Source organism: Capricornis sumatraensis, chromosome 2 (assembly GCF_032405125.1).
Source record: "Capricornis sumatraensis isolate serow.1 chromosome 2, serow.2, whole genome shotgun sequence".
NCBI lineage: Eukaryota > Metazoa > Chordata > Mammalia > Artiodactyla > Bovidae > Capricornis > Capricornis sumatraensis.
The window spans coordinates 206,496,826-206,641,004 of record NC_091070.1 but is presented as its reverse complement, the minus strand read 5'-3'; the positions used below and the strand labels follow the sequence as shown (position 1 = coordinate 206,641,004).

General features: G+C 39.6%; 2 protein-coding genes across 2 annotated transcripts; both read left to right on the top strand.

Annotated features, from left to right (window-relative positions):
- Positions 1-49,141: 49,141 nt before the first annotated feature.
- On the top strand, positions 49,142-133,893 carry RLF (RLF zinc finger). The gene is made up of 8 exons (XM_068964631.1): positions 49,142-49,378; positions 84,073-84,227; positions 85,138-85,219; positions 87,568-87,700; positions 95,275-95,477; positions 118,993-119,129; positions 124,229-124,370; positions 128,938-133,893. The coding sequence occupies exons 1-8, from the start codon at positions 49,142-49,144 to the stop codon at positions 133,585-133,587; spliced, it is 5,739 nt and encodes a 1,912-aa protein (XP_068820732.1). The 3' UTR covers positions 133,588-133,893.
- Positions 133,894-139,522: 5,629 nt separating this feature from the next.
- On the top strand, positions 139,523-142,116 carry TMCO2 (transmembrane and coiled-coil domains 2). Its single transcript, XM_068962578.1, has 2 exons — positions 139,523-139,756; positions 141,802-142,116. The coding sequence occupies exons 1-2, from the start codon at positions 139,523-139,525 to the stop codon at positions 142,114-142,116; spliced, it is 549 nt and encodes a 182-aa protein (XP_068818679.1).
- The last annotated feature ends 2,063 nt before the right edge of the window (positions 142,117-144,179 follow it).

Genomic DNA, 144,179 nt, shown 5'->3' with positions numbered 1-144,179 from the left:
GTTTTAAAAGTTAAAATTTCATCCACAGCAAGCAAAGAGTAACAGCTTAATACCTTAAATATCAACAAGTGGCAGTCAAGGAAAGATACAGAAGATTCTGGTCTGGAGCATTCCATCAATACTCATACTGTTAAAACTCAAAATCCTAGAAATTAACACATACATATGCACATATATCCTGAGAGAAAAGTAAGTGGCTTCCTTATCTTTTATGTCTTCTCTCCGGAAATGTGAAAATGGCTGCTGGGGAGAAGGTGGAGTGAGAAGTGAAGAATAGACCAAGTCTTTAGGTAGCAGTGAAGACTCCAGGAAAGCCTAGTGAATCAGGGGAGGCTCTTTCCCATAGTAGAGTGAATTCTGAAATAGACCCTTGAAACCTCAGAAGTGACTGCAGAATATCTGTATTCTAACAAAAAGACTGCATCCTACCTCCGCTAAGTTCTGCCCCCTCCTCTCCTTCAAACTGGCTTATGAGTCATAGAAAAATAACAGCCTCAAATTGCTGTTCCTTAGGAAAATCAAACCAGTTTCAGATCAAGTAGGAAGGAATTCAGGAGGCAAATAGAGAATCGGAAAAAATCACCCCAAGTGCTTTGAGCACTAAAATAATCTAAAAAGAAAATAAACTCAGTAGGCAAAACTCAAAAATGAGACAATAAAACAACTTACAGAGATGGACAGCGAAATTGCACATATGATAAAGCGGAGACCAAACCAGTGTCATTAAAGAACTAATAAACACATTAAAACAGCAAGGAACAGAATAGACATGGCTGGAAGTTGAATTATTGATGTGGAAAGGGCTTGAAATAATTACATTAAAGGCAAATGGAAAAACACCAAGAGATTAAAACAATCAGAAAGCTACTAGATATGGAAGACAGAAGTTGTTGGTGTCCTCAGAGTTAAGAACTCTTAATGGAATAAGAAGTATTAAAAAATGTAAGAACATAAGTTCCTCTAAAATTATGTTAGTCTGTAGCTTGAAAGGCCAAATATTTGATACAGAATATTTAACCCTGAGATGTATTTCAGTTATTTTATTGAAATTCAGACATCCAGGCAGAAAAAAAAGGCAGATCATCTCTAAGAAAAAAAGTCAGACTGTCCTCAGATATCTCAACAGCAACATTCAGAGACAGAAGACAGTGAAGCATTGTCTACAAGATTCTGAAAGGACAAATCTGTGTTCTAAGAATTGTAAACCCAGTCAAGATGTCATTCAAAAGTAAAGGTATTGGGCAGTTCCCACAAATATAAAAGAACTTATAGAAAAGAGAAATACTTAGAGTGAAATTCAGTCAGTTAAGAAATAGGGCAAAATCAATAACCTCAGATATGCAGATGACACCACCCTTATGGCAGAAAGTGAAGAGGAACTGAAAAGCCTCTTGATCAAAGTGAAAGAGGAGAGTGAAAAAGTTGGCTTAAAGCTCAACATTCAGAAAACTAAGATCATGGCATTTGGTCCCATCACTTCATGGGAAATAGATGGGGAAACAGTGGAAACAGTGTCAGACTTTATTTTGCTGGGCTCCAAAATCACTGCAGATGGTGACTGCAGCCATGAAATTAAAAGACGCTTACACCTTGGAAAGTTATGACCAACCTAAATAGTATATTCAAAAGCAGAGACATTATTTTGCCAACAAAAGTCCGTCTAGTCAAGGCTATGGTTTTTCCTATGGTCATGTATGGATGTGAGAGTTAGACTGTGAAGAAAGCTGAGCACCAAAGAATTGATGCTTTTGAACTGTGGTGTTGGAGAAGACTCTCGAGAGTCCCTTGGACTGCAAGGAGATCCAACCAGTCCATCCTAAAGGAGATCAGTCCTGAGGGTTCATTGGAAGGACTGATGCTAAAGCTGAAACTCCAATACTTTGGCTACCTCACGCAAAGAGTTGACTCATTGGAAAAGACCCTGATGCTGGTAGGGATTGGGGCAGGAGGAGAAGGGGACGACAGAGGATGAGATGGCTGGATGACATGACCGACTTGATGGACATGAGTTTGAGTAAACTCCTGGAGTTGGTGATGGACAGGGAGGCCTTGGTGTGTTGCGATTCTTGGGGTCGCAAAGAGTCGGACACGACTGAGCGACTGAACTGAACTGAACTGAAGATTTTAAGAATTGAGGATCAACTGATTTTAATTTAAAACATGTTTTTTGAAAACAACAGGATAACAATATCAAAACCACTTTTTCTAACCTTAAATTGATATTTTAAGAAATGATAGCTCTTGTTGTGAATAAACCCTTATTTGATGTCTAGCTTTTCTTCTAGTTTTTTTAAAATTCTGTTAAATTCAACTAAGTTTGAATTTAACACATGTTAATCTTTAAATATGGACTTCCCTGGTGGCTCAGACGGTAAAGCATCTGCCTGCAAAGAAATTTTTAAATAGCACATAAATTCTGATGCCATTTAAAAACATTAGATATATCATTTACATTCCTATTTATCTATCATTCTATATGTAATAGAGCATGTAAAGATATTTAGAATGAAGTTAGCCAAAGGTTAATAGTGGTTATTTTAGATGGTGAGTTTTGAGGGATTTAAAATATTTTTCCTTTGTGTGTATGTGTTTTGCATTGCTTAAATTCTTTATCATGAAAATGTATCTTTTATAAGAACAACAGCATAATTTTTCTTAAAGCAAATTGAAAAAATTTCAACACTTCTCCCTAGTCTTCAGGATATGGTTGATCCTTTTGCTCTCAAAAAACAAAAATCCCAAACTATCTTTCCAAACCTATCTCCCCCTCTAATCTTGAATTCACTGGTTTGAACTACTAGAGATGTTGCCTGAAATTCCCTTCTCTGCTCCTTCTCCAACATCATTCACACCATCTCGAATGGGCTCATCATCCTTATTCCAGGCAAATACCGTCCATCCCACAAAGCTCAACCTCTCGTCTGTCTCTTCCACTGATCTCTTCAGTTTATTCCCTGCCCAAGCAGTTTTTAATCAAATAGTTCAAAGTATCCATGTAGAGAAGTACCAGCAGAGTTCTTTCTTCCTTTGGATTTGGTTTTAAGAGGAACCATTTAGTATGAGACAAAGTTCTTTCAATTTAAGTCAATTCCAGATTGTTATTCTAATAAGTAGCTTCTGATGCTTATTAATATTATAATAGGAAGTGAGAGCTTGCAAAGTCTGAATTCCCATGTAGCTTCAAAGAATACTGAAAGTTAATAAGATACATATACATTCCCTGATTAGGCAGGGAACAATGAAAACTTGGAGAAGTATCTGAACACTCATAAGTTTCAGTTCTCTTTTTTTGCAGATGAGAAATGAAAACACTTTTTATAGATTATTAAAATTTGGTAAAGTTGCTTGCTATTAAAAAACATGATTATTAATGACCAAGATCTAGACACCCACTGATTTTTCAATAAAATTAACAGAGGTTTCAAGTGACCACATATTATAATTCTATAAATAATAGTTGTAGAACCAAGTAATGTGATTAGATCCTTAGTGATAGAAATATATCCATATATCATCAAAACTTTGTAGCTCAAACGGAAGCCTTCCATGTATCAGGATCTTATGGATCTTTAATTTTTTTTTTCCCAAGCCTTTTCACTTTGTCTAGTCTTATACTCTATCTTTTTTTATCCAATGTTATATAGATCTTTGTTAGATTCGATTTTCATTTTGCGGAAGTGTATCTGTGAGTATTTTTTCACACAGAGTATATGATGTTACACATTTTGCATTCTACTTGTTTCTTATTTTGCCCTCACATTCAGCTGGCAGTTTGACTGTGTACAGAATTCTGACAAAGACTCCTTGACCAAATTTTAGACAGGCTACTCTGAGTCCTCTTTTTGACTTTTCTTCATCCTTGGGCTCTTGCCTAGCCCAGTTTTAGCAAGAATCCTGCTGAGTTTAGCAAGACTTGCCCCATTCTTAGTATCTCATCACCATTGATACCTCATGAAGTTACTGATTCCCTACCCTTAATATCTAAGTCCTTGGCCTGCTCTTAGCAAAAATCCTGTTATGGGTCTTCCCTGGTGGTCCAGTGGCTAGGACTCCGAGTTCCCTTTGCAGGAGGCCTGGGTTCAATCCCTAGTCAGGGAACTAGATCCCACATGTTGTAACTAAGATCCAGCACAGCCAAGTAAGTAAAACAAACAAACAAAAATTCTGTTGCGTGCTATGGATGCTGTGTCGCTTCAGTCATGTCCAACTCTTTGCAACCATATGGACTGTAGCCCGCCAGGCTCCTCTGTCCATGGGATTCTCCAGGCAAGAATACTGCAGCAGGTTGCCATGTCCTTCTCCAGGGGATCTTCCTGATCCAGAGATTGAACTCACATCTCTTACATTACCTGCATTGGCAGGTGGGTTCTTTACCCGCTGAGCCATAGAATCTTGTTACACACGTTTATCAAGAATCCCTCTACGTTTCCCGTCTCTTCCCTTAGTAACTTCCATTCACTGACCCCCTCACTCTGCTCTTCCAGCTGTCTTTGTTGTATTCAAAAATGAGTTTTAGTTAAATTTAGTTTCACTGCCATGTTGCAATGGTACTAAATAAAATCTGTCTTTATACAGCCTTTAACTAGTATCTGGAGAAAGCAATGGCACCCCACTCCAGTACTCTAGCCTGGAAAATCCCATGGATGGAGGAGCCCGGTAGGCTGCAGTCCATGGGGTCACTAAGAGTCGGACACGACTGAGCGTCTTCACTTTCACTTTCATGCACTGGAGAAGGAAATGGCAACCCACTCCAGTGTTCTTGCCTGGAGAATCCCAGGGACAGAGGAGCCTGGTGGGCTGCCGTCTGTGTGGCCGCACAGAGTCAGACACGACTGAAGCGACTTAGCAGTAGCAGTAACTAGTATCTGGCTCAATTTCTTAACAATTCTAGGTTCAAACAATTATTCCTTCATAATGACATTCATTGCTAATGATGACAAGTCTCATTTCTTTATACAATAACTTGTTTTGTTTGCTTGCTTCTGTGCCTCTTTAGATACCTGGTTGCCCATGCACATTCTTATATAGGGAGTTAGCTTGAATTTCCTCTGCATGTGTGTTTTCCCAGGAGACCTATCCCTTAACTTTGGGCTCTAAGTGAACAAGAAGTGAAGATCAAATCATCATGCAGTCTTCTTCGCAGGTCCCTGGGATGTAGGTGATCTCTGATTCCCCCTTCAGATCAGATCCTTGTGGTGGAGAAGGGGCTTGCATAACTCAATGAAGCTATGAGCCACACCGTGCAGGGCCACTCAAGATGGGTGGGTCATAGGGAAGAGTTCTAACAAAACATGGTCCACTAGGGGAGGCAATATTAACCACTCCAGTAATCTTGCTGCAAGAACACCATGCTCAGTATGAAAAGTCCAAAAGATATGACACCAGAAGATGAGCCCCCCAGCTCAGAAGGTGTCCAGTATGCTACTGGGGAAGAGCAGAGGGCAATTACGAATAACTCCAGAAAGAATGAAGTGGCTGTGCCGAAGTGGAAATGACCTCAGTTGTGGATGTGTCTGGTGGTGACAGTCCGATGCTATAAAGAACATTATTGCACAGGAACCTGGAAAGTTAGGTGCATGAATGAAGGTAAATTGGACAAGAATTTGAGCAAATTCTTGGAGACAGACAGTGAAGGACAGAGGAGCCTGGTGTGCTGCAGTCCACCAGGTCACAAAGAGTCAGACATGACCTAGAGACTGAACAACAACAAAATAACAAAAATTACTGAATTGTTCCCAACTGAAGTTGCTTTCCCACTCCCCACCCCTTGGTTCCTTTTATACAAGATCTACTTTTTGTTGGGTAAACTATTCTCTCTAGGAACCTGCTCCAGTCAAATCCCCACTGCCTTCAAAGAGCAGGTATACTGTGATTAGCAGACAATTCCTTAAAATAAAGTGGTTAGGTTCTTCCTTTGATGAATGGCTGTGTGGGACTGTCTGTTGGAAATTCACCAGTGGAGTTCAGGTTACTGCCAGCCAATGAGTCATTCAGATGAGATTTGGAAAGCAAAGGAGAAGTGGAAGCTATATATTGTTGCTTCTTGACCAGCAGCAGGAAGACAAGAGGTTTTGCAGTAGTCTCCAAGTAGTTCCCCACGCCTCCGTGCCGCTCGCAGGAGTAATCATGGCAGTTCCTAAAACTTCTGACTCATTGAAAGCTAGTGACAGGTCTGAGAACAAAGGACGACTTACTCTGAGCTTCAACCCTCCAGCTCTTCTAATGGTTTGAGAAAAAAAACTATTTCCCCGAAATAAATTCCTTCCTGCTTGAAATATCTAAAATAGTTTCTGTTTCCCTGACTGACTTCCAGCTGAAACAGTGACATGACAAGGAGGGCTGAGAAGACAAATATGCTTTAAGACAAAATTGGTTAGAGAAGATCCCATGTGGTGAAGGCAGGAGGTGTCAGCTCTGAGAAGAGAGAAGCAAGGATTGAATGTCAGGGGCTCATAGCAAAGAACAAAGGGCCCAACAATCCTCCAGAAGAAAGCGCCTGGGGGGTTGCTTTTAAATTGTGAAGACACATCCTTGTTTACTACTGTCTCCCTGGTGCATAGCACATGCTTGACACAGAACTAGTCTATGATAAACATGTCTAATAAATGTATAACCTAGTAGAGAACAGTGCCTTTCATTGTGCTTCAGTTATAATGATTTGGCTGCAAATAATAGAAATCCCAACACAAACTGGCTTAAGCAATAAAGTGAAATCATTCAGTTGTGTCCAACTCTTTGTGACCCCATGGACTGTAGCCTACCAGGCTCCTCCGTGCATGGAATTTTCCAGGCAAGAATACTGGAGTAGGTTGCTGTTTCCTTCTCCAGGGGAATCTTCCCGACCCAGGGATTGAACCCAGGTCTCCTGCATTGCAGGCAGACGCTTTATTGTTGGGGGCGCTAGGGAAGCCCTAAAGGGAATATATTCCATTTAAGCAATATTCCTATAAGCAATAAAGGGAAATATATTATTCGACATAATTGAAAAATTTTCAGAACTGTGCTAAAACTTGGTATCAGAACTTCAGGTAATACACTAATCCAACAGCTCAACAAGGATGTAATATATTTTCATCCCTTATCTCTGCCTTCTGAAATGTTGGCATAAAAGTCAGTCGTAAAACTGACTTCTTTTTTTATGAGTTATATGTTTATTGAGTGACACAAGGAATTCATTATTCTATTTTACAATATCATTCCAGGTGTAATAATGAGGATACAGCAAACACAAACACTTTCTTACCTTGACCTTCATTTTACTGGTGAAATATATCATTCAGTGTATCTGGCTGGCATGATTGTCCAGTTGTATTAAAAAAACTTTTTTATTGGAGTATAGTTACTTTACAATGCTGTGTTAGTTTCTGCTGTGCAGCAAAGTGAATCATCTAAATGTATTCATATAGCCCCTCTTTTTCGGATTTCCTTCCCGTTTAGATCACCACAGAGCACTGAGTTAAGTTCCCTGTGCTATGCAGTAGGTTCTCATTAGTTATCTGTTTTATACATAATAGAGTATGTATGTCAGTCCCAACCTCCCGTTTCACCCCATGCTCGTTCCCCTCTTGATGTCCATGCACTTTTTCCCCTACATCTGTAATATTGACTGCTTTTGTTAACTGATCGATGACGAAAGCTCCAGGGTTTGGCATCAGGAATCTTTAGCCTAGGGTTTCTAAAAAAGGTACGATTGGATTGGATTAGATCATAAGTCCACCCCTGGACCTCTGACTGTGGTCACATGTGCACTGATCCACTCCACCCCTGAGTTAGAGTCAGCTTCTCCAGACAAAATGAATAATATGAAGGGAGATTTTTTTTAAGCTTTCTATTCTTAATATCTGATCTACTCAACTTTATTGCTATTTATTGGAGGGAGTGATTCATATCTCTGCATAACTGGGACTGGGCTTGCTGTGGGAATCGCTAGATCCATGGAGATTTGACAATGAGTAAGACACAACCAACTGATTCCACTTAGGGAGAGAGGATCCCATCTATCTTGATGACAAGCCCAATCGTTCTTTGGACAAGGATGCTCATTCTCCAGAACTAGTGCTGATAAAGAAGGGTCTCTACCCTAAGACCTGACCTATAAGAGGCAAGGCCTGGGTCTTCAGAATTTCCTGCAGCTACTGAAATGAGTGATCTAAAACCCTAAATCCCACTTCCTCTTGCCTACTCCAGGAATTAGCTCATGAATTTATTCTGTCTCACTTTACATCATCAGAATTTCCCTATTTTATTGCTTCCATGACCCTACCAACATGCTGTCATTTCTCCTCTCTTTAAAAGATGCCTCCCTTGAGCCTCACATCATCCTCTGGTAATGACTCCATTTCCCACCTTCTCTTTACGGGAAAAAAATAGATCCCTTTTAAAAGCTTTGTGTACTAGGAGTCTCTATTGCCTCTCCTCTCATTTTCTCTTAAATCCATTTTAATCAAGCTCTTGTGCTAACCTGCTCTCATCGAGGTCGCCGGTGACCACAACTTCCTTAAATGCAAGGGTTTTTTTTTCAGTCCTCATCTTTCTCAGCTTCTCAGCAGCATTCAGCACAATTGATCCTTCCCTCCTCCTCCTTCTTTTTTTTCTCCTAGTATTTTAATTCATGAATTAATTGTTTTGGCTCTACGGGGTCTTCATTGCTTTCTGTGGACTTTCTCTGGCTGTGGCGAGCAAGGGCTGCTCTTCGTTACAGTGCACAGGCTCCTCGTTGAAGTGGCGTCTCTTGTTGTCGAGCGTGGGCTCTGGAGTGAGGCTTCAGTAGTTGCGGTTCGTAGCTTTAGTTGCTCCACAGCATGTGAGATCTTCCTGGACCAGGGACTGAACCCGCGTCCCCTGCATTGGCAGGCGGATTCTTACCCACTGGACCACCAGAGAAGTCCAAATCCTCCCTCCTTCTAGAAACCCATTTTTCACGTTGCTTTCAAGATCCCACATTCCCTACCCTTTCCCTCACTTGTTGTTCCTTCTCAGCCCCCTCAAGTGGTTCCTAATCCTAACCTCTAAGGCAGAGTTGTAGATCAAGTCTCTGACCTCGTCTCTATTTATACACACTCTGTGGGTAATGTCATTTGTTTAAAAACAATCCATTATATACTGAAATATTTATGGGGAAAGCAATAAATATCCAGAATTTGTTTTAAAATGCTCCAGCCCTGGGAGGAGCAGGGGAAGATGGGCCAAGACTAGCAAAATATTAGTAACCGGTGAAGCTAGGCGATGGGTATGTACATGATAGGTATGTTATTCTCTCTACTTTTGTATACGCTTAAAAGTTGTTTCATAATACAAATAAATAAATAACATCTATATACTGAACTCTTCTGTATTTATGCTTCTAGCCCTAACTTTTTCCCCTTGAACTTCAGATAAGTATTTTCAATTGCCTAGTCAGCATTTTTACTTGATTGTTTAACAGTCATTTCAAACTCAACATGTCTAAAATGAACTCTGAAAAAATAAAAATAAAAAAATAAAATGAGCTCTGGGCTACCCTTCCTCTTTACTGCAACCCTCCCTACACACCCCCGCCTCAAACCCTATTTCTCTTCCATGGTTTCCTGTCTCTGTAAGTGACGCTATTTTCACCCAGTTGCTCAGGTCAAAACCTCTGGAGTCACCCTTCACATTTCTCTTTCTCTTATAACCCCACCCAATCCTATCAGCAAAACATATTCGGGATCTGGCAACATCTCACTACCTCTACGGCTACCATCCTTGCCTGTTATTTCTCCCCTGAGCTCCTGCAAAGGCCTTGAAACAAGTCTCCTTGCTTCCACTTTGGCCCCTACAATTTGTTCTCCACAAGCAACCAGAATGATTCTTTGAAAATGTGAATCAGATGATGCTACTCCTCAACTTTCCAGTAAGGTCCAATCGCACTTAGAATAAAACCCAATATCCTTACGATGCCTGCAAGACCCTGCATGCCCTGTCCCTAGCCTCCAGCCTCGCGTCCCCGGCTGCATCTCTTCCCCCGTCATTGTCATCCCTGAGCTCTAGCGCACGGGCCTTCAGCTACTCCATGAGCCCACCGAGCAGACTCTCACCTTAAGATGCCTGCTATTCCTTCTGCCTGAAATGCTCTTCCCCCAAGTATTTGCGTGGCTGACAACCTCACTTCGTCCTCATCTCCATTCAGTGGTCACCTATGCAGAGAGGCAGTGGAGCTAAGTTACTTCAGTTGTGTCTGTGCAACCCTATGGACTGTGGTCTGTGAGGCTCCTCTGTCCCTGGGATTTTCCACGCAGGAATGCTGGAGTGGGTTGCCATTTCCTCCTCCATGGGATCTTCCCAGGAGGAAAGGGAACCGAACCCATTTCTCTTATATCTAACTGCACCGCCAGGAAGGTTCTTTACCACTAGCACCTTCTGGGAGTTTTCAGCAAATAATATATGTTAAATATACATATATAATTATTTATTTCTCTCTTCCTGTTTATTTTTCCACCTGTTTTATATCCATTATTTTATGACTTGCTTTGTAATCTACCTAAGAGCAAGAACTTTGTCTTGTTGACTACTATGTTCCTAACACACAAAGTAGTTCATAGTCAACATAGTATAAGTCAATAACCAACACTGAGTGAATGAATGATTAAATGAGTGGGTCTTAGATAAGGGTTAAAGACAGCTCTGTTTTTGAACACTCTAGAATGAGAGGTAACTCTCCCTTCCTCACTCCCAGCTTCTCCCATGATCACTTGAACTGATAAAACTGTATCCCTTGAACATCCAAAGGTTTGTACTTCGAGTAGAGTCAGCTAAGTCTGTTTAAGTCAGATGGAGCCTGACTCCAGAGTCTAAGCCTTCATAAAGGAGTTGTGAAAATTCTGCTTGTGATGGTCACACCCTGAGAAATGAGGAAAGGAGTACATGGGTTAGTCTGTTCACATAGGAAAGTGGGAGAGAGTGCAGTGGCAGAGAGGATTGGAAATGCTCTAAGAGGACTGAGTGTTCAGGGAATAGGCCTCCTGCTGGGTACAACCTGCTCACTCACATGATACCCTGGGACCACAGATAACTCAGTGGATTTCTCTTTCTGATTACATACCTTATCCTTACTTAGCACAGGAATGGTCTTGGTTCAGGAGGGCCCATGAGCAGCCCTTCCAGATACCTCCATCTCCAGAGAGAACATGGTTGGCAGAAAGAAGAGCAATTAGGGAGAATGAGGCTGTTGGTGCCATGCTTTCTTTTCTCTCTGTTTGCACCCAATAAACAAGTACCTTTCTCCTTTCTATTAATTTGTCATTGTTGTTGAGTTGTATCTGACACTCTACGTGAGCCCCATGGATTGCAGCACAGCAGGTTCCTCTGTCCTTCACAATCTCCCAGAGTATTCTCAAATTCATGTCCATTAAATCGGTGATGCTATCTAACCATTTCATCTTTTGCTGCTTCATTTTGCCTTCCATCTTTCCCAGTATCAGGGTCTTTTCCAATGAGTCAACTTTTCGCATCAGGTGGCCAAAATATTGGAGCTTCAGCTTCAGCATCAGTCTGTCCAGTGAATATTCAGGACTGATTTTCTTTAGGATTGACTGGCTTGATCTCTTTGCTGTCCAAGGGACTCTCAAGAGTCTTCTCCAGCATCACAGTTAAAAGCATCACTTCTTTGGCATTCAGCCTTCTTTTTGGTCCAATTCTCACATTCATACATGACTGCTGGAAAAGAGCAAGAAGCTTTTAATCTCATGACTGCAGTCACCATACACAGTGATTTTGGAGCCCAAGGTCCACTTTCACTTTTTCCCCTTCTATTTGCCATGACATAATGGGACCCTATGCCATGATCTTCATTTTTTGAACGTTGAGTTTCAAGCCAGCTTTTTCACTCTCCTCTTTCACCCTTATCAAGAGGCTCTTTAGTTCCTCTTTACTTTCTCCCATTAGAGTGGTATCATTTGCATATCTGAGGTTGTTGGTATTTCTCCCAGCAATCTTGATTCCAGCTTGTGATTCATCTAGGCTGGCATTTCATAAGATGTACTCTGCATATAAGTTAAATAAGTGGTGTGACAATATACAGCTTTGTCGTACTCCTTTCCCAATTTGGAACCAGTCAGTTGTTCCATGTCTGGATCTAAGTATTGCTTCTTGACTTGCATACAGGTTTCTCAGGAGACAGATAAGGTGGTCTGGTACTCCCTTCTCTTTAAGAATTTTCCACAATTTGCTGTGACCCATGCAATCAAAGGCTTTTGCATAGTCAATGAAGTAGTAGATATTTTTCTGGAATTCCTTTGCTTTTTCTATGATCCGATGAATGTTGGCAATTTGATCTCTGGTTCCTCTGTCTTTCCTAAACCCCCTTTGAACATCTGGAAATTCTTGGTTCACATACTGCTGAAGGATTTTGAGCATTACCTTGCTAGCATACGAAATGAGAACAATTGTAAAGTACATTGAACATTCTTTGTCATTGCCCTTCTTTGGGATTGAAGTGAAAACTGACCCGAAAATGTCAGTCCTGTGGCCAGCCCTGTGGAAAACTGCTGAGTTTTCCAAATTTGCTGACATATTGAGTATAACACTTTAACAGCATCATCTTTTAGGATTTGAAATAGCTTAGCTGGAATTCCATCACCTCCACTAGCTTTGTTGGTAGTAATGCTTCCTAAGTAATGGTTTGTTGGTAAGTAATGTTTCCTAACTCCAGGATGTCTAACTCTAGATGAGTGACCCTACCATTGTGGTTATCTAGGTCATAAGACCTTTTTCGTACAGTTCTTCTGCGTGTTCTTGCTACGTCTTCTTAGTCTCGTCTACTTCTGTTAGGTCCTTTCCATTTCTGTCATTTACTGTTCCCATTTTTACATGAAATGTTCCCTTGATATCTCCAATTTTCTTGAAGAGATCTCTAGCCTTTCCCATTCTATTGTTTTCCTCTATTTCTTTGCATTGATCTTTTAAGAAGGCCTGCTTATCTTTCCTTGCTATTCGTTGAAACTGTTCATTTGGGTATATCTCTGCCTTTCTATTTCTATTAATACCCTCCTATTAAGAGAGATCCTTTCAATGGCCTCTTGTGGAGGAAGAATTGGAATTTCTTCTACTCTCAACTCTCCTAGCTCACTTGAGAACCATTCAGAACAAAAGAGAGGCCCATTTATTCATATTTTCTTTGAGGAGGTGCTCTTTTCTGCTGAGAAACAAAATAAAAGGCAGCAGTTTAGCCCTGGAAAGCACTGGGATGCTTGAAACTCAGCTTTAATGGATATTAGCCAGAAACACTAAGCCAACAGTGTAGACAGGGTCTATTCAAGTGGACATGGTCATTTATTTGCTTAAAACAAAGAAAAATTCTTATCAAAGTGAAATTTTAAATGCACATATGATTATTTCATCATAAGAGCAATTACCAAACTTGCAGACTATACAACATTAATTGACCTATGCAGAGACCAGCAATCCCTGACTGCTGGTTAGCCTCAGAGCTTTTTGATACCATCTGTCAAAATGTGATAACTCAACAGTTAGTAATAGTTGAATGGAAACTTATAATAAATAGATAAACTGAGTTACAATGATCAATGGGCCTTAATAGAATAATATGATTGTGGCCATTAGGAAAAAATCTACAGATAAGAATGAATTGGATGAGTGCACTGAGTTTTAAATCTTGCTAGTAGAAACAGTGGCTGACTTTATTTTTCTGGGCTCCAAAATCACTGCAGATGGTGATTGCAGCCATGAAATTAAAAGACACTTACTCCTTGGAAAAAAAGTTATGATCAACCTAGACAGCATATTCAGAAGCAGAGACATTAGTTTGCCAACAAAGGTCCGTCTAGTCAAGGGTACGGTTTTTTCAGTGGTCATGTATGGATGTGAGAGTTGGACTAGAAAGAAAGCTGCTGCTGCTACTGCTGCTAAGTCACTTCAGTCGTGTCCGACTCTGTGCGACCGCAGAGATGGCAGCTCACCAGGCTCCCCTGTCCCTGGGATTCTCCAGGCAAGAACCTTGGAGTGGGTTGCCATTTCCTTCTCCAATGCATGAAAGTGAAAAGTCAAAGTGAAGTCTCTCAGTCATGTCCGACTCTTCGCAACCGCACGGACTGCAGCCAATCAGGCTCCTCCATCCATGGGATTTTTCAGGCAAGAGTACTGGAGTGGGGTGCTATTGCCTTCTCCAAAAGAAAGCTGAGCGTCAAGGAATTGATGCTTTTGAACTGTGGTGTTGGAGAAGACTCTTGAGAGTCCCTTGGACTGCAAGGAGATCCAACCAGTCCATTCTAAATGAGATCAGTTCTGGGTGTTCATTGGAAGGACTGATGTTGAAGATGAAACTCCAATACTTTGGCCACCTGATGCGAAGAGCTAACTCATTGGAAAAGTCCCTGATGCTGGGACGGATTGGGGGCAGGAGGAGAAGGGGACGACAGAGGATGAGATGGCTGGGTGGCATCACTGCCTTGATGGACGTGAGTCTGAGTGAACTCCGGGAGTTGGTGATGGACAGGGAGGCCTGGCGTGCTGCGGTTCATGGGGTCGCAAAGAGTCGGACAAGACTGAGTGACTGAACTGAACTGAACTGATGCAGAAACACCACAGTACAAAAACTTTGGCGAATGTAGCTTGTCTTATATAGATCTTCTATTCGGAACTTGTTTTAAGGGCACCTCTGCCAGCAAATTAGTGTGCCTGGATTTTACCAGAGAGCACAAGGTTCATTTCTATGCTACCAACACCCATTAAAGTCTATTGTAGGGACCTCCCTGGTGGTCCAGTGGCTGACTCCAAACTCCCACTGCAGGGAGCCCCTTCAATTCCTGGTTGGAGAGCTAGATCCCATTTGCTCCAATTAAAAATCCCCAAAATGCCAATGAAAATAGAAAATTCCATGTCATGCAACTGAGACCCAGTGCAGCCAAATAAATAAATAAAAACGAATATTTTTTCCAGAAGTCTATTATAATAAGTGCAAAAAGTATTTTTCAACTACAAAATTAACTTAAAAATTAAATTCTAACAAAAAGAACTTAAATGTATGGATGATAACATGAGGGACACACATTCATAAAATGTGTTTTTTGAATGCCTACTGTTTCCAGGCACTAAGTTGGGTCCTGGGGAAACAGATGAGCAAAAAGGAGTAGGCCTTGCCGTCATGGGACCTGTAGTTTGGTGGGGAGACAGATACAAATGGAATATCTGTGAAAAAATTATGACATTACACTTCTGATTAGTTCTATCAGTTCTAGAAAGGGGACTTGACCTAGACTGGGAGGTCAGTGAAAGTTTTCTTTCGGAAGTCACTCTTGGCCTGCAATATGAAAGATATGTTTACTTTGCAGAATTGGAGTTGACGATGAACAGGACATTTCAGGCAGAAGAAGGAGGCCCTGCAGGAGTGAGTGCAGAATCTGTCCCTCATGTAGGTGCTCTTAACGCCACCTAAAGGTTGGATCAAAACCACCTGAAAGCTATGTATTTGCTTGTTAGTGTTTGTTTGTAGCTGTAACTTCCCTGGAGGCCCAGAGTAAGGACAAAGACAGATCACTATCACTGTGAAAATTAATAAATGGAAATCTCACTAAAGTCGAGTCAATAGGCCAGGAAGGCGCGCTCTCACTGCAGTAGCACTCCATGTGGTTTACATGAAGAGCTGTTAATTACAGACCTCGATGAAAGAATCCACAGGAAACAACCATCAGTTATAGGCTCCAACAGGAAAGATAGATGGGGAACAATGGAACAGTGACGGACTTTATTTTTTGGGCTCCAAAATCACTGCAGATGGTGACTGCAGCCATGAAATTAAAAGACGCTTGCTCATTGGAAGAAAAGTTATGACCAACATAGACAGCATGTTAAAAAGCAGAGACATTACTCTGCTGACAAAGGTCCATCTAGTCAAAGCTATGGTTTTTCCAATAGTCATATACAGATGTGAGAGTTGGACTATAAAGAAAGCTGAGCACCGAAGAACTGATGCTTTTGAACTGTGGTGTTGAAGACTCTTAAGAGTCCCTTGGACTGCAAGATCAAACCAGTCAATCCTGAAGGAAATTAGTCCTGAATATTCATTGGAAGGACTGATGCTGAAGCTGAAACTCCAATACTTTGACTACCTGATGTGAAGAACTGACTCATTGGAAAAGACCCTGATGCTGGGAAAGATTGAAGGCAGGAGGAGAAGGGAATGAAAGAGGATGAGATGGCTGGATGGCATCACCGACTCAATGGGCTTGAGTCAGACAAGCTCCAGGAGTTGGTGATGGATGGGGAAGAATGGCATGCTGCAGTCCATGGGGTGGCAAAGAGTCGGACACGACTGAGCGACTGAACTGAACAGGAAAAGATGCGCACTGCATCTCCTACAAGAAACTGACTACACCAGCAGCTCAGTCAATGAGAAATCTTCGTCACCCTGAACTCTCACTTTTCTCCAATAGATTTTCATTGCAAACAATCCCTTCCAACTTCCTCCTTTTTCTCTGTAAAGCAACATTGCTCTCATTTTGTTATTGGGTTTGCCTATGGCTTTTGCTATCGCTTGTTTGTCCAAATTGCAATTCCCCAGCTGTTCCTGAATAAACCCATTTTTGCTGGTGAAATAACTATTTTATTTTTAAGGTCAACATCACTGATATTTATTGAGCACTTACTATGAGCCATCAACTTTTTGTTTGGTTTTTTTGCCTGTGCTGGGTCTTCATTGCTGTGTACAGACTTTCTCTAGTTGCAGAGAGCAGGTACTATTCTTCGTTGCTGTGTGAGGGCTTCTCATTGTAGTGGTTTCTGTTGTTGCAGAACCCAGGTTCTAGGGCTTGGGCTTCAGTAGTTGTGGCACACAGGCTTAGCTGGCTGTGGCTCCACGGTATGTGGAATCTTTCCAGACCGGGGATCAAACCTGTGTTCCTTGCACTGGCAGGTGGATTCTCAACCGTTGGACTAGTAGGGAAGTCCCAGGAGCTGTGAATTTTGTTAGAGGTCATAAAGAAAAATCTACACTCCTCCTGTATCTTTCTTTTTTACTCTCACACTACTTTAACACTGCTTCTGACACCAGATGTGTGGGTTTTCCACACATCAAGTGATTCCATGACATCACCTGGATGATGTCAAGGAGTTTAAACCATCATCCTGTGGTTTAAACTCAATTCTGACGCTATCTTGTCAGATCGCCAAAGTAAAGGGGCTCAATCTCACATGACTGGCTGCCCCCTTCAGATGCTAATCATAAGTCCTAGGTTGTTATCTGTACTTCTGACCAACCGGGTGTAAATCTGAGTTCCCGGGACTCCCTCCTTGGTTTCAATAGCTTGCTAGAATGGCTCACAGAACACAGGGAAACACTTTTGTTTACTGGTTTATTATAAAATTTATTGTAAAGATTATAATAAAGGATACACATGAATAGAGAGATGAAAAAATATATACGGTCAGGTCCGTGGAGGTGGACTATGCCACATTCCTGGTATATAAATGTGTTCACTAACCCAGAAGCTCTCCAAACCCTCCACATTTGGGGTTTTTAAGGAAGCTTCATTGTATAGGCATGATTGATCTTAACTCAGTTTACAGTTCTCTTCCCAAAGGATGGAGGTGGGTGGGGTTGAAATTTGCAAGCATCTAATCATGGCTTGGTCTTTCTGGTGACCAGCCCTCCACAGGAGACTCCCAAGAGTTGTCTTGTTAAAACAAAAACACTCCTGTTGCCCTCAAAATTTCAGGGGATTTTGGAGTTCTGTGTCAGGAACCAGAGACAAAGACCAAATATTAGAGCAAAAGATGTTCCTAGTGCTCTTGTCACTTGAGAAATTACAAACGTTTTAGGAGTTCTGTACCAGGAACTGGGGGCAGAGAACAACATGCATCTTTTCTATTTCACAGAAGTTTATGAAGATTATGTAATGAAGCCGACAACAGCCCTATGAAGTGAGCCCAATCAGCCTCAATTTTCAGATGAAGAATCCAGGACAATGAAGTTGTCAAGGTGAAGGGCAGGTAGGAAACAGAATTTGAAGCCAACAGTCTTTACTCCAGAGAACCAAGTAGCTAATCTCACTGCTACCTGTGACTTACAAATTCTTATGAGACTTCTGAACTCACAAGACACAAAAGCATCCTGGAGCCACAATTCTGAGGAGTCAACTTTTTTTTTTGTTTTGTTTTAGGAGTCAACTTTTATAAAGGATTTTATGTGGTATGAGCCTGCATGTGCTAAAAAAAAAAAAGTTGGGTGCCTAGCTTTTTCAGTTGACATGGTCCTACATTTCAATTTATAGTTTATGTGCTCTGGCTGTGAGTTGCTTCAAATATTTTTTATATAAGCTTGAACATAAATAAATCTAATAAGCCATATATTGTTGGTACAGAAACTCGTCTTTTACTTATGAGAGGTGGATGTGGTAGAAAGAGATCAAGAGAAGGAGTCAGATCATTCTACAACATCTCTGACCAGAGTTTTTTCACTTATAAAACTGGGAATGGCAACGTTATGTGCCAGCCTGGATGGGGGAGAATGGATATATGTCTATGTATGGCTGAGTCCCTTTGCTGTTCACCTGAAACTACCACAACATTGTTAACTGGCTATACCACAATACAAAATAAAAAGTTTAAAGTTTGAAAAAAAAATTGGAAGTGGGGTACAACAAGCTAAGTTATTGTTCAATCCTTTTGGTTCCAAGATTCTGGGCTTCTATGGCATCAGATTTATCAGTAGACCTTAATATTTTCCTACTTTTTTTTTTTTAAAGAGGAGAGCAAGGAATAATTATACCATATTTCAGAATGTAAAGTGGTAGGCAACAGCTGCATATTTAGATACTGAAAACAAAATAATCTTAGAGCTCAAGACAATACAAATGTACCATGCTAGTACCATGTACTGAGCAAAGCACAGAATATAATAACGTTAAAATATATTAAAATACTCATACTAGAGATCAATATTTAACATATCTTCTTGATTTTTGAACCCCTTTCAGGGTAACTTATACTATAACAAAACTTAGTTTAGCATGTTTCTAAACATATTATTACTATAAAGTTCATTGTTAACTTTGTTTAAATTATATTTATGATACACAGAGATAAATTTAAACTTTTTCCAGTTTAACAATTGACACACACTACTTATTTCATCTTAATTAAGAAGATTCATAATTTATCAACATATCAATTTAAAAATTATATATTTGTTGACCAGATATATTACAAAGTGAAAAACAAGCAAAAGTTGTCTTCCTGACTAATTTTTAAGTTACTGTGGGTGAAAAATGAAGAATTATTTGACTCTATGTTGTGGGGTTGTTGACTGCCAAATAAAAGCTGCCTGACTCATGGAAATAATTTGGGAGTTTTCCAAATCTTTATGAACAAAAGTAAACTATTGCTTTTAAGGATAATTTTTCCTGTAATTTGTGTGCACATGTGTGTATGTTTATATTATACAGTCCATGGAATTCTCCAGGCCCGAATACTAGAGTGGGTAGCTGTTCCCTTTTCCAAGGGATCTTCCCAACCCAGGTCTCCCACATTGCAGGCAGATTCTTTACCAGCTGAGCCACCCAGGAAGCCCATATGTTTTTACAGGGAAAGTAAGTGTTTTCTCTATTTGCAGTTATTTGGAAAATCTATGGGCAAAGAAAAATGAACAGTGATTGACTTAATTTTGTTAATATCTAAATGTAGTGTATTTTCAAAATACAATGAACAGAGCTAGGGTAAGCAGGCCAGTGCTTTATGAGAATGCAATTTTATCTTGAATATTCAATATGGAGGCAATGAGATTCTGGGAACCCAGCTGGTGTTTAACTGGCTACGCAATTTATTTCCTGGAGACCAGCACGGATAGTTTGATAGTTTCCTAATTCAATCCATAGACTCTCAAAAAGAAAATCTTGTTTGCAGTTGAGAATGTATTGTTAGGTATAATTTATAATACGTAATGTGGATTTTTAGAAAATTCTTGATTTTTAAAAGTCTTTAGGAATTTTGCAATTGGTAGTGAATAGAGAAGATATATATGCTTTTTCAAAAATCTATTGACGTATAATTGATTTACAATGTGTTAATTTCTATTGTACAGCAAAATGGTTTAGTTATACATACATATACATATATGTATATATATATATACAGCATACTTTTTATTATTCTTTTTCATTATGGTTTATCACAAGATGTTGAATTCCCTGTGCTATACACAGTCGGACCTTGTTTATCCATTCTATATATAATGGTTTGCATCTACTAATCTCAAACTTCCAATCCATCCCTCCTTGGCCCCTCCCCCTTGTCAACAACAAGTTTGTTCTCCATGTCTGAAATTTGTTTCTCTTTCATAGATAGGTTTATTTATGTCATATTTTAGATTCCACATATAAGTGATATCATATGGTATTTGTCTCTCTTTGTGACTTACTTGACTTAGTACGATAATCTCTAGGTCCATCCATCTTGCTGAAAATGACACTGAAAATACCTAAATACTTTAATAAGCTTTGGAAATTTTCAAGTTCATCCATTTAACTCATGCAGTTAATATTTATTGACAGTTACTGGTGGGCTTCCCTAATGACTCAGCAGGTTAAGAATCCACCTGCAATGCCGGAGGCACAGGAGACGTGAGTTCAGTCGCTGGGCTGGGAAGATCCCCTGGAGAAGGAAAGGGCAACCCACCAGTATTCTTGCCCGGGAAATCCCATGCACATTGGAGTGTGGTGGGCTACAGTCCTTGGGATCGTAAAGATACACCAGGCAGTGTTCTTTGAACATCCCTTGTGGTTCAGCTGGTAAAGAATCAGCCTGCAATGCGGGAGACCTGGATTCAATCCCTGGGTTGGGAAGATCCCCTGGAGAAGGGAAAGGCTACCCACTCCAGTATTCTGGCCTGGAGAATTCCATGGAATGTATAGTTCATGGGGTTGCAAAGAGTTGGACATGGCTGAGCAGCTTTCATTTCACTTCAGGAAGTATTCCAGGCACTAGGGGTAGGTCAGTGAGCAAACTGCACAAAATTTCTTGTGGTGCTTATCACAGGGATAACAGACAACAGCAATAAATACAATAAATAAGCAAAGTAAAAAAATGTTAGTAAGTGATAAGTAAAATAGAATTAAAAAAAAAAATAGAACTGAGCAAGGATTGCTAGTGCCTGTGCAGGTATTGTAATTTTATGTAACATGGTCAACATAGCTCTCATTGAGAAGGGACATTTCTTCCAAAACTTGTAGAAAGAGGGGGGATTGAGCTGTGTGGTTATTGGGGGAAGAGGCTCCTAACTAAAGGAACCAACATATGCAAAGCCCCCAAGGCAGAAATGTGCCGGGTGAGTCTGAGAAAGAGTAGATCAGTGTGATTGATGGAGAGTGGGAGGAGCTGACGATAGAGGCAGACAGCACCAGGTCAGGAGGAGCTGTATCAGCCTTGGTAAGGACCTTGCTTTTTACTCTAGATCAAGATGGCTCAGCCATGGCACTGCAGAGATTTGGGGCTGAACATTTCTCTCGTGGGGAGGACTGCCCAATGTATTTTAGGATGCTATGCAGCATCCTTGGCTTCTCCCCACTAGGTGCCACTAGCATCCTGCCAGTGAGACAAGTCAAAATGTCCCCAGCCAATGTCAAATGTCCCGTGAAACAAATCCTCTTCCCTTCTGACCCTGGTCAGGAAATTCTACCTTTCAGCATCTTCCCCACTTTTACCTCCAGAACGTCTGTCTTCTTTATTTTTACATGATCAAGATGGGAAATATTTACATCCAGTCTTCTGTGCTGTGCTTTGTGTATAGGTTGATTCTTAAAGTGGAAATCAACAGCAGAGAACTTCTGTTGTTCTATGTAATTATCATTCAAAGCAAACAGAAATAATAACTGCTAATTTATATAAATTTCTTGTGGTTTTTATACAGAAGGCAAGAGGAATAAAGCAGAGTTAGAGCTGTGCTTGGTAAAGCAGCAGCTGCTCTTGCTGTTATTCAGGCATTAAGTGTGTCTGACTCTTTGTGAGTGTTGGACCATAAAGAAGGTTGAGCGCCAAAGAACTGATGCTTTCGCATGGACTGCAGCACACCAGTCTCCTCTGTCCTTCACTGTCTCCTGGAGTTTGATCCAATTCAGGTGATTGAGTCAGTGATGCTATCTAACCATCTCATTCTCTGCCACTTCCTCCTTTTGCCTTCAATGTTTCTCAGCTTCAGGGTCTTTTCCAGTGAGTTGGCTCTTCACATCATTTGGCTAAAGTTCTAGGGCTTCAGCTTCAGCATCAGTCCTTCCAATGAGTATTCAGGGTTGATTTCCTTTAGGATTGACTGGTTGGATCTCCTTGCAGTTCAAGGGACTCTCAAGAGTTTTCTCTAGCACCACAAATCAAAAGCGTCAGTTCTTTGGCACTCAACCTTCTTTATGGTTCAACACTCACATCTACACATGACTATTGGAAAACCCATAGCTTTGACTATACAGACCTTTGTCAGCAAGGTGATGTCTCTGCTTTTTAAAACACTTGTCATAGCTTTTCTCCCAAGGAGCAAATGTCTTTTAATTTCATGGATGCAGTCACCATCCATTGTGATTTTGGAGCCCAAGAAAAGAAAATCTGTCACTGCTTCCACTTTTCCCCCTTCTATTTGCTATAAAGTGATGAGACTAGCTGCCATTACCTTAGTTTTTTAATGTTGATCTTTTTTTTTTTTTTTTTGGACGTCCCGCTGGGATATGAACTTAATGTTGTGTTTTAAGCCAACTTTTTCAACTCTCCTCTTTCAGCAGTGGTCACTCATATTACCCAGGGAAAGGGAATGTGTTATTGTGGTTTAGACAAGCTTCTTGTTTTTGTCTGCTCAGACATGATTATGGAGTGGTCTTGTTTTGTCTGCCTCTCTCATAATCAGAATGCCCTTATCTGATGTTTGTGTCCTGTAAAATTATTTGTGTTCAACAGGGGAACTCTGTGGCTGAGTGGTGAGCCCCAGGCTAGCTCAGGCCCAGAAGTGAGTGCCAGGATAGTTCCAGAAAACAGTCAAGGACTGCTTCAATTTTTAATGATGTTAAGAATGTGGGACTTTCCTGGTGGCACACTGGATAAGAATTCGCGTGTCAGTGTAGGGGACACTGGTTCGATCCCCGGTCTGGGAAGATTCCACCTGGCACGAGACGACTGAGCCTGTGCGGCACAAATACTGAGCCCGTTTGCTGCAACCACTGCAGCCCAAATGCCCTAGAATGCACTTTGTAAGGAGAGAAGCCTCCGCAAGGAGAAGCCGGGGCACCTCGGTGAAGAACAGCCTTAGCCCCCTGCAACGAGAGAAAGCCCGTGCAAACGGCAAAGCCCCAGCACAGCCAAAAACAAAAAACAACATGGAAACATTAAAGAGAGAGAGAGAGAGAGAGAGAGATCAGGAATATTGGAGAGGGAGAATTGCACTGGTAAATAATTAGAATTAAAACCTCTGCTTAGAATTATTTTTCACATTAGAGTAAAATAAAAGTAAGGAGATTAGTGTTGAATTGAGCTCATGACTCTGAAAGGCTTCCATTCAGCCAGTGAAATGATTAATGTTTATTTTTGGCCAGTTGATACCCAACAGTCACTGAGAATGATACAAATGTAGCTCTAATACTTAAATCCTTCAGGTTTATCCCTCACAGAAAAGGAACCCAGGCTTCTTGGAAGAGAGCCAGTGCCAATTCTCCAGGCAGAGAAACACCTAGTACATATTGTTACTGATGGGAAGCACCAGTTCTTTGGGGAGTTCATGTATACTGTTGGAGGAGGCAAACAGGACAGTTTGAGAAGAAAGTTTTCACACACAGGGACAAACTAAATATTGAAAATCAATGACTGTAATTAACTGAAACAAGTTGAATCTAGAAAATGTCTTGAATTCAGGATAATATGGGGGAAAAAGAGATATAAACATGAAGTATGGTTAAAATATAATGGCATGACATGGACGGAGGAGCCTGGTAGGCTGCAGTCCATGGGGTTGCTAGGAGTCGGACACGACTGAGCGACTTCACTTTCACTTTTCACTTTCATGCATTGGAGAAGGACATGGCAACCCACTCCAGTGTTCTTGCCTGGAGAATCCCAGAGACGGGGGAGCCTGGTGGGCTGCCGTCTATGGGGTCGCACAGAGTCGGACACGATTGAAGTGACTTAGCAGCAGCAGCAGCGGAGGTAAATTATTAACATATCTTTATAAACATTTGGAAATGTTATTGATTAAGCAAAATTATGAGAAGTCCAGCTTAAAGCTGTGGTCATAACTTGAAACAATCACAAATTGTTATGCTATGAGGTAGCACTGTCCAGTTGAAATGTGAACCACATATGTAACTATTTTTATGAAAAAAAATTTTAGTGAACTTTATTTTTCAGAGCAGTTTTAAGGTCGTCTAGTCAAGGCTATAGTTTTTCCAGTAGTCATGTATGGATGTGAGAGTTGGACTGTGAAGAAAGCTGAGCGCCAAAGAATTGATGCTTTTGAACTGTGGTGTTGGAGAAGACTCTTGAGAGTCCCTTAGACTGCAAGTAGATCCAACCAGTCTATTCTAAAGGAGATCAACCCTGGGTGTTCTTTGGAAGGAACAATGCTAAAGCTGAGGCTCTAGTACTTTGGCCACCTCATGCGAAGAGTTGACTAATTGGAAAAGACTCTGATGCTGGGAGGGATTGGGGGCAGGAGGAAAAGGGGACGACAGAGGATGAGGTGGCTGAATGGTATCACCAACTCGATGGATGTGAGTTTGAGTGAACTCCGGGAGTTGGTGATGGACAGCGACCTGGCGTGCTGCGATTCATGGGGTCACAAAGAGTTGGATACGACTGAGCGACTGAACTGAACTGAAGGTCACAGCAAATTTGAGGGAAATTATGGTGATTGCCCATATACATCTGGCCCCCGTATATGCACAGCCTCCCCCATTATCAACATACCCCACCAGAGTGAAACATTTATTACAATTGATAAACATACACTGACACATTATTATCACCTAAAATCCATAGTTTACATTAAGTTTCACTCTAGGTGTTGTTCAGTCTAATGGTTTTGATAAGTGTGTAATGACATATATTCACCATTATCAGTTCAGTTCAGTCACTCAGTTGTGTCCGACTCCTTGCGACCCCATGAACCGCAGCATGCCAGGCCCCCTGTCCATCATCAACTCCCGGAGTCCACCCAAACCCATGTTCATTGAGTCAGTGATGCCATCCAACCATCTCATCTTCTGTCGAACCCTTCTCCTCCTGCCTTCAATCTTTCCCAGCATCAGGGTCTTTTCTAATGACTCAGTTCGTCGAATGAGGTGGCCAAGGTATTGGAGTTTCAGCTTCAACATCAGTCCTTCCAATGAATATTCAGGACTGATTTCCTTTAAGATGGACTGGCTGGATCCCCTTGCAGTCCAAGGGACTCTCAAGAGTCTTCTCCAACACCACAATTCAAAAGCATCAGTTCTTCTGTGCTCAGCTTTCTTTATAGTCCAACTCTCATATCCATACATGACTACTGGAAAAACCATAGCCTTGACTAGATGGACCTTTGTTGACAAAGTAATGTCTCTGCTTTTTAATACGCTGTCTAGGTTGGTCATAACTTTTCTTCCACAGAGTAAGCATCTTTCAATTTCATGGCTGCAGTCACCATCTGCAGTGATTTTGGAGCCCCCCAATAGTAAGTCTGTCACTGTTTCCATTGTTTCCCTATCTATTTGCCATGAAGTGATGGGACTAGATGCTATGATCTTAGTTTTCTGAATGTTGAGTTTAAACCAACTTTTTCGCTCTCTTCTTTCACTTTCATCAAGAGGCTTTTTAGTTCCTCTTCACTTTCTGCCATAAGGGTGGTGTCATCTGCATATCTGAGGTTATTGATATTTCTCCCAGCAATCTTGATTCCAGCTGTGCTTCATCCAGCCCAGCGTTTCTCATGATGTGCTCTGCATAGAAGTTAAATAAGCAGGGTGACAATATACAGCATTGACATACTCCTTGCCTGATTTGGAACCCGTCTGTGGTGCCATGTTCAGTTCTAACTGTTGCTTCTTGACCTGCATACAGGTTTCTCAGCAGGCAGGTCAGGTGGTCTGGTATTCCCATCTCTTTCAGAATTTTCCACAGTTTGTTGCGATCCACACAATCAAAGGCTTTGGCATAGTCAATAAAGCAGAAATAGATGTTTTTCTGGAACTCTTTCACTTTTTCAATGGTCCAACAGATGTTGGCAACTTGATCTCTGGTTCCTCTTCCTTTTCTAAAACCAGCTTGAACATGTGGAAGTTCACGGTTCACATATTTTTGAAGCCTGGCTTGGAGAATTTTGAGCAGTACTTTGCTAGTGAGAGGAATGCAATTGTGCGGTGGTTTGAACATTCTTTGGCATTGCCTTTCTTTGGGGTTGGAATGAAAACTGACCTTTTCCAGTCATATGGCTACTGTTGAGTTTTCCAAATTTGCTGACATATTGAGTGCAGCACTTTCACAGCATCACCTTTTAGGATTTGAAATAGCTCAACTGGAATTCCATCACCTCCACTAGATGGGGGTAAAGTGGAAACAGTGACAGATGCTTCCTAAGGCCCACTTGACTTCACATTCCAGGATGTCTGGCCCTAGGTGAGTGATCCCACCATTGTGATTATCTGGGTCATTAAGATCTCTTTTGTGCAGTTCTTATGTGTATTTTTGCCACCTCTTCTTAATGTCTTCTGCTTCTGTTAGGTCCATACCATTTCTGTCCTTTATTGAGCTCATTTTTGCAAGAAATGTTCCCTTGGTATCTCCAATTTTCTTGAAGAGATCGCTAGTCTTTCCCATTCTATTGTTTTCCTTTATTTCTTTGCATTGATTACTGAGGAAGGCTTTCTTATCTCTCTTTGTTATTCTTTGGAACTCTGCATTCACATGGGTATATCTTTCCTTTTCTCCTTTGCCTTTAGCTTCTCTTCTTCTCACAGCTATTTGTAAGGCCTCCTCAGACAGCCATTTTGCCTTTTTGCGTTTCTTTTTCTTGGGGATGATCTTGATCATTGCCTTCTGTACAATGTCATGAACCTCCATCCATAATTCTTCAGGCACTCTATCAGCTCTAATTCCTTGAATCTATTTGTCACTTCCACTGTATAATAGTAAGGGATTTGATTTAGGTCATACCTGATTGGTCTAGCGGTTTTCCCTGCTTTCTTCAATTTGAGTCTAAATTTGGCAATAAAGAGTCACTTCATGGCAAATAGATGGGGGTAAAGTGGAAACAGTGACAGATTTTATTTTCTTGGGCTCCAAAATCACTGCAGACGGTGACTGCAGGCATGAAATTAAAAGACGGTTGCTTCTTGGAAGAAAAGCTGACAAACCTAGAAAGCGTATTGAAAAGCAGAGACATTACTTTGCTGACAAAAGGCCCTTATAGCCAAAGGTATGGTTTTTCCAGTAATCCCGTATGGATGTGAGAGTTGGAACATAAAGAAGTCTGAGTGTTGAAGAATTGATGCTTTTGATCTGTGGTGCTGCAGAAGACTCTTTTGAGTCCCTTGGATACCAAGGAGATCAAACCAGTCCATCCTAAAGGAAATCAGTCCTGAAGGAAGGACTGATGCTGAAGCTGAAGCTCCAATATTTTGGCCACCTGCTGCAAAGAGCTGACTCACTAGAGAAGACCCTGATGCTGGGAAAGACTGTGGGCAAGAGAAGTAGCAGGCAACAGAGGATGAAATGGTTAGATGGCATCACTGACTCAATGGACATGAGTTTGAGCAAATTCAGGGAGATAGTGAAGGACAGGGAAGCCTGGTGTGCTGCAGTCCATGGAGTCGCAAAGAGTCAGATAGGACTTAGTGACTGAACAGCAATAACATACAGTCACAACATCTTTAATGACACAGTATCACCCAGAAGTATAAAATGATCTGTGATTTATTTCTTCGAACAATACATTTGAAAGCAAATCTTCAACATGACCCTCCTGTAAGACCAGAAAAAATAATAAGTAATGCATATTTTTAAAATAAGCATACAAATTGTGGATCTGCACTTACTAAATGTCTTTGTGTCTCAGATTTTTAAAAAAGGAATAATGAAAGAAATAGCATCATATGATTGCCTGAGGATCAAATGCATTAATATATATAAACTTTGAAGAACACTTTTATATAATTGCCAATGATTATTATTACATTACTGGGTATTGGCAGATTAAAATTAATGAAATAACTCTGAAACTGAGCAGGGCTCTATGGGGCTCCCAGGCATGGAGGCTTTTCTGTCCCCATTTTTGTAGGCAAGACTCCAACCTCCATGACCTTCCTTGAGTTCCAAAGGGCAGATCAGAATAGTTGCCAAAGGCAGATTAGAATAATCAAAGGAGAAACAGGCAAGGAATCACCTGAGGCAGGGTTAAAGGGATCAGAGACTAGCAGACTCATCAAGACTAGGAGACTGATCACCTGAGACAAGATTAAGGACAAACAAGCCCTCATTTCAGTTCAGTCGCTCAGTCCTGTCCGACGCTTTGCACCCTATGGACCACAGCATGCCAGGCCTCCCTGTCCATCACCAACTCCCGGAGTTCACTCAGACTCATGTCCATCGAATCGGTGATGCCATTCAACCATCTCATCCTCTGTCGTCCCCTTCTCCTCCTGCTCCCAATCCCTCCCTGAATCAGGGTCTTTTCCAACGAGTCAACTCTTTGCATGAGGTGGCCAAAGTACTGGAGTTTCAGCTTTAGCATCAGTCCTTCCAATGAACACCCAGGACTGATCTCCTTTAGAATGGACTGGTTGGATCTCCTTGCAGTCCAAGGGACTCTCAAGAGTCTTCTCCAACACCATAGTTCAAAAGCATCAATTCTTCGGTGCTCAGCCCTCTTTATAGTCCAACTCTCACATCCATACATGACTACTGGAAAAACCATAGCCTTGACTAGATGGACCTTAGTCGGCAAAGTAACATCTCTGCTTTTGAATATGCTATCTAGATTGGTCATAACTTTCCTTCCAAGGAGGAAGCGTCTTTTAATTTCATGGCTGCAATCACCATCTGCAGTGATTTTGGAGCCTAGAAAAATAGTCTGACACTGTTTCCTCATCTATTTCTCATGAAGTGATGGAACCAGATGCCAGGATCTTCGTTTTCTGAATGTTGAGATTTAAGCCAACTTTTTCACTCTCCTCTTTCATTTTCAATAAGAGGCTTTTTAGTTCCTCTTCACTTTCTGCCGTAAGAGTGGTGTCATCTGCATATCTGAGGTTATTGATATTTCTCCCGGCAATCTTGATTCCAGCTTGTGCTTCTTCCAGCCCAGCGTTTCTCATGATGTATTCTGCATAGAAGTTAAATAAGCAGGGTGACAATATACAGCCTTGACGTACTCCTTTTCCTATTTGGAATCAGTCTGTTGTTCCATGTCCAGTTCTAACTGTTGCTTCCTGACCTGCATATGGGTTTCTCAAGAGGCAGGTCAGGTGGTCTGGTATTCCCATCTCTTTCAGAATTTTCCACAGTTTCTTGTGATCCACACAGTCAAAGACTTTGGCATAGACAATAAAGCAGAAATAGATAATAGCAGAAACAAGCCCTGCTCACACCCTAATATTATCAGAGACTGAATCTTTGACCCAGTGTCATAAAAATTCTCATCTAGTTCTCTGGAGCTGAGACCCAGTTTTTCAAGGCAGAAATTTGGTGTGTCTCCTCCCTTTGACTGGCAAAGCAACAGAAGTATCCTTTCCTACTTCACGCATAACTCTGTCTCTGGGATTTGATTTGGCACTGGTGTACAAAGAAGCCAAGTTTTTGGTAATAACCCTGTGAAGCTCATGATACAGTGCCTGACACATAGAAAGTGCTCAATAAGTATTGGCTAGCATTATAAATAGAGATTTCTGTGATTTCCTATGAAGCTCACCCCTTTAGTTGGACATATGAAGAATAAGTTATCATAATAAGCATTGATTTTTTTTTGACATTTACCCTTCAACCAAGCAACTCATTTTTAAGGCCTATGTCTGCATTTCCAACATGGTAGCCTATTGTCACTTAAAGGTTATTGAGCACTTGAAATGTGGGTTGTACAAAATAAAATGAGCTATAATTGTAAAATACACACAAATTTTCTAAGTCTTAGTATGAAAAAAATGAAATTTTCATTAATAATTTTGTATTGATCACATGTTCAGATCATTATATTTTCAATGTATTGGATTAAACAAATATATCATTAAAGTTAATTTTAATTGCATCTTTTTTTAATGTGACTACTAGAAAACACCTTAACAGACCAAAGAAAAAGAAATGCAAAAAATCAAAATGGCTGTCTGAGGAGGCCTTACAAACAGCTGTGAGAAGAAGAGAAGTGAAAAGCAAAGGAGAAAAGGAAAGATATAAGCATCTGAATGCAGAGTTCCAAAGAACAGCAAGGAGAGATAAGAAAGCCTTCCTCAGTGATCAATGCAAAGAAATAGAGGAAAACAATAGAATGGGAAAGACTAGAGATCTCTTCAAGAAAATTAGAGATACCAAAGGAATATTTCATGGAAAGATAGGCTCAATAAAGGACAGAAATGGTATGGACCTAACAGAAACAGAAGATATTAAGAAGAGGTGGCAAGAATACACAGAAGAACTATACGAAAAAGATCTTCATAACCTGGATAATCACGATGGGGTGATCATTCACCTAGAGCCAGACATCCTGGAATGCGAAGTCAAGTGTCCTTAGGAAGCATCACTATGAACAAAGCTAGTGGAGGTGATGGAATTCCAGTTGAGCTATTTCAAATCCTGAAAGATGATGTTGTGAAAGTGCTGCACTCAATATGTCAGCAAATTTGGAAAACTCAGCAGGGGCCACAGGATTGGAAAAAGGTCAGTTTTCATTCCAACCCCAAAGAAAGGCAATGCCAAACAATGCTCAAACTACTGCACGATTGCACTCATCTCACACGCTATTAAAGTAATGCTCAAAATTCTCCAAGCCAGACTTCAGCAATATGTGAACTGCGAACTTCCAGATGTTCAGCTGGATTTAGAAAAGGCAGAAAAACCAGAGATCAAATTGCCAACATCTGCTGGATCATGGAAAAAGCAAGAGAGTTCCAGAAAAACATCTATTTCTGCTTTCTTGACTATGCCAAAGCCTTTGACTGTGTGGATCACAATCAACTGTGGAAAATTCTGAAAGAAATGGGCGTAAGAGACTACCTAACCTGCCTCTTGAGAAACCTATATGCAGGTCAGGAAGCAACAGCTGGAACTGGACATGGAACCACAGACAGGTTCCAAATCGGGCAAGGAGTATGTCAAGGCTGTATATTGTCACCGTTTATTTAACTTATATGCAGAGTACATCATGAGAAACGCTGGGGCTGGATGAAGCACAAGCTGGAATCAAGATTGCCAGGAGAAATATCAATAACCTCAGATATGCAGATGACACCACCCTTATGGCAGAAAGTGAAGAACTAAAGAGCCTCTTGATGAAAGTGAAAGAGGAGAGTGAAAAAGTCGGCTTAAATCTCAACATTCAGAAAACGAAGATCATGGCATCTGGTCCCATTACTTCATGGGAAATAGATGGGGAAACAGTGGAAACAGTGGCTGACTTTATTTTTCTAGGCTCCAAAATCACTGCAGATGGTGACTGCAGCCATGAAATTAAAAGACGCTTACTCCTTGGAAGGTAAGTTATGACCGACCTAGATCAGTTCAGTTCAGTTCAGTTCAGTCGCTCAGTCGTATCCGACTCTTTGAGACCCCATGAATCGCAGCACGCCAGGCCTCCCTGTCCATCACCATCTCCCGGAGTTCACTCAGACTCATGTCCATCGAGTCCGTGATGCCATCCAGCCATCCCATGCTCGGTCATCCCCTTCTCCTCCTGCCCCCAATCCCTCCCAGCATCAGAGTCTTTTCCAATGAGTCAACTCTTCGCATGGTGGCCAAAGCTGAGTTTCAGCTTCAGCATCATTCCCTCCAAAGAAATCCCAGGGTTGATCTCCTTCAGAATGGACTGGTTGGATCTCCTTGCAGTCCAAGGGACTCTCAAGAGTCTTCTCCAACACCACAGTTCAAAAGCATCAATTCTTCGGCGCTCAGCCTTCTTCACGGTCCAACTTTCACACCCATCCATGACCACAGGAAAACCATAGCCTTGACTAGATGGACCTTTGTTGGCAAAGTAATGTCTCTGCTTTTGAATATGCTGTCTAGGTTGGTCATAACTTTTCTTCCAAGGAGTAAGCATCTTTTAATTTCATGGCTGCAGTCACCATCTGCAGTGATTTTGGAGCCCAAAAAAATAAAGTCTGACACTGTTTCCACTGTTTCCCCATCTATTTCTCATGAAGTGATGGAACCAGATGCCATGATCTTCGTTTTCTGAATGTTGAGGTTGAAGCCAACTTTTTCACTCTCCTCTTTCACTTTCATCAAGAGGCTTTTTAGCTCCTCTTCACTTTCTGCCATAAGGGTGGTGTCATCTGCATATCTGAGGTTATTGATATTTCTCCCAGCAATCTTGATTCCAGCTTGTGTTTCTTCCAGTCCAGCATTTGTCATGATGTATTCTGCATATAAGTTAAATAAGCAGGGTGACAATATACAGCCTTGACGTACTCCTTTTCCTGTTTGGAACCAGTCTGTTGTTCCATGTCCAGTTCTAACTGTTGCTTCTTGACCTGCATACAGATTTCTCAAGAGGCAGGTCAGGTGGTCTGGGGTTCCCATCTCTTTCAGAATTTTCCACAGTTGATCGTGATCCACACAGTCAAAGGCTTTGGCATAGTTAATAAAGCAGAAATAGATGTTTTTTTGGAACTCTCTTGCTTTTTCCATGATCCAGCGGATGTTGGCAAGTTGATCTCTGGTTTTTCTGCCTCCTCTAAAACCAGCTCAAACATCAGGAAGCTCACGGTTCACGTATTGCTGAAGCCTGGCTTGGAGAATTTTGAGCATTACTTTACTAGCATGTGAGATGAGTGCAATTGTGCGGTAGTATAGCATATTCAAAAGCAGAGACATTACTTTGCCAACAAAGGTCCATCTAGTCAAGGCTATGGTTTTTCCAGTGGTCATGTATGGATGTGAGAATTGGACTGTGAAGAAAGCTGAGTGCTGAAGAATTGATGCTTTTGAACTGTGGCGTTGGAGAAGACTCTTGAGAGTCCCTTGGACTGCAAGGAGATCCAACTAGTCCATCCTAAATGAGATTAGTCCTGGGTGTTCAGTGGAAGGACTGATGTTGAAGCTGAATTCCAACACTTTGACCACCTGATGTGAAGAGCTGACTCATTTGAAAAGACTCTGATGCTGGGAAAGATTTAGGGCAGGAGGATGGTTGGATAGCATCACCAACTCAATGGACATGAGTTTGAGCAGGCTCCAGGAGATTGTAAAGGACAGGGAAGCCTGGCATGCTGCAGTCTACGGGGTGACAAAGACTCAGACAAGACTGAGCGACTGAACAACAACCACTCTGCATATAAGTTAAGTAAGCATGGTGACAATATAGTTTTAAAGTACTCCTTTTCCAGTTTTGAACCAGTCCGTTGTCCCTCGTCTGGTTTTACCTGTTGCTTGTCGTTCATATGAGTTTCTCAGAGACAGGTAAGGTGGTCTGGTATTCCCATCACTTTAAGAATTTTCCTGTTTGTATGGTATTTGTTGAATATTTTTCTCCATGAATAAGGTAAAGCAATCCTATCAAAAATGTTAAACTCCACATAACTCTTAAAATGTCTTTGGAACAAATAAACCAAGGTCAGATAAGCTCTCTTTTCTGATGCAATAATTTTGGGAAAAGAGGACCAGGAGGGTTACAGAGTCTGATCTCTTATGGGTAGAAACAAGGACTGGAGATATCATAAAATACTGTCTTAGGAGTTTTGATTCCTCTGTACAGACATTAAGGCATGTCTCCAAAGGTTCCCTAATTTCATCTCCGTGGCTAGTCACAAGCTTTCTGAGGAGAATCTTGAATTTTAAAAATGTGTACCAAGGATTTCTCTGGAAGTTTGGTGGTTAGGACTCAGTGTGTTTACTGCTGTGGCCTGGATTCTATTTCTGGCTAGGGAACTAAGATCCCGCAAACTGTGTGGTTTGGAGGAGGAAAAAAAAAAAAAAAAAGTATACCATTTCTTTCCATAGAAAAATATTCCTAAAAGTTTGTATTTTTATAGAAAAAAAAAATCAGCCTAAAATTCATATAGTATCTCAAGGGATCTCTAACAGCAAAAATAATATTGAAAAAGGACAAAGCTGTAGTTCTCACAGTTCTTGATTTCAAGTCAGCTTAGCAACTAAATAACAATAATGGATTAGCTACAACAGAGTACAAATTGTGAACTATTCCATTAATTGCCCTTGTGTGTGTGCTCAGTAGCTCAGCTGTGTTCGACTCTTTGCAGCCCTATGGACTGTAGCTTGCCAGGCTCCTCTGTCCCTGGGATTCTTCAGGCAAGAATACTGGATTAGGTTGCTCTCCTCCCAGGGATCTTCCTGACTCAGGGTGTGAACCTGAGTCTCTTAAGTCTCCTGCATTGGCAGGCAGGTTATTTGCAGCTAGCTCCATCTGGGAAGCTCCTCCTGGTTTCAAAGCTTAATCCAAAGATACAATAATCAAAACAGTGTGGTACTGATGTAAAGACAGACATATAATTCAATGGGGAAGAATAGAAAGCCCAGAAAAAATAACCTTGCATCTATCTATCTATCTATCTATCTATCTATCTATATGGTCAAATGATTTTGACAAGAATGGCAGGTCCACTGGACAGGGAGAGATCAGGGTGGAGGCTCTAGGGGAGAATCTTTTATTTATCTCTTCCAGCTTCTGGTGGCTGCTGATATTCTTGCCTTGTCGTTATACCACTCCAATCTGTCCCTCCTGCTTTGTCATCTTCCTCCATGCTCTTTCTTCAGAGCTTTCTTAAAAGGACAATTGTGACTGTATTTAGAGTTGACCTGGATAACCGAAGATAATTTCCCTGCCTCAAGATCCTTAATTAACTTAATCACATCTGCAAAGACCCTTTTCCATGTAGAGTAACATTTATGGGCCCCAGGATTAGAACCTGATATGGATGAGGGTCAATATTTAGCTTACTACCTCCTCATTCTTTGACCAATTCTTTTAGTAAGGAACAAATAACATATTTTACTACCCCAGTCATGGGATCAGCTATTTCTCCATGTATGTTTCTTCTTTTTTGAATGAAGAATGGTATTTGGAAGTCAAAATGTAGATGCTAGGTGGGCTTATGGCTATTAGAGTGTCATTCTTGTACATCCTTTCTCTAGGACTAGGAAATAGGACACCCATTGGAAAATAATATATGATTACACACACACACGCACATACACATGCAAACACACACACACACAAAGATACATATTATGTGCACTCTGAAAGGTTAATCTGGAATCAACTTCCAAGGGTTTGCAAAAGCCTACAATTAAATATTCTGGAATACTGTTAAACTAACAGCAGTTTGAAATCAGCTATGGTGGGAATACTTACACCATTGAAATCAGCAAACATTATAAAGCAGTTTTTGTTTTAAATAAGAAAGCCCTTTTACTAGTATATAATTACATATAACACACACATACCTTCTCTCTCTCTCTACTTATAATGTTTAATATTATACACACACATGTACACCAAGTAGGCTCACATTTCTACTTCTAATTCTAGCCCAGCATCACATAGTTTGTTCTAGTCTTTCCTGCTTCCTATATTTCTATCTTATTCAATAGTCAGAAACCTGACTCACATTATTCTCAACATATTGACTTATTTACTCATTTTCCTGGCTATAGGAACCATCTCATTGGCCCTGTCCTTAGTGACCCCGACCAAAAGAACTGCCTCCTTAGCCCTGAACATGAAGGCTTTTTTCTGTCCTGACCTTTTGAGTTAGACCTAAGCCACAGCCCTGCCAGCCCAGACCATCAGAGTTGTCTCCTTGGCCTGGGACCCCCAGCCCTAAATTCAACAACCAAATCTTGCCTTAGTTAAGTTCAGTTCAGTCACTCAGTTGTGTCCGACTCTTTGTGACTCCATGAACTCCAACCAGCCCTCCCTGTCCATCACCAACTCCCAGAGTCCACACAAACCCATGTCCATTGAATCGGTGATGCCATCCAATCATCTCATCCTCTGTCATTCCCTTCTCCTCTGCCCTCAATCTTTCCCAGCATCAGGGTCTTTTCAAATGAGTCAGCTCTTCACATCAGGTGGCCAAAGTACTGGAGTTTCAGCTTCAAAATCAGTCCTATCAATGAACACCCAGGACTGATCTCCTTTAGGATGGACTGGTTGGATCTCCTTGCAGTCAAAGGGACTCTCAAGAGTCTTCTCCAGCACCACAGTTCAAAAGCATCAATTCTTCGGCACTCAGCCCTCTTTATAGTCCAACTCTCACATCCATACATGACTACTGGAAAAACCATAGCCTTGACTAGACAGACCATTGTTGACAAAGTAATGTCTCTGCTTTTGAATATGCTATCTAGGTTGGTCATAACTTTCCTTCCAAGGAGTAAGCGTCTTTTAATTTCATGGCTGCAGTCACCATCTGCAGTGATTTTGGAGCCCAAAATAATAAAGTCAGCCACTGTTTTCACTGTTTCCCCATCTATTTGCCATGAAGAGATGGGACCAGATGCCATGACCTTCGTTTTCTGAATGTTGAGATTTAAGCCAACTTTTTCACTCTCCTCTTTCATTTTCATCAAGAGGCTCTTCAGTTCTTCTTTACTTTCTGCCAAAAGCTCTTTAAGGATCATAAGCTCCCTAAGGATCTTGCCTTAGCTCCCCATATTTCCTTCTTTGTATACTCTTCCCATTAAAAATGTTTATTTCCCTATTTTCTTTTTTAAGTGCATGGTGACAAGTGGTCAGCTTGACTCATTTATGTAGTTTGTCATATAAAATACTGTTAAGTTTGGATCTGGGACATACTTATACTAAAACATTGTTTATCTCAACTGGAAATCTAACTGGATGCTCTGCATTTTTCTTTGCTAAATCTGGCAATCCTAGTTAGAACTACAGACAAGCTTCTTTTAATCCTAAACACCATCTATAACTCTAGACTTCCCTGCACCTCTGGGCTTCTAGCTCTTAGGTGTGCCTCTCTCTAGGCTTACTTTCTATACCACACCGTTTCTCTACCTTTGACCTTCACATACTGTTTTTGTTCCCTCCAAACAGCTATCAGAATTTGGGACAGTGTCACACAGTTGCACACAGTCTACCACTAGAGAGTTAATTTTACTAATTAGTTCAAGTGTTTTTATCTTGGAATACGCATAAAGAAGATGAAGCAGCCTCATCAATCCTCCAGAAACCTTTACCTAGTTAGTCAGTAATTTGTACACCCATGGAATTCTTCTCATTCCTCTACCATTATTTTCATCTTCTGTTAACCAGAATTTGAGAAACAAAGAACTGATTGAAATGAAAGGGTGTTTATTTGTGGTTTGTTAGGATTGCAGCCCAGGAAACACAAATTCAGGAAGCACGTGAAGTGTGTTCCAACGGACTACAAAATGAGGGGGGCTTATAAAGGCAAAAGCTGCAAGGTTACAGTTAGTTACATGAATTGTTTATCAAGAGTTGTAATTGGAGCTGGCAAAAAGTAAGGGTGCATGCTAAGTAAGGATTTCTTGGGGTTGAAATGATTGTACAGTTACAAGGACAGAACTTGAGATCATAAACTGGCAGGTGGCAGGTGTTCTGAATATAGCTGGTGGTGTCCTTGGGCCTGCTACAGTTCAAAGAAAGTTCCAGTTCTCAGTGGTGCAAAGAGGTGTCTGAGATCAGATCCTCCATGGCCATCTCACTCTATTTTGGTATGCCTGAACTGTGATTACCCCCATTATAATTTCAATTTGTCATCACTTCTTGTATTGAAAACTACCTATTTGATTTGTTTGTTGTGGAATTATCTCCAGAGTAGACTGTTCAGTTAAAAGACCAACAACAAGGAGAAGAACTAGAAAAAAGAGAAAGTAAAGCTAATATATATAAAGCTATCATATCTATACTATATACAAACGTGTGTATATGAATAGAGTAATCTCTGTTTCGTGATAGTTGCTTTCAAGGAGGAGAATTATGAGACTGAGAGACAGGGAAGGGAGGGACACTTTTAATATCTATCAATAGATATTTGATAGATAGTACAAATGTTTAGTACAAACATTCAGTACAAATGTTTAAAAACTAAATGCCTATTTTAATTATTCAAAAATATTTAATTTTTTAAAGGCGAAATTATCTTTCTCTATGGATGTGCCCCTCCTTAGACAGTAAGCTACTGCTTGAGATCAGGGACCATGTCTATCTCGATTTATACCCCAAGAGCCCAGCACTGTGTCTAAGTCAGAGTCATAATTTTGGTTCTTTATATGTGTATAAAAATAGCATGTCCCCTACCATTTCATTTCCATTGCTATTACTGATATTGTCTAAGCCAAACTAAACTGGATTAAATTATTTAATATCAAATATAAACATTAACGAATAATAAAAATAATAAATGCCAAATTCAGTTATTAAATTAATTTAAAGGGGATAACTATTAAAATAATAAGGCCTATAAAAACACTGGAATTAAAAAAAGTAGCTCTACTGAGGTACAGTATGCAAACAGTAAAACACCCATTTAGATTGGTTTGATGAATTTTGACACATGTATATACACATGCAATGACCGCAATCAAAAGACAATCAATTTCTGTTACCTTAAAAAGTTCTGGATGTCCCTTCTCAATCAATTTCTACCTCTACCTCTCACCCCTGGCCACTGGCAACCACAGAATAATCACATTGCCACCTATTAATGCATTTAAATAAATTTAACTACACACATTTATTAACAGAAAGTTTATATTTTGCTATTAAATCAAAAAGCAAAGACTGCCCAGTTCAGTTCAGTTCAGTCGCTCAGTCTTGTCCAACTCTTTGCGATCCCATGAATCGCAGCGTGCCAGGCCTCCCTGTCCATCACCATCTCCTGGAGTTCACTCAGACTCATGTCCATCGAGTCCGTGATGCCATCCAGCCATCTCATCCTCGGTCGTCCCCATCGCCTCCTGCCCCCAATCCCTCCCAGCATCAGAGCCTTTTCCAATGAGTCAACTCTTCACATGAGGTGGCCAAAGTACTGGAGCTTCGGCTTTAGCGTCATTCCTTCCAAAGAAATCCCAGGGTTGATCTCTTTCAGAATGGACTGGTTGGATCTCCTTGCAGTCCAAGGGACTCTCAAGAGTCTTCTCCAACACCACAGTTCAAAAGCATCAATTCTTCAACCCTCAGCCTTCTTCACAGTCCAACTCTCACATCCATACATGACCACTGGAAAAACCATAGCCTTGACTAGACGGACCTTTGTTGGCAAAGTAATGTCTCTGCTTTTGAATATGCTATCTAGGTTGGTCATAACTTTTCTTCCAAGGAGTAAGCATCTTTTAATTTCATGGCTGCAGTCACCATCTGCAGTGATTTTGGAGCCCAAAAAAACAAAGTTTGACACTGTTTCTACTGTTTCCCCATCTATTTGCCATCAAGTGATGGGACCGGATGCCATGATCTTCGTTTTCTGAATGTTGAGCTTGAAGCCAACTTTTTCACTCTCCTCTTTCACTTTCATCAAGAGGTTCTTTAGTTCCTCTTCACTTTCTGCCATAAGGGTGGTGTCATCTGCATATCTGAGGTGGTTGATATTTCTCCCGGCAATCTTGATTCCAGCTTGTGTTTCTTCCAGTCCAGCGTTTCTCATGATGTACTCTGCATATAAGTTAAATAAGCAGGGTGACAATATACAGCCTTGACGTACTCCTTTTCCTATTTGGAACCAGTCTGTTGTTCCATGTCCAGTTCTAACTGTTGCTTCCTGACCTGCATATAGATTTCTCAAGAGGCAGGTTAGGTGGTCTGGTATTCTCATCTCTTTCAGAATTTTCCACAGTTTACTGTGATCCACGCAGTCAAAGGCTTTGGCATAGTCAATAAAGCAGAAAAAGAGTCCGAAATGCAGTACTTGGATGCAGTCTCAAAAACGACAGAATGATCTCTGTTCATCTCCAAGGCAAACCATTCAATGTCACAGTTATCCAAGAGTATCCCCCAACCAGTAACGCTGAAGAAACTGAAGCTGAACGGTTCTATGAAGACCTACAAGACCTTTTACAACTAACACCCAAAAAAGATGTCCTTTTCATTATAGGGGATTGGAATGCAAAAGTAGGAAGTCAAGAAACACCTGGAGTAACAGGCACATTTGGCCCCAGAATGCGGAATGAAGCAGGGAAAGACTAATAGAGTTTTGCCAAGAAAATGCACTGGTCATAGCAAACACCCTCTTCCAACAACACAAGAGAAGACTCTACTCATGGACATCACCAGATGGTCAACACCGAAATCAGATTGATTATATTCTTTGCAGCCAAAGATAGGGAAGCTCTATACAGTCAACAAAAACAAGACCAGGAGCTGACTGTGGCTCAGATCATGAACTCCTTATTACCAAATTCAGACTCAAATTGAAGAAAGTAGGGAAAACCACTAGACCATTCAGGTGTGACCTAAATCAAAGACCTTATGATTATACAGTGGAAGTGAGAAATAGATTTAAGGGCCTAGATCTGATAGATAGAGTGCCTGATGAACTATGGAATGAGGTTCGTGACATTGTACAGGAGACAGGGATCGAGACCATCCCCAAGAAAAAGAAATGGCTGTCTGGGGAGGCCTTACAAATAGCTGTGAAAAGAAGAGAGGCGAAAAGCAAAGGAGAAAAGGAAAGATATAAGCATCTGAATGCAGAGTTCCAAAGAATAGCAAGAAGAGATAAGAAAGCCTTCTTCAGCGATCAATGCAAAGAAATAGAGGAAAAGAACAGAATGGGAAAGACTAGAGGTCTCTTCAAGAAAATTAAAGATACCAAGGGAACATTTCATGCAGACTGCCCCCACACCCAAAAATGCATAGTTTGATCATGTTCTTATTTCAAGTCATTAAAAAAATTCTTTTTTAGAGTAAATTTGTTAAGTAGCATAAGAAGGAAAAGTAGAAAGCCTGCCTTCTTTTCAAGAGCAGTAATAGCAGTTGCCATTTATTGAACATCTAATATCTATCCGGCACCATATTTGCACTTTACATGAATCTCTTTTCTCATTAGATTCTCGCATCTACCCTGACAGCTGAAATATTCATTATTGTCTTCCTTTTGCATATGGCTTAGAAGTACCCCTGACCTCAACTAACTATGGTTAACACAAATGGATCACAAAATTTAAAATACCCCAAATTCCAAGCTCTAAACAACCCATGGCTACCTTCAGTTTCAGTTCAGTTGTTCAGTCATGTCTGACTCTTTGCAACCCCATGGACTGTAGCACGCCAGGCCTCCCTGTCCATCACCAACTCCTGGAGTTTACTCAAATGAAGTGAAGTGAAGTGAAGTCGCTTAGTTGTGTCCGACTCTTTGCGACCCCGTGGACTGTAGCCTACCAGGCTCCTCCGTCCATGGGATTCTCCAGGGCAAGAGTACTGGAGTGGGTTGCCATTTCCTTCTCCAGGGGATCTTCCCAACCCAGGGATCGAACCCAGGTCTCCCGAATCGTAGGCAGACAATTTAACCTCTGAGCCACCAGTGAAGCCCCTTCTATTGAGTCGGTGATGCCATCCAGCCATCTCATCCTCTGTCGTCCCCTTTTCCTCCTGTCTTCAATCTTTCCCATCGACAAGGTCTTTTCTAGTGAGTCAGTTCTTTGCATCAGGTGGCCAAAGTACTGGAGTTTCAGCTTCAGCATCAGTCCTTCCAATGAATATTCAGGACTGATTTCCTATAGGATGGACTGGTTGGATAGTAAATCCAGTCATTCAACCAGGTCCCCTCTCTAGTTCTCAAAAACTCTGTGGTTCAGGATTGCTGATCTTATCCAAGTGTGTGCTTGGATAGAAGCAAAAGGCAAAGGAGAAAAGGAAAGATATATCCATTTGAATTCAGAGTTCCAAAGAATAGCAAGGAGAGATAAGAAAGCTCCTCACTGATCAATGCAAAGAAATCCAGGAAAACAATAGAATGGGAAAGACTAGTGATCTCTTCAAGAAAATTAGAGATACCAAGGGAATGTTTCATGCAAAGATGGGCTCAATAAAGGACAGAAATGGTATGGACCTAACAGAAGCAGAAGATATTAAGAAGAGGTGGCAAGAATACACAGAAGAACTATATAAAAAAGATCTTCATGACCCAGATAATCACGATGGTGTGATCACTAATCTAGAGCCAGACATCCTAGAATGTGAAGTCAAGTGAGCCTCAGGAAGCATCACTACGAACAAAGCTAGTGGAGGTGATGGAGTTCCAGTTGAGTTCTTTCAAATCCTAAAAGATGATGCTGTTAAAGTGCTGCACTCAATATGCCAGCAAATTTGGAAAACTCAGCAGCCACCACAAGACTGGAAAAGGTCAGTTTTCATTCCAATCCCAAAGAAAGGCAATGCCAAAGAATGCTCAAACTACAGCTGTACTCATCTCGCACGCTAGCAAAGCAATGCTCAAAATTCTCCAAGCCAGGCTTCAGCAATATGTGAACAATGAACTTCCAGATATTCAAGCTGATTTTAGAGAAGGCAGAGAAACCAGAGATCGAATTGCCAACATTTGTTGGATCATGGAGAAAGCAAGGGAATTGCAGAAAAACAGTTACTTCTGCTTCATTGACTACGCGAAAACCTTTGTGTGGATCACAACAAGCTATGGAGAATTCTTAGAGACGGGAGTGGCAGACCACCTTGGACTTCCCAAGTGGTGCTAGTGGTAGAGAACTGCCTGACGATGCAGGAGATGTAGGAGACCAGGGTTTGATCCGTGAGTCAGGAAAATCCTTAGAGGAGGACATGGCTACCCACTCCAGTATTCTTGCCTGGAGAGTTCCATGGACAGAGAAGCCTGCAGGCTACAGTCCATTGGGTCACAAAGAGCCAGACATGACTGAAGCAACTTAGCACACACACACTAGACCACCTTACCTGTCTCCTGAGAAACCTGTATGCAGGTCATGAAGCAACAGCTAGAATCTGACATGAAACAACTGACTTGTTCCAAATTGGGAAAGGAGTACCAAATATACAAGGCTGTATATTGTCACCCTGCTTAACTACTATGCAGAGTACACCATGCAAAACACCAGGTCTGATGAATGACAAACTGGAATCAAGATCAGATATGCAGATGATACTACTCCAATGGCAAAATGTGAAGAACTACAGAGCCTCTTGATGGGAGTGAAAGAGGAGCGTGGAAAAGCTAACTTGAAATGCACCATTAAAAAAACTAAGATCATGGCATCTGGTCCCATCACTTCATGGCAAAGAGAAGGGGAAAATGTGGAAGCAGTGACAGATTTTCTTTTCTTGGACTCCAAAATCACTGCAGACAGTGACTGCAGCCATGAAATTGAAGGATGCTTGCTCATTGGAAGGAAAGCTATGACAAACCTAAACATTAAAAAGAGGGGTATCATTTTGCTGAGAAAGGTCTGTGTAGTCAAAGCACTCCAGGCTTCCCTGTCCTTTACTAGCTCCCGGAGTTTGCTCAAATTCATGTCCATTGAGTCGGTGATGCTATCTAACCATTTCATCCCTGCTGCCTCCTACTCCTTTTGCTTTCAATCTTTCCCCAGCATCCAGGTCTTTTCCAATGAGTAGTGTGGCTCTTTGCATCAGGTGGCCAAAGTATTGGAGCTGCGGCTTCAGCATCAGTCCTTCTAATGAATATTCAGCCCTTCCTTTATGATTGACTGGTTTGATCTCCTTGCAGTCCAAGGGACTCTCAAGAGTCTTTTCTAGCACCACAAATCAAAAGTGTCAATTATTTGACGCTCAGCCTTCTTTATAGTCCAATTCTCACATTCATATGTGACTACTGGAAAAACCATAGCTTTGACTATATGAACCTTTGTTGGCAAAGTGATGTCTCTGCTTTTTAATATACTGTCTAGGTCTGTCATAGCTTTCCTTCCAAGGACCAAGCATCTTTTAATTTCATGGCTGCAGTCACCGTCTGCAGTGATTTGGGAACCCAAGGAAGGAAAATCTAGATGATACTATATCTCAATTCTATTTAGTCAAAGTGGGATGGAGTTTCAGGAAGAGGTGACAGATTGAGCAAAGGCATAGGCAGGAAAACTAATGTGTGATGGAGTGGGGACATGATTGGGGAACTACCGAACAACTCTGTGCTTTTAGAAGTAGCAAGCAGTTGAACTTAAAAGGCAGGTTGAGTATTTTTATTCTATTTGAAGCAAGAAAGAGCTATCATGTTTAAGCAATGGAGGTAGATTTAGAAGATGAATCAGGGAGTAAGTGGTAGGATCTCGAAACAGCAATATCCCTTGAAGGGCTCCTGCAATAGCCTAAGCAAAAGAAAAGTAAGACTTGTCTATGAATGGTTGTGCAATGAAGGGACTGATCCTTCCTTAACCCCAACAGATAAAATTCCCCAAAAGGAAGAGCAAAGAAGAGTTGTCTGGGGGGAATCTCCTGCCAAAGGGAAAAGGCTGAAGCAGTCTGTGAGGTTTTCAGAGTTTCCACCTCCTTTGGGGGTTCTCTACCTTTGAGGCCCCTGACTCTTCATCAAGACACAGCAAAAAAGCCTCCTAGCAAGGAACACCTGAGTTCCCAGGGTTTCAGAGAGCTGACCATCCCAAGTCCAAAGGTGAGGGTTTAGGAGGGAGTGGTGACAGCCATGGTGGATAATCACTCAAAAGGAGATTCTAGGGTATAAACATTGCTCCCACCCACCAAGCTCTTCTTGGACCTTTAGAGGAGATGTTGTCATGCCCCTGGGCAAGGCTAAGTGGAACTAGATTAGAGAAGAGGTGTGTGGAAGAAAATTTCCTAAGGACAAATTGATAGGATTTGGCTTCTCACCTGATTAGATTTTGAGGAAAGGAAAGAGAGAGAATGGAAAATAATTCTGAGAAGCCTGGGTGTTGGCACCAGGGTGACTTAAGACCTTCTAGCTGCCTTTCCACTGATTCTTACTCTTCCTAAGGAAGCTTCTGGTGCGAATTTTGTTTGTTTCCCAAGCCATCATTTCTATAGGGATTCCATTATATTTCTTACAATAAATTAGTAAATTGGGCTCTTGTGGTTTAATTACCACCTGACTGATATCATAGAACCAAGTTCTTGAATTTGCAAGTCAGAAATTCTAGCCTGATCAATTCCTTTAATAATCCACAGTACAGGTCTGTTCTCTGATCATTTTATTACCCACAGGGTAATCATGAAAATAAACCTTTTCTACAGTCAGTATATGTGTGTGGGTCTGGAAGGTCTACAATAAGAGAAGCTAAAGCTATTCTCTGAGACTGAACCTCATAGAAGTAATGGTAATATTTACTTGGAGATTTCTCTGTGTCTGTCCTAAAGATAAACTTTGGCTACATTTTATTAGATCTTATGGCATTCCTGTGAGATACAGGCTACAGTTATGCCCACCTTAAGAACCTGAGGTTCAAAGAAATTAAATGATCTAAAGGTATACTACTAACAAGCAATGGAACTGGGGTTCAAAGCCAGCAATTTGCATTTTTACATATATTTATATGAAATTATCACTATGATAGTAGGCATCCACAATGCTTTTTGAATTGGAATAGATGAATCTGCAAAAAGAAACAACTCTACTTCATCACTTGTAAATGTGTGGCTGATGGTGTATTGAAAAATACCCAGCTTCAATCAACGGGAACTGTGAGTACCCATGAAACTGGAATATAAATTTTAAAAGTTGCAAATAAATTGTTGCTGTTGTTGTTCAGCCGCTCCATCCTGTCTGACTCTTTGTGACCCCATGGACTGCAGCACACTAGCCTTCTCTGACCTTCATCATCTCCCGGAGCTTGCTCAAACTCATGTCCACTGAGCTGGTGATGCCATCCAACTATCTCATCCTCTATTGTCCTCTTTTCCTCCTGCCTTCAGTCTTTCCCAGCATCAGGGTCTTTGCATCAGGCGGCCAAAGTATTAGAGTTTCAGCTTCCGCATTAATCCTTCCAATGAATATTCAGGATTGATTTTCTTTACAATTGACTGGTTTGATTTTCTTGCAGTCCAAGGGACTCTCAAGAGTCTTCCCCAACACCACAGTTCAAAAACATCAATTCTTCAACAGTCAGCCTTCTTTATGGTCCATACATGACTAATGGAAAAATCATAGCTTTGATTAGATGGCCTTTTGTTGGCAAAGTAATGTCTCTGCTTTTTAATATGCTGTCTAGGTTTGTCATAGCTTTTCTTTCAAGGAGCAAGTGTCTTTTAATTTCATGGCTGCAGTCACCATCTGCAGTGATTTTGGAGCCCAAGAAAATAAAGTCTGTCACTGTTTACATTGTTTCCCCATCTATTTGCCATGAAGTGATGGGACCAGATGCCATGATCTTAGTTTTTCAAATGTTGAGTTTTAAGCCAGCTTTTCCACTCTCCTCATTCACTTTCATCAAGAGGCTCTTTAGTTCCTCTTCACTTTCTGCCATAAGGGTGATGTCATCAGCATATCTGAGGTTATTGATATTTCTCCCAGCAATCTTGATTCCAGTTTGTGATTCATCCATCTCAGTGTTTCTCATGATGTGCTCTGTATATAAGTTAAATAAGCAGGGTGACAATATATAGCCTTGATGTACTCCTTTTCCTATTTGGAACCAGTCTGTTGTTCCATGTCCAGTTCTAACTGTTGCTTCCTGACACGAACACAGATCTCAGGTGGCAGGTCAGGTGGTCTGGTATTGTTGTGATCCACACAAACACTTTGGCATAGTCAATAAAGCAGAAATAGATGTTTCTCTGGAACTCTTTTCCTTTTTTGATGATCCAACAGATGTTGGCAATTTTATCTCTGGTTCCTCTGCCCTTTCTAAAACCAGCTTGAACATCAGGAAGTTCACGGTTCACGTATTGCTGAAGCCTGGCTTGGAGAATTTTGAGCATTACTTTACTAGTGTGTGAGATGAGTACAATTGTGCAGTAGTTTGAGCATTCTTTGGCATTGCCTTTCTTTGGGATTGGAATGAAAACTGACCTTTTCCAGTCTTGTGGCTGCTGAGTTTTCCAAATTTGCTGACATCTTGAGTGTAGCACTTTCACAGCATCATCTTTTAGGATTTGAAATAGCTCAATGGGAATTTCATCACCTCCACTGGCTTTGTTCGTAGTGATGCTTCCTGAGGCCCACTTGACTTCACATTCCAGGATGTCTGGCTTTAGGTGAGTGATCACACCATCGTGATTATCTGGGTCATGAAGATCTTTTTTGTACAGTTCTTCTAGTGTATTCTTGCCACCTCTTCTTAATATCTTCTGCTTCTGTTAGGTCCATACCATTTCTGTCCTTTATTAAGCCCATCTTTGCATGAAATATTCCCTTGGCATCCCTAATTTTCTTGAAGAGATCTCTAGTCTTTCCCATTTTATTGTTTTCCTCCATTTCTTTGCACTGATCACTGAGGAATGGTTTCTTATCTCTCCTTGCTATACTTTGCAACTCTGCATTCAGATGGGTATAAGTTTCCTTTTCTCCTTTGCCTTTTGCTTCTCTTTTCACAGCTATTTGTAAGTCCTCCTTGGACAGACATTTTGCTTTCATCAGGCACTCTGTCTATCAGATCTAGGCCCTTAAATCTATTTCTCACTTCTACTGTATAATTGCTAGGGATTTGATTTAGGTCATACCTGAATGGTCTAGTGGTCTTCCCTACTGTCTTCAATTTAAGTCTGAATTTGGCAATAACGAGTTCATGATCTGAGCCACAGTCAGCTCCAGGTCTTGTTTTTGCTGACTGTATAGAGCTTCTCCATCTTTGGCTGCAAAGAATATAATCAATCTGATTTCGGTGCTGACCATTTGGTGATGTCCATGTGTAGAGTCTTCTCTTGTGTTGTTGGAAAAGGGTGTTTGCTATGACCAGTGTTTTCTCTTGGCAAAACTCTATTAGCCTTTGTCCTTCACTCTGTACTCCAAGACCAAATTTGCCTGTTACTCCAGGTGTTTCTTGACTTCTTACTTTTGCATTCCAGTGAAAAGGACATCTTTTCTGAGTGTTAGTTCAAGAAGGTCTTGTAAGTCTTCAAAGAAGCATTCAACTTCAGCTTCTTCACAATTACTGGTTGGGGCATAGACTTGCATTACCATAATATTGAGTAGTTTGCCTTGGAAATGAACAGAAAATTACCTAGCACATATTAAATTTAGAAAATTACCTAGCACATATCAAATCTCAGTGAATATCAATGATGATACTATTATTATTAGGAATTGCTGCATTACAGGACATGTGCATCTTTAATTATTACACATTCTTCTTCTAATGATGTATCAATTTATACTTCTATCAGCAGCATGTAAGTTCCATTTTCCTAATTCCTAACACAAGGTACTAATTTAAAACTTCTGCCAATCTGATGGGTATGGAATTATATCTCACTGCTGTTTTAATTTGTACTTTGATAGTTACAATAAAGTTAGGTATCTTGTCATGGGTTTAATCGCCATCAGTTCTTTTTTTTTGGGGCGGGGTGACCTACCTCTTAATATCTTTTCTCTTAGATTGTTTGCTTTTTTCCTTTTGATTTTGCTGACTTCTTGGGAGATTAATCCTTTGATGGTTATATATGTAATCAATATTGTCTAGTTTTGGGTTGTCATCATGCACCACCTTTTATCATGGGGTAGTCTTCATTTCAACCGCACAACCTCCACAACCTTGCTTGTTATTATTTTCTACTGGGGATGCTTTCCTTTAAAAAGGCTCTTCTCCTGGCTACATCTGTCTCGTTCTTCAGATCGCAGCTCAAAGTCATTCTTTCATATCTAGATTATGTCTACATGTATGTCCCATCTCAGTGACCCCGAACTCCAAAAGTAATGGAAGGACGGCAGTGGACAGGAACTTCTGGTCAGTTGTTGCCAGGCTGTTGCCAGGGCGGCTGTTGAGGAGGCCGCGGAGGGGAGGAGCGTCCAGAGTTCCAATGACGGAATCCAGCGGGCGCCCGAGTCGCCCCGGAGTACGTCACCACGCGCGGTCGGCCGGGGGCGGGGCCAGGTTTGAGTCACGTGGCTTGGTTGCCTACGCGCTGCTGGGCCGTGGGAAGATGGCGGACGGAAAGGGAGACGCCGCCGCCACCGCCGGGGCTGGGGCTGAGGCTCCGGTGGGAGCCGGAGCCGGAGACGGAACCGAGACTGAGTCCATGGCTCGGGGCCATAGTCCCGCATCTCCGGCGCCGGTAGCCTCCGGATTGCGACCCTGTCTGTGGCAGCTGGAGACAGAACTGAGGGAGCAGGAGGTGTCGGAGGTCTCATCTTTGAACTACTGTCGGAGCTTCTGCCAGGTGAGGGGCGGACTGGCTGGCTGAGGGCGGCGGGGCGGGGAAGCCAGGGGAAGAGGCCCCGGATCCGTTGCTGCTGCCGGGGCTGGACTGAAAGGCGCCACCTCCGTGTCTTGCCGCGCCCCCGGGGCCGGGAAGGCCCAGTTCGAAAGCCCAACCGCTGGCCCCCCTCCGCCAAGTGCCCGACTTTGGCCACCGCCAGGAAGGGTTGCGCTGGGTCAGACTGAGAGCTGGGAGGGCGCCGGCGGCTCCCTGGAAGGGCCGTGCCCTGTCGTCGTTGCCTGTCCCCCAGCCGGGTGGTTGGAGCGCCATTGCCTCTTGAAAGATTGATTGCTCGTTTCTGCCAGGAGATCCTTTTTTGAGTGCAGATCTCCAAATTGGAATGCCTGGATTTTCCTAAATAATTCGGAGATATATGTTGGGGCCAGAGACTTATCTTTGGAGTCAGCGTCTTTTGGGCCCCTGAAAGGTATGACAGTTGGCTTTGAAAGGCGTCTAGGGCTTTCTGTTTAGGGATGGTGGAGCTGGTTGGTTGTTTGGTTTTGGCTGCCTTTTGGGGAGGGGGGGAGGGGGTATTAAAGCGGTTCTTTCTCTTTTTCTATGTTCTTTGGAGAATTGTGCTGCCAGAAATGAGGCTCTTAATTCTTGCAATGGTTATTCGGGTCTTTGAGTAGAAGAGGATTGGGAAAGATGTGGAGTGTGGTCTGTTTTGGCAGTTCTATGACCATTTCTGTGCCATAGTGGGTCCTAACCTATGATTATATATTTCTTAGTATGCTGAGTTTTCTTTCCATGATCACGTCGCGAATTTTCTTTGTAAATTTGAAGATGTACCATGATTATTTCTTCGTCTTCTTGTTCTAATCAGCTTTTGGAACCGCCCCTCTGCTTCTCACCTGGTGCACCTTAAAGAATGCAAAATAATCGTAGTGTTTTGGCACTTGGGCTTTTAATGAGTAGTTGAGCGTGCAGAATAAATTGCGGTGTTCCAGAGTTATTATTTTGAGGGACAATTTGCTCTGTTGGTCCGGAGGAGGATCAAAAATTGACTTGATTGATTGCTTTTCTCCCTCCTCTTTGCTGAGCCAGAAGCACTTTCTCTTGAATGGATTTTGTCCTTGCTAATGAATCTTTTCCATACATTGTATCACTCCAGTTTGTCTACAACCTGCAGCCTTTACCCTGAACTGTGAAGTACTAAGGCGTCCTCTGCATTTTCACTCTCAATGAACATTCTTACTATACAAATTTACAAACTTTTACTGACTCCATAGGATGGTGCCAGACATTTTGCCAAGTGCTGAGGAAACATGAATCAGACAGCATTTACCCTTGATGAGTTTACCATTTGGAGGAGGTAGTAGAAATAACAGTATTGCCGATGCAGTTTTGGTGATGATGGAAGAGGATACTTGTACAAAGGGGGGCGGGGCTCATGGGACATCTTACGGGAAGACAGTCAACTAGTAAAAATAAATGTAAAAGTTAACTGCAGACTGTAATGCATATCAATACTTAGAAGTAACTGGGAGAGGCCAATTTAGATGGAGTGGCCGGAGAAGGCCCTGTGCCTGAAGGGTTGAAAATGAGTCTTGTTAAGTATTGGGAAAGGAGGTGGCATTGTAGTGTTAATGGTGGAGATGAGAAGGAAAACAGTGCTTTGGGAGAAGAGGGAACTAATTGGACCAGGATTAGTGAGGAGGAGAGCAGAATTGTTGGTTTGGGATAAGCCTTCTAAGCTTTCGTAGTTTTCTTGGAAGGATAGCAGGAATGGATATAACCAATCAAATTGAAGCTTGTCAGAGAATAACACACACAAACACACACACACACACATACAGAGCTTTAAGCCTAGTACTGGCGGGTTCGATTTTGACTGATTTTTAATGTATTGTCTTTGCAACACTTAGATGTGAGGGCACAGAAGAATTTTTAAGAGAAAATATTTTTGTAATTTTTTTTTTTAGTGAATTCTTTTTTTAATCTGAAGTTTTCCCAAAACAGTTTTTTACACTAATAAAATAAAAGTATCAGTGACAATATGCAGTAATAGAAAGCACATTGGATTGGGAGTTATTTGGGTCTTAATTGTGACTCTACCACTTACTAGCTAATAACCTTGGGCAAAATGTGACTGTGAGATTATGTTTTGTTTTCTGACCTTTATCTGCTTGTAATGCTTTATACAAATAGAGCAGAAAGTTTATCTTCCACTCTTCACAATATTTGTCACATTATTTTGGCACATTTTTCCGCATAGCCCAAAGGACACTTAGGGTGTCCTTTCTTATCAGATACAGATTTTTTTTTTAAATTTTATGATGAAGTAGGAATAATTTCACCATCCAAATTTGGTTGAATAGCGTTTGGTTTCACATTGGAAAGGCAGAGTCAGAGTTTTTCACCTACTGACTGTGTGTGTGCCTGACACTGCACTCAGTGCAGGAAATAGGGACCTGTCCTGCAGGGAGTACCTAAGGAATGTGTAAAGAGAAGTAGTGATGTTATATTATCATAAAGGCCTCATCTATGCTCTCGGGGATGCTTAACTGCCACAAAAGGTATTTTTATCATGGGTTTAATAGGCTGGGACCATATTCCCTCTAGCTTTTGCAGTACTTAAAAGAATGGCTCTGTCTTTGGAATTGCACCAAATCAAGAAATAAACTAGCATATGAAAGGATAAAGAAGCTTGTTTCATTCTGGGCATGTTTTCAATTTTCAGAAGTTTGTAAAGATGATCAAAATGAAACTTCATAAGTAACAGTTACTAACAAAATGATCTTTAGATGAAGTCGTAGTCAGTGAAAATTTGTATTCAGTGACTATTGGATGTGGATTTTTCTTTCCCCCCTCGTCCGTTCCTTTTCTAAAAACATTGCCTGCCAGACATTGCGGATAAAATTAACTCTAGAAAACAGTCTTTCTTTGTTCTGCTGAAAAATTGATGATATCCTCTCAGGTTCTTACTATGTTTTGGGAACCCAGACTCCTGAAGTTTTCCAACTGGTTGGTGTATTTGTAACACAGATTTTGAAGACTTTACAGTAGACTTCATTACAAAATTGACATTATTGAGTGAATGATTATACTTTGAGAGTATCGGCACAGTAGCTTTATGAGTAATCCTTGTTTATGAGACACTTCCAGTTTTGGACTAACAGTGACTTTGTGGATTTTTAAATGTTAACTCGGTGAGTATTGAATATATTTCAGTTTTCCCTAGATTAGTGATTGGGTCCAAAGGCCTAAGTCAGATTGTCATTCTATACCATCTTTACCATTTAAACTAGCTGTGTGACCTTGGGTCATGTTAATTTTCTTTAAACCGAAGTTTCTCATTTGTAAATGTGATAATAGTACTTATTGTTCTCTATGTAAATACATTGTTGTGTGGACTAGATAAAACAATCTCTATAAAAAGCCAGTGGCTTTGAAACTGAGTTATCCTGATTTCTTGGGATGAAAAGTCATAACAGCCTTGCCCCCAGCTTAATTTTTAGCTCTTAAGTAGCCAGTCCCACCACCCCAGTTCTAGTCTTATTCAGAATTACTGTACTTGGATACCATGGACCAAGTATGGGATCTCAGTTACTCTGTGGCTAAAATTGTGCCTACAAGTTTTCAGGTGCATTATTTTGGAAAGGTGATCTTAATTGTCATTGGATTCATCAAGATGCAAAACACATATTAGGCCTTCAGTAAATATTTCCCAGGTGACTGATCTACAAAGGATGGCATTACTACTTTAACAAGAACACAGTTCATCAAGCATTTTCATTGTGCTGTGAAAAGTGAAAGTCCCTTGGTTCTTTCCAACTCTTTGGGACCCTATGGACTATACAGTCCATGGAATTCTCCAGGCCAGAATACTGGAGTGGTTAGCCTTTCCCTTTACCAGCTAAATCACAGGGGAAGCCTAAAAATACTGGAATGGGTAGCCTATCCCTTCCCATTGGATCTTCCCGACCCAGGAATCAAACCAGTGTCTCCTGCGTTGCAGGCGGTTCTTTACCAACTGAGCCATCAGGGAAGCCCCTTCATTGTGCTTTCCATCCTTTCTCACATTTTCTGCATGGCTGACACTCCTTCTTTAGGGCCCTGTGCAAATGTCACCTTATCTGTGATGCTTTCTTTGATTTTAATAGATTTCCTTTTAGTTGTTTGCTTTCTTTTGACACTTTGCATATACCTGTTGTTCAGTTGCGTCCAACTATTTGCAACCCCCAGACTGCAGCACACCAGGCTTTCCTGTCCTTTACCATCTCCCGGAGTTTGCTCAAACTCAGGTCCATTAAGTCAGTGATGCCATCCAACCATCTCGTCCTCTGTCGTTCCCTTCTCCTCCTCCCTTCTATCTTTCCCACCATCCAGGTCTTTTCTAATGAGTTGGCTCTTTGTATCAGGTGGCCAAAGTATTGGAGCTGCAGCTTCAGCATCAGTCCTTCCAATGAATATTCACGGTTGATTTCCTTTAGAATTGACTGGTTTGACCTCCTTGCAGTCCAAGGGACTATCCCCAACACCACAGTTTGAGAGCATCAGTTCTGCGCTGAGCCTTCTTTATGGTCTAGCTCTCACATCCGTATATGACTACTGGAAAAACCATAGCTTTGACTAGACAGATTTTTGTCAGCAAAGTAATGTCTCTGCTTTTTAATGTGCTATCTAGGTTCGTCTTAGCTTTTCTTCCAAGGAGCAAGTGTCTTTATTTCGTGGCTGCAGTTACCATCTGCAGTGATTTTGGAGCCCAAAAAAATAAAGTCTGTCACTGTTTCCTTTGTTTCCCCATCTATTTGCCATGAAGTGATGGGACCAGATGCCATGATCTTAGTTTTTCGAATGTTGAGTTTTAAGCCAGCTTTTCCACTCTCTTCTTTTTACCTTCATCAATAAGCTCTTTAGTTCCTCTTCACTTTCTGCCATAAGGGTGGTGTCATCAGCATATCTGAGGTTATTGATATTTCTCCCAGCAATCTTGATTCTGGCTTGCATATACCTATTTGGTTTTAACTCTTTTTCTTGTTGTCATGGTCTTAGTTCAGGCTTCATAATGTCCTTTTGCAGCTCTTCACTAATCTTCCTTGCCTTCCAAGTGACCTTATCTACAGTCCATTTTGGTGTTCCTTCTAAATTATAAACATGATCTTGTTGGTCACTTTATTCACTAAAATTCTTCCTTTTTTTTCTTTTTTTTTTTGCCCCAAAGGGAAGATAAAATTCACACTTATTAACCTGGCAAGGAAAGCTTTTTAGGATCTGGACTGTTTCACCCCTTACACCCAACTCACTCTCTCTTTTTTTTTTTTTGTCTATCTTCACCCCAGTGTTCATCTCTCAGTCTGCTTGATTAATCCCAGGGTCCTCCCTTAACTCATCTGCTTATCTATCCTTGAATACCTGGCTCAAGTAAGAAGCTTTTTCAAACATTTTCTGATTTCATTAGATAGAATGAGGTGCCTCTTCCACTGAGAATATGTACTCCAGTAGCATCTTGTACATCAGCATGGTACCTGAATTTTTTTCCCATGTTTATTTCTTGTATTGACTAGTAAGCCAACAAATCTTTGTTTTATTCTTAGTACCTAGAAATTAATACAGTGCCTGGCCCACAGAACTAATATGTTGAATAAATTTTGTAGGAACACCTAATGTAAAATTTGGTATGTTAAAAGGCAGCTTTACCATAGGAAATTACTGTGAAGAAACAGGATAGGCGATTTTGGTCATTTCTTAGAGACATTACTTGTCAATTTGGCTTACATTCATATTAAGGTACACATTTACATGTGTGAAATGAGGGCTAGAGTTGATGGAGAGGGGCAAATAGGCGACATTATGTAGTACTGAGAAAGATGCTAGGGCTTCCCAGATGGCTTAGTGGTAAAGTATCTACCCACCAATGCAGGAGACTCAGGAGACTCGGGTTCGATCCCTGGGTTAGGAAGATCCCTTGAATTATGAAACGGTAACCCATTCTGGTATTCTTGCCTGGAAAATCCCATGGACAGAGGAGCTTGGCGGGCTGCAGTCCATGGGGTCGCAGTGGGTCGCAGAGAGTCAGACAGGACTGAGCGCACATGACTTGGAGATGCTGAGATAGCAAGGATCAGTCTTCCAAACTCCTTGAGGTTGGTGGCCATGAAGACTCGTGAGCAATATCTTTTTATTTTTGCTTCTTTCAGTTATTTAGTTTAAAGGGTTTTTATTAAATGCATTAGCTTTCCTTCTTGTGCTGCCTTCTCTTGGGAGAAATCTATATAGGAACTAGAGAACAGTTAATTATAATCACAAAAGCTAGTTTTTCAGTGCATATAACCAAAACATTATTGTAAATGTGATCTGTGAAGCAGTGGGAGCTTTGGGTGCTGTCATTTACGGTAGCCTCTAGTGACTTCTGTGCCTACCAGTGGATCATGCTCTTTTGAACCACGTTAGTAAAAAATCTAAATAGAAAATGTCACTTATTTCAAGATTGCAGAGGCATACGCAGACCAAAAAATATTTGTTTTCATTCTGTTCTAGACACCTGACACGTGTCCCAGAGGTCTCCCTTGACTGTCTTATCTGAAGCAGCTCATCTCCATCTTTTTTTGACTCCTTAACACTCCTTTATAGTTCTTTTAATCACTGACTACTGTTTGATATGTCTCTTTGTCTGTATGCCCGCCTGGAATGTAAGCAGCATGAGGGTGTTGATTGTTTTGTTTACCCCTACCCATATTAGTCCCTGGCTTTTAATAGCTACTCAGTCAGTATTTGTTGATCCCTTGTCTCCTTCCTTCCATAAATCCTTGACTAGATGTCTTGAGAATAACAAGTGAGTTTTAACCTATCTTAATCAAGAAATAAGAACTTTATTTGTCAAGAAGGTCATGCTGCTTCCAGTAGGGATCAGGTCTTACTGTTCTTGTATTTTGATTAACTAAAAGTAGAATCTCGTTTTATTTACATTTTCTAAGTACTTCCCCTGGTTTCTTATATTCCACAAACATTTAAAGTAATGAATTTTTCAGCAAGGTTTATTTAGATTGAAGTGTTTATTTTGGATATGATTGACACCATATTAGAAAACCCGAACATAGATTGCAAGTTGATATAAAAAAATAGATTCCTGAAACTTCCATTGCTGACATAAGCCAACATGGAAACCATGTGAAAAAATAGATATTTAATTTATTGAGCATCTTTCTGTGTGTCAGGCACTTGGGTAAGTGGTGGTATTTTCCTTTTACAGATAGAAAACTGAGACTCAAGGAAATTATGTAACTTTCCCAAGATCACACAGCTGTGGTGAAGTCTGGCTCCAGAGCCTATGCTGTTTTTTTTTTAATCAGCATTTCCTAAATTATGTTTGCTCCATGAAATACATGTATTCATAAACACTTCTTGAAATAAGGATTCTGTATTCATGTAAGTTGGGATGATGTTTGGAGAAATGCTTTTTTTAAAAAATATAAGACACGTTGTGACTCCTAGAAAGACATTTAAGTTTTGCTATGATAAGGGTGTCTATAAAACATTTTGCCATGTTCTAAACCTTGTATCAGCCCCCAAATCACATGTTTTGCTTTCATTATAGTAAAGCAAATCACTATGGTGAATAGTTGATTGCTTTATGTTTCTGCACACCACTGAGTTTTGATTTCTTGGTTTCAGCCTAAATGACTGTGAGCTTTTTATAAAAAAATTTCCCTCCAAAGTTTTTGCAGTTTTTAGATTATACTTATTGTCCCAAATAAACAATATTTTAATGTATTATAACTTGTTGGAAATTGAGAATGAATTGCATTTCAGACATATTTTGAGTTCAGGTTTATTCATCTAGGTTTTCCTGTATTTCTGCAACACAGCTAGCTTGGAAACTATTAATACTGATGTATTTATCTGTTTCTCCTCACTTTTGTGCTATACTGATTTCTCAATGTGTTTTTTGAGGCCTTTTCTTGTCCTTTTGAGGGGGGATCTAGTAGCTGATTGTGCTGACATTTATTTGGTTTTAAAGTATTTTTACTCCCAAAGAGATAACCCGAGTGTGCCACATTAGCCAGAACAGTAATGCCTTTTAATATGGACACTTATAAGAATTATTACCAAGTATGACAGAATAAGTGACTTAGCTTGGGAATTGTATTTTTATGATAAATGATTGTATAAAATAGGTGTATTTTAATTAGATTTCATTTTCTTTTTTCATGTGTATATATATTTATATATATATTTAAGGTATATAAGATATCTTAAGGTAATAGAACTGAATACTTATTTTTTGTTTTTTGTGACTGATGCATGCTCTTTCTAGAAGTTTAAGACAAGACATATAAATGCATAAAGCAAAAAGTGAAAGTACCATGCAGTCTCACTGTTTAACTCATAAACACATTCTAATTGTAAAAAATTAGAATGTAAAAGAAGAGAAAGTAAAGATGAAAGCTATCATATACTCTATATTTCAGTGCTACATTTTCTTTAGATAACAGTTTGGGAATTAAGAGTTACAGTACATTAAAATGTTTTTCATTTTCATCATTCATTCATATACTTACAGAATTTTTCTGTATGATATGTACTGTCTTTAAAAAATAGTGTCAAGTTTATATACTAAAACTTGCTTATTTCATTTAATGTAGATATCTTTTGAATTGTGCAGGTGGCAAAACCATCAACACTTTAAAAAATTTTATTTATTTATTTGACTGTGCTGAGTCTTAGTTGTGACACTTGATATCTTTAGTTGTAGCATGTGGGATCTCGTTCCCTGACCAGGGATCGAACCCAGGCCCCCTGCGTTGGAATGTGGAGTCTTAGCCACTGGACCACCAGGGAAGTCCCAACAGTCTTAATCGAAAACTTTTTTTTAACTATGAAAGCAGTGCTCATGGCAGAGTATATAAAGGTACAGAAAAGTTTATGGGAAAAGTAAAAGCCCTCTTCTGCCTTCAGTTCCTCCAGTCACTTGGCAGAGAAGTTAACAGTGCCTCATGTGTTTTCAAAAATGAAAATATGCACTCTTCTAAATTTGCATTTTAATTTACTATATTGAGGACAATTTTTTGTATCAGTATACCACAATTAAGTCATTTGTGTTCTTTTTTGTTGTTATCACAAATATTGAAGTGAAGAACCTTAAGCACTAAGCACCAGTTATTTAAATCCATATCATGAATTTCTAGAGTTGAAATCACAATACTGGACTAAAGAGAATGTTTTTTAAAATTTTGATAGACACTGGCCTTGCCATTTCTGATACTGCTGAACTTATTAATATTTGCCCATCTGGTTATGGCAGATAATTGCTATTACACTATTAAATTAACAACATTTGTGTATTTTTTCAAGTGTATTAGGTATTTACTTTTTCCCCCTGTGAGATTTGTCTTTACTTTTTAAACATACCGCTATTTGAAAATGTTATCAGTTAAAAGTCATTAAAATTTGATTGTGTCTGGTCATTCAGTGTGACCTTGTAACCTTAGGATTCCATGCTGTTTGAGGTTCTCAAGAAGCAGAACACACTGTAGAGTTAGTTGTGGGCTCTCCTGAGGCCGTTGGAATGTATGATACAATTTAGTGATTTTTATGAGAGATTGGTCAGTGTACTCATTTCCAACAAACATTTATTGATCGTTCCTATTTTGGGGAGATTTGGGAATGTTTAGAGAGACTAATTCATAGCTGAATAAATGGAAAGACCCTTGTGCTTTTGATTAGCTTTTTTCTCTGTGTTGTTATCTTTATACATTTTTAAATAAAGTTTCACTGAATGGACGTGTTACCTTGAGCCAAATCAGTTTGTTATGGGGCTTCAAATTGCTACTTAAATGAGATGACCTTTTAGATGTGATTCTCCTTCAAAAGTAAATAATTCTAGTGGGAAACATTTGCCAAGGATTATTTTCTAAGTCGTCTCCAAACATTTGCCTTGTGCATCCTTACTGAAATAAATGAATATTAAAATTTTTAATGCAATACCAATATATAAAGAACTAGCAAACACAGAAGTATAAAAAGGGTGAGGTTTTAACAACTAATTTAAATAAAAGTTTCAATATTGGACTTCCCTGGTGGTGCTTGTATAAGAATGCACCTGCCAGTGCAGGGGACACAGGTTTGATCCCTGATCTGGGAAGATTTCACATGCCGAGGAGCAAGTAAGCCCGTGTACCCCAACTATTGAACCTAGACTCTAGAGCTTTCAAGCCACAACTGCTGAGGCTGTGTGCCACAGCTGCCAAAGCCTGCACACCTAGAGCCTGTACTCTGAAGCAGGAGAAGCCACCCCAGTGAAAAGTCCACGTACCACAACAGAGAACAGCCCTTTGCTCGCTACAACTAGAGAAACCTCACATGCAGCAACAAAGACATAGTGCAACTGAAAAAAAGTTTCAGTATTATATTTCTGCCCCTTGATGAGTTATCATTTATCCCTCTAGGGTAAATGGCCATCCCAGTGGAAGCTACTCTACTAATTTGAGCTGAAATTGTTTACATTCGTTGTTATGCTCACTATCCTTATTTGGCTCTTCCTTCATAGTGAAATCTTGACTTTGATGTTTAAAGGCCTTGGTAAATGAGAATGTTAAACCTAAGACAGATTATCCCATGAGGTTCTAACAGTAAGTATGGGTAAAACATCATGTTTGGTCAGTCATGTTTTATCGTCTAATGAAATGGAGAACATACACAGGAACGTACATTTGAAGTAAAGAGGTTTCATTTTAAGTCCTTATTCTGATCCTCTCGTGACCTTATCTTTGCTGTGCCTCTGTATTCCTGTCTATAAAATAGGGAGTAATTAAAAAGTTCCAGATGCTGGGAAAGATTGAGGACAGTCATATCACTACATAATTACTGGAAAAACCATAGCTTTGACTATACAAACCTTTGTCTGCAAAGTGATGCCTCTGCTTTTAAATACCCTGTCTAGGTTTGTCATAGCTTTCCTTCCCAGGAGCAGGCGTCTTTTAATTTCATGGCTGAAGTCACCATCCACAGTGATTTTGGAGCCAAGAAAATAAAATCTGACACGGTTTCCACTTTTTCCTCATCTATTTGCCATGAAGTGATGCAGTGAGAATTTGAAATTAAATCTCCTTAGTTTGAATTTGTTTTGGTATATAGGCATATTAATCAAAGATATGTATCTGAAAAGCTGTCTTAATCAAACTTCAAAAATAAGTTGTCAATTATATTTAAAATGAGTAGCCAACAAGGACTTGCTGTACAGCACAGGGAATTCTGCTCAGTTTATGTGGCAGCCTGGATAGGAGGGGAGTTTGAGGGAGGATGGGTACATCTATATGCATGGCTGAGTCTCTTTGGTGTCTACCTGAAACTATCACAATATTGCTAATCTGTGATACTTCAATATAAAATAAAATACGTGCTACGTACTACTCAGGGTTCTGGTCTACAGTGAGCTTATTGTCTAGTGGTGAAGATAAATATTAAACATTTTTTCCTATTGCATTTGCTTATTGTTAGAGTAGAGCAGTAGTCAGTGTTTGGTAGTCATATGTATTTATCCACCTTCCAACTAGTTAGGGTTACATAACGTGACTCAGAGGTTAAAGTGTCTGCCTGCAATGTGGGAGACCTGGGTTCGATCCCTGGGTTGGGAAGATCCCCTGGAGAAGGAAATGGCAACCCACTCCGGTATTCTTGCCTGGAGAATCCCATGGACAGAGAAGCCCGGTGGGCTACAGTCCACGGGGTCGCAAAGAGTCGGACACAACTGAGCGACTTAACTTTCATTTTCCAACTAGTTGTCCTTAGGTAACAGGAATGTAAGTAAAACAATTCCCTTGCCTAACTATTATGTAGTAATTTAAAACATAAATGTTTTTGAGTAAACAACATTATCTCTTCTTCGAGTTGGTGTAGACTATAAAGAGATGAATATCCATGCCACTTTTCTATAATCAGCTTCATTGCCAAGCTAAAAATTTGAAGCAAGTGTATGATTAAGAAGAGAAAAAACCCCACTAATTTAAGGGAAAGCAGGAATGCCAGAAATCCATCTTGAAATGGATGAGGGCTATTTTATTTTGGGTTTGAAAATGCCCAAGAAACAAGTACCCGTTGAACATCCCAGAGCCATAAAATGTTTGAGCTCAGGAGATTATTACAAAGAATCAGAAAGCTTTTGTTTACGTATATAAGGTGTACATACCAAGACATACCAAATTGTATTTATCAGAGTTATTTGGCCGTAGAAAGTAGGAATAGAGTTAGATGGAACACAGGCATGATCTTTTCTTTATTGCATACAGAACTTTCAAGTAGCAGGATTATGTGTGAATTTTCCTTTTTGGTGTATTTCAGTATTTTTTTTTCAAATTTAAACAGGCAAAAAGGGGTACTCTTTCTACCCCCTTCTGATGTCTATGTCAGAAGCTTTCTCTGTCTCCTTTACACTTTAATAAAACTTAAAAAAAACAGGCAAAAAGATAGTGCTGTATGTATTGATATGAAAGGTTATCCAGAATGTGTTGTTTTTTATAAAAACTGTTAGAAAACTAATATAATGTTTTATAAAGCAGTGATATATGAAAACAGTTTGAAACACAGTTACTAAAGTGTTATCATTTATTGCATTTCAGTGAAGAGTAAGTGGAACATTCCCTTTGTATTTCTTGTGTTTTTGTATGGTTTGTACTTATATTATCATTTTATATTAATTTTCATTTTATCATCTGTTGTTTCAGTACTTGTCTTTGCTTTTTTCCCTTGTTAGATCCTGTTTTCTGGCCCTCATGCCTTTGACTTGCTTTACTGCCCTATTTGGGGTGTGAGTTACTCTTCAGTAGTTCCTGAGGAGGTTTCCCCTCTCTTTTGGGTTAGTTAGGCTGGGTATAGGAATCTAGGTTGAAAATTAGTTTGCTCAAAACTTTGAAGGATATGCTACTTTCCCAAACAAATATTTCCAACATACAAGTAGTAAAGTGCATACATAATGCTAAAATGAACACAACCTCAGAAATAATTGAAGCTACCTGTGTATGCTGTGTCAGAGATTGCCTACTTCCCACCATCATCCTGGTTTTGCTATTTAATCTTTCTCTGGCATCTCTTAACTTTGTATTTGTGAATTTTAATATAATGTGTAGTATTATTTCTTACGTTTTCCAACTTTGCTTAAATGATGTACTATATAACACTAGTGGTAAAGAACTCACCTGCCAATGCAGGAGATGTAAGAGATGTGGGTTTGGTCCCTGGATTGGGAAGATCCCCTAGAGGAGGACATGGCAACCAACTAGTATTCTTGGCCTGGAGAATCCCATGGACAGAGGAACCTAGCAGGCTACAGTCCATAGGGTCACAAAGAGTCATACTGAAGTGACTTAGCACGAAGGCATGCACATGCATTCTTCTGAAGCTTTTTGAAGTTATCTAGTTTTCTAGAAGTTATCTAGCTTCAGAAAGCTTCTAGCTTTCTGAAGTTATCTAGTTACATGTATACTTTTTGGTATATATAGTTTTGATAACATCCATTTTTTGATACATTGATGCTATGTAGTATTTCATTATGTAAACACATCACAGTTCATTCTTTTATTAATGGATTTGGAGGTATTTACATTAACTGCTGGGGTAGACATCTTTTCTTTGTATATTTATATGTGGATGCAAGAATTTCTTTCAGGGTATATGCTTTGAGTGGAATTCCTGGGTTCATATATAGGCCTATCTTCAACTATAATAAATACTGCCAAGTTATTCTCCACAGTGTTTGTAGCAGTTTATGCAGTTATCAGTGTTTGAAAGTTACTATTGCCCTGTATTCTTGCCGATACTTGGTGTCGTCAGTTTAATTTTAGCCATTCTGGTGGGTGGACTGTGCCATCTTATTGTGGGTTTTTGTTTTTGTTTTTCTGATGTGGAGAGTTGCTTATCTTTTTGGTTACATTTATTGCTATTCAGATTTCCTCTTTTGCGAGTTATCTTTTCCCATTTTCTGCTCATTTTTCATTTGGGTTGTCTTTTTCTTAACAGGTTTTATGAAAGTATATGCTAGACCTGAATTCTTTGTTGGTCATTACTTCAGAATTATATTTTTTTCAGTTTATCTTTTCACTTTTTGTATTAACTTTATGTGCAGAATTTTTACATTTTATTGCACTGAAAATAGTAAATCTGACAATTAAAATGTAAAATTTATTGAAATTTTTTTTATGGTTTTATACATTTTGTGGACCATTGTCTTTTCTTAAAAATAGCTTTATTAAGGTATAATTGACATACAATAAATCTCTCATATTTAAAACTTGATAAGCTTTGGGATATTTTTATACCCATGAAACCACAGTCAAAATAATGAATATACCCATCACTCCTAGAACTTTCTACTCCCATTGTATTTCCTCTTTCTTACTTTCCTTCAATAATAACTTTTTATCCTCACTCAGTTATGCTGCTTTCTATATAGATTAGATTATAGATTACATTACATTTTTAGAATTTTACATAAAAAACCTATACAGTCTCTTTTTGTTTTTTTTTTCAGCCAGTATAATTATTTTGAAATTCTTTTATGTTGTATATATTAGTAGTTAATTCCTTTTATTGCTGAGTATTCTTTGTATGGCTTTATCATGATTTGTTTGTCCATTCACCTGTTGGCCATTCAGCTTGTTTCCAGCTTTTGGCGAATACAAACAAAGCTGTTGTGAACATTCATGTATAAGTCTTTGTGTGAACAAATGCTTTCTCTTTCTCTTGGGTAAATGAATGGCTGGATCACATGTCAGGTTTTTCAAAGTAGTATCGTTTTACATTCCTAACAATAATGTATGAGAGTTCTAGTTTTCCACTTCCTGATCAACACATGGCGTAGCCAGTCTTTTTATTATAGTTTTAGACATCCTAAAATTAGTGGCAGCTCATTGTGGTTCTTTATTTGTATTTCCCTAGTGACTTTTGTTGCGTATCTTTTCACCTGCTTATTTACCAACCATATATCTTCTTTGGAAATGTATCTTTTCAACTCCTTTACTGACTTTAAAAAATTGGATTGTTTTCATATTGTTGAGTTTCGAGAGGAGTGTGTGTGTGTTTCTGGACCCAAGCCCTTTATTTAATATATTCTTTTTTTTGCCTTTTTAAATGTGGCTTAGATGGCAAAGGGTAGACAGATTGGAGGTGGTGATTTGTATCACCTTTAAGTTACATACATTCTGTCACTGGTTCACTTGGTATCTCTGGAGGGAACACCCTTGACTGTGATACAGATTCTATTGTGCTGAGGGTGGGCATGAAGAGATCTGCTTAGGGAGAGCAGATCATGACAAGGATGAACTGAGGCAGAACAACATAGTGTCAGCCACACATTGTGGACAGAACTGTTGGTAAACTCAAACAAGACACTATCAAGAACTTCAAGGAAAAACTAGGTGAGACATTAACAGGAAAGAGAAGGCCTACATTACTAGATGGCCCCAGGAGCAGCCAAGCCATGGCTTGTTGGCATGTATTTCCCTAGGCTGTGGCTTGTCTTTTTACTCTCTTAACAGTGTCTTTTGGAGAAGGCCATGGCAACCCACTCCAGTACTCTTGCCTGGAAAATCCCGTGGGCGGAGGAGCCTGCAGTCCATGGGGTCGTGAAGAGTCGGACATGCAGTCCCATAGGGTGCAGTCCATGGGGTCGTGAAGAGTCGGACACGACTGAGCGACTGAAATGGCAAACCACTTCAGCGTTCTTGCCTGGAGAATCCCAGGGACCACGGAGCCTGGTGGGCTGCTGTCTATGGGGTCGCAGAGTCAGACATGACTGAAGCGACTTAGCAGCAGCAGCAGCAGCAGCAGCACCAGTGTCTTTTGAAGAACACATGTTCTTAATTTTGACAAAATTCAGTTTATCAACTTGTTCTTTTATTGATGATAGTTTTCATGTTATGTCTGAGAAATCTGCCTAACCTAAGAGCACAAAGATGTTCTGTGTTCTCTTCTGTAAATGTTACTTTCTTAGGTTTTACATTTAGATCTATGATCCATTTGGAGTTACTTTTTGTATGTTGTGTGAGCGATGGATGGAAGTTTTTTTAAAAAAAATATGAGCATCTAAATGTCCCAGCAGCATTTGTTGAAAAGACTGCTTTCCCACTGAATTGAGAAATCTCCTTTGCACTTGGCTGAAAATCAATTAGCCATATGTATGTAGGTCTATTTCAGGACTTTATTCTGTTCCATTGTTCTATTTGTATACCTTGATGCCATTACCACACTCTGTGTTGCTTTTTTCAAACAGAAAATATAATATTATGAAAGTATATTGCACACATACAAGCAGTAGAATGGTGGTTGCCAGGGGGTGGAGGGAAGGAGGGCCGAGGAGTTACTGTTTAATGGGTTCAGTTTCAGTTTTGTAAGATGAAACAAGTTGTATGGATGGATGTTGGTGGTGGTAGCACAGCAGTGTAAATATACTTAATATCATAGAACTGTTTGCTTAAAAATGATCAAGATGGTAAATTTTGTTAGTGTGTTTTGCCACAGGTTTTTTGTTTGTTTGGTTGGTTTTTAAGCTATATTGCACAGTGTCTGGTGCAAAATGAGTACTCAGTCATTTCAGTTGAATGTTTTAAAAAAAAATCAAGACCCACTGTTAGCTGGCAAATTGACTCCCCAACTGAAAGGCATTTTTATTTAACTATTTTACATAGCTGCCTCAGAATTTTAATCCTCCTGAGTGATAAAACTCAGATTTTAAAATTTTCATATTCAAGAAGTATCCTAGGTCTCTTTAGTAGTAGTGACTTACTAAAACAGAAATGGGAAATATTTGAACTTATCCTCCTCTCTTTCCCCACCTTCCTGTTCATGCTCACCCACTTCTGTTTCTTGAAAATTGCACTTCTTAAATCTCAAGACATAAAGTTAACTTTTTTGGGTATTTTTTTACATTGTGGTAAAGTATGCATAATATAAAATTTGCCATTTTAGCTATTGTTACGCATACACTTCTGTGGCATTAAATATATTATGTTGTTATGCATCCATCACCACTATTCATCTCCAGAACATTTTCATCGTCTCAAACTGAACCCCTGAACTCATCAGATGCTAATTTCCCATTCCTCCGTTTTTTGCCTCTGGTAACCACCATTCTATACTTTTTGTCTATGAATTTGACATAAGTGGAAACATATGTCACTTTGTGGCTTGCTTATTTCGCTTAGCGTAATGACTTTAAGATTTATTGACTTGTAGCATGTGTCAAGTCTCCCTTTTAAGGCTGAATAATATTCCATTGTGTTTATATGCTACAATTTGTTCATCTATCCCTTGATGTAGTCTTGGATTGCTTCCACCTATTGTAAATAATGCTGCTATGAACATGGGTACAAATAGCTCTCCAAATCTGTACTTTCAGTTCTTTTGGGTATATATTCAGAAGCGAAATTACTGGATCATATGGTAATTCAGTTTAATTTTTGGAGAAACAACCATACATTTTGCACAGTGGCTGCACCATTTTACATTCCCATCAACAATGCACAGGGGTCCCAAATTTTCCACATCTTTACAAACAATTGTTATTCTGTTTGATCTTTTCAGGTGCTTATTGGCCACTTCTGTATCTTCTTTGGAGAAGTCTAAGTCCTTTGCCTATTATTGTTGGGTTTTTTTGATGTTGTGTTTTAAAACTTCTTTATATATACTGGATATTAATCCTTTAACAGGTATATGATTTGGCAGATATTTTCACCTGTTCTGCAGGTTTTCTTTTTACCACAAGGATAGTGTCCAGCTCTCAGGATAGACAAGTTTTTATTTTGATATAGTTCAGTTTATATATTTTTACTTCTGTTACATAATGCTGTGGTATCATATCTAAGAAATGATTTCCAAATCCAATATCATGAAGCTTTTGCCCATTGTTTTCTTCTAAGAGTTTTATGATTTTAGCTCTTAGATCTATTTTTTTCTGTTTTTAAATTTGAAGTATAGTTGATTTACAGTATGTGTTAGTTTCAGGTGTACAGCAGAATTATTCAGTTACTTTTTTTTTTCAGATTGTTTTCCATTATAGGTTATTGCAAGATATTGCATATAGGTCTCTGTGTAATACAGTAACTCCTTCTTGCTTATCTGTTTTATGTGAAGCAGTTTGTATCTATTAATCCCATAGTACTCCTAATTTATCGCCCACCTCCCCCTTTAGTAACCATAAATTTATTTTCTGTGTCTGTGAGTCTGTTTTTTGTATATAGATTCATTTGTAGTATTTTTTAGATTCCATGTATAGGTGATATCGTAAGGTATTTGTGTTTTTCTATCTGATTGACTTCATTTAGTATGATATTCTCTAGGTCCCATCTGTGTTGCTGCAAATGGCAATATTTCATTCTTTTTTATGACTGAGTAATATTTCATTTTGTGTGTTTGTGTGTGTACATGTCCACACATACTTGTACCACATCTTCTTAAGTCAGTTGTCTGTTGATGGGCACTTGCATTTTTTCCATCTTGCTGCTGTTGCTGCTGCTAAGTCGCGTCAGTCGTGTCCGACTCTGTGCAACCCCATAGACGGCAGCCTAGCAGGCTGCCCCATCCCTGGGATTCTCCAGGCAAGAACACTGGAATGGGCTGCCATTTCCTTCTCCAATGGGTGAAAGTGAAGTCTCTCAGTCCATCTTGGGTATTGTAAATAGTGCTGCTGTGAACATCGGGGTACATGTATCTTTTTAAATTAGAGTTTTTGTCTTCTCAGTATTTATACCCAGGAGTAGAATCACTAGATCACATGTAACTCTAGTTTTAGTTTTTGAAGTAACCATACTGTTTCCCATAGTGTCTGCACCAGTTTACATTCCCAACAAGAGTGTAGGAGGGTTCCCTTTTCTCCACACCCTCTCCAGCATTTGTTATTTTCATACTTTCTGATGATAGCCATTCTGACTGATGTAAAGTGATAACCTCATTGTGGTTTTAATTTGTGTTTCTCTAATAATTAGTGATGTTGAGTATCTTTTCATGTGCCTGTTGATCATCTGTATGTTTTGTTTTTGGAGAGATACCTGTTTAGGTCTTCTGCCCATTTTTTGGTTGTGTTGTTTGGTTTTCTGATATTGAGTTGTAGAAGTTACTGGTATATTTTGGATATTAATCCCTTGTGAATTATATCATTTGCAAATGTTTTCCCCCATTCCCTGTTTCAAAAAAAGACATTTCATTTTGTTGATAAGTTTCCTTTGCTATGTAACAGTTTTTAAGTTTGATTAGGTCTTGTTTAGGGTTTATTTTTGCTTTTATTTTTTTTCCTTGGGAGTCTGATCTTAGATCTATTTTGAGTTAATTTATGTGTATGGTATAAGGTAAGAGACAAATTCTTTTCCGTATGAATATTCAGTTTTTCCAGTAGCACTTGTTGAAAAGACTGTCTGTTCCTCTGCTGTATAGTCTTGGCACCTTGGAAAACCATTTGACCATATATATGAGGGTTTATGGCCCTAGTGGTAAAGAACTCACCTGCCAGTACAGGAGACATAAGAGATGCCAGTTTGATCCTTGGATCTGGAAGATCTTGTGAAGGCGGGCCTGGCAACCCACTTGCCTGGAGAATCCCATGGGCAGAGGAGCCTAGTGGGCTACAGTCCATGGGGTAACAGTCAGACGTGACTGAACCAATTTAGCACACACATGACGATTTATTTCTGGACTCTCTAGTCTGTTCTGTTGGTCTGTGTGTGTTTATGCCAGTACACACTGCTTTGATTACTGTAGCTTTGTAGTAAACTTTGAAATAAGAAAGTGTGACATAGGGGAAAAAAAAAAGAAAGTGTGAGATCTACAGCTTTATCCTTCTTTTCAAGTTTGTTTTGGGAATTTAGGGTCCCTTGAGATGCCCCCCCCCGAAAAAAAATTGAGATTTTGATAGGGATTTCATGAATCTGTGCATTGCTTTGTGTAGAATTGACATCTTACACTGTTGTCTTCCATTCCATGAACGTTTTTGTGTCATGTCTTGCCATTTATTTGTGTCTTCTTTAGCATCTTTGATTAAGTTTTAATATTATAGTTTTCAGTGTGTAAGTCTTTCACTTCCTTGGTTAAGTTTATGCCTCTGTTTTTAAAATTTGTTAGTTTTTGGCTGCACTGGGTCTTTGTTGTAACCCATGGGCTTTTCATTGTTGCATGTGGGCTTTCTCTAGTTGTGGCACGAGGAGCTACTCTTCGTTCCAGTACATGGGTTCTCAATTTGGTGGCTTCTCTTGTTGAGCACGGACTGTAGGGTGGGTGGGCTTCAGTAATTGCAGCACATGGGCTTAGTTGTCCAATGGCGTGTGGGCAGACCTGAGATGAAACCCATGTCACTCGCATTGGCAGGCACATTCCTAACCACTGGACCAACAGGGAAGTCACTACTCCTGTATCTTTGATGCAATTATAAATGGAATGGTTGACTTCTTTTTCAGATTGGTCATTGTATAAAAACACAACTGAGGGAATTCCCTGGTGGTCCAGTAGTTAGGACTCTGTGCTCTCATACCTGGCTGGGGAACTAAGATCCTGCAAGCTGTGTGTTGCAGCCAAAAACAAAAAAAATAACACAGCTGATTTTTGTGGGTTGATTTCATATTGTGCAACTTTTCTGAACTTGTTTATTTGGTTAGTTTTTTTGATGTGGAATTTTCAATATTTTCTACATATAAAATCATGTCATCTACAAACAGTGATACTACTTTTCTTTCCAATTTGGATGCCGTTTATTTCTTTTTCTTGCCTAATTGCTCTCACTAGGACTTCAAGTACTGTATTGAATAGAAGTGGGGAATGTGGACATGTTTCTTCCTGACCTTTGAGGAAAAGCTTTAAGTCTTTCACCATTGAGTATAATGTTACGATTTTTCATTCATGGTCTATATTATTTTGAGGTACTTTTTTTCTCCTAGTTTATTGAGTGTTTATCATGAAAGGTTATTGAACTTTTCAAATATTCTTTCTCCATCAGTTGAGGTGACATGTGAGGTTTTTTTCGCTTTATGCTCTTAATGTGATTTTCATATGCTGAACCATCCTTGCATTCCAGGGATAAATCCCACTCGGTCATAGTGTATAGTTTATTTTAATATGCCATTGAATTCAGCTTGCTAATATTTTGTTGATGATTTTTGTATCATAAGGGATATTGGTCTGTAGTTTTCTTTACTTGTTAGTCTTTGGCTTTGATATCAAAGTCATGCTGGCCTCATAGAATGAGTTAGAATTTGTTCCTCTTCAGTTTTGGGGGGAAGTTTAACTGTTGATACTATTCTCATTCAAGCTCTCTTCCTTACTATTATTGATAACTGAGATGAAGATACCATATAGATGCTGTAGTGATTAATATCATAAACATGAAAACTTTTATTCAATTACAGTAGTGATGGAAGGATTGTAAGTTGAATAAACAAAACTGTATTTGCCCTATCCATGTGACCCTGAAAAGATTGTATTTAGATTATAATGTACAATAATTGTGATAATTTCTCAATCTGTCAATATCTTACATAAATAATAGGAATATAAATAGGAATAAATTTTCTGGTCCAGAATTTAGCACTATGTAAATTCTTAAAAATTATGCATCCTTTGACCCAGCAATTCTATTTATAGAACATTGTGCTAAATATTATAATAATTATATAAATATTGCATATAGAAATTTCTAACTCTGCATAGTAATGAAGTTAGAAACCATCATGTCCAGAAACAGGGACTTGAGTAATAAATTGTAGTATACACATGAGGTATAAAAATATTGGTGTTGAAAGTTTTACAAAATAATATAGCTTGAGTCCATTAATATGCTACTATTTAGGCATAAAAACCCCTCAAACTTAATTTTATCTGCTAACAGTGGTCTGTTTGGGAGTAGTGGTAGTGTTTATTAATGACATTTTTATTTTTACTTCTCCACATATATTTTTAAACAATAAAGGATATTTTATGACAAAAATTTATTATTTTATTAAAGCAAAAGATGTATTTATAAAATGTTTACGTATTTAGTTTTGGCCTTACTGGGTCTTCGTTGCCGCAGGGCTTGTCTCCAGTTGCAGAGAGCTGACGCTGCTTTCACGGTGGTAGTTTCTCTTATCGCAGGCTTTAGTGGTTGCGGCTCCTGGCCTCTGGAGTACAGGCTCAGTAGTTGCGGCGCACAGGCTTAGTATGTGGCATCTTCCCGGATTGGGGGTTGAACCTGTGTCTCTTGCATTGGCAGGCAAATTCTTTACTACTGAGCCACCAGGAAAACCCAGCAAAAGATATTTTTTAAAAATTGAAAATGAAGTTAGAAAGCATAGTTAAATCCCATGACAGAATCAGTATCTAAAAATAATCTTGGTCAGCTAGGATGATGGAGTGCATCCAGTGACAGCTAATCAGAATAGATAAATAGGAGGTAGATAAAGTAAGGAGTCATATTTCTGGGTTTAAAAAGCCAACTATAACCAATATAAAAAGGGTGAGGTGCAGTCTAATAGCCATGTGTGTTGTAAGACTTAAAAGTTGTAATTTACTCTAGCCACTTTCTGAATGTAAGCAGCCAGCTGTTCATTTCCCATTCCATTTCATCTCACACCCGGCTTAGTCTCTTCCAGAGAAATCTCCCATGCTTCCTCACCAAGTGATGTTAAGTCTTGTCACTGTTTTGCCCCATCTGTTCTATTGATTTTTTCTGATTTTGTTCAAGTTGCTGTCTACCTGAATTTCTTTTCCCCTCACTTTCGCATTTTCAAACTTGACCCATACCTCAGAAATCCAGCTGAAGTGCTACCCCTGCTGGAAGTCTGTCTGTCATAGTACAGTCACATTTTACTCAAATTTATTTAATTCTGAGAATTTCTCATGTTGAGAAATTAAAATAAATAAGATTTCTCACTTAATGGCCGAAATTTGAAATAATGCAAATCCTCTTCTATTAAAAGTCACATACAGACAGATTTAACAGTAAGGACCAAGTACCAGATACCATTGATCATTTCTGTGTGAACCACCAACATTCTAAAGTGTGGAGCATTAATCTCACTATTGCTGAAAAACTTTCCCCAGAAGCAGTCATTTTAAATGGGAATTAAATGTTGTCAACTCTTGGGAAGAAGATCAAGTGATGCCCATGATACTACTTGTTGTAAAAGATTAAACCTAATGCTTGGGGGCAGGAGGGGCAGAATTTAAAATACAAGTAAAATAGTTGTAGAATTGTGCATTCTTGAAAGTCTTATAGCAGAATGGTTAAGTGTGGGCTCTGGAATCAGATGACCACAGTTCAAATCCTAAATCCAGCATTTACTACAATGGTGACTTTCAGAAAATAATCTCTCTGTGCTTTTGTTTCCTCATTTTAAAAATCGGCTGATGATAAATCACTTACCTCTTTGGGTTATTGTATTAAATGTTAGTACCATGTGACGCTCTTAGGAGAATACCTAGTGTATAGTATGTGCTCAAAAATATTAACTATGATTATTCTACTGGAAAAGTTAGTCTCAAACCATTTGAGTCTTAAATTGGAATGCATCCCTGCATAAAAAGTGACCATTACGAAAAAAATTTCTCCTTCCAAGGTAGTTTTCAGAGAATAGTCCAGATGCTAACCAACCTGTTTGAAACCATATAGTGAGGAATGTAGATAGAATTGGGATAAGGGGAGATAATCTTTCCTTCTTCCTGTAAATATGATAATGCTTAATAAAGAAAATTTGGAAAGAATTTCAGAAAAACATAAAAATGATACAAAATTGTTTCTAATCCTACTACTGTTGTTCAGTTGCCCAGTTGTGTCTGACTCTTTGCGACCCCATGAACTGCAGCATGCCAGGCCTCCCTGTCCCTCACAATCTCCCGGAGTTTGCCCAAATTCATATTCATTGCATCGGTGATGCCATCCAGCTACCTGTGACACCTGCTTCTCCTTCTGCCCTCAACGTTTCCCAGCACCAGGGACTTTTCCACTGAGTCATCTGTTCGCATCAAATGACCAAAATACTGAAGCTTCAGCATCAGTCCTTCCAGTAGTTCTTCCTAACATTAATATGGCTGAATTCCTTCTAATTTTCCCCCCTGTGCATCAATTTTTTATGTACAAGTAAGTTATGATTATAACACATACACAGAACTGAAGAGTATTTAACCTAGAGAAGTAAACTGTTGTGGCGTTCCAGATGAAGGATGTTCAGAGCCTGGTCTAGGTCACTGGCTATGGAAATAAAGCATAAGATCATTGACAAAGGTATTAACGTTTTTGGCATTGAGTCAATAAACTTTGGAGTGGTGATTTCAGAGATAGTTTTTTTAGCTCTGGCTCCTGAAAAGAGACAGATGGAACATAGGAGGAAGAGCATATTTGCTGGGGAAGATGTTTGTTTTCACCATGTTGAATTTTAGATTTGAATAGGACATCCAGATGGAAATATCTAACAGGCATTTGAGGTATATAGCAAGGCCTTGAGAGATAATCTGCCTGAGATATGAATGAGAACCTCCTGTGAGAATATTTAAAATAAAGATGGTACCTGATCAGGCTAAGTGTACTTAGTTCTTTAAGGGCAGGAATGGAGTCTTCATCTCTGTTACCCTCCACATTATTGCTACATAGTAAACTTTAGTGGAATAAATAAGTTTACTGAAACAAAGAGAAGAGGCCATTAATTTGGTCATTAATTTGGTTTCTGAAGAATGCCAATGAACTTGAGGGAGTCATAATTATCATTTACTGCCCCTTTCTTAGTTTTGTTGGTGTCTAAAATTTAAATTTCTAAAGAGAAATAAAAGACTCCCATTTTTCTTTTCTGATTTTGATGGAATTTTGTTTACATGAGTTACTTAAAAATGTTATTTCAGTTCAGTTCAGTTGCTCAGTCATGTCCAACTCTTTGTGACCCCATGAATCGCAGCACACCAGGCCTCCCTGTCCGTCACCAACTACTGGAGTTCACCGAAACTCATGTGCATCGGATCAGTGATGCCATCCAGCCATCTCATCCTCTGTCGTCCCCTTCTCCTCCTGCCCCCAATTCCTCCCAGCATCAGGGACTTTTCCAATGAATCAGCTCTTCGCATCAGGTGGCCACAGTATTGGAGTTTCAGTTTTAGCATCAGTCCTTCCGGTGAACACCCAGGGCTGATCTCCTTTAGAATGGACTGGTTGGATCTCCTTGCAGTCCAAGGCACTCTTAAGAGTCTTCTCCAACACCACAGTTCAAAAGCATCAATTCTTTGGTGCTCAGCTTTCTTCACAGTCCAACTCTCACATCCATACTTGACCACTGGAAAAACCATAGCCTTGACTAGACGGACCTTTGTTGGCAAAGTAATGTTATTTGGATGGCTGTAATTCTTTCAGTTTAATCTTGGCGTTCTTAAAAACGATGATGGTGAAGAAGATTGTTCCAGTGGTTCTTTCAGTGTCCAGAGTACGCACATAGTGGATATGTTAAGAACGCCTCCGTTGTAAAAAAAATTTTTTAACCATTTTAACTTTTTGTTTTATATTGAAATATAGCCAATTAACAATGTTGTAACAGTTTCAAGTGAACAACAGCAAAGGGACAGCCATTCTCCCGCAAACTCTCCTTTCACCCAGCCTGCCACTTAACAATGATCAGAGTTCCCTGTGCTATATACAGTAGGACCTCACTGGTTATCCATTTTAAATATAGCACTGAAGGACACTTCTTTAATGTGATTAACATATAAGGGGGAATAGATTTAGGAATATAAAAAATATATAAATAAGTATAGGGGAAACTGTAAACGTAAGTACTCCCAGGGTATTGAATCTTGTGTGACTTGGGAGGCTTAATTGGACGTCTGTGTCAGAAGATATTAGATTGGTGGCGGGAGCTTCTGAGTGGGAAGGGGGACTGTGGAAAGAACAGCCTCATCTCTGTTCCCTCCATGCTGCTCTTTGCATACATGAGCCAGCAGTGGGTTAATTTGCACATGTGGTTTCAACTGTCAGATTGTGTTGACTCATTCTGAAAGCTCCAGAATAGGCCCCTGTGTCTTTCCCCCTAGTACCTAGCTCCTTACTGGAATAGGCTATGAAAAAATATATGGCAAATGAATAGAATGATGAATTTATTCAGTAAAATGGTAAATTTATTCAGTAAACATTTAATGAGACTTGAATGTCCTGTGGAGATGGAAGTGAGTGGAGGAGTGTTTGGCCTACTAAGGTTGATAAGATATTATCTGACCTTAAGGAACATAAATTCTGATACTGAATATAAATTTGTAAAGCCTTCTGGTTTTCAGATTAACCAATGCAGAAAATAAGTAATTTTCTGACCTAAAACAGTTTCTTTCTGACATAGATTTTAAGAGATTTGTTAAGAGATGTTATGTGAAATAATCCAAAATCACTGTGGATGGTGACTGCAGTCATGAAACTAAAAGATGCTTGTTCCTTGGAAGAAAAGCAATGACAAACCTAGACAGAGTATTAAAAAACAGAGACATCACTTTAAAAAGCAGAGACGTCACTTTGCTTATAAAGGTCTATATGCTGCTGCTGCTGCTGCTAAGTCACTTCAGTCGTGTCCGACTCTGTGCGACCCCATACACGGCAGCCCAACAGGCTCCCCCATCCCTGGGATTCTCCAGGCAAGAGTACTGGAGTGGGTTGCCATTTCCTTCTCCAATGCATGAAAGTGAAAAGCCAAAGTGAAGTCGCTCAGTCATGCCTGACTCTTAGCGATACCAAGGACTGCAGCCTTCCAGGCTCCTTCGTCCATGGAATTTTCCAGGCAAGATTACTGGAATGTGCCATTGCCTTCTCCGTCAAAGCTTTGATTTTTTTCTAGTAGTCATGTATGGATGTGAGAGTTGAACCATAAAGAAGGCTGAGTGCCAGAGAATTGATGCTTTCGAACTGTGGTGTTGGAGAAGACTCTTGAGAGTCTCTTGGACAGCAAGGAGATCAAACCTGTCAGTCCTAAAGGAAATCAACCCTGAATATTCACTGGAAGGACTGATGCTGAAGCTGAAGCTCCGGTACTTTGGCCGCCTGATGTAAAGAGCTGATTCATTCAAAAAGACCCCAATGCTGGGAAAGAATGAGGGCAGGAAGAGAAGGAGGCGACAGAGGATGAGATAGTTGGATGTCATCACCAATTCAATGGACATGAGCTTGAGCAAACTCCAAGAGATAGTGAAGGACGGGGAAGCCTGCAGTTCATGGGTTTGCAAAGAGTCAGACATGACTTAGTGACTGAACAGCAAGTGTGAAATCTTATTTATGTAACTAATAAGCACACAATTCTGCATTCCTTCTCTTCGCTCATTTAGCTAGAAAGGATTATTATGGGATCAGTTTTTATGATCCTGTTATCATTCAGTTTTTTTCTTATTTTATTAAAGTTTGGGATTTGATTAGATGGGGACATAATGCTCTTCTGAAAATGTAGGAGTCCACTTCTCTAAAGTAACTGTGGTAAAGCAGCAAGATACTTAACTGAATGGATGTACTGAAATATTAGGTTGGTGCAAAAGTAATTGTGGTTTTGTATTGTTGAACTTTGCTGTTTGAAGTTGTAATGTATTCTTAATGTGGTTATGTTATACATCATTTTCATGCACTTTTCTCACTTTATGGGTTTTGCTAATGACTTCTTGCTTGCTATATATTTTATATTTGTTTTAGACTGTGGAAATGATGTTAGACAAAAAGCAGATTAGAGCAATTTTCTTGTTCGAGTTTAAAATGGGTTGTAAAGCAGCAGAGACAACTCAACATCAACCACACATTTGGCCCAGGAACCCCTCATGTACACACAGTGCAGTTGTGGTTCAAGAAGTCTTGCAGAGGAGACAAGAGCCTTGAAGATGAGGGGCATAGTGGCCGACCGTCAGAAACTGTTCAGTCTCTCAGTCGTGTCTGACTCTTTTGCAACCCCATGGACTGCACCGTGCCTGGATTCCCTGTCCTTCACTTTCTCTTGAAGTTGACAGTGCCCAATGGAGAGGATCATCAAAGCCGATCCTCTTACAACTACATGCAAAGTTGCCGAAGAACTCAACTCTCCCATTCTACGGTTGTTTGGCATTTGAAGCAAATTGTAAAAAGCTCAGTTAGTGGGTGTTTGACTGCAAAAAAAAAAAAATCGTCTTTTTGAAGTGTTGTCTTCTATTATTCTGCACAACAACAATGAACGTTTCTTTTTTAAAAAAAAATTTTTTATTTCATTTGTTTATTTGGCTGTGCCGGGTCTTAGTTGCAGAACATGGGATCTTCAGTGTGGCCTGTGGGTTCTAGCTCCCTGACCAGGGCTTGAACCAAGACCTCCTGCTTTGAGAGCACGGAGTCTTAGCCACCAGGGAAGTCCCCAGTGAACCATTTCTTGATTGGACAGTGATGTGCAACAAAAGGTGAATTTTTTATTACAGCTGGTGATGACCAGCTCAGTGGTTGGACTGAGAAGAAGCTCCAAAACTCTTCCCAAAGCCAAACTTGCACCAAAAAAGGTCATGGTCTCTGATGGCCCGATCCACTACACCTTTCTGAATCCCAGCAAAACCATTATATGTGGGAAGTGTGCTCAGCAAATCTAGGAGATTCACCCAAAACTGCAATGCCTGCAGGCGGCATTGGTCAATAGAATGGGCCCAATTCTTCTCCAGGACAATGCTCGACCACACGTACACAACAAATGCTTCAAAAGTTGAATGAATTGGTCTATGAAGTTTTGCTTTTTCCATGTGACCTCTCGCCAACTGACTACCACTTGTTCAAGCATTTCAACAACTTTTTGCAGGGAAAATGCTTCCACAATCAGCAGGAGGCAGAAAATGTTTTCCAAGAGTCTGTCAAATCCCCAGGCACGGATTTTTATGCTACAGGATTAAACAGACTTACTTCTTGTTGGCAAAAATGCATTGATTGTAATGGTTCCTATTTTGATTAATGAAGATGTGTTTGAGCCTAGCTATAATGATTTAAAATTCACAGTGCGAAACCACAATTACTTTTCTTACCAACTTAATAGCTTAAGTATCTTGATCATTCAAGTATGCAATAATCAGAACATTCAGTGTGTAAGTTAGTTCAGTTCAGTCGCTCAGTCATGTCTAACTCGTCGCAACCCCATGAATCGCAGCACGCCAGGCCTGGCTGTCCATCACCAACTTCCGGAGTTCACTCAGACTCACGTCCATCGAGTCCGTGATGCCATCCAGCCATCTCATCCTCTGTCCTCCCCTTCTCCTCCTGCCCCCAATCCCTCCCAGCATCAGAGTCTTTTCCAGTGAGTCAACTCTTCGCATGAGGTGGCCAAAGTACTGGAGTTTCAGCTTTAGCATCATTCCTTCCAAAGAAATCCCAGGGTTGATCTCCTTCAGAATGGACTGGTTGGATCTCCTTGCAGTCCAAGGGACCCTCAAGAGTCTCCTCCAACACCACAGTTCAAAAGCATCAGTTCTTCGGCGTTCAGCCTTCTTCACAGTCCGGCTCTCATATCCATACATGACCACTGGAAAAACCATAGCCTTGACTAGGCGGACCTTAGTCGGCAAAGTAATGTCTCTGCTTTTGAATATGCTATCTAGATTGGTCATAACTTTTCTTCCAAGGAGTAAGCGTCTTTTAATTTCATGGCTACAGTCACCATCTGCAGTGATTTTGGAGCTCAAAAAAATAAAGTCTGACACTGTTTCCACTGTTTCCCCATCTATTTCCCATGAAGTGATGGGACTGGATGCCATTATCTTCGTTTTCTGAATGTTGAGCTTTAAGCCAACTTTTTCACTCTCCACTTTCACTTTCATCAAGGGGCTTTTTAGTTCCTCTTCACTTTCTGCGATAAGGGTGGTGTCATCTGCATATCTGAGGTGATTGATATTTCTCCCGGCACTCTTGATTCCAGCTTGTTGCTTCTTCTAGTCCAGCGTTTCTCATGATGTACTCCTCATATAAGTTAAATAAGCAGGGTGACAATATACAGCCTTGACGTACTCCTTTTCCTATTTGGAACCAGTCTGTTGTTCCATGTCCAGTTCTAACTGTTGCTTCCTGACCTGCATACAGATTTCTCAAGAGGCAGGTCAGGTGGTCTGGTATTCCCATCTCTTTCAGAATTGTCCACAGTTTATTGTGATCCACACAGTCAAAGGCTTTGGCATAGTCAATAAAGCAGAAATAGATGTTTTTCTGGAACTCTCTTGCTTTTTCCATGATCCAGCGGATGTTGGCAATTTGATCTCTGGTTCCTCTGCCCTTTCTAAAACCAGCTTGAACATCAGGAAGTTCACGGTTCACGTATTGCTGAAGCCTGGCTTGGAGAATTTTGAGCATTACTTTACTAGCATGTGAGATGAGTGCAATTGTGGGGTAGTTTGAGCATTCTTTTGCATTGCCTTTCTTTGGGGTTGAAATGAAAACTGACCTTTTTCCAGTCCTGTGGCCACTGCTCGAGATTTCCAAATTTGCTGGCATATTGAGTGCAGCACTTTCACAGCATCATCTTTCACGATTTGAAATAGCTCAAATGGAATTCCATCACCTCCACTAGCTTTGTTCATAGTGATGCTTTCTAAGGCCCACTTGACTTCACATTCCAGGATGTCTGGCTCTAGATGGGTGATCACACCATCATGATTATCTGGGTCGTGAAGATCTTTTTTGTACAGTTCTCCTGTGTATTCTTGCCACCTCTTCTTAATGTCTTCTGCTTCTGTTAGGTCCATACCATTTCTGTCCTTTATCGAGCCCATCTTTTCATGAAATGTTCCCTTGGTATCTCTAATTTTCTTGAAGGGATCTCTAGTCTTTCCCATTTTGTTCTTTTCCTCTATTTCTTTGCACTGATCGCTGAAGAAGGCTTTCTTATCTCTTCTTGCTGTTCTTTGGAACTCTGCATTCAGATGCTTATATCTTTCCTTTTCTCCTTTGTTTTTTGCTTCTCTTCTTTTCACAGCTATTTGTAAGGCCTCCTCAGACAGCCATTTTGCTTTTTTGCATTTCTTTTCCATGGGGATGGTCTTGATCCCTATCTCCTGTACAATGTCACGAACCTCATTCTGTAGTTCATCAGGCACTCTATCTATCAGATCTAGGCCCTTAAATCTATTTCTCACTTCCACTGTATAATCATAAGGTCTTTGATTTAGGTCACACCTGAATGGTCTAGTGGTTTTCCCTACTTTCTTCAATTTGAGTCTGAATTTGGTAATAAGGAGTTCATGATTTGAGCCACAGTCAGCTCCTGGTCTTGTTTTTGTTGACTGTGTAGAGCTTCTCCATCTTTGGCTGCAAAGAATATAATCAATCTGATTTCGGTGTTGACCATCTGGTGATGTCCATGTGTAGAGTCTTCTCTTGTGTTGTTGGAAGAGGGTGTTTGCTATGACCAGTGCATTTTCTTGGCAAAACTCTATTAGTCTTTGCCCTGCTTCATTCCGCTTTCTGGGGCCAAATGTGCCTGTTACTCCAGGTGTTTCTTGACTTCCTACTTTTGCATTCCAGTCCCCTATAATGAAAAGGACATCTCTTTTGGGTGTTAGTTCTAAAAGGTCCTGTAGGTCTTCACAAAACCGTTCAATTTCAGTTTCTTCAGCATTTTTGGTTGGGGCATAGACTTGGATAACTGTGATATTGAATGGTTTGCCTTGGAGACGAACAGAGATCATTCTGTCATTTTTGAGATTGCATCCAAGTACTGCATTTCGGACTCTTTTGTTGACCATGATGGCTACTCCATTTCTTCTGAGAGATTCCTGCCCACAGTAGTAGATATAATGGTCATCTGAGTTAAATTCACCCATTCCAGTCCATTTTAGTTTGCTGATTCCTAGAATGTCGATGTTCACCCTTGCCATCTCTTGTTTGACCACTTCCAATTTGCCTTGATTCATGGACCTGACATTCCAGATTCCTATACAGCATCGGACCTTGCTTCTATTACCAGTCACATCCACACCTGGGTATTGTTTTTGCTTTGGCTCCATCCCTTCATTCTTTCTAGTTTTATTTCTCCACTGATCTCCAGTAGCATATTGAGCACCTACTGACCTGGGGAGTTCCTCTTTCAGTATCCTATCATTTTGCCTTTTCATACTGTTCATGGGGTTCTCAAGGCAAGAATACTGAAGTGGTTTGCCATCCCCTTCTCCAGTGGACCACATTGTGTCAGAACTCTCCACCATGACCTGCCCGTCTTGGGTAGCCCCACGGGCATGGCTTAGTTTCTTTGAGTTAGACAAGGCTGTGGTCCTAGTGTGATTAGATTGACTAGTTTCCTGTGAGTATGGTTTCAGTGTGTCTGCCCTCTGATGCCCTCTTGCAACACCTACCTTCTTACTTGGGTTTCTCTTACCTTGGGCGGGGGGCATCTCTTCACGGCTGCTCCAGCACAGCACAGCCGCTGCTCCTTACCTTGGATGAAGGGTGTCTCCTCACCACCGCCCTTCCTGACCTTCAACGTGGGATGGCTCCTCTAGGCCCTCCTGCACCCGCGCAGCCACCACTCCTTGGACGTGGGGTTGCTCCTCCCGGCCGCCGCCCCTGACCTCCAACGCAGGGTAGCTCCTCCTGGCCATTCCTGCGCCGTTGCAGCCTGGCACTCTCGGCCGCTGCCCGTGACCTCGGGTGTGGGGTAACTCCTCTTGGCCACCACCCTTCGGGCATGGGGTCCTCCCAGCTTCTGCCCTTGACCTCGGATGTGGGGTAGCTCCTCTCGGCCACAGGCTTTTATTAAAGTATATGATTTAACAGTTTATCATTCATTTCCCTGTTTTTTTTTTCTTCAATAATCAAGACAGTTCTTAATTATCAGAACTGATACAAGGACTGTTATTGTGAAAACTACAGGAAAAAACTACAGAAAATCAGTGGAATCCTGCAATACCACCAAGCTATTTGTAGTTTGCTAGGCGGAAGGATCAGAATATAGGAAGTTAGGAATCCTTGAAGAGATTATTACTGAAGTAGCCTTAACTGCCTAGCTACCCAGTCAGGATGTGTGTTCTAGGGGGTGAGAAACTTGCATAATTCAAGTCTTAACCTGTTAATTAAGCATGTATCAGTTAAGCATAAGCAAAACCTATTCAGTTGTTAGAGGAAAGAAGTATATTGCTAGAAGGGAGAGCAACTTTGTGGAACCTAGAGAGACTCCAAACAAGAACTTAGCCTATTTTCCACACTGTCCAAAGAGAATAAAAGCCAGCTTTCCATTGTGATTTGAACATGTAATTTTTCAGGCCTTATTGTGGTTCTGGTTTTCCTTTGTTTTAGATTTTTAATTCACCAGAAAACCTATTATATCAAAATATGGGGAATGAGGTACTCTAGGTGTTAATATGACTGTCCCCTTTGTAAACAAATAAACTGGCATCTGGCATTGTTGTTCGGTCGCTAAGTCGTGTCTGGCTTTTTGCAGCTGCAAGACCTGCAGCACGCCAGGCTTCCCTGTCTTTCACTATCTCCCAGAGTTTGCTCAAACTCCTCTCCATTGAATCAGTGATGCCAACCAACCATCTCATCCTCTGTCACCCCCTGCTCCTCCTGCCCTGAGTCTTTCCAGCATCAGGGTCTTTTCTAATGAGCCGGCTCTTTGCATCAGGGGGCCAAAGTACTGGAGCTTCAGCTTCAGCATCAGTCCTTCCAATGAATATTCAGGGTTGATTTCCTTTAGGATTGAATGGTTTACCTCCCTTACTGTCCAGAGGACTCTCGAGGGTCTTCTCCAGCACGACAGTTTGAAAGCATTATTTCTTTGGCGCTCGGGCTTCTTTGTGGTCCAGCTCTCATATCCCTACATGACTCTTGGAATAACCATAGCTTTGACTATAGGACCTTTGTAGGCAGTGATGTCTCTGCTTTTTAATATGCTGTCTAGGTTTGTCATAGCTCTTTTTTTGAGGAGGAAGCGTCTTTTAATTTTGTGGCTACTGTCACTGTCCGCAGTGATTTTGGAGCATCTGGCATGTGTGTTAGTTTTTGGAATAACTTCATAAAATATAACCACACTAAGTCGCTCCAGTCATGTCTGACTCTGTGCAACCCCAGAGACGGCAGCCCATCAGGCTCTCCCGTCCCTGGGACTCTTCAGGCAAGAGCACTGGAGTCGGTTGCCATTTCCTTCTCCAATGCATGAAAGTGAAAAGTGAAAGTGAAGTTGCTCAGTCGTGTCTGACTCAGCGACCCCATGGACTGCAGCCCACCAAGCTCCTCCGTCCATGGGATTCTCCAGGCAAGAGTACTGGAGTGGGGTGCCATTGCCTTTTCTGAAATACAACCATAACCTTTTATAAATTGGTAAGTGTAAATTAAGCCTAATCAGTTCTGTGTGGGGAAAAAAGAGTAAAGAGCTAAGGGCCACACACAGCAATGTCTTTTGTATAAGGCAGGAATCATAATCTTGTATAACCAGTGTCTTGGTACATGGTTGGTGCTCAATTTAGTGTTGTATTAATGAAACTAATTACTAAATTTCAGAGATGATAACTCCAGACCTCTGTTGAGAACAACTATCGGCATTTTATGGCTCTATTCGTAGATTTATTCTCATGTCAAAAGAGCAGTTCTGCCTATTCTTTAATTCAACAGAAATAATTCATTAAGTGATGAAAATAGAATTCTCTCCACAGACTAGTGCCAAATAAAAGGTGTATGCATCTGTTAGAAAAAAGGGAAGGGGTAGTGCATTTGAGAACAAAGATAGTCTTGTTTGTTTCATTGTCTTTATTTGTTAAATAATTAAAACTTTATTTTTTAGACCTTGTTGCAGTATGCAAGCAACAAGAATGCATCAGAACATATTGTGTATCTCCTGGAGGTATATCGACTTGCCATCCAAAGCTTTGCCAGTGCTCGCCCATATTTAACTACTGAGTGTGAAGATGTCCTCTTAGTGCTTGGCAGATTAGTCCTGTAAGTTTGAGAACTTAAATCACTTTTAAAATTGAGTATTTTTGGTTGTAATGTTTGCCTGACTTCTCTTTACTATGGCATCACATTGTTTAAAGAGTCATACCTTTGAATGAAATTTCCTTTGCTCTGACCCCTTTATATACCCATCTTCAGGAGACAAGTATACGTGAAACTGCAGCCAAGCAGCGTAATATTTAACTGCCCCTAGAGTCTCTTTTTCTACTCAGGCTTAGATTGATAACTGTCCTTTTCTTTCTGTCCTTAGGTATAGATCAACTGAAGCGACAGAGTATCTGGAAGGTGTAGTGGTCTTTTAGGGAATTACTGTGAAATTCTGCACCGCAGTTGTATTATTTGCATTTTACTAGCAGAAAGTCTCAGGGCACAGTATAAAATTACCACCCTGAGAACCCGTAATGATTGAGTTGATATTTTAATACCTGACTGCCTAAAGCAGACAGAATTACACCTTTAATGCATTTTATCTGCAGAGTGAAAAATATAACAGCTGTTAGTTTTTAGTTCTGAAATCATCTTGATTCAGTTTACAGATTGTTGGTAGGATAAATTTTAGTCTGGGTGATCGATTTTACTTTTCTGTGGTCTTAACTTTTCTTTCCTATTTTCCAAAATCCCAGACCTCTAACATCATACTTTTTTTTGGAACAGAAACATTCCTTGTTTTACAATCCTGTTATTCCTTCTCTAAAGCTTCATAGTTTTTCTTTTTTCTCTTTTTTAAAGTTGTAAAGTTAATAATATAACAATGTTGAATAAAGTTTTGAAGAGTAAAAAACAAATTTGAAATAGTCTATAAATAAATCTAAAATGTATATTGAATCACTGTCATACTGTACTTGATTATGACTATAACCAGTGTTATATACTGACTTAGTTTTTCATATTCTAGGAGTTGTTTTGAATTACTGCTTTCAGTGTCTGAAAGTGAACTGCCATGTGAAGCCTGGGTACTCTTCCTTCAGTCTTTACAGGTGGGTTGATTTGGCCTCAGAAAAGGTCTCTGTTTGGATATCCAAGACACCTAGTTAATTTCTCCCAGCAAACTGAAATTGGAAACTTACAACAAAAACAGGTTCATTATCTATTGTATTTAGTTCATGGAATGAGAAGGAGGCCTTCCAGATGAAGAGAGTATCCTAAAAATTATTGGGTTTTTTCCTTTCATTTGGTTTTGTTAGTCTTTACATAGCTTAAAAGGCAACAAAAATTTTTCATTCTTCAGAAACAAAATTTTAGAATAAATCTATTATAATATAAAATTATATATGTTTATTATGTAATATTATTTGGTTCATTCATGGTACATTTATCTAATAATTTCCCCTAAAATTTCAGGGATTTATAATGCTAACAATTAAAAGTAGTCATCAGGGATTCTGTTCATGCATCTTACTTACAGGAGAGCTATGTTAGTTCATCTGTTGGCTTGATAATAAGCATTCTCAGATGAGCAGATCAGAAAATAGCAAGTTGGGGAGAGGAGAGTAAGGTAGGAGAAAAAAAGCAAGTGTACTGCCAGCAATAGAAAGCAAATTTGCCTGTTAGCAGTAAAGATAGAAAAACTGTTTAAAGAAAACAGTAAAAAAGCTATTATTCAGTTATTATCATTAATTATGTGGCAGTCAGTGCTCTACACTGTTTTTACATTTTGTATGTTTTAATCAAATTGCAAACCTTATATAACATAGAGATCATTTGAACCACAATTTATAAATAGGGAGGCAGGCATAGAGAGGTGAATTAACTTGCCTAAAGTTAACACCTAGATTTATACCTAGAACTTGCTTTGTTTAACTGTTTTCTCAAGGACACAAATGCCATAGTAGCCTGGACCTGTTTCATGCAGGCATAAGCCAAGGTTTGTGTGTTAACAGACACACCTCATTATTTGAAAATTTCTTTCTTCTTGACTGTATAATCCGAAACGAAATGATACAATGTTCAGTTCAGTTCAGTCCTGTCTGACTCTTTGCGACCCCGTGGACTGCAGCATGCCAGGCTTCCCTGTCCATCGCCAACTCCTGCATAATTGTTACTGTTTAGATTTTCTGTTTAAGAAGAATTTTGTCATGTTCTTGGCATGTTCTAATCCCTATAATGGCCTTCCTGCCTGCCTGTACAACTTTGTTAAAATATTTGTCAGACAATTTAGGATATATATATTCACATTTCTGAATATGTGTTCAATAAAATAAATACAGTAGAGGTACAGATAAATCTGACACAATCCCTGTAGAAATATAAATTTTGAACAATGGAAGTTTTCTTATTTTAGGTAAAAATGGATAAGGCATCAGGATATGTTTTGAGGATACCTTTGGGAAGAGAATAGTTTTACCAGGCAGGCCACAGAGAGCATTCTCAACCACTATTTACAGCTTGTGTAACCCTTCCAGACCTTTTCTTTATGGATATAAAAATACATTCTGAAATGGAGTTTTAAATAAACAAAAATGAGATCCTATCTTTTGCAACCTTTCTAACTTAATGATCTTATCATGGACATATGTCTAGGATTGCGTATATCTAGGATTGCATCTTCCTTGATGACTGCCTGGGATTCTGTTATGTGGCTGCACCATAAATTATTTGGCCAGATCTCTTTGCTGTTTATTGTAAATAATGCTAGAGTGAACATCTTCCACTTGTATTTCTATATTGTAGATTTCAAGATGTGGACTTTGGATAGTTTTACCTTAAACAAGAAATTATTTTAAAAATTCCACAATAGTTTTTGAAGACTCTATTTGAGGTTATTTAAAATCTTTTTGTCTTTATTTGTTTATTTGGTCATGCTGCTCAGCTTGTGGAATCTTAGTTTCCGAACCAGAGATTGAACCTGTGGTCCCTGCATTGAAAGTCCCTGGAGCCATCTGTCATTTAAAAAGTCTTTTGATAGAAGAATTTAAACAATTAAAAAGATATATAACAATAGATATCATTGTCATGCTTATGTTAGAAGGAATAGGTTGCCTATGTGAATACTGCAGAATCTTTTAAAAGAAAGCTGTGCCAGTGACCTTAAAATAATTTAGTAATTCAAGGATGTAAATTGAATTGTAGTGATAATTTTACATAGGAGAATTCAAGAAAACATTTTAAAGGTACTCTTTAACTTAGTGAAAATGCCCTAGTTTCATTATTTAAACGCAGCAGCAGAATTCCATAAAACTTTGAGGATAGCTATTTTTTTTCCTCTTGCTTATTTATTTTTAGGAAATCCAAGATACAGGACTTTTCATAGACTTTCAGATATATTGAAAAGGCAAAAAGACTTTATATTGCCTGTTTTCTGGATATGCTTTTTTTTTTTTTTTAGGAGTCACATGATGCATTATTGGAATTTGGGAATAATAACCTACAAATACTGGTTCATGTTACCAAGGAAGGCGTGTGGAAAAATCCTGTTCTTCTTAAAATTTTGTCTCAACAGCCAGTAGAAACAGAAGAAGGTAAGCTTAAAACTATACTGACTACTGAAGGAGGATTTAGTTCTAAGAGAATTAAAAATTTTATGGGTTAAAATTTTGTGGATGTCACCTGTGTGAAATAACCAGTCATTCTGGTCTCCTTTGAATAGTAAAAACTAACCATTAGCACTTAATGTTTTGTTTAAAGATTCTTGAATTTTAACCTAGAGTTTTAAAAGTATCCCTTTGTACTTGTTTTTAAATATTGCTTTGAATAACAATGTTTATACAGAGCTCCTGTGATAGAAATTAATAATCTGCTTCTAGTCCTTGGTATATAGTAGAGCTTTGCTTATATTTTGTTTACTGGTTACTAGAGCTGAGGACTATGACAGAAAATTACTCTTTATTTTAGATTTAAGAAACATTGGAATTTAGCATTTTATAGAGATACACAAAGAAGAAAATTTTCATGTAAAATTATCAGTTGAAGACCAACAGATTTATGGATTTGGGTTGATGTTTCCATTTAGATGCACAAAATATCTCATTTTACATGTCCAACATTTATGATTTTGTTTGCTTTAAGTTAGTAGAAAATTAACAAGGATCACATCTTTGTTATGTATGTTTCTGGAATAAGAATGAGTTTCAAAACAGTTTTTCTTTATGCTTTTGATATATCTTTAGTTCAAGCCTCAGGCCTTTTGTATGTTGATGTCTTAAAATATGGGCCTCCCTGGTGGCATTAATGATAAAGAACCTGCCAACGCAGGAGACGTAAGAGACAAGAGTTTGATCCTGGGTCAGGAAGATCCCCCATGGCAACCAACTCCAATATTCCTTGCTAGAGAATCCCATGGTCACAGGAGCCTGGTGGGCTATAGTCCCTAAGGTCACAAAGAAATGGGCACAACTGTGGAAAATTCTGAAAGAGATGGGAATACCAGACCACCTAACCTGCCTCTTGAGAAATCTGTATGCAGGTCAGGAAGCAACAGTTAGAACTGGACATGGAACAACAGACTGGTTCCAAATAGGAAAAGGAGTATGTCAAGGCTGTATATTGTCACCCTGCTTATTTAACTTATATGAGGAGTACATCATGAGAAACGCTGGACTGGAAGAAACACAAGCTGGAATCCATATTGCCGGGAGAAATATCAATCACCTCAGAGATGCAGATGACACCACCCTTATGGCAGAAAGTGAAGAGGAGCTAAAAAAAGCCTCTTGATGAAAGTGAAAGAGGAGAGTGAAAAAGTTGGCTTCAAGCTCAGCATTCAGAAAATGAAGATCATGGCATCCGGTCCCATCACTTCATGGGAAATAGATGGGGAAACAGTGGAAACAGTGTCAGACTTTATTTTTTGGGGCTCCAAAATCACTGCAGATGGTGACTGCAGCCATGAAATTAAAAGACGCTTACTCCTTGGAAGAAAATTTATGACCAGCCTAGATAGTATATTCAAAAGCAGAGACATTACTTTGCCGACTAAGGTCTTCTAGTCAAGGCTATGGTTTTTCCTGTGGTCATGCATGGATGTGAGAGTTGGACTGTGAAGGAGGCTGAGCACCGAAGAATTGATGAGTTTGAACTGTGGTGTTGGAGGAGACTCTTGAGAGTCCCTTGGACTGCAAGGAGATCCAACCAGTCCATTCTGAAGGAGATCAACCCTGGGATTTCTTTGGAAGGAATGATGCTAAAGCTGAAACTCCAGTACTTTGGCCACCTCATGCGAAGAGTTGACTCACTGGAAAAGACTCTGATGCTGGGAGGGATTGGGGGCAGGAGGAGAAGGGGAGGACAGAGGATGAGATGGCTGGATGGCATCACGGGTCGATGGACGTGAGTCTGAGTGAACTCCGGGAGTTGGTGATGGACAGGGATGCCTGGCATGCTGCGATTCATGGGGTCGCAAAGAGTCAGACACAACTGAGTGACTGAACTGAACTGAACTGAACTGAACCGAAGCTACTTAGCATGGAGACATGTCTTAAAATATTTCAGTCAACTTACTCATTCCCCAAGTTTGATAACCTATTGTATGCATGTTATTTGGGTTTTTCTTTATAGTGAGATGATTGATAATAAGAGCGCTTAGATTTTCTCTTGGTTCCTTATCTCTGATAATTCTACTGCTTATCAGTTATACTATTAAGGAAAAAAAGACCTGTTAAATAGAAAATAGATTTGTATATATGTTTTATGTTGAGATTCTTGATAAATGGCATCCTTTTGTAAATATAGGCAAGTAGACGCTCAGTGTTTGCCTTTATCATTATTAAAAATTGCATTGGCAGGAGGGATGTTTACCACTACTGCCACCTGGGAAGTTAAAAAAAGAAAAATTAGAGGACAACACCAAATAGTTGCAAAAGGATCCTAGAATTAGCAGATTCCCAGAGAAGGATCCAGGAGTAAAGAGTGCATGACCTTTGTAGACAGGTTCAAGCCCCAGAGGGAAGAGATGGAATTGCATTAAATGTCCCTCATTTATTTTTCCTGATGTAACTAATCAAATATTTCACCCTCCTACCTCTGGAATTAATAGTACTCAGTTTTTGTTTTTTTTTTTACATAGAAAAAAACGATGGTATCCTGTATATTCTGTAAAATTCTGAATGGGTATAGGATACCTACATATGTAAGGAATTTTTCTGAGAACCACAATGTAAGTGGTGAGCAGCCTGTGACCTGCTTGCTTTTGCAACTGGCCCTTACTAATTTCAGATCAACAGATTTAGAAAGCCTCCTGTGTAGCTTCATTGCCCTTGCAGCCCAGATATTAACACATTTGATGCTTGAGAGCAGTGACTATCATTTCATTAATTGCTGTTTTTCAGTAGTGTATTAATCAGAAACATTAAAAATAAAATTTTTAACTTCCAAGTAACTGAGTAAATGCCTTTTGGTTTAGTTTTTTGAATTAAAAAAAAAGGTGCATTAGATTTTTATTTTTCCTGCCATGAAGTCTCAAATTTACTACTGCCCCCTCTCCTGCCCCTCAAAAAAAAGGGTTTCCTTTGTGGCTCAGCTGGTAAAGAATCTGCCTGCAATGTGCGAGACCTGGGTTTGATCCCTGGATTGGGAAGATGCCCTGGAAAAGGGAAAGGCTATCCACTCCAGTATTCTGTCCTAGAGAATTCCATGGACTGTATAGTCCATGGGGTCACTAAGAGTCTGACAGGACTGAGTGGCTTTCACTTTCACACCCCCGCACCTGCGCCCTCCCCCCTCCCCGCCGCCCCCCCCCCACCCCCCCGCGCCAAAAAAAAGACGTTTTTTACTGAAGCATGTAATATGTACCAGTTGTTAACACTTTTGCCTGGCCTGATGGGCAGGGAAATGAACAAGTCCTCCCACCCAGGTATGGCCTGGGGTTTACCCCAGGCCACCCTAGCAGCCTACCACAAAATGTAGAGATGGCAAGACCAAGCCCAGCCAAGGTCCCCCTAGTGGTTCCTGGCCTGAGCCTCAGTGCCCACAAACTACCCATACTTCCAGTGGTGATGGCAGCAACCCACAGCTCAAAAGTCCTCAGGCCCATCAACCTTGGAGACCCCGTTTCACTGTGCTAGAGGAAACCCAGAGCTGCCATCTGGTATCTGTCAGTTTTTCCAACTGACTTGTGCCTTCCCCAGCATCCTCCTCCCCTCTTAATTCATGACATCAAAACACTGGCTTTTCCTTATTTTTCTTGAGACTCAGGAGGGCCAAATAATAGGCTTTGGCTCTTTTATTTCTCTCCCTACTAAGGGTTGAGGGAAGAGAGCCATCCTAATTGTTCAGAGGCAGTAACTTCCTCCCCTCAATCTAGTAGAGAAGGAACCCGCCAGCTCTTACTTCTTCCTGGTGGTTTTTCTTCCCACCCCAGTCTGTTGTTTCCCTTCTACCACATACCTCTAAAGCCATTGTATGACTTGTCATGTGTCACCTGAGCCTTCTGTAAAATAAGCAAACAAACAGCACTCTTCTGTTAAAAAAGGCAAAGATAATTTTTCACTGGACCTTAAATGTTACAATTTATTACATGTTGAAGTATATAGGAGGTAAACCGTCATGATGTTTACAACTTACTTTTAAGTGGCTCAGAAAAAGAAAAACTAGACAAAGAAATATGGCAAAATGGTTCAGTTGTTGAATCTAGCTGGAGGAGAGGCTATATGGTTAAACATTTTTTGTATTAAAATGTTTGAAAAATGAACACAGAAGGGAACACAATTGGGAGTGAGACTTCTTAGTGTACACTTTATTGTGTCGTTTTAAATATTGAAGTGTATGTATGGATTCCTTTTTAAAAGTACAGTTAAGTAAGGATTGATTTTAACATAAAGTGTTTTTAAAATGCAGCTTTGATCTCTGTTAAAAATTAATATAGTGGTTTAACTGTGACTGTAATATATTGAGTAAAGTAGTTTTACCTCATAGAAGTAATAGCTGTGATTTATAGCGTGCCTGTTATGTGATGGGCACTGTGTTTTCTGTCTCATTTAATCCGTTCAACAGGCAAGAGATTACACATGGGCAAGGCCATATAGTTAAAATTGTGGAGACAGAATTTGAGCCCAGGTGAGGAAATATTTAAAGGATTTTGATTGATTAAAAGTGATAACCATTTGGTTTCTAAATACATGGTTTTATCCAAAAGTTAACAAGACACAGTATTTGTCCTCAAATTGCTGATAGTATAATGTAGATATCAGAGTCAAAGAAAAGCAAGTAGTATTGAGCATTCATTCTGCCTGGCCACTGTGTTCCGTGTCTTACTTGCATTCTGGTATTTCGTTTATGATCCTTCATCTCTGTGAGGCAGTCTTTTCATAGTTAAAGAAACTTGAGACTCAGGAAGGTCTAATTTGTCCAAGGGCCTCACAACTAGTATGTATGAGAGTCATGATTTGGCCTCAGTTAATTGATTCCAAAATCTAAGATCTTGACCTTTATATACTCTGGTCATTTATTACTATATGTAAAGAGAAAAATAAGTGTAAAATAAGTAAAATGTTACAGGAATTTAGAGTGGTTGAGTGGTATAGCTAACATACCTGTTTTCAGGTGTGAGATTTGTGAAAATGCATATACTTGATAAAGTAGATAAATGGAGCATAATCTGATATTAGGGGGTTTAGGATGGAGGGGACAGATGTGGCAAGAAATAACATGAAGTAATTAGGTTGGAGAGAATTTTTAAAAGAATTGCTAGGACACGGTAACTAAGTTGATTTTCTTAGGAAAGGAGTTGGCAAGGAAGGGTAATGCCAGAATTTCACTTTTTAAAAAAATTGAGAGAATACCATTACTGAAAATAGAAGTAAGGAATGAGGAGCTCTTTGAGATATGATTGTGAGTTCATTTTGTGGAATTTAGTGCTTGTGGGACTAAAATAAAGAAGTCCAAATGCAAGTGATCTATTTTCTGTCCATGCCTTTTGACCTTGACTGTGTATTAAAGTATCTGTGGAATTTAAAGCCAGAACACACAGACACATATCCCAGGTCCAGGCTCCATCTACTAAATCAGAATCTCCAGAGTTGAACCTCTGAATACTGACCTTTCTGAAGTGCCACAGGAAACAAGCCCCTTCCACGGATGTGTGCTGGGAGTATAAATTGGTACAATCTCTGCACATCCACCTGGCAACAGTTTCACTTCTGGGAATTTTTTTCTATAGATACAGCCTTGCATTGTGAAATGGTCTCTGTACAGGGATGTAAATTGTAGCATTATTGACAGTTGCCAAAGATTGGAAACAACTTGCAAGTTTATCAGGAGGGGATTGGTTAAATTAGTTATATTTGATCTGTACAGTGGAATAAACACACTTGTTAAAAGTATTGAGCTCTCAGTGTACAGTGATGTGATAGAATGACCTGTATGATATATTAAATAGGAAAAGAAATCGGTCTTCTGTACTCAGAAGGATGAACAAACTGTACTGGCTGCTGCTGCTAAGTCACTTCAGTCGTGTTTGACTCTGTGCGACCCCATAGACGGCAGCCCACAGGCTCCCCTGTCCCTGGGATTTTCCAGGCAAGAGTACTGGAGTGGGGTGCCATTGCCTTCTCCGAACTGTACTGGAAGGATAAACAAAAATGATTATTGTTTCTTGAGGAAAGAGACTAAGAGACTGGAGTCAGAGTAGAAGGGAGACAACTTTTAACTATACATCTTTTTGTGTGCCTTTTGACTTTTGTGTCATTTGCATGTATAATGTTACCTATTTTTTTTAAAAGAAAAATTTAAAATCTCTACAGTTGATTCTCATACATAGTTAAGATTGGGCCAATGGTTCCCCCAACCCTGGTGGTTTATCATTAATTTTAACGATTTCTGTTCAACATGTGGCCTGTAGGCCTAGTAGCAGGGATATTATCTGTGAGGCTTATTAGAAAAGCGCAATCTCAGATCCCATTCCAGACCTGCTGAATTAGAATCTGCATTTTAATAGGATTTCCCTGGTGATTCAGAAGCACTTTCAAGTTGCAGAAACACTGTGTTAGGTGAACCATCTCGCTTGCCACTCACCTGAACGTGCACATTCCCACCTCTGTTCTTTGAATAATACTGTGTAACAGTGCCACACACTTGTTGAATGTTTACTATTTATAAATCAAGGGCTTGTTCACAACACTGTACAAATCAATGTGAGTACTGCTCCGAGCAGCATTTTCCAAAGTGTGTACTGAACCAGGAACATGGACTTTTATGTCGTGTTAATGATATGTGTAAAAGGGTTCTCTGGTCAAATCAGTTTGGGTAACATTGGGTTTAAATAAGAGTGAACAGTTTTCTTCATTGCAGGACTGTTCAGAGATTTGACCAAGGAATCCCTTTTTTTTCTAGGACTATCTCTCAGGTCTTTTGCTCGGTGGAACACACTTTGAGAAATGCCTGGTTTAGAGGAAAGACCACCACTGGCTTTGGAATCCTTGGCAAGTTACCTAATTTCTCTGAGTATTGATTTTCCTAACCTTAAACCGGGGATAACAATACTTGCCTTGGTGGTGGTGTGAAGAATAAATGAGAGGTGTGTGAAAACACTCAAAGCTTGGTACCTCATGAGTGTTTAAGTGGTAGTTGTTAATATTACACAGGATACTTCATTTTTCCGTGTTCTTATGTTTATAGTTCATTTCACTGTTCCTTACTATCCTTATCAGGATGTGAGGGAGGAGAAAGTGAAAGAATGAATTTTGGTGAAATGTTAGTAGTAGCTTTATTAAAAAGTTTGGTGTTTGTGGGATTTCCCTGGTGGTCCAGTGTTTGGGGCTCTATGCTTCCAATGCAGGGGGACACGGGTTCAATCCTTGGCCAGGGAACTGGGATCCCACATGCCGTTTGGTATGGCTAAAAAATAGAGTTAAAAAAATTTTTTTTAATGGTTTGATGTTCAAAATAAAACTGCTAAGTAATATGGGAATAATTAGCAATGTTATTTTGCTCTTTGCTCTGTTAAATGAGTACAGAGATCAGAATAAACTTCCAGTAATGTCAACTGACCTTTTATCTGCTGAAAACAAACAACAACAAAAGATATCAAACTTTCATCTTCACAACCTTGATAATGTTATGTGGTGTGTTATCAAACTGTTTTATTTTTCCTTTTTTCTAGTCAATAAATTGATTGCACAAGAAGGACCTTTCTTTCTGCAAATGCGAATAAAACATTTGTTGAAATCTAACTGCATCCCCCAGGCTACTGCTTTATCAAAACTGTGTGCAGAATCTAAAGAAATTTCAAATGTGTCATCTTTTCAGCAAGCCTATATCACATGCTTATGTTCCATTCTTCCTAATGAAGATGCTATTAAGGAGGTAGGTAAAGCAAGTAACTGCTGTTGTCATTCATACAATGAATTTATTAGATTTTAATAATTGTTGCATGACAAGATGAAAACCAAGACTTTTTTTGGGTCAGGCTACTGATAAGTACCATTTTAATTGTATATTTAACTGTTCAGCACATTGAATATAAAATTGTGTCTTTTAGGTGTATTTGAAAAGTAGATAATTAAAAATATGCAGATAAATGCGTATAAATTTGGCTGATGGTTTGTTTTGAAATGTTTAAATGTGAAAGTCACTTTTTCTTCTTAAACTAAATTTCTCTGGGAAATGTAGACATTATTAATAGTGGCATCAAGAGATAAACTAAAGATAATGGCAGTTAGCTTAAGTTACTTTATACATTTAACTCTGTAAGCAGAGAAGTATAGGACTTTAGAACTTATGGGTACACTTTGAACAGTAAGCAGACAAACGGTTTTTTGTTGTTGTTGTTGTTTTTGGCCTGAATTATTGTTTTCCTTAGAAAAGTTGGAATTAGTCTTTTGATAAATTATACAGAGAAAAATAATAGATATTTCATCATCTGCCTTTAATTCTCTTATCTGCCATTCAGGTCTTAATATGGGTTCTCATTTTACCTCTACACCGAACTTTCTTGTTAAATGAAGGAATCACGAGGATCTGGTTCTATGCTGTAGTGATTCTTAAACTTTTATGACAGTTTCAGCTATAAATATCTTATTTTCCAAGTGAAACTGTCTTTCCAGTTTAATAGTTTTGTTTATTTGTTTCTTTCTGGCTGTGCTGGGTCTTCGTTGCTACGTGGGCTTTTCTCTAGTTGCTGAGAGTGGGGGCCACTCTAGTTGTGGTCCTCGGGTTTCTCGTTGCGGTGGCCTCTCTCGTTGCAGAGCTGGGGCTGAAGGACGCGCAGGTTCCAGCAGTTGTGGCTCCCAGCCTCTAGAACACGGGCTCAAGAGTGAGGCTTAGCTGTTCCTTGGCACGTGAGACCCTCCCAGGTCAGGGGTGGAACCCATGTCTCTTGCACTGGCAGGCGAATTCTTTACCATTGAGCTACAAAGGAAGCCCCTATCTTTAGACTTTAATATACAGACTCCGCCAGGACCAACAAATCTATTGGTCCTATCCGCTTTTCACTCTCCTTCACTCTTCTCGTGTACTCACTTCCCTCCTTACCCTGCTTTTCCATAGTCAATCACTATTATCACTCCTTTGCATATACCCTCAACTCCTCTGCTGGTCTCTTCCTTAATTATACTTATTTGACTAACCTGTATCCTCATTATCCCTACATCTCCACCTCCTTAATATCTTTACCTGCATTAGTGGTTTGGATGGGGAAAAACCTGCCAACTGATTTACTTTAATTGAGTCACACTATGTTTCTTTAGTCTGTTCACTCTCCCACTCTCTGAGGTTACTATTTCATACTCTTAACTTTTTCTTTTATCCTATACTACAGTACCTTCTGTCCCATCTCTGTCCCCACTGATGAGCTTTCTTCCTCTTTGCCTGAGGAAATTGGGAATGTTGGAAGAGAATTTCCATGGCATCTATTGACCTACCTGCATTTATGTATTTACACCTTCTCTTCTGTTCTGAGGATAAACTATATCTGCTTTCCCCCCACAAAGGCCAGCAGTCTCCTAGACTTCTGTGTCAGACCCCGTCTGCTCTTGTCCCCTAAGGCTGATGCTGCAGCAGCTCTCCTTTCTCTACTGCGTTATCAATTCCCCTCTGCTTGTAACCATCTTCGCAGCACTTATGCTGTTATATCTTCCATTTTTTAGGAAGAAATGCTTCTTTCAGCTATCACCTCGCTTCTCTCCTCCCACCTTTGAGTATAATTTCTCAAATGAATTTTCTGAATTTGCTGTTTAATGTTTTTCTCCTTGAACATATTCTGCTGTGGTTGGTGCCTTGTGCCTGCCTACCACATCACTAAAGCCGACTACAAAAGCACTCCTGAGAGGGAGTTTTATAGCAATACAAGCCTACCTCAGGAAAGAAGAAAAATATCAAATAAACAACCTAACTTTACACCTAAAGGAACTTAGCAAACAAAACCCATTCACCTGTGAAGGGAAGAAATCATAAGGAATCAGAGCAGGAATAAATGAAAGAGAAAAAAAAATAGAAAAGATCATTGAAACTTTCAACAAGCTGGTTCTTTGAAAAGATAAACAAAATTTGATGTCTTTTAGCCAGACTCATCAAGAAAAAATGGGGGCCCAAATCATTTCAGAAATGAAGAGAGCTCACAGCTGGCACCAGGGAAATAAAAAAGATCATAAGAAATTACTGCAGACAGCTATATGCCAATAAATGGATAACCTGGAAAAAATGGACAAATTCCTAGAAATTTACCTCTCCCTACACTGAACCAGGAAGAAATAGAAAATAGGAACAGACCAATTACCAGTAATAAAATTGTCAGTAGTTTTTAAAACTCCTAAAAAACAAAACTCCAGGTCAAGATGGCTTCACAGGTGAATGTTCCAAACGTTAGAGAAGACTTAATAACTGTCCTCAAACTATTCTAAAATCTTGTAGAGGAAGGGATACTTCAGGACTTCCCTGGTGGTCCAGTGGTTAAGAATCCACCTGGCAATGCAGAAGACACTGGTTTGATCCCTGGTCTGGGAAGATTGCACACACCTTGGGGCAGCTAAGCCTGCATACATCCAACTGCTGAAGCCCAGTCCCCTTTAGCCTGTGCTTTGCAACAGAGAAGCCACCACAATGAGAAGCCCATGTGTAGCAACAAAACCCAGGCACAGCCAAGAATAATACATAAATACAATTAAGAAGAAAAAATACTTCAAATTCATTACACAAGGCCAGCATCACCCTGATACTAAAACCAGACAAAGACACCATGAAAAAAGAAAATTATGGGTTAATATTACTGATGAACATAGATGTAAAACTTCCCAGTGAAATACTAGCAAAGTGAATTCAACAATAAAGGATCATGTACTATGATCAAGTGGGATTTATCCCAGGGATGTGATTATGGTTTGATATCTGGGCTTCCCTGTTAGCTCAGCTGGTAAAGAATCCACCTGCAATGCAGGAGACCCCAGGGTTGATCCCTGGGTTGAGAAGATCTCCTGGAGGAGGGCATGGCAACCTACTCCAGTATTCTTGCCTGGAGAATTCCATGGACAGAGGAGCCTGGTGGGCTACAGTCCATGGGGTCGCAGAGAGTCAGGGATAACTGAGCGACTAAGCAGGCACACATCTGCAAATTGGTCAGTGTAACTCAGCACATTAAATTGAATAAGAATTACGTTAATCTCAGTAGATGCAAAAAAGGCTTTGACAAAATTCAAAATCTGTTTGTGATAAAAAAAAAATAAAAAACTCAAAAAGTGTGAATAGAGGGTACATGCCTCAACATAACAAAGGCCATATCTGACAAGCCCACAGCTAACGTCATACTCAATGGTGAAAAACTGAAAACATTTCTTCTAAGATCAGGAATAGAATGAGGATGTTCACTTTTACCACTTTGATTCAACATAGTATTGGAAGTTCTAGCCAGAGTGGAAGTGAAAGTCACTCAGACATGTCTGACTCTTTGCGGCCCCATGGACTGTAGAGTCCATGGAATTCTCCAGGCCAGAATACTGGAGTGGGTAGCCTTTCCCTTCTCCAGGGGATCTTCCCAACCCAGGGATCGAACCCAAGTCTCCCACATTGCAGAGTAGTCAGACAAAAAAAAGAATCCAAATTGAAAAGGAAGAAGTAAAATTGTCACTGTCTGCAGATGACATGATGTTTTACATAGAAAGTTCCAAAGACACCACCAAAAAACTACTAGAGCTCATCAGTGAGTTCAGTAAAGTTCATCGTGAGTTTAGGATACAAAATAAATATACAGAAATCTCTTGCACTTTCTATATAGTAACACTGTCAGATAAATTGAAACAATCTCATTTATAGTCACATGAAAAAGAATAAAGTACCTTGGAATGAGTTTAAGTATGGAGGAAAATACCTGTATTCAGAAAAATATAAGACCCCCCTGGAGTAGGCAATGGCAACCCACTCTAGTATTCTTGCCTGGAGAATCCCAGGAACAGAGGAGCCTGGTGGGCTACAGTTCATGGGGTTGCAAAGAGTCGGACACGACTGAGCGACTAAGCACACAGGTGAATGGATAATTAAACTGTGGTACATCCAGACAATAGAATATTATTCAGTGTTAAAAATACATGAGCTCTTGAGCCATAAAAACACTTGGAGGAAGTTTAAATGCATATTACCAATTGAAGAACCCAGTCTGAAAAGGAAGGGAGGGAAGATTAGGTGGAGCAAGTGGGAATTTTAGGGCATTAAACTACTCTGTGTGATAATATAATATATCATAATTATACTGTAATATATGTGTAATACCACAGTACTATAACATAATGTATAAAACATGTCACTGTGTCTTTGTGCAAACCCGTAGAATGTGCAACACCAAGAGTGAACTGTAATGTAAACTATGGACTCTGGGTGCTTGTGATTGGTCAAGTAGTCTCATCAGTTGTAACACATGTCATGCTCCAGTAGGAGAATGCTGATAATCGGGGAGGCAGTGATAGGGGCTACGTGGGAAATCTCTGTACCTTTCTCTCAAGTTTGCTGTGAATCTAAAATGGACCTTAAGAAATAAAGTGTTTTACTCTAAAAAAAAAAAAAAAAAAGGAAAACTGTAAGACACTCATGAAAGAAATGGAAGGTGACACAGATGGAAAGATTCACTGTGTTCCTGGATTGGAAGAATTACTACTGTTAAAAAGACCATACTCATGGCAGTCTACAGATTTCAGTGCAAACCCTATCAAGTGCCAGTGGCACTTTTCATAAATTAGAACAAAGAATTCTAAAATTGTATGGAAACATGAAAAATCTCAAGTAGCAAAAAGTCTTGAGAAAGAACAACGAAGCTGGAGGTATCATGTTCCCTGACTTCAGACTGTACTACAGAGCCACTGAAATGTTGGGAAGGGTAAGGAGATGGAAGATTGCTTGCCTCTAATAACAGCTGCAATATTATGTGTTGGGAAGCTTAATCAGAGTAAGGTGGAGTAATGGTTAGTCTCAGCACCTGATATATGCCAAAAGAACTCAGCAGAAGCAAAATAGCTAGACCTTGGATTTTATTCTTCTTCTATAATAACAACTTTTCCTTTAATCTCTCAGACTTTGTTTATTTGAAACCTGTTTTGTTTTTAGCATTGTATTAGGTATTGGCAAATACAAAAGTGTGTGTATGGCCTTGTTTGGTTTCCAGAAACAGTAGTAAGACACTTAGCTATATGATAGTTCCCTTGAGATTATGTAGAAATAACTTGGTAGAGAGATGTAGAGCCTTTTATAAGGCTTTATAAAAATTGGTCCTTGAGTTGGACCTTGAAATAATGGTGGGGTTTATGTAGGTAAAAAGAATGGTTTAGGGATAACTGTGATAGTGAAGGTACAGAAATGAATGTGCACTTCGTAGGGAACCACTAGAGAACCCCTTGCCTGGGGAAAAGCGTGGGTGTTGAGGTCTTATGAGAAGTAATGGGACCTGTTGGATAGGGAAAAGTGAGGCCTCGGAAACGGCAGTGCATTCAAACTTTTGATGCAGTAGAAATTAGGATGGTTTTGAACATAGGAAGTAAGATGACTGAAACAGTGTTTTAGGAAGCATAGACAGAAATAGATTTAGGAGAAGAGATTGGAGTTAGCAAGAGAAAAAAGAATGGGACTTGCTGACAGGTCCAAAATAGAGGATAACGTACAGAGATCCCTTCAAGAGATTCATGAGACCTTGAGAGTCTGGAAGAAAGGGAATGTTCTGCTGCTGACAGAGATGGCAAAGAAGGGAGAATATGGGACACTTTGTGCCGAATCTTTCCTGGTTTATTAATAACAAGGAAAGAAAATAGGATTTCTTCCTGAGGTTATACAAATATCAACAAATTTGTTGAGAATATGAGGAACTGGGTTATTGGAAGTATGAATTGGTTTTTCTACAACAGGGACTGGCAAACTATGGCCTGTGGACCAGATCTACCTTGCTGTTTGTTGTTGTAAATAAAGTTTTACTGGAACACAGTCACACCCATTGGTTTATTATCTGTGACTAGCTTAGCTCCACAGAAGCAGAGCTGAATAGCTGTTACCAAGACCATTTGACCAGCAACATTGAAAATATTTTCTCTCACCCTTTACAAAAAATGTTTGCTGACCTTTGTTATGCAAGATTCAGATTTCCTAGTGTATTACAACCATTAAATATCATTTAGTTTAACCTTCCATGTTTTATCAATGGTGAGACTGAGGCCAAGAGGTAGTGTTTCCAAGGCCCTACCTTCATTAAGCTAATTATTAAGTCCAAGCCCAGGCTAGAACTCAGATCTCCTGACTGTCTGGCCAGCTGTTTTTACACTGTACAACTTATTACTAGTTGGTAAACACTGATGAGTCACGTTTTCATAGGAAACGTTTTGGTGGTATTTCATTTCATTCATGTTTATACATTTATGTATAGGTGCAACTTAAAATATTTTTATAATGTTTGGGGTTAATTTGTTAAGTTATGTTGATGTGAAAACATTTGGCACGCTTCATAAAATTATTTTTAAAGGAACACTGGTACCATTATAATTAGTCTTTTATCCAGTGATGCTATTTTTTGCAAGTGAGAGCCCAATTAAAGAAATCTTTAAAATTTGCTTTGGAAAAAGACCAGTGAATCACTTGATGTTCATTAGTTGGAGTTTAAAATCAGCATATGTTCTAAGGCAACAAAGTTACATACACGTTTGCCATCTTCTGATTCAGGAGGAGAGTCAAATTAACTTCAGCAACAGCTGGGAATAAAAGTACTTACCTGTTGGCACCTGTGGGTATCACAATAATGCGTGTGTGTAATGGGAAACCTCTGCTGGGGAAGATTTAGCCAGGCACAATTAAGATTAATTGATGGAGTCAGCTTCAAAGCCAGAATTTGTATATTTTTATTACTGAGAAAGAGAATCTTTGCAAAGATCAAGTTTTCCACATATAGTATAAAGGATAAAGCTGTTTTAAACATGAAGCACTTCTGTTATTATGAAGAGCAAGAAATCTGTCTGCGGAGTTGTTGGCACAGATAAGGTACGGGTTCAGTCTTGATCCTTGAATGAACTACATCTTCAGTGTCTGATGTGGTTACGAGGCTTGTTTCTTCTCTTGATGAGAAAAGGAAAAGACAAAGACAAACAGGACCTGATTTACTCACTGGTCTAACACTGTTGGGAATTAACATAGTCACTAGGTATATAAATGATAAACAGAGCAAATACATTTAAACAGGACCCACTGGGAATTCAGTTTGGGAATAGAAGAAATGGTAAACAAGAGCATAGAAATTCCAGGTGTAGCTTAAATAAGATTAAGATGGATCCTGAATGAGGAATAATAACGTGTGTAATTAAAATCTGGATAATTTACTTCATGTAACCTTATGGTCATATGGTGAATAAGATGTACACTCAGAAAATATACTAAAGGTAGATTGTATGTAAGAAGTGGAAGGTTTGCCAATTTAAATATTTATCCCCTAAAGCAGAGTTCTTTTATTAATTTACTTTTTAACTATTTTATTTACTTGGCTGCAGTGGGTCTTAGTTGTGACATGCAGGATCTTTCTTTGTTCTGCAGCGTGTGGAATCTTAGCTTCCCCATCAGAGATCGAACCCATGTCCCCTACGTTTCAGGGTGGATTCTTAGCACTGATCGCCAGGGAAGTCCCCAGAGTTCTTTTGAATAACTTTGAGGAAACTTCTTCCTGGAACTCAGTGCGCATCTGGATCTCACTTTTACTGTCACTTTCATGGTTGTGCTCAGTCGCTTCAGGCGTGTCTGACTCCTTATGACTCTATGGACTGTAGCCTGCCAGGCTCCTCTGCCCATGGGGTTCTCCAGGCGAAAATACTGGCGTGGGGTGCCATTTCTTTCTCCAAGGGATCTTCCCGACCCAGGAATTGAACCCACATCTCCTGCATTGTAGGCAGATTCTTTACCAACTCAGCCACTTGGGAAGCCACTTTTATGGGGTACATGTGGGTATTTTGGTTGACACTTGATTATAGTGTAGGGATCGTTATGGAGGGTTAGTCAGACACAGTCATTTTCAAGAATTCAGTAGGACAGTTCAGGTGTCTGTCAGATACTCATAGGATTAAGCCATAGGATTTAATCAGAAGCACCAGTGACCATTTATTTCTTCAAGAAACATCCAAGTGACCAACTCAATAGCATAGTGTTGGTCTGTGGTATTGCTGCAGTTTAAAAGAAACCTGGTTTTTAGAAGCACAGCCTTTTTTTCAGGTGATGTCTATGAACCTGATGAATAATTTTCCCAAAGTAGACTCAGGGTTATTAGACATGAAGACTTGCTGAGAGTAACTCCTCCCTTTTTCCTACTCAGGGATGCCAGTGAGAGAAATCTCATTATATGGATAACCTTAAATCCACTTTGTCTCTGTTTTGAAAGAAATATTTACCAGCTTGTTTTTTAAGAGCTCCTATTAGGAACAATGGAGAAGAAAATGGCAACCCACTCCAATACTCTTGCCTGAAAAATTCCATGGACTGAGGAGCCTGGTAGGCTATAGTCCATGGGGTCTCGAAAAGTTGGACACGACTGAGTGACTTCACTTTGCTTCACTTCATTAGGAACAAATTGCTTGCCTTATACCCCAGAACTGATCAGGAGAATACTAGATTGAAAACCATTATTCTTGAGGAAGGTAAATGTTAAAATATTACAGTAATGTCACTGGCCAGAATACTGTTTACCTTGGTAGCCTAAACATGACGATAACTAAACAAGACAAATAAGTCATCTAAATGCACATTCTTTATGCCAGTGACTACCTCTTGTACCATTGGTGTTTAATTCACTGATTATCATGAAAGCCTTCTATTAACATCCGTTCTTGCCCCAGAATTTATTTTCTACAACAACTGAGGTGATCTTTTTTTTTTAATTAAAACATTTTATTTTGAGATAATAGTACATTCTCTTTGTTACTATAAGAAATAATACAGGCATACCTTCCAGTCATTTAATATATATTCATTGGGGACTGTGCTAGGCACTGGGAATACAGAGTTGAACAAGACACAAGGGAGAACCAACAGCAGACAGTGTTCACACAGTGTGAGATTTGGGGAAAGGCTGGTGCTGGAAATTGAGTTCCAAGTTATTAGCATTTGAAACCAGAGAGTGGAGGGCATTCACTTTTTTAGACCTCCGGAAATTAAAGGCTTACCATAATCCTAGAAAGTTTTATTCAAGAAAAACACATGAATGTCAGAACAGTGAGCTTGGTGGCATTTGAACCTTGAACCAGTAAGCTTCCTAGCAGCCACCTGAGGAAGCAGAATGGTGGTTCAGTTCAGTTCAGTCGCTCAGTCGTGTCCGACTCTTTGCGACCCCATGAATTGCAGCACACCAGGCCTCCCTGTCCATCACCAACTCTCGGAGTTCACTCAGACTCGTGTCCATCGAGCCCGTGATGCCATCCAGCCATCTCATCCTTGGTCGTCCCCTTCTCCTCCTGCCCCCAATCCCTCCCAGCATCAGAGTCTTTTCCAATGAGTCAACTCTTTGCATGAGATGACGTGGAACTCGGCAAAAGCCAATCTCCACAGAATTGTCACTCATTGACCTATTTGGCAACATTCTGAAAACCTCTGCTCTCAGCATTTGTTTTTATTTGATTCAGAGCCCACTCTGCTCAAAGGTCTGTTCCAGGGCACTTATCAGAAATATTCATTGGGAATTGTTTAACATGACATTTGTCTGAGGAGGAATTACCAGTTCAGGTAACAAAAGGCTGACAAATTTAAAAAGAAAAGCTGAGATAAAGGATATCCATAGAGGACTTTGAAAACCTCTGATGTATTCCTAGTACTCTGGAAGGTAATACGAATGTATAGTGCTATGTGTCTGCCAAGGAATGACTTGACAAGGCTATAATCCCTCACTCTTGTTTACTGAGAGGCTGCATACAAGTAGGAGATGAAGGGCAAGGCAGAGCTATTAACTTCCTACTGTAATATTGAAAGGATGCCCCAACACACACACAGAGCTGTTTGGCAAAAACAGAAAGACTACTGGTAGTCCAGTAGTAAAGAATCCACCTGCCAGTGTAGGGGGACACTGGTTCATTCCTTGGTCATTCCGCATACCTTGGGGCAGCTAAGCCCAGACACCACAACAACTGAAGCCTTCATGCTCTAGAGACCATGTTCCGCAACAAGAGAAGCCACTGCAGTAAGAAGCCCATGCACTGCAACTAGGGAAAATAGCTTGCCACAGTTAGAGAAAGCCTGCACGCAGTGCAACAGTGAACAAAAAACAGTGTTTTTAAAAGAAGTAGACTTACCTTTTCATGGCATTTAGGCAACATATTTAGCTTGTTGAATTAAGCTAATGAAGCAGAGACCACATATGACAGAATTTAGGCTTTACAGAATTCCAAGAAAATCACTAAGCAAATAGTAAACCCTAAAGAGGTGGAAGATTCTGATTTCTCGAGTTGCCACAATATATTTTTTTAAATATTCACTTATTTAAAAAAAAAAGTAGCCCATACACAGGGAAACAGTATGAAAAGGCAAAAAGATATGAAACTGAAAGATGAACTCCCCAGGTTGGTGGTAAAGCCCTGTCTGACTCTTGTGATCCCATGGACTGTAGCCTGCCAGGCTCCTTTGTCCATGGGATTCTCCAGGCAAGAATGCTGGAGTGAGTTGCCATTTCCTTCTCCAGAGGATCTTCCTGATCCAGGAATCGAACTCGGGTCTCCTGCATTGCAGGCAGATTTGACTGAGCTATGAGGGAAGCCCTGTAAGGGTACCCAGTATGCTGCTGGAGAAGAGTGGAGAAATAACTCCAGAAAGAATGAAGAGACAGCCAAAGCAAAAACAACTCCCAATTGTTGATGTGACTGCTGATGGAAGTAAAGTCTGATGCTGTAAAGAACAGTATTGCATAGGAGCCTGGAATGTTAGCTCCATGAATGAAGGTAAATTAGAAGTGGTCAAATAGGAGATGGCAAGAGTGAACATAGACATTTTAGGAATCAGTGAACTAAAATGGACTGGAATGGGTGAATTTAACTCAGATAACCATTATATCTACTACGGTGGGCAGGAATCCTTTAGAAGAAATGGAGTGGCCCTCATAGTCAACAAAAGAGTCTGAAATGCAATTCTTGGGTGCAGTCTCAAAAACAACAGAATGATCTCTCTTCGTTTCCAAGGCAAACCATTCAGTATCACAGTAATCCAAGGCTATGCCCCAACCAAATAATACTGAAGAAGCTCAAGTTGAACAGTTCTATGAAGACCTATAAGACCTTGTAGAACTAACATCCAAAAAAGATGTCCTTTTCCCAACCCAGGGATTGAACCCAGGTCTCCCACATTGCAGGCGGATTCTTTACTGTCTGAGACACCGGGGAAGCCCGTGAGGAACAAAAGAGCCCAAAATACATGAACTAGCAGAGTCGAGGGTGAAACAGACAATGTAAATACAAAGGTTGGAGACTTTAATACCCCACTTTGAGTAGCGGGTAAACCAACTAAACACAGATATGGAAGGCTTGAGCACTACTGTAAACCAACTAGATCAAGCAGACATCTGTGGAATACTATATCCAAGAGCAGCAGAATATACATTTTTCTCAATTGCTCATGAAACATTCTCTAGGATAGAAATATGTTAGGCCATAAAACAAACATTGGTAAATTTAAAAGGATTGAAGTCATACAGTGTGTTCTCTGGCCACAATAGAATGAAATTAGAAATCAGTAACAGAAGGAAATTTGGGAAATTCACAAATAATGTGAAAATTAAACACCACCTCAAAATAGGCGGTTGATCGAAGGGAAAAAGTGGTAAATCAGAAAACAGTTTGGGATGAATGATAAAAACACAATACACTGAAATTTATGGGATGCAGCTTGAACAGCACTTAGGGGAAATTTATGGTTGTAAAATGTCAGTCTTAAAAAGGAAGAAAGATCCTGGGAGTTCCCTGATGGCTTAGTGGTTGAGATTCTGGGCTTTCACTGCTGTGGCCCGGGTTCACTCCCTGGTTGGGGAACTGAGATCCTGCGAGCCACATAGTGTGGCCAAAAAAAAAAAAAGAGAGAGAGACCTCAAATTAATAACTTAACCATCTGCCCTAAAAGACAGGAAAGAAGAGCAGACTAAACCCAAAGCAAGCAGAAGGAAGGAGGATGGTAATGATTGCTGCTGCTGCTGCTAGGTCACTTCAGTCATGTTCGACTCTGTGCGACCCCGTAGACGGCAGCCCACCAGGCTCCCCCGTCCCTGGGATTCTCCAGGCAAGAACACTGGAGTGGGTTGCCGTTTCCTTCTCCAATGCATGAAAGTGAAAAGTGAAAGTGAGTCGCTCAGTCGTGTCGGACTCGTCGTGACCCGGTGGCCTACTGCCTACCAGGCTACTCCACCCATGAGATTTTCCAGGCAAGAGTACTGGACAATGATTAGAATGTAAATAAATGAAATAAAATCAATCGAAAAAGCAATAAAAGTTGCTTTTGTTTTTAAAGATCAACAAAATTGATAAAGTTTTAGTTAGACTGAACATGAAAAAAGAATACTCAAACAGGAACAAACGAGAGGACATGACGACTGACATTGCAGGAATAAAGATTATAAGAGTAGTCCTTGAATGACTATACGCCAAGACCTTGGATCTGCTAAGATGAAATGGACAGATCTTAGAATGAAACAAGCTACTAAAACTAACAACAACAACAAAAAACTGAATATATATATATCTATGACTAGTAAAGAGATTGAAAAGGTAATTTTAAAACTTCCCATAAAGAAAAACCCACGCCTTCACTGGTGAGTTGTACAAAACACATACAGAAGAATTTACACCAGTCCTTCACAAAGTCTTCTAGAAAATAAAAGAGGAGGGGGTGCTTCCAAACTCATACACTGAGGCCATTATTATCCTGACAACTAAAAGCAGATGAAGACATCAAAAGAAAGATATAGATCAATATCTGTAATGAGTATGGATGCAAAAATCCTCAACAAAACCCAGCAATGTAAAATAAAGGACTGCTCTCTGCCCTCTGTATCTTTAGGTTCTGCCTCCAACTATGGATTAAAAATATTCAAGGGGATATTTTCCAGAAAGTTCCAAAAAGCAAAACTTGAATCTAGGCGCTCCAACAACTGTTCACATAACCTTTACATTGTGTTGGGCTTCCACGATGGCTCAAGGGTAAAGAATTCACCTGCAATTCAGGAGATACTGGTTTGATCCCTGGGTGGGGAAGATCCCCTGGAGGAGGAAATGGCAAACCACTCCAGTATTCTTGCCTGGAGAATCCCCTGGACAGAGGAGCCTGCCGGGCTACGGTCCATAGGGTCACAGAGAGACAGACATGATGGTATTAGGAACAATCTAGGGGTGATTTAAAGTATATGGAAGGTTATATGTCCGTAGGTTATATGTAAATACTGTGCCATAGAATAAAGGACAAGAGGTATGTTTGTCTCTGTCATCAGAGACAGAAAAAGCATTTAACAAGATCCTGCACACTTTTGTGTTAAAAACATTCAGCAATCTAGGAATACACTGAAAACTTCCTCGCCCCATTAAAGAGCATTTGTGGAAACCCTTGGCCAACTTTATACTTAATGATGAAAGATTGAGTGGTTTTCCATAAGATCAGGCACAAAATAAGAATGTCTGCTTTTGCTACTTCTATTCAATATTGTATGGGAAGTTTTAGCTGGAGCAGTTAGGCAGGGGAATAGCTAAAAGGCATCTCGATTGAAAAGGAGGGTGTATAAGTATTTCTGATTGCATGTATCGTGATCCTATATATAAATGATTCTGAGATCAATATACAAAAATGATTTTTATTTATATACATCTAACAATGAAAAACACGAAAATATAATTAGGAAAACAATTCCATGTACAATAGCATCAAAAATAATAAAAAATCTAGGAATAAATCTTTTAGAAAGTACAAGACTCATTTGTATACTAAAGACTTCAAAAATTTGTTGAAAGAAGTAAATGGAGCAACATCCCATGTTCATGGACCAGAAAAGAATAGTTTGAAGATGGCAGTACTCCCCAAATTGATCTTTAGATTCACTGCTGCCTCTATCAAAATTCTGTTTTTCTCTCTTGCAGAAATTGACAAGATGATCCTAAAATTCATGTGGAAATTCAAGGGGCCCTGGATAGCCCAAACAGTCTTGTAAAAGAACAGAGTTGGAGGGCTCATTCTTCTTTATTTCAAAGGTCACTAAAAATGTCAGTAATCAAGACAGTGTTTTCCTGGCAAAAGTGTAGGGGGAAAAAAAATCAATAGACTGAAATTGAAAGTCCAGAAATAAGCCTTCACACTTAACGGCCAGTTGATTTTCTACATGGCTGCCAAGATGATTCAGTGGGGGAAAAAATAGTCTTCAATAGTTGGTTCTTTAACAAATGGCTATCTACTTGGCAGCAGAATGAAGTTTGACCCTTAATACCATGTGCAGAATTTAACTCAGAATGAATCACAGACTTAAATGTACTAGCTGAAACTGTATCATCTTCAAAGAAAATACAAGAATTAATCTTTAAGACCCTTGATCATGCTGTTGTTTCTTATATCCAACACCAATAACACAGGTAACAAAAGGAAAAACAAGTAGGACTTTATCCAACTTTGTATGTCCAAGTCAACAACATGAAAAGTTGATCTGCAGAATGGGAGAAAATATTTGCTAACCATATATATATATATTTTTTACCAGCCCCAAGAATATATACAGGATTGAATATATGTAGAATTGAACTGAATTCTTGAATCCTGAATATATATAGCACTCTTGAAGATCAGTACTAAAAAGACAAATAATTATTAAAATGATCAAATTGTTTTTAATCATTAGATTTTTTTTTGAGCAGTTTTAGATTTACAGAAGAATTGAGTGGAAAGTACAGAGTTCCCATATGTACTCCCTCAACCCTAGAGTCACCTGTTGACATCTTGCCATTGATGTCTTAAATTTGTTAACAGTAGGTGAGCCAATACATTATTATTTACTAAAATCCATAGTTTATATTAGGTCCCACTCTTGGTGGTGTACCTTCTATGGGTTTTGACAAACCTATAATGACTTGTATCTACCATTGCAGTGTCATACAGCATAGTGTCACTGCCCTAAAGCACTCTGCCTATTCATCCCTCACTTTCCTCTCATGCCCCTGACAGTCACTGATCGCTTTACTGCCTCCATAGTTTCACCTTTTCTGGAATATCATGTAGTTGGAATCATACATTATGTAGCCTTTTCAGATTGACTTCCTTCACTTAACAGTGTGCATGTAAGGTTCCTACGTGTTTTTGTCTCTGTCTCTTTTCCCCAAATTATTATCAAACTCATATTGCCCTTATTTAATTTTTAAAATTATTTTTTATTGAAGGATAATTGCTTTATAGAATTTTGCTGTTTTCTGTCAAACCTCAGCATGAGTCAGCCATAGGTATACATGTATCCCTTTCCTTTTGAAACTCCCTCATTTCCATCCCACCCCTCTAGATTGATACAGAGCCCCTGTTTGAGTTTCCTGAGATATATAGCAAGTTCCCCTTGGCTATCTATTTTACATATGGTAATGTAAGCTTCCATGTTACTCTTTCCATACATCTCACCCTACTCCTCCCCTGTCCCCCTGTCCTGTAAATAGATTCTTCAGTACCATTTTTCTAGATTCTGTATATATGTGTTAGAATACGGTATTTATCTTCCTCTTTCTGATTCACTTCACTCTGTATAATAGGTTCTAGGTTCATCTACCTCATTAGAACTGACTCAGATGTGTTCCTTTTTATGGCTGAGTAATATTCCATTGTGTATATATACAACTTCTTTATCCATTCATCTGTCAGTGGACATCTAGGTTGCTTCCATGTTCTAACTATTGTAAATAGTGCTGCAATGAACAGTGGGATACGTATGTGTCTTCCAGTTTTGGTTTCCTCAGGAGGAGGGATTTGGTTTGCCTAGGAGTGGGATTGCTGGGTCATATGGTGGTTTTATTCGTAGTTCCTTATTTCATTTTTTAAGCCAACCAAAGTCCATGTTAGGTTTCAGTCTTTGTGCTGTGTATTCTGTTATCTGAAATTCTCAGGAGTCTAAATCTGCCATTTATTGTGTGTGGTGACATTTCTGGAGTGGTTTGTTTATTTGTGCTTTTTATAGTTTGGGATTGTGAGCATCAGTTTTGGTGGGATAGATGGGGGGTAGGAATGCTTTATGTCTGAAAATTTTCATGGGCCCTGGTTAGCATGTATCTCTTAAATCATTTTTACATTTGCTTCTACCAGGTGATTCAAAGATATTACCAGCAGGAATCTTCTTTTTATTTTGTTTTTCTCAGTTTGGGTTTTTTTAGACAAACAGAATAGTATTGTATCAGACTTCTAGTTTGAATGAGGACAGATTAAAATTCCCAAAAACTTTTTTGGTCCGACAAGAACCAGGGTGAGATGGACAAACATTTTCTCCTGTTATATCCCTGTTTCTCCCCTTTTTTTAGTCTGTACTTTCTCTGAGTTTTTAGCTCTTCAGGGGTTCCAACCATATGTTGAAGGGCTCAGTGCCAACTTCCTGTCCTCAGGTTCAAGCTTTATCATCTAAACACAACTTGTAAAACCCAAGCCTCTTAGTGAAATTATCAACAACCCAGCAAGTTAAGGCAATTGTCCATTCACACTTCTTTCTTGAGTTTTCAGCTGTGTATTTAAGAAACATATTAGTTGTGTTTTATCCAGGATTTCTAAGTGCTTTGCCATAGGAGAATTTTCAGACATTATTGTTGTCAAGTCCAACTCTTTGTTTTTATTCCTTATTCAGCACCAGGGCTGGCAGGGAAGCATATAACCATTATATATAAAATTCATACGGTAAAGTCTTACGTGGTTTTTTGTTTGTTTGTTTGCTTGTTTTTGTCTTTTTCACCTCAGTTTCCAGCATTAGCCTTTATCCACAAAATTTTGATTCTGGTATATTTAAATGTCATTAATAATGTTTCTGCATGATTTATATTTTTGTATAGTAAGTTTATCAGACTTTATGACATAAATCTTGATAAGGAAAAATCTGAAGAGACTATTCAGGGTTTGGAAGAAGCTTAAGGTGAAAACATGGTGTATAATGAATGAGCCTGAGTAGTCTTTCAGATGCTTCTAAGTTCTTAGCTGGTTTTGCTCACTGTCAGTTCATTTCAATTCAGTAAATGTCTAGACATAAAACAATCACCATATTCCTTGCCTTCAAAGAGCAAACAGTTGGGAATATAGTTTCCTTTCTATTTAGTGATAGTGTATTGTCAGTTCTACCCTTAAAGCATCTCAATAGAGCATAAGTGGCCAAGAGTATGGACTCTAGAGCCAGATCATCTGGGGTAGATCTAAGGATGTGTACTACCTATAAAACTTTTGTCAAGTTACTTAATCTCTCTGTGCTTCAAGTTTTGTAATCTATCAATAGGGATAACAGTAGTTTTTCTAGGACTGTTGTGTAGATGTAATAATTTAGTTTATATAAACTGTAGAACGGAACGTGACATACGTCTTGCTGTATAAGGTTTAGAAATATCATCATCATTATTATTACTTTTACAATGCTTTTTTTTCTTCACATCTTACTTCTCTGTCTCTGCCTTGACAATCTCTACATTCTCCTGTCTAGTGGACTGATTTTAAAAACCTCTTAAGTCACAACAGAACATTAGGATAAAAGAACAAATATACAATCAGCATAATCCAACCTTTCTCTAGAATAGGTACATATTTGCAGTAGTCATCTATTGAACCCATGCTATGTAGTTAGTGATATAGACAGAATACTCGATTAAAATTCACTATATTTTTATATTAGTTATTATTTAGTTGTAAGGTCTAAGGCTAATTTTTATGTTTTTCAGGTTTTCTAATATAAATATTTTTATAATCAGGAGAAATCTAATAAATATAAGTTAATCAAACTAAAAACTATGCTGAATTCCAGTCATCCCTTTCAGGTATATATCCAGAAGAAACAGTAACAGCAAAACCTCTGATTCCCCATAAAACACAAAGGATAAATTCCATGTCCTAGAGTCTCCACTAGCATTAGCCTACAGGTACTTTTATGGAAATCAGCAAGATATACCATGCTCCACTGTCCCCCTGTCTCACGTGATTGCCTTTCAGAGGTCTCGCTTCTAAGAGGAAGTGCCACATGTTGGAACTTAGGGCTTGGCAAGCTGACTAAATTTTAGCCCCTGTTAACCTCCTTAGCTAGTTACCTTCGTGTAATGTGAAACTGCACAACTCTACGGCACGGCCTCATTCATGACACCTTCTGGTGTGCAGTCGAGCTCTGTCCTAAGTCTCTGTGTGCTGTGTGCTCAACTGTGTCCGACTCTCTGCAACCCTATGGACTGTAGCCTGCCAGGGGATTGTCCGTGGGGATTTTCCAGGGCAAGAATACTGGAGTGGGTAGTACTGGGTTCGATTCCCAACCCAGGAATCAAACCAGGGTCTCCTCTTTGCAGGCAGATTCTTTACCAGCTGAGCTACCAGGGAAGCCCACCCTAAGTCTCTAATCTTACTTATTAATTCAGCCTTTGTTTCACTGAGTGCCAGCTAAGTGTAAATATCACTCTTTACAGTTTTATCAGATAATCCTCCTCCCCTCATATGCCATTGACTACTCTCACATTTGTTTGTCTGATCATTCTGGCAACGTTTGAGGGGTCATTTACACGTTTGTTCATCTAGACACTGGTATCCCCTGAAGAGCTATTTTTCTTAAACCCTTCTTGCTTACTCCAGTGTACATTATACTTCTTGTTTTCAGTCTTTCTCACTTATCCTGCCATTTTGTGGTCACTTACTTGTTTAGCTTGTAGTTATCTTTCATTCCAACAAATATTTATTGATATTCCTTCATGTGCCTGGCACTGTTGTACACTGAAGATACAGTAGTGAATGAAATAAATTTTTGCCCTCCTGAAGCATGTATTCTGGTGGATAAGAAAAATAGTAAACAAAGATTTAATTATTATTTGATGCATGTGTTATACTTGTCTTAATAGCTATAAAATGTAAACCCAGAAATAAGATTCATATTTAAGAATAAAAAAGTTATTTCAGTACCTGTCCAGGTACAAAGTATTTCTAGATACTGATTGAAATTCTCAAAATCTTGTCAGTGACCTTTGTTTTAATTTACTTTAGCTGATAAGTATTTTGTGGCGTGTATTTTGTTTTTAGTGTGCTTTTAAGCTTTTTATTGCAGTAGCTGGGACAAGTAATATAACTATATTACTAATGAGGTGTTAAAAAGTATGTTATCTTAATTTTTGTGTCATATTTCCACATTTCCTCTACATTCAAAAAATGCAGTTATTTTGGGCAAAATACTAATAAGATTCTCTTTACCTCCACCCCAAGAAAAAAAGTTAACTGGTGTTTATTTGTTAAACAGTGATGCTGAAGCAGGCATTTGGCAGGGGGTGGGGGCGTGGGTAAAAGTACAAAATGAGGGTATGGTATTGCTTTTTGGGGATTTAGAGCCTGTAAGGAGGGACAGGTAACAGACACAATCAGATTTGTTTATTACTTAGTAAAATGAAAGTGGAAAGTAAGACTAGAGGAATGTTCCAGTGTTAATAACCTAGATAGGTGTGTGTGAGGCAAATGAGTTCTTAATCAGAAGGTTAAAATAATTCTACTATTAAATAGGCCCACCATAAAATAGTGCTGCTTTCTCAATAAAAACCTTAATGGAAGTAAAACTATCAAGTTAATAAAAAAAAAAAAAGTGTTAAAATTATGTGCTTGGCTTCCCAGGTGGCGCTAGTGGTAAAGAACTTAACCTGCCAATGCAGGAAACATAAGAGATGCAAGTTCGATCCCTGGTTGGGAAGGTCCCCAGAGGAGGAAATGGCAACCCACTCCAGTATTCTTGCCTGGAGAATCCCATGGACAGAGAAGCCTGGCAGGCTACAGTCCATAGGGTCACAAAGAGTCGGACACAACTGAAGCGGCTTAACAGGCTTGGGTGTGCTTGGGTGTTATGGACCTTGTGTTAGAAACATCATTATCAGGCATATTCTAAAATGTAAGGTAAATGGCAATAGTGAACACAAACTAAAAGAATGTTAGTATTTAAAATTTACTAGAAATGTTGGACACAGCTGAGCGACTGAAGAAATGTATAGCTTTTGGAGAAAAGTTGGAAGTCAGTTTGAGAGACTGCTAGAGGGTAGTGCAGTGCCAGGGGCATGGCAGCCACAGTGGCCTGTGGCAGACTCAGAAGGCACGGCAGCGCTGGAAGAACAGAAGTGCTTCTCTTCCTGGGAATCGCTCCTGGATGTTCCAGCAGTGCTGCTCTGTTACTCTGCTATGTTGAAATATTTCTGTTCCTTCGGTACCATGCTCACTTTTAGGCCCTTGCATGTCTTTTTCTTCCTGTCTGGAACAGTTTTCTTATTTCTCTCTACTGTTTCTCATGGCTTATTCCTATTCATTCTTTTAATTCACATATCAGTTGTGACTTCATCCAAGAAGTTGTTTTCAAATCCCTCTCCCCAAATTTCAGTTAGATTTTTCTGACAAAAGGTATTTGAAAAATACGCTGTACACCTCCAGTGTAGTCTTTAACATAAATTATAATCTTGCTTATTTATTATCCCTGACTGTGAGTTACATGAGGGCAAAAATGACTTGTATCCCCAATACCTAGCACAGTACATAAGTATTTAGTAAATAGCACTACTTTGACTGAAGGTTACATACGTTTTCCTTCTGACCAGATTTAGTGCACAGAGGATTTTAGATATCATTTATAAGACTGCTCTTCTCCTCAAAGTGTTCATCATCTAGTTGGCGGGCCAAAGTAAAATCATACGAAAAGGTGAAATAACAAATGATGAAGGCCAACATGAATCACTAGTTTAATGGTTGACTCAAAGTAGAATTAAAAATAGCCCAATTAAAAGTGTTGACAACATGCTATGAACTCAGGGCAAGGCAACAGATCACTGGATGCTAGAGTAATCTATGAATGGAGACTTGATAATGGAAAAAGAGTTTCAGTTGGATGTTGGAGGAGGAGAAGGATTGGTTAGGCGAGAAGAGGAGGGACTGTTCTGGCCTATTAGACACTGTTACTGTTCTAAACACTTTGGTTCCAAAGGATGAAAGCCTGTACATCTCTGAAATGTACCTTTTCAAAATTTAAGGATTTCCCTTTAGGAGTAAAATGACATGAGATTAGTTTTTCACTTTGTTTACCGCAGTTGGCTTGAGACAAGAAACAGTCTGTCTTAGGCTCATTTTTTGTGTGGAGTAAGAATACCACCTGCCTTGCCAATCTTACAGATCTTACCATGTTGATAAAATGAGATATTACAGTAAAATTATTTGAAATGAATAAAAATATTCTAGAAATGCAGCTTGTATTTATTTCCATTCTATTGTATATGCCTGGCAGTAGAGCTTCTTGAGCTATTTTTCAGCTTGGAGATGTTATACTGCTGCAGAAATTGAATGTTAGAGTTCTTGGTTTTCAACATGAGCTTTAACATGGTGTGGAGGGTAGGTGGTGGTGGTGGCTCTGGAGCAACTCTTGTTACTTGCTGTGGAATCCTTATTTTGATCCTTTAGCCAGCGCAATTTTAAGGGGCTCTGTTCTGGGCATTTCGTCTCTGGATGACCCTTCTGATTGATGCAGCTATGGTAGAGGACATGGAATTCCATTTTCATAATGTATGATTTTATTTTTTTCCTTGAAACCTGAATTTAATTATCTTTAGGCTTTAACAACTTAACTTTTCCTTCCAACACTTAATAGATATAAATTTGCATCAAGTGATTTTTGCATCTGAGAATGATCTTTTTAATTACTTTCTAGTATCCCAAGGTTCACTTTCTTTTTTCTTTTTAAAATTTATGTGTTTTATGAAAACAATTTTTTATTATTTACTTTTAATGAAAAGCTTTAACTCTGACTTTAGTAGGCACATGAACCATATCTTTAAAAACTGAGATATAATTGACATACACTCTTAGCAGATTTCGTATAAGCAGTATGGTATTAATAACTGTAATCACTATGCTGTACTGAAACATACACTTCTTGCAATAACTGTGAGAGAGGCTCTATTATTCCCATTTGATAGATGAGGAAAGAGGCAGTAAGTTACTGAGAGGTTATATAACTTATCTAGGATCACACAGCTAGTAGCTATGACCTGGGGAGAGAATGTATACAGTCTGGCTCTACAATAATTGCTTTTAACCACTGTATTACATTGCTTATTATGTCATTGGATTGTCCTTGAAAACATTAAAAAACACAGAAATAAGATTCACTTGGTAAACATAAACTGTTTACCCTGGTTAGACTGGATTTCATTTATTCCATTTAGCACATATTTATTAGGTGTCTTTATGTTTTGGACACTGATAAATGCTGAATTTTGAACAAGATGTACATAATCCTGAACTCATGAAATAAGAGACTTAGAAACACCAGACATGAGCTAAACTATATGCTTCATTTGCCTTGATAATACACCTCATTTGTCCTGAAAGTATCATTGTTTTGTGTGGTTGGTGCCTAGTATAATTGACATTTATAGTGCTGACACAGTCATGAAATAGATTATGTTCTTCATATCCTGTTTGTTAAGACAGGAAGAGGATAAAATAGACTGAGAAAGGTTCTTTAGAAGTCTTAATCTCCTGTTTTACCACTATACAAAAAGACCCCCAGAAAATTCTACTTATTTGCTCTGAGATTGGTTTTTTGTCTTAAGATTCCTATAAATAGTATAAATATAAAAGACGTGTTTCTGAAAGTGTTTTAGTTGTGTGAAAAACTTATTTATACAAAATATTTTTTCCTTAATTATATGAGAAAACTGTATGTTACCATAGCATTTTATATTTAAAATAGTTTCTCAGCAGGCCTCCTTTAGCCCTACTGGGAGTAAGGGTAAGCATGGTATTTTTCTTTCTGTAACTTGAGTGACTTGAATAAAATTGAACAAGAAGGAAACAAAAAACAAGAGGAAAAAAAAAGATGATGGTACTTCAGGTGAAAATAACCTGAAGTTTTGCATAATTTGATTCTTTTATATAGTAACAGTGTTCATGAGTAATTTTTTTTTTTAACTCTACAAAAATGTTTTTATCTGTGTTGGGACTGCAGTGGAACTTCCTCATAGTGTCTGTTTTCTTCTGTTTAATAATTTCTTGTATGAAATATTCCAGCAGACTCAGGCATTAGTAGAAGAAAATGATACGCCTCTAATTCTTGCCTCATGAATTATCAAAGATAGAAAACGTTACATAAAGAAGCTTCATGTTATATAACAAAGTTTATAGAAAAGTCACCATTTTCTTTTTGACTTAGTCATCTCATTTTTGATAGATTGCAAAGGTCGACTGCAAGGAAATACTAGACATCATATGTAATCTGGAATCTGAGGGTCAGGATAACACAGCATTTGTTCTTTGTACGACTTACCTTACCCAGCAGCTCCAAACTGCAAGTGTATATTGTTCTTGGTAAGTATATTTAGTTTTTATTCCCTTTATTTGTTAGTACATAGTATAGCATTTAGGGTTTATGTAAAACATTGGTTTGTTTTAAAGTCTTAAGTGGATTAAATGATGACATGACAATTAAATCTCACTTACAAGCTAAACCATTTAATTAAAAATATTGAGTCCAAAAGTAAAGAAAGAGTGAAAAGTCTGAGGTCCTCTTGATTATTTCATGGAGGGTTGTTTGTTAACTTCTATATAAATCTTCTTCTTTGAAGATAAAATTATGGCAGTATGAACCAAATAGGTGTGAGTTTGTTATCCTTTACATTTATTTCACATCTTCTGGTAGTCACTTTCACCCTCATATTTGGAAATGCACTAATTATCTAGGTTTCTAGGTCAGACTTGCACTAGAGAGGGAAATCATTTTGAATAGTAATCTTTTTTGCAACTTTAGTACTGTTCAGCAAAATTGCATTATTTGGTTTTAATTCAGTTTATGTCTTGTTTGCATACAGAGTACTTAGTTGCTAAAAAGGAAACAATAAATGTAGCCCATGGTTCTTTCATCCTAACTGTACTGAAGCTATTTAGGACAGCAGGACAAACCTCTAAAATGTAACACTCTGTCAGTAAGTATCAGATTAGTGGTATGGATAACACTATAAGGTATTAGAGAAAGATGCTCACTGTATACCAGAATTTAAGCAGGGTGTTAAGAGAAGAAGTAGTATTCAAAGAATGGATTGGTTGGATTTGCATCATCTTGATTAGAAGAGCTTTTAAGGATGGCTTGAAGTTGGAAATAAGCATTTTGTTTATAGGAAAACCTAGTAAAGCCTTTTATATGTACTTCAGCCCTTATGGAGAAGGCAATGGCACCCCACTCCAGTACTCTTGCCTGGAAAATCCCGTGGACGGAGGAGCCTAGTAGGCTCCAGTCCATGGGGTCGCTAAGAGTCGGGCACGACTGAGCGACTTCACTTTCACTTTTCACTTTCATCCATTGGAGAAGGAAATGGAAACCCACTGCAGTATTCTTGCCTGGAGAATCCCAGGGACAGAGGAGCCTGGTGGGCTGCCGTCTATGGGGTCGCACAAGAGTTGGACATGACTGAAGCGACTCAGCAGCAGCAACAGCAGCAGCAGCAGCCCTTATTGATCTCCCTCTGGAGCATCTGTTTATATTTGTAAAGTTTTATAGCTGTTAGCATTTTTTATTGTCACTGTATTTCTTTTTATTTACTAATTTGTATAGAAATATTGTTTGTGTTCCATAGGTTATCTCACCCAGTCCTCGTAATAATCATTGTACAGATAAGGGAGTGGAGGATCAAAGGAATTCTAGAAGTCTTCATCTGCACACGGTCTCAGGGCTAAAGTCATAGAGTGGAGCACAGGGTTTTGGCTCCTCATAGAGTTGTTTTCTTGACACAGGGCCAGAATTCAAATGGCAGTCTTCTGCTGCCACTTCCTCTATGCTAGAGTTACATCTCCCATGAGGGAGGAGATAGTGGGGCAGGACTTAACTATATTTTGTAATAATCATTGTGGGCATTTTATTAGCCAACCAAAAGAAATGATGTATGTAAAAAGAAATTTTAGCAGAGCAGTGAGATTTTTGATCACTATCAAGTGGAAGAATTTGTTTGCTTTTCATGCATAAGAAATTGGAGATTTAACCTCAGTAAAGCAGATGTATTTATTTACTGCTGGTGGAGCAACCCCCATTTTTTCAGTTATAGTTATTTTCTTTGCCTATAATGAATATAGGCATTTTTTTCTTTTATAGTTACTTTCTTTGCCTATAAGGAGTAATATCAGCTAGCTGCAGCTAGGTTTTTAGTGCAAAGAAATCACATTAAATCACGTAGGGGATGTGTTACAGATTATAAAGAGTTTTTAAAACTGTAGTCACATGGTTCTTGTAATATTCTTGATACAGCTTCCCTTGTTTCCCTAATGGGTCTAGGATTAATGCTCTTCTCCTGCAGCAGGAAGGGATTAACAGGGATTTCCCACTTGTTGGCCTCCTGAGGAGCTGTAATGAGTAAAGGAAAGGAAAGAAAATCTTAAATCACTTCACACTTTGTTAAAAGTAAGCTTCTTCCAAGCATTTCAGAGGGAAATAGAATATAAAATTTTAGAATTTTGAAGTAGTCTTTCACCCTTCTATTTGGAGAGAGGGGAGTGGGTGGTAAGGTAGTAGATAGTAGAGTTAGAATAGCCATGACATAAAAACTGAATTTTACTAAGGAAAATAAATCCCAGGAATTCTGTTCAAACAGATTAGATTCTTCTGTTGTGATCGAGATGTTCCTGTGTTGAAGATAGTAGGCTATATGGGAGTATTTGTCTAGAAAAGAAAAAAAAATTAATTGGCATTTTATTGGCAACAATAAAGTTGGAATATGATAATAAAAAGTCATTTATTTTTAAATACATATACTAGAATTTATAAAGTGTCATTCTTGAGCTTGGTTACCATTGAAGATAGTTGAAAGGTAAACTATGTAACTGTCGCCCAAACTTTTTATTCTTTTAGAAATTTCCTTCAGAGAGGCTTAACAAATTGCAGTAAATCTTACTACTTTATAGCGGTTACCATATTATTGATCTCAAAAGGTATATCACTTAGCTTATTCATTAAGCTTGGCCACAAAAGATTTTTGGCTGTCTACAAAAGTCAAGGAAGGGCTGAGTTCCCTGTAGATGTTTGGCAGTGGTAATGTAATTAGAGTAGCCATGCGAATGAGAAAGGGAACCGTTTTGAATGAGACAGTGTACATACAGATGGGTAATTACCACTGCTACTTTGAAAGTAAAATCATACAGTTGAACTTTAATCTCCACTCTAAACTTTCAGTCAGTGTTTGATACATTGACCTCTTTTTTTTGTAGCATCTCTGAGCTTAAATCTTGTGTGTTATGTATTTATGTTTCTTCAGATGTAATTTCATGTCTGTTCTCTCTCAACTAGACTGTGATGGATATACCAGGGTCTTTATGTATGTTGTCCAATTTACAAGTCAGTCCCTAGCACCTGGCAAAGATGAGATCCAGGATATCCATATGTTTTACTAATATTTAACTGAAATTTTTGATGAAAAAAGGTCATGAGAATCAGCCTTTCCAGGAGCCCTTTTTAGGGGATGGTCATTCCTTAATTCCACAGTTATCTTTGCCTTGCTTCTAAAATGTCTAAATTCTGGATCACAATGTGACATCATGGGCCTCCTGCTTTGCAGAAACATAGTTTAAAGTTCTTACTTGGTAGATAGATGTCTGCCAGTTTTTCCTTTAAATTTCCTTTCCTTTTAATAAGTTTGTATGTAATTTGTTATCTTGAGGTAGGCAGTGACCTAATTTGAAGGTGAAGTAAATCATCTGAACATTGGAAGTATCCATACAGTAGAATCATTTTCAGTATATTCTTTAATGATTGTCTCTTTTAAAAGATCACATCATTATAGTGGTTAAAGAAGTATTATCCTAGTACATGTATGATCTGGGAGACTATAATTTGCTGGTAGTAGTTAATTATTCTGGTATGTAGGTTTGAATGGATGGTTGAAGTGACATCGTGACTTTCTCACTAGTACGTAATCCACTAGTTGTCATGGTTTCAGGCATGGTTTTATGTTTGGGAGGGCAATAGTAGTTTTAAATTGTTGAATTGAAACTGTGGAAATATGTATACAGATATAAAATACATGATAGAAATTCTCTTTTTTGATCATGGTTATTTGGAGTTAAGATAACCAGAGTTTGAAATACTTAATTTGGAATAAATCAGACCCCACACATTCTTACTTATTAAAAAAATATTTTGAGACTTTTTAATTCTCAATGTGCCTTTTATCACTTTATCAAATTTGCCTAACTTTAAACTTCTAGCTAGTTGATGAATTTTAGATAGTAGATATTCTTTACCCTTTTATCTTTATAATCAGATTTCACTAGCTTTGATGATTTTTTCTTTTCAAATAGTATAGATTTCATGTACATATATTTCAGTAGGTACTCCTTTTTATCTCTGAGCATATGTAATTCTCCATTTTCTAAAGTTTTGTTAGTAAGATAAACATATGTGTAAGTCTTGTAAGTTTAAAAATGAACAGTCATCCCAATTACTTGCCTGGTAGCTATTTTCATAGCTGGCCTATCTTGTATCTATGTAAGAATTTTACCATATCCAAATGCCAGTTACCTCCTTAAAAATATGAGAAAATGATAACATTTCTCTTCTGTTTTGCTAAGTAACTTTCCTTGCATTCACATTTCATATTCACGTTATAACTCATTTCTGTCGTGGATGATTTTGAGTTTCTAGTGCTTTTTCTTGAGAGTTTTCTCTGAACCCATTCAGTGCTTTTATGTAACTTATCCTTTTCAAGCTTTTCTTTGTATATTTGTGGGATTCTTCTATTGTAGCCATTTCTAAAAGTGTTATTTTACTAATTTTATTAGTAATATTTAAGCATTCCAAGATACAGGCCTAAGTAGCATTATGACATTTAAGAGATGGAAAAGGATTTCTCATGAGATCAATGTGGAGAAGTATACCATTAGACTATGTCATAGCTGTATGCACTTTGTTAGCAGCATAGTGTTGTCTGATGGTCCCTGCCCACTAGAACAGGGCTTGATTCAGTCAGTATAATTACCAGTGTAAGGAGTAAAACCTTTTAGGATAAGGTGGGATCTGAAGAAGTCTTTGAAAATGTCAGCATAAAGGAAGTAGTCTTCTGTTGTTTTTATTTTTCCCCAGGCACAAAGAAGAAAGTGGGGAAATTTTCAAGGAGGATTCTTTTTAACAATTTAACCAGTTTGAGAGGAAGCAATAGGGAATACGGAAAGGGAGGTGGCAACCCATTCTAGTGTTCTTGCCTGGAAGATCCCATGGACGGGGCCGCTTGGCAATCTACAGTTCATGGGGTCACAAGGGAGTTGGACATAACTTGGCCACTAAACAGCAAAAATAGGGAATATAGATAGTTTGTTCTTCTAGATTTTGTGACACTACTATCAGCTTACTTTCACAAACTGAAAAACTGGGGTAGCAGTACAGTTCCTTTAAATGTTTTATCGTAATCTCTCTCTTTTTTTTAAAATAGGGAATTGACTCTCTTTTGGAGTAAACTGCAAAGAAGAATCGACCCTTCTGTAGATACTTTTTTGGAGCGCTGTCGTCAGTTTGGTGTCATAGCTAAAACACAGCAGCATTTATTTTGCCTGATTAGAGTTATACAAACTGAAGTGAGTAATTTATGCTTTTTGTGCTGATTGTTTATGGAGGGAAGAAATAAGTGGGGAGACAACTTCTCAGGCAACTCTTTTTAAATAAGGGAAAATGAGAAATAATGGGGTTTAATAAGATTATGGAACTGGACATAGCTAGCTGTTTCTGCAGATTTATTTCCTAGGAATTTACAGTTTTTCTTCGTGGAAAATAGTGATTGACATTACAGACCACTGGAGGAAGGAAAGATTGTTTCTTGATTGTCCCCTCAGTCACCCTAACCTAGGTCTGGTTTTCCTAGAATAGTGTTCTGTATTATATACAGACATGTTTGTTGGTAAATTAGAATAATAATTATCAGTGAAGAAAGTATAATTGTATTTTCCAGCTCCTTGATAATGGAATGACTAACTCCTTGATGATGGAGTGATAGATTCTCTACGTTTTAGAGGAATGGACTGTACACAGATTGCAAGCTTCTGTGCAAATTAGGAAGCAAGTTTTGTCTTGTTTTTTAAGAAATAAATATTTCCTAAACTGAAGTGCTATGTATAAAACCTTGTTTTTTGAATTCAGCCCCATAAATTAATGCTAAGACTGGAGATTTAGATGAGCCTTATGCTATGCTTGGTTTCTGTTTTTAGTGTCTATTCAAAGACAGAGAGCCCTGTATACCCCTATCTATGATGGTTTATGGGTATGTTTTATGGGTTGCTTCTTTGACAACATCCAAGGATTGTTTATACTACAAGGCACGGTTGTATCACTGATCTGTTCTATCTCCTTTAATGTACCCTGTTTTAGTACTATCTGTATCCTATTTTAGTACTATCCATATCCTGTTTTAATACTGTGTATCTAGTCTTCTCTGGTGAAGACAGGAAAATGTAAGACAGTTTTCAGAAGCAAATTCATACTTAGACAAGCTAGGCGATTATTATTTCTCATCACTACAAATGAAGTTGTGTCCCTATCATTGGAGCATGTTCAAGTAATTACAGAACTTGCCTGTTTAAAATAATCAGTGGTACAACTGGCCTTTTATAAGTTTTGGCTTTAGAGTTTGCTTGTTTAATCTTTAAGGAAGGGCTGATTTTTTACTTGCTGCATAAGAGATTATCACAGCTTAGCCCTAAAGTCAACACCCATTTAATAGCTCACAGTTTTGTAGGGCAGAAGTCCAGCGCAGTGTGGCATGGCTCACGGCTCAGTATCACAAGGCCAAAATTGAGGTGTTGGCCAAGCTGAGTTTTTATCTGGAGTCTCTGTAGACAATCCACTTCTAAGCTCATTCGTATTGTTAATAGAATTCAGTTCCTTGCAGTTGTGGGGCTAAAATCTTCATTCTCTTGCTGGCTGTCAGCCACAGCCTGCTTTTAGCTCCTGGAAGCCACTGTCATTTTCATGCTTTCATTTTGAAGCCAGCAAAGGCACAAGGAACTCTTCAAATGTGACCTCCTTCACCTCTGACTTCCAGACTTAGATTTAAAGAGCTTGAGTGATTGGGTCAGATAATCCACTTGTCTTAAGATCAGTGGGTTTGGGGCTTTAATTACATCTGCAGGGTCTCTTTTGCCATATAACATAGCGTAATCATAAGAATAATTCCATATTTATAGGTTCTGCTTATACTCAAAGTGAGGAGATTATACAAAAGTGAAGGTCAGGGGGTCATTTTAGATTTCTTTTTACCTCGGGGAACCACAAAAATGGGAAAATGTTAGAGGATTGGAAAAGGTGGGTTTCTGACACGTGCCAAGGAACTTGCTGTGCATTTGTGTAACCAGAACCCGTTTGTTTTCATCCTGCTCTAGGATATTTTCCCCCGTAGTCTTTACTTACGATATTTGTCCTAAAGGGTAGAAAAGCTATGGCCTGGTAGGTGAAACGGGAGTGAGATGGAATTCCTTTCAAATTGAGGGAGACACCTTTAGGTTTTTAAAAGTGAGAGGTGATCTGACCTCTATCATTTGGGATCTGGTTCTACTGTGAATGGAGATATCCCAGATGATAGTGATGCAAAAAAGAAAAAAGTTTTCCCCTCTCTTATACAGATCGATAACCCAGCTAGACAGGCCAAGGATCCTCTTATAGCTCCACATATCAGAAACCCAGGTTCCTTTTATCTGCTGTTAACACACAGCTTCCATCTCATGTTCCAAGATCCAACTATTCCATTCCCAGCTATAATGTCTTCATTCCAGATAGCGAGTAGAGCGGGGAGCAGACCACACTGTGACACAGCTTTTCCCCTGTTCCTTCTAACACATTCACAAACGCGGTCACCTAGCTGCAAGGGGAGCTTGGAGATACACTGATGATTCTGGGTGACTTTGTAACCAGATACAATCAGGCATTTGGTTTTTGTGAAAGATGTGAAATGATCTTAGTGCATAGAAACCAGTTATATAGCCCTTGGGAAGGAAAAGATTAATGATGCTGAAAAGGTTTTGTGGGCATTGGGTCTCTTGCAGAAAACAGGCCTTGTATAGTACCTCCTTATTTTCTGGGTTTTAGTTTTCTCTAAATAAAGAGCTTAAAGCAGATAATCAATTAAAGGCGCTCAAGAGTTGTTAAACTTTGATTCTGTGACTTGAGAAACTCATATTGGAAGGGATGACTTTAGAGAATCTAGAGTTTCTCTCAAGGCTTTAAAAGTAGTATGACAGAAGAATGGATATAGATGTTGGTTATATTTGAAGTGGAAGGTATAAGAAGAGGGATAATCTTGAAGCCAGTTTATTTGACCATTGAGCTCTTTTTGGTGGAACATACAAGTTAAAATAATTTTGCAAAATTTTGCCTAGTTTTATTCCCTTCTCTTTAGTAATGAAGAAGCTGAAGATTAGAAATGTGTGACTTGTAAGGATCTAGACCCTGGGTATCTTGAAAAATGGCATAATGGTTATCATTTGTAAGTCAGATACAATGGTTATCATTTGTAAGTCAGAGCACAGAGGACTTGGAGAAAGTCCATTAAGTTTTAAAATCTTTCATAGGTTCTTAACAGGTTACTCAACCCCTTTTGCAAGACTCTGAGGTAAACAGCAAAGAATGCAGATCTGTTCTTTCTTAAACAGCCCCATCTAGTTGAAATGGTAAAATTTGTGAAATCACTAAGAATACTTTTCCAAAAGAAAACCCCACAAAACTACCATTATACATTCTGAACAGATAGTTACTTGTTAAAGGAGTGGTGGATAAATTAGAATTAGGGTGTGGAATGTGGAACTGAATTTTGAAGAAACTGATGGATATGAATAATTTGATAGGTTTTAGACAGGAAACTGAAGAAGTGACTTGGCATATTGTATCAAGGGCACGTGGGATATAGCGAAGTCAAATGAGGATAATCTATGCAAAAAGTTTATTCAGAATAATGTCCAAGATTAATAAGGGTTCTGTATATTGATGGCAGTTATTTCATTGTGTTCTCAGCATTTAGAATGGTACCCAACACAGAATAATTGCTTAGCAAATTGATGTTTGAACAGTGGGATTTATCCTCAAGTATTTTGTATGGGATTCTGTTGAATATGCACCATGTGCCAACATTGTATTAATCACTTTATGTTACCTTACTTCATTTTTATAACAACATTAGGAGAAAATCTAATACTGCCGCTACAGTTGTCATTTTACAGATAAGGGGACTGAGGCTTAGAGGAGTTAAGAACTTGTCACTGTTGTGAAGCTGGGGTTCAAAGGCAGTCAGAGTCTGGCTCAAAATTCTGTGCTTTTCAATACCGTATTTTAAGCTACTCTGCCATAAGATCCTGCTTTTCTTTGTTCATATTATTTTCGCATATCCTTTCAGCCTCTCACATGAAAGAATCATCTTAAATACACTTGCCTTTTATCATATGCAACCAGGTCTTTTTCATGATTTTTGACTAATTTCTGAGAACCTGCTGCTATAGAGAAATTTTCTTTTGTTTTTCTGTGGGAAACAGATTCAGTACACCTGTAACTATAAAGTACTGATTTTGGGGGGAGGAAATGGAAAAATCATTTATTTTACCCTTGAGGTTTTGAAAATACCCAGTTGTTCATGATACATGAATTTTTAAAATTGAATTCAGTCTTAAACTCCCTTTTACACATGTAGTTCCTCTTAAACCCATTTATTTAAGCCCTATCCTTCCTACCCAGCTTGAGACAACTCTTTTTTTAATCTTTCAGTGACCTTATTTATTCTGAGCTCCTCTGAATTTATGTGCCTTTCTAATTTACACATTTGGCACATAGGTAGATTCCTTGAGGGTTAAGGACTGCTTTAATATGCAGTGCTTTGGGACTCCCTGGCAGTCCATTGGTTAAGACTCCACAGTTCAGCTGCAGGGAACATGGGTTCTGTAGCTGGTTGGGGAACTAAGATCCTGCATGCTGCGCAGTGCGGCCAAATAATAAGAATATGCAGTGCTTTATAAAGTTGGATACTCTACAAACGTACATTGTTGTTGTTTATAAGTTTTAAGAAGAGTGTACGTGCGTATCTTATCAGTGAAATTTATGTAGTGTTTCCAAATTTATGTAGTTTTCCAAATGGAAAAAAAACCTTTTCTTCCCTGTTTTTCTTAACAGGCACAAGATGCTGGTCTTGGGGTGTCGATTTTACTGTGTGTCAGAGCTCTTCAACTCAGAACAAGTGAGGATGAAGAAATGAAGGCATCAGTTTGTAAAACAATTGCTTGTCTTTTGCCAGAAGATTTAGAAGTTAGACGAGCCTGTCAACTTACAGAATTTTTAATTGAACCCAGTTTGGATGGATTTAACATGTTGGAAGAACTGTATTCCCAACCAGATCAAAAATTTGATGAAGAAAATGCACCAGTTCCAAATTCTCTCCGATGTGAGCTTTTACTAGCTTTAAAAGCCCACTGGCCTTTTGATCCTGAATTTTGGGACTGGAAAACTTTAAAACGACACTGCCACCAACTTCTAGGACAAGAAGCCTCAGATTCTGATGATGATCTAAGTGGCTATGAAATGTCTATTAACGACACGGATGTTTTAGAGTCATTTCTCAGTGACTATGAGGAAGGTAAAGAAGACAAGCAGTATAGAAGGAGAGAGATGACAGATCAACAAAAGGAGAAAAGAGACAAGAAGCCCATCGGCTCTTCTGAAAGATACCAGAGGTGGCTTCAGTATAAATTCTTCTGTTTGTTATGTAAACGAGAATGCATAGAGGCCAGGATTCTTCATCATTCTAAGATGCATATGGAAGATGGAATTTACACCTGTCCGGTGTGTATTAAAAAATTCAAGAGAAAAGAAATATTTGTTCCTCATGTGATGGAACATGTTAAAATGCCACCAAGCAGAAGGGACCGCTCTAGAAAGAAATTACTGTTGAAAGGCTCTCAAAAGGGAATTTGTCCCAAGAGCCCCTCTGCAGCCCTAGAGCAAGGTCAATCACTGAATGAACAAGCCAAAGTAGAGTCGCATGAATATGTCACATTCAGCAAATTAGAAGATTGCCATCTGCAAGACAGAGATTTGTACCCATGTCCTGGCACAGACTGTTCCCGTGTGTTTAAGCAGTTCAAATACTTAAGTGTGCATCTTAAAGCTGAACACCAAAATAATGACGAAAATGCCAAGCACTACTTAGATATGAAAAATAGAAGAGAGAAGTGTACTTACTGCCGACGACATTTCATGTCTGCTTTTCACCTGCGAGAGCATGAACAAGTGCATTGTGGTCCTCAGCCTTATATGTGTGTATCTATAGATTGCTATGCTAGGTTTGGATCAGTGAACGAACTGCTTAACCATAAACAGAAACATGATGATCTGCGTTATAAATGTGAATTAAATGGCTGTAATATTGTTTTCAGTGACTTGGGACAGCTTTACCACCATGAGGCACAACACTTTAGGGATGCATCTTACACATGCAGCTTCGTTGGCTGTAAAAAGTTCTATTACTCCAAAATTGAATACCAGAATCACCTCTCAATGCATAATGTTGAAAGTTCAAATGGAGATGTGAAGAAAACAGTGAAACTTGAGCCGGCAGCAGGTGAAAAGCAGGATTGTATTGATCAGCCCCATCTGCTTGACCAAACTGATAAGTCACGTTTACCAGAGGATCTTCTCTTCTGTGCAGGATCAGCTAGTTCTCAGATAGAAACTACAGAAAATCTGAAGGAAAACAGTGACAGTAATTCTAGTGATCAGTTAAGTCATAGCTCTTCAGCTTCCATGAATGAAGAGTTAATTGACACACTGGATCACTCTGAAACCATGCAGGATATATTATTATCTCATGAAAAAGTTTTTGTGCCCTCCAGTTTAAAGGAGAAATGTTCCAATGTAGCAGTTTGTTTTGATGGGACTAAGTTTACCTGTGGTTTTGATGGCTGTGGTTCCACATACAAAAACGCAAGAGGCATGCAGAAGCACCTAAGGAAGGTTCATCCATACCATTTCAAACCCAAAAAGGTAAAGACAAAGGATCTCTTTCCCTGTTTGGGTAATGAACACAATCCAGCGACTGAAAAGTTTGATACAGAACCTAAACCCAGCTCAGACACAAACAGTGACTCCCCGGATGAAGGTCTGGATCACAATATCCATACTAAATGTAAACGAGAACATCAAGGGTATTCCTCAGAAGCCTCCATCTCTGCATCTAAAAGGCCCTGTACAGAGGATACCATGTTGGAACTTCTGTTACGCTTGAAACATTTAAGCTTGAAAAACTCAATAACCCATGGATCTTTCTCAGGGTCATTGCAGGGGTACCCATCCAGTGGTGCTAAGTCTCTTCAAGCAGTTTCAGCTACAATCTCAGATCTTAATTTTCAGAATCAAGATGAAAATATGCCAAGTCAGTACCTGGCGCAGTTGGCAGCCAAGCCTTTTTTCTGCGAGCTTCAAGGATGCAAATATGAATTTGTGACTAGAGAGGCTTTGTTAATGCATTATCTTAAAAAGCATAATTATTCAAAAGAAAAAGTCCTTCAGTTAACCATGTTTCAACATCGGTATTCCCCGTTCCAGTGTCATATTTGCCAAAGGTCATTTACGAGAAAAACACACCTTAGGATTCATTATAAAAATAAACATCAAATTGGCAGCGACAGAGTAACTCAAAAACTATTAGATAATGAAAAATGTGATCATGAAGGCCCATGCTCAGTAGAGAGGTTGAAAGTTGATTGTCCTGCAGAACTTGGAGGTGATCCCAGTGGTAACTCTGAGAAGCCACACTGTCATCCTAAAAAGGATGAGTGCAGTTCGGAAACAGATTTGGAGTCATCCTGTGAAGAAACAGAAAGTAAAATATCTGATCTCTCATCACCAATAGGCAGCCATAGAGAAGAAGGAGAAGGAAGAGAGGGCAGAGGTAGCAGGAGAACTGTTGCTAAAGGAAATCTCTGCTACATTTTGAATAAATACCACAAACCATTCCATTGTATTCATAAAACTTGCAACTCCTCCTTCACCAATCTCAAAGGCTTGATTCGCCATTACAGGACTGTACATCAGTACAACAAAGAGCAGTTATGTTTAGAGAAAGACAAAGCGAGAACCAAAAGGGAACTTGTCAAATGTAAAAAGATATTTGCCTGCAAATATAAGGAATGTAACAAACGCTTCCTGTGTTCCAAAGCTCTTGCGAAGCACTGTAGTGACTCTCATAACCTAGACCACATTGAAGAGCCGAAAGTGCTTTCTGAAGCTGAGTCAGCGGCCAGATTTTCCTGTAACCAGCCTCAGTGCCCTGCTGTGTTTTATACATTCAGCAAGTTGAAGCACCACTTGATGGAACAGCATAACATTGAAGGAGAAATACATTCAGACTATGAAATTCATTGTGATCTTAATGGCTGTGGCCAGATTTTCACCCATCGCAGTAATTATTCTCAACATGTATATTACCGACATAAGGACTATTACGATGATCTGTTTAGAAGCCAGAAAGTGGCAAATGAAAGGCTACTACGGAGTGAAAAGGTGTGCCAAACAGCTCATCCTCAGGGGCATGAACATCAGACGACCAGGAGATCGTTTAATGCCAAGGCTAAAAAGTGTGGCTTAATCAAAGACAAGAAAGCTCCAATTAGTTTTAAAACGAGAGCTGAAGCCCTCCATATGTGTGTGGAGCATTCTGAGCACACACAGTACCCCTGCATGATTCAAGGATGCTTGTCCGTGGTGAAGTTGGAGAGCAGCATAGTGAGGCATTACAAACGCACCCATCAGATGAGTAGTGCCTACCTAGAGCAACAGATGGAAAACCTTGTCATGTGTGTTAAGTACGGTACCAAAATTAAGGAGGAGCCCCCTTCTGAAGCAGAGCCCTATATAAAGAAGGAAGAAGATAGAAGCTGTGAGTCAGAGCTCACACAGCACAGCCATTCCCCAGGTGACACTAGCGTGCCTGTCCAGACCACTGACCCCCTTCATCCAGGCGAAAGGGATGGAGGCCAGAAAGGATGTACAGAGAGCAGCCCAGTTTTTGATGTGGATTCTCTGCTCTACAGGGGAACTCTGAAATGTAACCACAGTTCAGAAACCACTTCTTTGGAACAATGTAATATAGTTCAGCCTCCTCCTTGTAAAATAGAAAATTCTATACCTAATCCTGATGGGACTGAGAGTGGGACTTATTTCACAAGTTTCCAGCTGCCTTTACCAAGGATCAAAGACTCAGAAACTGGGCAGCAAAGTTCAGGGCAAGAAAACACTGTAAAAAATTCAACCCATGTTCCAAAAGAGAATTTCAGGAAGCATCCACAGCCCAGGTCATTTGATTTGAAGACTTATAAACCTATGGGATTTGAATCTTCATTTCTGAAATTTATTCAGGAAAGTGAAGAGAAAGAAGATGATTTTGATGATTGGGAGCCTTCAGAGCACTTAACATTAAGTAATTCTTCACAACCCTGTAATGACTTAACAGGGAGTGTTATGGCAAATAATATGGTGAATGACAATGACCCTGAAGTTGACATACCTCATTCTTCCAGTGACTCTTCAATTCATGACAACCTGACTGCAATCCCACCTTTAATAGTAGCTGAGACGACAACAGTTCCCTCCTTGGAAAACCTGAGGGTCGTATTGGACAAAGCATTAACAGACTGTGGAGAACTTGCCTTAAAACAGCTTCATTATCTTCGGCCAGTGGTTGTCCTTGAAAGATCTAAGTTTTCCACACCAATTTTAGACTTATTTCCAACAAAAAAGACAGATGAGCTTTGTGTAGGAAGTTCCTAAATAGCAATTTTGTTTTAGAAACAGACTGGCTCCAGCACTGCAACATGGGGACAATTGCCAACTTGAACAAAGGCTGAGAACCAGCCACACCGTCGTTTAGGGTAGAATAGGCTGTGTATTTACATGAATGTATAATATCTATGTCAGCAGTATTGGCTGAGTCCATTAGCTCTCCAGTTGGTTTATTGATTGGGTTTTTTGTTTTGTTTATTAAAAAATGGAACTGTATCTTGTTTGGTGCTAATTAATACATCAAAATATATCGGGGCTTCCTTTTCCAAATTAAGTGTGCATGATTGTGTATGGAACAGATACTAAGACCCCAGGGTGGGAGGGCTGGGGAAAGGGGTATGGAGTTCTTACTTGACTTGAATGTGCGCCTGAGGGTGCTTTGTGTAATATATTGTACACTACAGCATCTTATATTTTTTGAGTTGAGTTTCAATAAATTACAATTTTTCACCCATTTTTTTGGTTTACTCTTAATGAGTTTTCATGCCACACATGACTTGGAATTGCACATGTATTTTCTGAAATGTGCACTTATATTTTACCCCGGTTATTAACCAAACCATTCAGATCAAGCTTCCTTTTGAATGACTGTTGTCTTAAAAATTTTGTGGAAAGAAAATTCTGAGAGAGAGTAATAGAGTAATTAACTCTGGGAGTCAAGGTAGCTCCTGGAAGAGGATGGTCAGGAGTTTTTCAGGTAGAAAGGAGAGGATATGCCAGGCATAATGTGAAGGGCTCAACGCATTTGGAGATAATAAAGCCATGTTTCCAGGCAGCTACAAATAATGTGATAGGCTGGCAGCAGAAGGGGAGTGCTGGAGCAGCTGAGCTGCTTGTAGAGATGGGAACCAGACCACGAACACTGAGGACTGTGGACCTGAGTCCATAGGCAGCTGAGAGCCTTTACAGAATTTTAAACAACATTCGTATTAATCTGTAGATTGCTTGAAATGAGTGTGATTTAAGGGGCTGAGAATGGAAACAGATCTAAGACTGTTAAAGTAATTGAGGCAAACTTGGTGAGAGGCAAACAGTGGCAGAGGGACGAGTAGATGAAATCAAGAAATTTAAGAGGATTATTAGGCACTGGAGGGTAGAGAAAATGTTTTGAGGAAAACTTAAGGTTCTGTAGTGATGGATGCAAGCAAGTGAGGCAAGACTAAAGAGTTTGGGGGAAGAGAATAGAAACAGGAGATGAGTTTGGTCTCTTAAAGTTTCAGTGGACTGTGGGACATCCATGTATAATAAGAAAAGCAGTGTTTTCTTATCTAGCACCTTCTCTGTTCTTTTGAAGTCACTTCATCATTATTTAAAAATGAAATGATACAGATATTCCTAAAATCCCCTTGTGCCTCTGGTTAAAATTTTAAGATCTTTTCTCTGGCCCTTAAATCTTGTTTTGTCAGCTCTTAAAGAATTTTATTCTACCATCTCCTCACCCTAAGCGTTTAAAGCACCCCACCACTACCACCACCACCACCAAGCTGAAGTCATTTCTTGGCTCAGATCTTAATAGGATACAAGATTCTCAAACAAGATTCTGTTGAAAGCAAAAGTGGCAGAAACAGTGGAACTTCTTAGAGGCTAAGGTCACTACTGACTGAGTTCTTTGGGATCTTGAGCTCATTTCCCCGCTGGGCTTCAGTTTCCTGCCCTACGAAGTGTTGAGGTGTAAGTGACCATTTCAAAAGGTCCTTTACCTGTGGTCTGAGCATGAGAAATAACCAGTGGCCCCATCTTAAGAATTCCTCATTCTAGAGATTTTTAGACCAGACCAAGAGAAAGCTGCTAATCTTAAGACTGAACTGTATCCATCCAAAAAGGGGAAGTCCCCAGTGGTCCAGTGGTTTAATTAGGGCTCTGCACTCCTGCTGCAGGGGGCACAGATTTAATCCCTGGTTGGGGAACCGAGATCCCACATGCTGTGTGGTTTGGCCAAAAGAAAGAAAAAGACTCTGTATTCATTCAACCGCTCCTAACTCCTACACCCTGGAAGGACCAAGTGAGTCCACTGACAGTAGTACCAAACCCTAGTTTTTAGAACCCAGTTGAAAGTTGGCTTGAATATGATCCTAGAAGCATTTTCTATTCTAGTTGGAGTGGGTTGCCCCTTTTGATCTTTTTTTTTTAAAAAAAAGATGTTTCAATATGGACCATTTTAATGCTTCTTTTTATGTTTTGGTTTTTTGGCTCAGAAGCAGGTGGGATCTTAGCTCCTGGACTAGGAACTGAACCTGCACTCCCTGCACTAGAAGGCAAAGCCTTGACCACTGGATCGCCAGGGAAGCGTTCGGTCTTTATTAAAGATGAGGTTCTGTTAAAACCAGCCTGTGTGGTTATATGATAATACAGAAGGTCAGAGGGTTATTTTTGAAGCTTTTAGTACTATCATTTTTACTTGATATCTCTTTGGGGATTGTCCTCCAAGTGCTCCAGACCTGGAAGCACTGAGTTTGTGCCCCCTAAAATTAATAGGTAGAAATCGAGAATGCCAGACATTTTGATTCTTGCACTTTACCCAGAATTCTCCTGCTTCTGTGTTTCTCCATGTTTGTGAGCACATATGTGAAAGAGCGAGTAGGGCAACGATGGAGAAAAAAGGTTTTGGTGAGCCTTCCTAGGGATTTCAGCCCCAACCTATCCCTTCCGTCCCAGGTTGCCTGCTTCTGAGCTGCACTGGCAAGGACAGTCATTGAAGGACAGAGTCATTAACCAAACACTTAAGTACACACATACTTAAAGATAATTACATGTATTTGGGGGAGATAAAAACAACGAATTTGTTAAGGAGTCTGCCATCATGGAGCTTCAATGTGAGGGCTGGGGTAGGCTTTCCAGGTGGCGCTAGTGGTAAAAAAAAAAAAAAACCCATCTGCCAGTGCAAGAGACTTCAGTGACACTGGTTCAATCCTTGGGTCAGGAAGATCTGGAGAAGGACATGGCAACCCATTCCAGTATTCTTGGCTGGAGAAGCCTATGGATAGAGGAGCCTGGTGAGCTGCAGTCCATGGGGTTGCAAAGAATCAAAGAATAACTGTGGGCCGGCAGCATGGATGTCATCTAGGAACTTGTTCAAAATGTAGAATGTCAAGTCCAGACCTTCTTGACCAAAATCAGTAACATCTCCAGATGATTCATAGGCACAGAAAAGTTCTAGAAACAGAGGCCTAGAATACAAAGTGGAAAGTGCTGTGAGATTGCAGGATAATTATACTTTTTTTTTTAGTACTTCACATAAAATTGTTGAATTTTCATAACTCCATGAAGTCAGTACTGTTAGTATTCTTATTTGACAGCTTAAAAAGATAGGGATGCAGTGTCTAGCTGATAAAAGTTAGGAAGAAGTGGAGCTAAGTTTCTTTCCCGTCTCATCTGACTGGGAAAATAACAGGAAGGGGAACTTAACGTGAAGGATGAAAGATGGAAAGTCGCAGGTGGCATTTAAAGTACCAGAAATTCCAGTTTTGTAATTAAGCCGTACTTTCTGTGAAAGTGAGTAGTGGGAAATAAAGTTGGAAGCATAGGTAAAAACCAGGTCATGCACATCCAACTCCGAGTCATGCAGGTTCAACTCCAGTTATGCGTCCAGTGTTGACAGTTCCTCATTTGAGAAAGAGATGGAAAACAGAAATTACTGTTTCTATGAATAACATGTGACCTTTGAAAAGGATTTTCTTTCTTTTTTTTTTTATTGCCACACCACAGGCTACTTGCAGTTTCCCCAACTAGGGACTGAAGCACAGCAGTGCTTCCACTCAGCAGTGGAAGCAGAGTCCTAACCACTGGACCGCCAGGGGATCCTCTCAATGTTTCTTTCTGAAAGAAACTTCTAAAAGAGAAGTTGCTCTGTCCTCTCTTTATACCCATTGTATCCTGTGAGACCGTGTGGCTTTATACTCCTGACTTGGGACATGGCCTCCTAGTATGTAAAACAGCCTGCAAAGAGTGGTCCACTGTGCTAACAGGCCTGCTTGGTCTACACTTGCAGAAATATACTCTGTAACGGCCTGCATTTGGGGGCCTGAACCTCTTCGAGGAAGGTAACCTGTTCAACAAACATTAAACAAAACTGCAAATAACTAAAAGTGCTACGAAAGATGCCCAGACTGGGGGAACCAAAAAGGACAGAAAAAGTTTCCGTAAAGAAAGCAATATTTAAACCTGGAGAAACGAGAAGTTGGGATGACCCACTTCTGTGCCAAATCTTTGTGGTGTAACAGCTGGGTGTGTTAGCGACAATGACAAGTCTAGTAGAACCAGAGGTAAGGGAAAGGGAAAGGGTTAGAAGATGAGATAGGTCAGCAGAAAGCCAGTATTTCAGTGCCTATAACCATGTTCTAGATTTTGGGTATTGTTTGACAGAAAATGAAGAGCCTAGTGAAGGTTTGAAAGTGTGTACCAAATAAATCACAAGTTGCCGTGTGTTTTAAGTCAGAGTCAATAGGGCACTACTGTGGAAATGTCTGAAGGATGGATGGATGGATGGATGATACTAAAGCAGGGCTGAGATATATCTTCCATTGTGATCAATTCTTCCTCAGCGTTCAGAAGTCCAAGAGGAGTCAAACAATAAATGGGTTTTTCAGACTAGATTCTCTTTGAGGAGCTTCATATGGTTTTTCCAGTGGTCATGTACGGATGTGAGAGTTGGACTGTGAGGAAGGCTGAGTGCTGAAGAATTGATGCTTTTGAACTATGGTGTTGGAGAAGACTCTTGGGAGTCCCTTGGACTGCAAGGAGATCCAACCAGTCCATTCTGAAGGAGACCAGACCTGGGTGTTCACTGGAAGGACTGATGCTGAGGCTGAAACTCCAATACTTTGGCTACCTCATGCAAAGAGTTGACTCATTGGAAAAGACTCTGATGCTGGGAGGGATTGGGGTTAGGAGGAGAAGGGGACGACGGAGGATGAGATGGCTGGATGGCATCACCGACTTGATGCACATGAGTTTGGGTGAACTCTGGGAGTTGGTGATGGACAGGGAGGCCTGGCATGCTGCGATTAATGGGGTCGCAAAGAGTCAGACACAACTGAGTGACTGAACTGAACTGATACTATTAAAGTCTGCAATACCTAGCATTTGATCATAAACACTATAAATAACAGTTGCCTTTACCTTCTACACAAATTACCGAATTCTCATTACAGTAGTCCTATAAGGGGAATTACTCTTGCTTTACCAGTGAAGATATTGAGCCTCAAGTAACCTGCCCAAAGTAATAAAGTTTGTTAATAGTACAGCCAAAATTTGAAGCCAGATCCATTAGACTCCTAAACGCCTATCCTCTTTTAACAGCTACTCTGTAAAACTTCTATAGAAACAAGCACACCAATGGAATAGGCACTTGATGATTAAACAGTTTAGGCTATAAAGATATTTGGAATTCTTCTAGGGGACTTTGTATTTACTTAAAAATACTCGAATGCTGCTGTGTACCAAGCAGTGAATACAATGAACATGTCCAATGAATGTGCCCAACTCTTTGCGACCCCACGGACTGTAGCCTACCAGGATCCTCAGTCCATGGGATTCCCCAGGTAAGAGTACTGGAGTGGGTTGTCATTTCCTGCTTCAGGGGATCTTCCCGACCCAGAGATCGAACCCAGGTCTCCAGGTTGGAAAGAGCGATACATCATTGCTGAAAGTTCTATTGAACAGTGCCGTGTCAGCGCTAGGACTGGTCAAAGATCAGATAAAGTGATATGATTGAACTGAAAACTCAGGCCATTGCCTGGTTGGTTTTGAGTGAGAAGGTTCAGTGTGTGGGTGGGAAGCAAGCTGACCTCCAGAACAGTGACATCACAAAGAACAGCTCACAGTGGCTCCAGAACACCTGGACCCCCAGACCACTCTTCCTAACTCATATCCAGGTTCCTGAAGCCTCTGCACATGTAGTTCCTGGAGCTGCTGGTATATTAAAATGTCATCTTCATCTTCTATCTGGGACGCCATCATAGATTATCTCTCTCTGAGCTCGATATGGAATTATCTACAAGCAACTCTTCTGGGAGAGACTAGCGTGCCTCAGGAAACAAATTGGGGGCCACTAGATAACCTTGCTCCAGCTGTGCAAGTTATCCTGGGAATTTCCTTTTTGATTTTGTTGGGAGTGGGAATGTATGCCTTATGGAAACGAAGTGTTCAGTCAATTCAGGTTATACTCTTTTGTTATGGAGAAATTTAAGTAGTTACGCATTGTGAAATTTGGTCGGTTCTCTCCCATATTGCTGCCACCCAGTTTTAAGACCATGCAGATGAGTGAGAGTGCACGTTTTGTCTCTGCAGTTGGTTGAAATTAGGTTATTCTTAACATTTTTCCTTCAGTTAGCTTTTTGACATAAAAATGCTTTCTCACAATGATCTTTGGCTTGTTTATAATAAAACAGATTAAAGAAGCTTATAACATGAGAAGGCAGCCTTATCTCCAGATTTCTTTGATCATGTATTGGTGTTCATCTTTGAGTGTCTAACCATGTGCCCGACACCGTGTAGAGTACTTCCTATAGAACAGCACCACAAGTATAACTGGCATCTTGGATTTTGCCTCTCTGTTCTTACTGCGCCTTTGCTCTGTAACTGATGAGGAAGCATGTATATGTCTATTTAGTCATTGCAATGAATGTACAGGTGCTCTTTTGGGGATTAGGAGCATAACTGGCTGGAATTACAAGAAACATTTAGGATTTTATATACTTCTGTTTAATTACCAATAATAACAGCTATATTTATAATATAATTAAAATATTTTGAGAATTTCAACAATTCCATGAAATGGATAGAGTTTCTTTCCATGTGACAAACAAGGAAACAGGTGCATTGACGTTCAGCCTAAATTTAAGAAGATGGGGTTTAAAGAGGACTTTGTTAAGGAATGACTGGTTTACTTGGTGAATGCTGAAAGAAGTTATTGTTGGATTATTTTGTAGCATTCACTTATTTTCGTGTCACTCCTCTTGAGAAATCACTCACCTGCATTTCTCCCAACCTTTGAAAACTTGCCCTGCATGGTAGGCAGGGCAGGGATTATTGACTCAATTTTGTAGGTGAGGGAATTTGCTTATCACGTACCCAAGGTGACATAGATTGTAAATGCTGGCCAAGCTGAGATTCGAACTCAGTTTTTAGCATTCCAAATTACATTCTCCAAAATCTCATTTAATATAGTCCAACTGATCGAAATCCCTAACAGGGATTTGTGTGTCTACATATTCATATTCTGCATTTCAGCTAGCTAATAGAAGAAGAGAAGGCAAAATGCCAAACTCATCTGTGCTACTCAGTTCTGCTCTTGTTTGGTTTTTGCTAAATTCAATCAGATGAATTTGCAGCCCTCCAGGCACTTCATCCAAGGAAAGGAGGTGTACAACAGAGTGGTTAATAAACTCTGGAGTCCGACTACAGGGGTTTCTTGGTTTCGCCACTTCCTGAGTGAGCTGAGAGCAGTCCCTTAGGCTCTAAACCCGTTTCCTTATCTGTGAAATGGGTTTGATAACAGTGCCCCCTTGGGGTTTTTTGTGAGAATGGACAGGGAGGCCTGGCATGCTGCGATTCATGGGGTCGCAAAGAATCGGACACGACTGAGAGACTGAACTGAACTGATTGTATGTATAAAACAGCACGTAACAGTGCTCAATAAGCAAGGCTAGTTATTATAAGGGGAAAAGGTGATTATTTTTTTCTATTCCTAGTTAGACTCTGACCTAGCATCTTTTAAAAAAAATTTCCATTACCAAGAAATCCAGTGTTTCAGACTGCCGTGTCCTAAGAGAATATACATGGGAATCAGAATTCCTAGATTCCAGCTGTGGCTCTACCATTTCCAAGTGTATGACCTTGGACAATGACAGGGTCCCAACTGGAAGGTATCTAAATGATTATCTGGTTCTTTTTTTTCCCCTACATAAATAGGTCCTGCACAGGCAAGGAAACTTCTAGCCCTGAGCCTTGCATGAAGCCAACTTTCAGCAAACATTATCTACTATTATAATCTTTATTAATTAGATGCAAATAATAATCCCTGACCTGCCTACCTCTCCACTTTGTGGTAAGTAAAGCTCAAAAGACAAAACAGGGTGTGAGGATGTTTTGTTAGGAATGAGGGATTATTATTACTGTTAGAGTTTTGTTTTTGCATCTACAGTAGACTGCCATTTCATGTGAATAAACAAGTAACGTTTAACTTCTGTTGTTTTATTTTAGAAAATACTGTTGTTTGCAATCACACTCTACAAATTTTACAAGAAAGGCTCAGATTTTTTTCAGGCTTTGCTGGTCAACCCAGAAGGGAGTGATCTCACACTTCAAGACAATAATATTTTCCTGTCTTTGGGTCTGCAAGAGAAGATTCTGAAAAAGCTTCAGACAGTGGAAAACAAAGTGAAGGACTTGGAAGGGATGATCATTTCCCGAAAACCTACCACAAAGAGGGATTACTCCTCTGAGCACTACTGCAGCTGCTCCGACTGCCAGAGTCCCTTGCTTACGTCAGGGTTTACATCCACATCTGAAATGTGATGGACTCCAACCTTTTCTAGAAAAGCGCTGTTTTCCTCATGTGTGCGGTGGTGTATCAGTAAAGACAGAGAACTATATTGAAATTACCTGGCCAGGACTGGTTCTCTATTCAGCAGGGCCGTTTCCACTTGTGTGTGTGTGGTGGAATCACATGGGGGATCATGGTGGTTAAAAATGTCTGAGTTTGTGGGGCCTGCTTGGCAGGCTGGAGACCATAAGCAGCCATATAGAAAAGGAACCGTGGCGGAGGGAACAGAAGGGAGAATGGTCAGGGATGTCACCTTGAGTTCCATGCTGAAGAGGTTAGATTAGATACAATAAAAACAGAGGAGTACTGTTACGGGCAATGCTGTGGACTGTCCTGTCGAGAGGGAGGCTGACCTTTTTGCTTGCTTTTGGTCTAAAATATGTGGCCTGGAATCTCCCTGCATTAATTGTTCAGAGGTGGGCAAGGATGGGGCTGGACATAAAGGAGATTGTTTGAGTTTATCCAACTTTTACTAATTCTTACTCTGTGCTAAGAGTAAGAGCATTATGGTAATTCTTGGGAATCTGTCCTGAATGCTTCTGGGGCACTCAGTTTTGGTAGCTGGATGGGTAATTTCAGAACAAGGAATTACAAAAACAATACAGGGAATTCCCTGGAGGCCCAGTGGTTAGGAGCCTACACTTTCACTGCCAAGGGCATGGATTCAATCTGATACTGTGCAGGGCCCTGTGGGGCTGCTAGGCACAAGGTCTTTCTGCATGCTGCATTTCTTTGATTATAGGAGATGGCCTTCGTTCAGCCTCCGTGACCTTCCCTGAGCTCCAGTGGGTAGATTCAACGTTGTTAATCAGGGAAGGGCGGTGCATGCGTTCACGAGTGCTTGGTCTTGTCCGATGACTCATTGCAACCCCATGAACAGTGGCCTGCCAGGCTCCTCTGCCCATGGGATTTCCATGGCAATAATACCAGAGTGGATTGCCGTTTCCTACTCCAGGGTATCTTCCTGACCCAGAGATGGAACCCATGTCTCCTGGATTGGCAGGCAGGTTCTTTATCAGCTGGGCCACCAGGGAAGGCCATAATTACGGATAGAGGAGATAGAAGACTAGGGAGAAACAGTCAAGAGCAGCCTTGGGGCAAGGTCCTGTTTCCCCATCAACAGCACAAGAAGATCTTCGAGCTGTTTTGCAGTTACTGAAGCCCCTCCCGGTGGGACAAGTTATTGATTAATGATGGCGTGCTGCCCACAGCATGGAGACCCCACACCAGTTGGACCTGCAGGTTGTTGATGCTGACTCCAACTTACCACCAACCCATCAGGAGAATGCCCAGGAATTGATCATGCCATCTTTGAACAATACTATAAAACTTCTTGCTATCTTCCCCAGTGGGACACATGATTTTGAGGGCATTAGCCCACTGTGTCCCTCTTCATCTGACCAGGCAATAAAGCTATCCTTTTCTGCTTCACCCAAAACTCCCAGATTCAATTAGGCAGCAGTGTACAGAGAGGCTGAGGTTTCGGCATCAGATCCCTGGTTGAGGAACTAAGATCCTGCAAGCTGTGTGGTCAAAAAAAAAAAAAAAAGAGATAATACTGAACAAGGGTCATATCATCTCGACTTATGTGAATTTTCCACATGTGAATCCTGGCTTAGCAGGGAGGGAAGAAGGGAAGGAGGCACCTACCTGCTGTTCCACTCAATGAGTGTGTCCCCCTGATTAGACAGATAGATAGCTTCCTGGAGAGATGGTGGTAGGTGGTCCTCTCAGTGAGTCTCAGATTCCACAAACTGTGTTTTTTGTTCAGTCACTTAGATGTGTCCAACTCTTGGAGACCCCATGTATGCTAGTCTTTGAGACTTGGATCCCAGCATGCCAGGCTTCCCTGTCCTGCACTATCTCCTGGAGTTTGTTCAAACTCATGTCCATTGAATCAGTGAGGCCATCCAACCATCTCATCCTCTGTCACCTCCTCCTGCCGTCAATCTTTCCCAGCATTAGGATTTTTCCAGTAAATTGGCTCTTCACATCAGGTGACCAGAGTATTGGCGCTTCCGCATCAGTCCTTCCA

What these genes read in the sequence shown, in the direction of transcription:
- RLF (XM_068964631.1), top strand. Translation starts at nt 49,142, where the DNA reads ATGGCGGACGGAAAGGGAGACGCCGCCGCCACCGCCGGGGCTGGGGCT. An exon ending in ACTGTCGGAGCTTCTGCCAG is followed by an intron (nt 49,379 to 84,072) that starts GTGAGGGGCGGA and finishes TTTATTTTTTAG; the next exon opens with ACCTTGTTGCAGTATGCAAG. An exon ending in GTGCTTGGCAGATTAGTCCT is followed by an intron (nt 84,228 to 85,137) that starts GTAAGTTTGAGA and finishes TTCATATTCTAG; the next exon opens with GAGTTGTTTTGAATTACTGC.
- TMCO2 (XM_068962578.1), top strand. Translation starts at nt 139,523, where the DNA reads ATGTCATCTTCATCTTCTATCTGGGACGCCATCATAGATTATCTCTCT. An exon ending in GAAGTGTTCAGTCAATTCAG is followed by an intron (nt 139,757 to 141,801) that starts GTTATACTCTTT and finishes GTTTTATTTTAG; the next exon opens with AAAATACTGTTGTTTGCAAT.